Genomic DNA, 123,253 nt, shown 5'->3' with positions numbered 1-123,253 from the left:
CGAGCGTCACCTGAAATCCGCCCGCCCTTGTTGCTCACGCATTGATAATTTTGATGACTTTTCAGCAGGAAATGATCAAAGAATAAGAATGCCTTTCCCAAAAGGTCCCCAAATCTCCCTAGACAGTTTTCCCATACTCCTTTTAACCCTTCCTAGTGCAACAGTGTTTTTACCCATCAAAAAAACGCACCCATATCACAACCAAAAACTCCCAAACTTTTATAAAACGTCTCTACACCTCCAAAAATGTCCCCCAGACCTTCCTGCAAATTCTCCAAACCTCACAAAACTTCCTAAAATATCCTTCCACTTTCTTTCAATCCCCCCGATGTTCCCAAAAGATCCAAAAAAGTCCCCAAATTAGGCATTCTTCTCCAAAGATTCCTTTCTTCTCACCCTATCCCTCTTCCCTGTGAAATGCTAGCGATTTATGTTCTCTTTTCTGGGGGCTGAATCTTGATTGTGTGTTTTATTGTTCTCGTCAACATTTAATAAATGTTCACATTTTATAAATGGAGGACAGGGAGGCCTCAAAGTGTCTCTTCCTTGCGCTAAACTGCTCATTAGGGACGAGCTCTCATCTTCTTCCTTGATTAAAAACATTGATTTTTGCTTTAATTTACCCCCTGAAGAGGGTTTCACTTAGGAAACCTGACATTTGGTAAACGTGTCCATCACAAATTATTCCGGAGAATCTATGCAGCAAAGGACAATGGTAGACTTCCACGTTGGCTTGAAGCTGCTGTTTTATGGCCATATTTCTCATTTTCACGAGTTCTTTTACTGCCATGGATTTCCATTAATTACAATAGGACGTTTCTATCTTGAAAAATTCCAATTCCGAATGTGACCGTCAAATAAACTGACGAGGTGGAAATCCGAAATGTAGAGGCCAAATAAAAAGGACTTTTACACGCATTCAAATGCTTTTGAAGCACCCATTTAAAATCCTCACCTGTTCAGACAGTTTTCCCAAAAAAATCTGCCTGTTTGTCTTTTAGATTTAACGTATTGTATTGTCAAACTAAAAATGTCCACCTAAATTTAGTTAATTTAATCAAACGGGTCCTAGCGGGTGAAAAACTGGGATTGAGGGTTCCAATCTTTAGTCAATGTCAGCTACATAGTTAATAATGGATAATCTGATAAACTGCAATATAGTGGTGGATCACTTTTTCTACCATCTGGGCTGTATTGATATATAAATCTGATTAAGTTTAAAGCTACTTCTAGAAATCTTTCCATCTCAGTCCTTTGTCTGACCGCTCAAAATCAACATTTATGAAACTGAGGCTCATCATTTTTGACTATCCTTGACATGCACGCCACTGCGGTACCATGTTCTCCGCCTCCTCCGCCCGACGGTGATAAATATTTAAAAACGGGACACATTGACAAAAATCTGAACCGCCCTGCATTCAATTCAAGCGGGGGCCTTCATAAGCTATCAAACTTTGATGATAACAAATGTTCTCACAATTCCATTTTACATTCAAAGCCTCCTTCTTCTTGTGAAAACATCGTCGTTATTGTGGCCGAGACTCGCCCCCACCGCTCCCTTGGGCTTTGACGCCGTCCTTCCGCCGTAACAACTGCGAGTCGCCTTATCATTGTCAAAGCCACCGAGGAGACACGCTATCAGATTAAGCGCCGCAACAAAACGGACAGGATTTACCGTTCTATACAGCGATACGACGTGACGACAGCATCTTAAAACATCCTGGCCGACGCCGGAGGATTAAAGTTGGGCCAATAATGGCCAGAGAAAGCTCTACTAAAATCGTGAAAATCCGTTGAAACCGAAAGATCGGATTTGTAGAAAATGTAGAACCTCGGAAAAAAAAAATCTCAAAAGGGGGGTCCAATATAAAATGCATAGTAACGAACGTTCTACTAGTGAAGTCATGATTTAATTTAGCTCTTCCAGTTCCAATGATTGTATAATACATCAATTGGAATCCAAACTTGGAGTACCACTGATAGCATTTTAATGCGGAGGGAGTCTTGTCTCTTTTTTGGAATGTTTTCAGACTGATGTTCACAGAATATAAGAAAGTGTGGCGTATGGAAATATGGCATAATTCGAGCAATCTGATGGTAAATATAATATACAGCTATTTACAAAAGGAGAACAAGGTGGCCATACCTCGTGTATTGTAGAATATGTATGTATATTGTGGGATTCCACTATAGCTTAATGTTGCTTTAAATCTTTCCACGTTAAAGAGTCCTCCTCGGGCAAAAAAAAACATGACTAAATCTCCAAAACTAGTCTAACTTATACCACTTGAATATGTTTGCTACTTTATGATATTTGTGTGTCTTCTCAACCATATAGAATGTTAAATGTTAATAATGTCCCGTTATGTTATTCCGCCTCGGAAGTACATCATAAAAACAAAAATTGTCAGATCGTCCAGACTCAATCCTTCTCACTTCCGTTCATACGTAAAAGCCACTGGTGGGGGTGAGGGATAGGGTTTTGGTGGCTTTTTCAGGCAGTGTTGAAGGATGTGGTGTCTTCAGAAAGCTGCCATCCAGATGGCTCACGCCTGACTTTTAGCCCATCAGTGGAGCAAAGCGCTACAGCAGAATATAATGACCTTGCAGAACTAAATACCTGGCAGACGCTGATAACCAGAGAAGCCCGAAGGGAGTTGAGGCAATGTCAGATCGACTTCACTCCCAGTGATGTTGAGTGTCAAAAGTGCTTCTTATTGCTAACCAGGAGCCCAACGCCAGGGGAATTTTGCCTTTTAACCCTTCCGCAATTCCGCACCTTGCCTCATGTCCATGTGTGATGACCAAAAGGTCTTTTGAAATATTGCTATGAAATGGTTAACATGTTGAAGATATGTAAATGACTAGACAAATTTAATTTCACATGTAGAATTTGGGACTAAACTCCAACTGTTTTTTTACCATTTGTTTCCACAAGTCATTCTGGTTGTGATGTCACAACCAGAATTGACGATCACGTCTAGTTTTTTAGTGTCACGCTAACTAAATAGTGTTGACAGAACTCTTTGCTAGTTGACTGCATAAGTCTGCAGCTCATTCTCGATGTGACATCAACTTGTTTTTGGCGATTAAAAAAATAAAATAAAATTGTATTTTAGTGGGCGGGCGTACAAGGCTACTGAGAAAAATGGCCTTCCATCATTTTAAATCGTATTTCATGTTGTTGTTGTTGTTTATAGCATCTATAGCAGTCAAAACAATAACAGCACAGTTATGAACAGCACACTCAAATGCTTTTACAGTCCTTACATTGAATCGCTTTTGGACCACACGCTGGGGTTCATTTTTGCAGCCAGGTGCTAGCCTAGCAACAGTGTCGTATTTCCACTGGTTGTCATGGTAGTGAAATAAGGCCTCACCATTGGCTTCGTAGTCCTTTGTATAACAAAACGTCATTATTTCCCGCTCAATATTTCTTTGGGTAATTTTCTCCCAAGGAAGAGTGAGAATACTCCTGTTTCTTTAACCCAGGGCAGAAGCAGTTTAAATTCCACCTACATTCGGTTGCGCTTCTCATCAATAACCCTTGATGGAGTTCAGGGCTCAAAAATGTTGAAATCGATCTAAGAAACTATGCAGAATTTACTTAGTTTTGTTTTAAATAACTAAACTGACATTTAAAAAATCCAATTTGATAAACTGAGCTATCTTAGTAGTGATGTAGTCTTGAAAAACATTAATTGTGCATGAAAGGTTCAAGATAGTGAAAGGATGCTATAATTTTTTATTGCAAAAGCATGCAAATAAACATTTTATAAAAATTCGTACTCCTCCTCCGAGCTTGCATAAAAATTCTAGAATAAACGTGAATATTGACACTGTGAAAGCACACGGTATAGAAACACTTTCCATAAACTAAGGGGCAATTGTACGCATCATCAACACCATTGAGTGAATAAATGATGAGGGAGGGGGTGTTTTAGTAGTTCGACGTGCTAGCTTCGCCCATTATTTATTCCACTCACATGTTACACAGAAAAGTCAACGGGAATGCAAATGAAGGAGGAGGAGAGGAGTAATCTTCAGCCGAGATTTATCACATCTCTACGGATTGTGGAGAAAGAAAAATCCGTCTTATTCTCCACTGGAAATTAGCGCTAATGCACGGCATTTGGTTCAAAGCATAGCAAATGTTTAGAAACGTTTGAGAATACAGATTCAAACCCAAATGATGCCTGCAAAAGACCAAAAAAATGCTAGAAAAAATCACTAATTATTCATACCTGTCAACCTCGGTCAATTGCTCTCCTTATTAATGATTGCAATTCCCCTTATTAAGCGATAAAAAATGTACATATTTACTCACATAGGGACCACTTAAAACTCTAAAATTTTCTCCAAAGTGGACAGGGTGCAATCAGTATACACTTAATTCAAGATTCTGTAGATGTCGCTGTATGACGCTGACAGCTTGACTGTCTGGGTACATTGCTTGCTGACGCGCTATATTCATATACTAAAAAGGCGGATGTATGATAGGGGAATGCGCATGTGCATATCATGCTTAAAGCATGACAATATTAGCAATCGACAATGACGTTTTTGTCTGCTGCCAGTGACCGAGACGATCATTATTAGAGCCAAAATGGCTAAAACGAGATCGATTTTACAAAAAAACGTACTTTAAAAAATCCCGTACAAAATTTGTTATACGGCGTACATTTTTAAATGATCAAAAAACGTAATGCGCATGTGCATATAATTTTTAAAGCATGATAATATTAGCAGTCGCCGCTGACGTTTTATTCTGCTACCAGTGACCGAGACGAACCGGATTAGAGCAGAAATTGGTAAAATGAGATCGGTTTTAGAAAAAAGGACTTAAAAAATCCTGTACAAAAGTTGTTATACGGCGTACATTTTGAAATGATCAAAAAACGTATAAAATACGGGAAAAACGTATAAGTTGCCAGGTATGATTATTGTTTAATCGCACTATGATAGAATCGCCACTAATCCTACAGTCGAATTAAATTCAATGCTTTTATTGTCATTATACAATTCTAAAAACTTATTTTTGTGTGTCTGCACATAACAAATTGAAGTACAGAACTCTGTTGATAATCTAACCTGGGTTCGGGGGTGGAATTAAAAAAAGATAATAAAATTGTGAGCATGCGGCCTTTTATGGCACGTCGTTAAAACAAAGTAAAATCAGCTCTGACCTTGTGGCTCTGAGTTATTGGATTTTTGTTTGATAGCAAGCCATCAAATTTCTCTACCACGCTTTGTCCACGCATAATTACCCAAACTTTTTTGCCATTTAGTGTTGTCCATCTGTTATGGTAAGTGCTTGATTAGTGCAATTTGTTATCTATTGTACATGTTTCCAATGGGCCACTAATAAATGCAAAAAAAAAAAAATCAAACTGCATCTAATCGCACTTCGTAAGCTTCCCTAATGTTTATTTGATTGATGCGTGCATGCAAACTCATTACGTCGTATCTTTTTTACCCATCAATGACATTTCAACAAAAGGCGCAGACAAACTAAAACAAAATGTCATCACGCAGCTACCGTTGTACATTCTTTCTGCAAAGATAAAACGCAGGCACAGATTGTGAGATGACTTTAAATTAAAGGCGCACATTTCCTAGCAGTATCTTAAGAAACCTTCGGGATAGGCGAGCGCTTCTCTTGCAGATTGCCGACGTAAAGCCGAGACAGACGAGCGGTACAAAAGTCCCATAGATCAATACGCCGAGAGCCAGCGTGAAGATTGCAATCGCTACATTTGCAGCTTCTATGTTATCGCGGATGAAGTTACACAAAGCCCTCCGCTTTTTTTTTACAGAGATATTGACTATACACCCGGCTTACAATGATGTTTCTCTGCACTGTGTTTTTCTCTGCAGATGACAGCCAATCGCAAACTGAAAAACCAAAGGATTTTGGTCAGAAGCGATGCTGTTAACTGGGCCTTGGGTGCTTGTTTTACCCATTTGCTCGCCTTGGTTTTGAGGGGAGGACGGTTCTAGAGGTGGTTAAACTAATTGGAGGAGAGGGGAGGACGTCCTGAAGCGGTGGACTTTGGTTCAGGCAATAACGGAGGAAATCTAATATGGTGGAACTTTTGGTCCCAGTTGGCTCACAAACCACATTTGTAGGTTTCCCCCCTACGCACACACAGAGTGATAAGTCCTGTCTGCCATTGCGCGGTAACCTGATTTCGATTTTTATTGGGCAGCGCCGCTGTCGAGCTAACCTCGTTTTGCCTGCTGGAAGAGAGAGTCAGCAATTTGTTCAGGGCGACATAGAAAAAGCCTTATTTTGTCTACGTTCCCCAATAATTTGTAAACATAGCCCAAATGGTGACATTGATAATCTACATCACATGTGTCAAAGTGGTGGCCCGGGGGCCAAATCTGGCCCGCCGCATCATTTTGTGTGGCCCGGGAAAGTAAATCGTGAGTGCCGACTTTCTGTTTTAGGATCAAATTCAAATGAAGAGTATAGATGTATATTAAATTTCCTGATTTTCCCCCTTTTAAATCAATAATTGTAATTTTTTAATCATTTTTTTCTGTGTTTTTAGTTCAAAAATCATTTTGTAAAATCTAAAAATATATTTAAAAAAAGTGAAAATAAAAAGCGGCCCGCGAACCAACCCGAGTCTGACACCCTTGATCTACATTGTGCGTCGTTCTAAGTCACGTAAAGGACCATAAAATGAATCTGTTCAATTCAGGTTGCCAAAAGAAACTTGTTTGAAGGCTACATTTTCTGAAAGTCGATCTAATGGCATAGAAAAGGTGAAAAGGAATTTCTCAGTTGGGTCACACGCCTCTTCCGCTCTTGTCACACGCGTTATTGTCACTTAAGCGCGAATTGATGGAGTCGCGAGCGGAAGGCAGCCTTAATGACTTGGTATTGCATAATAGGAAGAGGGTGAACTGATATAATTTAATTCTCCGTGCTACATTTGGAAGCCGCTGGCCTTTGCGCTGATGCCCGTCATGCCTCATCAGCGTGCCTGCCATGTAAGCACGGGACGTTGAAATTTGAAAATGTACCAATTTTTGCACTTGGCAGCAGATTGGAGCTTCTTAAGCGAAAAAATAAGTCTTTTTTTTTCCAAATCTCAAGTGAATGTGATCCAGAATGTTCTCTTGTATTTGTTCCGGAGTCCTGATTTTGCCGATCACCATTGAATGGCAACAAATAATCTCTTATAGACAAATTGAATCGCAGACTCCGAACAAAAACAACAGAAAGAACGAAAAAATAGTGCTGCACTGTAAATCCAACCACTAAAACGCTTCTACTTTACCAATCTATCCCCGAATGTGTAAAATCGGTACAATCTCTGTGTGCTATAACCCGGAAATTAAAGAAGGGGAATAAAAGGACGTTCCCTGCTGTAATTGAGCGAAACAAATGATGCGACTGATGCGCTATAAAGACCCCTGATAAGAGAAAGTGCAGGTCACAACAACAGAAATTGAGACGATGAATATTTATTCTTGTAAGTGCTCCATCTGGCGCTCATTTAACACAACCCACTGGCATCACATTGCGAGGGCCTGTTCCGTAGCTTTGGGTTCGGTATTAATAGTGAGGCTTTCCATTGATGTACAGAGTGCACTAGAATGTCTATTGCAGCACAGATGTACTATTGTTGTCATTACGTGCATCGTCATGGCTAGCGGGCGAGTGCAGATGTCCTAAAACCACGAACTGGCAGTAATAGGGACAAACTGTCCACGACCAGTCTTCTGGGCTGGCGGTGGGTCGGACATGCAAGGAATATTCTCCGGTAGTGCGGAGACATCCTAATCAGATGCTTTGCCGTGACAAAGACTGTGTGAGTTTGACATAAAGCACAAAGGAACAACTGTTGCAGGAAAAGGTCAGATGGGGAAGAAAAAGAAATTTGCGGATTTGTAGTTTGAACTTTATTCGTGGGAAGGGCTGCAGATTTTGACTCAAATATCAGGATTAACACATTGGAAAAAAAACGGAGCCTTTAAGAAACCTGCAGACATTTTGTGGAAAGATCCAGAACAGTTCAGTTAAAGTGTTTTAGGTTTCCGAGTTTGTGTATTCTGTGTATAAATCTGTACAAAAATAAGGAACAGTTTTTGGTCAGTATTGAAGACTTTTTAGTCTTCACAAAACCATATAGTTTCAAGAAATAGTATTTAAGTTGTTGGCAAACTTTAATTTAGCGGTTCTGGGAAACATTGAATTCCGGGTACACGGTCGATTGGTCGCCGGTCTTTTGGTCGCCGATCTTTTGGTCGCCCGGAAGGTTATTGATAATCTTGCAGCCGTGCCGTCCCGCCTGTCAACATGTGAAAAATGAGAAACTTTAATAAAAATCCACCATTGTTCTGGACTTTTCTTCTAGACTTAATCAGAATATAACTTTGATTGTAGCATTGCGACTGAAACTGATTGCAAAGTGCAACATTGTCCTTCTGTTTGTGTTTACAAAGATGACCCAATCATTTGAACCCTCTTGAATTGTCAGCCTGCCTCAATAATTGGCTTTCTAAACTTTATCCGGGTTGGCAAACGTTACGGATGAGAGGAAGGCCCTACAGGGGGGATGGCGGAGGACGAGGTGGGCCGCCCAGCATTTGGCCCGCTTTCCAGCGCTTCCCGCAGGAAAACAATTAGAAAGCATCACAGCTGCGACCGGCTGCCTGCGAGACGCTTCGCGGCTCTCGACGATCCGCGTAATGAACAGACGGGCGCTCGTGCATAAATCACAGCCATTTCAGCACTTTTCTACCATTTGTCAAAATGCCAATAACCATGTGAAAATGTTCTTTTAAAACTACTTTCTCCCCAGCTGCAATGCGTTCTTTAGGGTGCATTAGGGATGATTGGATTTCATAATTGATGGTAGTCCGTTTCCTTATGAGGAAATATTGGGCTTTGTTTTCACACCAGATATTTAAAAGACATTTTTTAAAGATTTTTTTAGATGTAAATGATGGCAGTTTTACACAGAAATATTCACATTTCAGGTTCTGGACTAAATATCACTTGTAAATGTCAACTTTTGGTTGACTGACTGAGAAAATTATGTTTTTTATGCGACTTGTTGATCAATCAGTTTATTAATAGAGGACTTTTAACAATAACGTATTGTATAAGTCCGATAATGCATTATTTAATCATTCATAACTGGGTTGCCTTAAACAAGATCCACTAATACCATATTTTTTTTGCTTAATAGGGCTAGTGTGCACTGTATTTTGGATATAATGATATTATGACTGGATAGAACTTTGCTTTGGATTTAAACCACCATTTGATGAACCAAATCGTTGTCACATGTCATTCAAATTGGCCTATTTTGACGTCAATATCAGAAAATTGTGTTGGACAACATGGCGGCACCCTAACAGATGAAAATTGAAGAATTATATCAGTTCTTCTACAAATGCTATTTAAATTGAAATACTGTGTATGAGCCTTTGGGAACACATAACAGATTCTTAAATTTAAAAAAAAAATGTTTAGTTGCCCATTAAGGAAACTAACTTCGACTTTATGCACCAAAGTGTCTTTTGCTTGGGTATAAAGAACAATTTGCCTTTTTTTAATGAAGATTACGTTTGCTTACAAGCACATAAAAGATGAAATATGATAAGACACTAGCTCGAAAGCCAAGGTAAAGTCACGCTAGGAACTGAAGATAACAGCCCGTTAGAAATAAATGACTACAATTCAGTCGAAGTTGGCTTCAACAGAAAAGGTTCACAAGTCCCCTAGGTGGCGCTACATATAAAAACCGTGAATAAATTAAATCTTTTTTTTAATGCCTGGATACACTTTGCCTTCTAGGAAATTTGCCTGTTCAAAGATAAAATGCAAGAAAATTTCCAGCCTCCATGCCTTCCACAAAGCACAAAAAGCAGGTAAAATGACACTTCAGTCCACATTTATTCTCTTATTAGAAAGTTTTTTTTTAAATGACCTTACTTTTGGGCTATTAGTGCAAATCATTTCTTCATCGTCAAGTTTTTCATGCACCTTTTCCAGTTGAGAAGCCTCCCAGGGGGTCTCAAGCGGCTGTCATATTAAAGTGAAAATGAAAAGGTCTCACGCAGCGCTCATGAAGTGTACGGGTCTTCGGTCAATATGTGATTGGCCAGGGCTCTTCTTCCTGGCTGGTGTGAGCACCATTTTGCTGTAATTTCCACCTCATCCTGTTTGCCTAAAGCTCCATTTCCCCCCGGCTGACATTTGTCAGTCAGGGGCTCCCAGCGGGCACGCCGGGCCGTTATACCCGTCCACATTTGTAAAGCAGCAGATTAGCTTCCTCTGCGTCTCTCAGGGATAATATTAGAGCGGCTCTGGCACCGGGTCCCAGCGGGGCCTTCCGCCTCGCGCTTTCATCAAGGCGCTAATGTACGATGAAGTCTTCTGTACGACAGCATACGGAGGTCACGTGGCGGGCTTGGTGTGGCTCGCTCGTGATGTTTGCCTGTCAGAAAAATATGGGCAAGTCGTTTAAGTCTGGCAGACAGACAGCGTATTATGTGGCCGTAAAGAGAGAGTATTTTTCAACATGCATGCCACAGTACACCTGGGGGCTGTTTTATTTAACAACATAATTGGTAGATGTTACTATCATGAAGAGATACACTCAAAAATAAGGGTCAGGTTTCTGTTTGACCATTTCCACGCGTATAAATGTGTGTACTATCTATGCGTGTTTATATGCGTGTATATATACATGTATGTATATACAAATATATGTGTGTACGTGTACGTATATGTATGTGTATGTATATATAAATATATGTATGTGTACATGTACGTATATGTATGTGTATGTATATATAAATATATGTATGTGTACATGTACGTATATGTATGTGTATGTATATATATGTATGTGTACATGTACGTATATGTATGTGTATGTATATATAAATATATGTATGTGTACGTATATATATGTGTGTATGTATATATAAATATATGTATGTGTACGTATAGGTATTTGTATGTGTATATATAAATATATGTATGTGTACATATATGTATGTGTATGTATATATAAATATATGTATGTGTACGTATATGTATGTATATATATCTATGTAAATATATATATATATATATATATATATATATATATATATATATGTGTATATATACATAGATATAAATACATATATGTATGTATATATACATACATATATATATATATACATACATACGTATATATACATAGATATAAATACATATATATATGTACGTATGTATGTATATATGTGTGTGTATATATATATGTATATATATACATATATATATATATATATATATATATATATATATATATATATATATATATACACACATATATACACACATATATACACATACATACATACATACATACATACATACATACATGTAACACAAAAGGTAAAAGATTAGGGTTTTGCAGTAGTCATAAAGTTTGTGGATTACTTTTGAAAAAGGAATAAGACAAACAAAATATGCATAAGAATTTCCTTAAAGCAAGCAAGCTAACATCTTAATGTAAAGTATCGAACTTATGGAAGAAGCTCCAAGATACCTTTTGGTGGGCTCACCACTGGGCTTTTTGGGCTGCCGGCCGTGGCTGACTGTCCTGGGAAGTTCTGATCTCTTATAGAAGATTGTGGAGGACTTATCCAGAACGGCTCTTCTATTATCACTCCACAGTCCGTTGAAGAAATAAGCACTTGGAATGGCGGATGATAATATCAAGATTTCACGGGTGCAGGACCGAGCAATGGAGTGACATTATGAAGGGGCCATCCAGGCACATGATGGTCTCATCCATCGTCTTTGCTTTCCTTTCACCGTTGATTAAATGAGCGTGATGGATCCCACCGCTATTAGGCGAATTGAGGGCTGCCACAAATCACTTTTATGCGCCACCATCACGGCAAGGCGGCGACACTTTTACGGCTCCCGCAGTATTAATGGAGTGCCGCGTTTTACATGCCGTGCCCACCCCACAATCCCGCCGCCCCGCTGCTCTTTCAGTTTGTCGGGATCTGTCCGTTGGTTCTCTAGACCTGAGTCAGCACATTCCTCTTCACGATGACGTTTGCTTTGTTTTGAAGAAGAACCAAGCCTCAGAAATGGCCCTAACTTTTGTTTTCGGTAACAATGTATCAACAACTGTGGGTAATGAGCTTAATAATGGTGTACCTGTAGTAGAATGTTAGCAGTGGGCTTCAACAAAGGCCTTAACAATAGTTGACACTGTTGAATTGTTTTAGTCTTGCTAACAAAAACCACGGTGGGTCCATTGGAAAAAATCAATTTGAAAGTCTACTTTAATGTTTAAAGTCACAGTCCATTACAGTAGTGGTCGATTGGGTGGCAATCTATAGAAATTAATGCATTTTTTTGCCTTGCCAAAGGCTTCTACTGATTAATAAGTCATGTCAAACAGGAAATCAGCGGCCATCTTGACCAACTCAACAGAAAATTCAGAGTCCGGCACTTAAGCTAAATTAGAATTTAATATTTAGTAGTTTTGTGCTGAAAACCGAGACATAGACCAAGACTGAGTCCTTAAAATGTGTATATTTACCCAATATTTTCTTAGGTATACAACAATATCTGTATCAACATATTTTGACAATGTGAAAATAGGACTTTACAACCTTTTTATTGCATCCAGATGTCAACATACGGGATTTGGAGTAGAATGTGACCTGATGCTGAAAGTCTAGCAAATTGGGTGGCAATCTATAGAAATTAATGCATTTTTTTGCCTTGCCAAATGCTTCTACTGATTAATAAGTAATGTCAAACAGGAAATCAGCGCCCGTCTTGACCAACTCAACAGAAAATTCCCAGTCTGGCACTAAATTAGAATTTAATATTTAGTAGTTTTGTGCTGAAAACCGAGACACAGACTAACACTGAGTCCTTAAAATGTGTATATTTAACCAATATATACCAGGTATACAACAATATCTGTATCAACATGTTTTGACAATGTGAAAACAAGACTTTACAACATTTTTATTGCATCCAGATGTCAACATACGGGATTTGGAGTAGAATGTGACCTGATGCTGAAAGTTTAGCGAATTGGGTGGCAATCTATAGAAATTAATGCATTTTTTTGCCTTGCCAAATGCTTCTGCTGATTAATAATTAATGTCAAACAGGAAATCAGCGCCTGTCTTGACCAACTCAACAGAAAATTCCCAGTCTGGCACTAAATTAGAATTTAATATTTAGTAGTTTTGTGCTGAAAACCGAGACACAGACCAAGACTAAGTCCTTAAAAATGTGTATATTTACCCAATATTTTCTTAGGTATACAACAATATCTGTATCAAAATATTTTGACAATGTGAAAACAAGACTTTACAACATTTTTATTGCATCCAGATGTCAACATACGGGATTTGGAGTAGAATGTGACCTGATGCTGAAAGTTTAGCAAATCACGAAGGACTTGCAAAATACATCGTGTAGTCAATTTAGTTTTAACGAGCCTTGAACCAAAATATGAACTAAATGTTACTTAGCGCCGACGATTGAATGATTTGAGGATGAGTGCCCAAGGTAATTGGATTTTTTTTTGTTTGTTTTCCGAACAATTTAAAACGTCTTCCATTATTCTGAAGGTCATTCCACTTGTTTGCTTGGATTAGACTTGGTACAAATGCATCCCCTTTTCTTTTTTTTTTTAGACTTCAGTTTGGCCCATTCATTCTCTATTTATAGGCTTCATTAACTTACTCTCAGTTTAGGCCACCAAAAAAAAAGCTTGGCGGAGACGGCTGCGACAGATTCATCACGGTGGGGAGTGAGGTCACCTTTCCAGGGGAAAATAGCATTACAGTTGCAATAAATTTTCTGCAAAACTCTATTTGCGCACCACAGAGAGAACTACGTAAAGTAAGATAATAGCGCAATGGGTCGTCTTGACGTTAAGTGACGCCAAGCCAGGATTCCTTTGAGGATTCACCCCACACCACGCCCTCCACCTTTGTTAATTTGTATTGCGCTTGTAACATTTAAGATTTAAAACTCTGCGTGACGCCCGCGGCGATAAATCTGATGTCGACGTCTTTCTTCAACTCACACGGCGGTCGTTTTGCTTGATCTGGCTCAGCGTCTCAAAATAGCAGCAGGTACGTCGTTCATGTGACTAACTCCGCCCATTTAGCCATTTTTATTGATATTATATGTGACAGGAGTGCTTGATCTCCCATAGGGCTGCCATAGGCGATTATATTTATAAGTTATTAATCACCGATCATTTTGGTGATGAGTTGAAATGTGTTTTTCATTTTCGTGTGACACTTTACTGGACTGAAAAGTGCATTGGAACCGAAAACCACGCACTAAGATGTTTTTTAACAAAATCTAGTCAACTTTTTAAAATATTTTTTAAATACGAAAAGATGAGAAGAACATATTTAACAGTTTGACAGTCAGCAATGAATCCAATATCTGATTAGTTGTTGATTAATATAATGATAAATTCCCCTTTTGGATTGAACATGGCTGTCAGAATGACCTGTTTGATTCCAAATTTCTGATTTTTTTATTTATAATATTATTTAGGATCTAATTTGTGATACAATCCATTTTCATTCAAAATGAAAAATTAAAAAATACAAACTTTGCTGAACACACCCACTCAAGAAAAATAATAGTCTGCGACGAATACTACAATAGCTTCATTAATTGCAAGACCAACTCGGTGACTGCAAATGCTACATTAACTGTGAGCAAACATCAGGGCGACTTCATATTTTCACCTTAATTTCAAATATTTTTACATAAAACTGTAATAACTATTAGCCCGTTTTCTTATTGTCCTGTTCTTTGCGCTGTTTTTTATGTACAATTTGCCTTTGGCTTGAATTTTTTGGCCACCATTGATGGTTAGCGATGCATGATGATATTTCACTGTTGTTTACAGCAATACGTGTTTTTATTACCTTTATATAAGGGTCTCAAACTTGCAACTTGTGGGCAAATTAATCGCCTTACGCGGAGCAATTAGTTTGCATTAGCACATTTTGTACACTACGGCATAACATATTGTATTGTCTCTGAAATTATACATAAATTAAATAGTATACAGTGAAAACCGGTGTATTTACCTTATCCGAATTAGACTCCTTAAATACCACCTTGGCAAAAGCCCTATTTTAATCAAATCATTTTTTCCACCTTTTTAATCAATGTGATCGCTCTGGAATTGGTTTTAGGCAATTAAATTTCCTCCAAACAACACCTTTATTTTTACCTCTAATTGATTGTGTGCTGTAATGCTTTTTTTTTGTTGTTGGTGGAAATGTGAGGTGGATTAAAATAGTGTAAATCCCCCCTGAAATCCAAGCGAGCGTATTCACAGCCCGCCACTGCATATTAAAGCGTCAAGGGCAACAAAAACACAGCAGCCTGGTGAAGCAAATGAAAGGCTAATAAGTGCCTTCAGGCCCGGTACACAAAACGGTGACGGCGACGCTGCATCGCTGCAGACGGTGCAAGCCAAACACCCACTGAGCCTATCTTGACTAAACATGACATCCGTCACTTCCCACGCCGCGGATCTCACGTCCCCAAAGACGCCAACCTGGGACGACCTGAGTCCTTTTTAAACGTTGAAAAGAGGGGAGTGGATGTGGGGGCAAAGCCACGCGGATGTTTTTTGAAAAGTATTGCCGATGAAGTCGGAAATGGAGTCAGACATCAAAAACGAACGGTATTTTTACACGACGGGGATGGAATTCAAAAGAATGAGACTGGAGGTAGAGTTACTTTATTGGAGACTGTGGTTTAGGGAAAAATACCCTGCGGGGATACATGATTTTTTTTTAAAATATTTGTTTGGTTTTGTGCATATGCGCATTTATTTCTGGGATGCTCATCCCTTCAAGGCTAAAGCAGTAAATAATTGACAGTAAATGGAAAAAAGTCAAGGCAAAGTCGACTTTCTCTCTTTACATTTAGGTTTTTTAACCTAATAAATAAACAGAAGATGACAACATAATTTGTGTGCATATTTCAAGATAATGAATAGTATTATGTTTTGGGTAAAGGAATTCTTCTGGGTTTACAGGTGACAAAATCATTCAAAATAAAGGCTATAATTACATGTGTGAACCCACGAGTGAACAAAATGACAATCTCATAATTCTAAAATACAATTATACATTTCATCATAATTGGAATTAGACCCAAATATCACTGTCTTTTCCATGTTTGTGATAGTCAGAATTTTTGCTTTTATTATTATTTTATGCTATTATTACTTAATGTAATTATGGAAACAAATCAAAGTTGTCATTCAATGTACAGGAAAAAAACTTAAATTGAGGAATATAGTGTATGTATATGTATATATATATAAAATCCAACATTGTATTTTTCTCTAACATGACTTTAAATTCAGTCAGATTTTCGACTGTTTAAAGCTTACGTGAAACTTTTGACGCCAATGACTTTCTATGACCTTTGACTCAAAAGTGCTCTTTCTTTTTGCGTACTTCACAAAACCATATCCCTTCTTTTCCTTCAACTGGAATATTTACGCCACCGCAGTAATTTGTAACTCCACCCCAACTTCCATGTGCCTTTCCACAGCTTTGAAGCACTTCTTGACACCTTCTTTGTTTACCTGAGCAGCAGGCAACTCAACCCCAGTTTTCTGCAAATGCTAGTATTTTTTCCTCAAGTGCACAGAGACTGTCAACTTGGCGGATATTCGTAGAATAACATTTGGTGTCCCTTTTCTCTTGCTTTTCGCCCCACACTGTGATAGCGTGATGCGAGCGAGGTTTCCGGAATGTCATCTTGCGAGGGACGCCGCACCGTTGGTGTCAGCCTGGCGACGTCAGGAAGGAAATGAGTCTTTACTTTTAGGCACTCTGACATTTAGGATTTGTCTTGCCGTAACAAAACAAAGAACTTCTGACAGTTTGAGGGTTTTATTGCAAAAAATTGGCGGAAATGTGAAAACACGACTTTTAACAAAAACATCTCAAAGATGGCACTGTTGACCAATGTTTGTCTTTATTCTTTGAAATCATCATTACAATTTCGGCCCATAATGTGATGCGTTTGTTAGTACTTTTATAGTACAGTGGTACCTCTACTTACAAAATAAATTTCTTCTAGAACTTCGTAACTTGGATTTTTAGCAAATAGACCCGTATTTTATATGCAAATTCTCGAAATCGTTCCACGGTCCTCAAAAAAATGACTAACAAGTGTCCGATTTTTGTGTGAAAGACACAAAACAGAGAGAAAATGAGGAAAAATAATGTATTACATTGTAGAGTAAGCATGCAAAAACATTTTTTTTTCCGCCAAATCTATGTTTAGTTGCCACAGCAGCACCAGCTAACAAACATTTTCCCGTTAACAGATTCTCGGCGGTTCATTTGTGGGAGCCAGAAGATTCTTTGACACCGCGTTCAGAAATCTAACGCCAGTTGACACGGTTGCCACGCGTGGGAGTGAGTCACATCCGTCCAAGGCAAAGGTAAGTCTCAAGTCTTCACCTTTAAAATTCGAGCAAATCCTGAGTAACTGTGTCAAAACTCAGCCACAAATTGCTCGTGTTAGCTAAAACGCATTTTAAAAATTCCCTTTTTTTGGAGTCACTATATATCGCATGGAAATAAATTACCGATACTCCGTTTGATTTCAACATGTTAGATTAGATTAGTTAACTTTATTTGTCTTGTATTCGGGAAATTTTATTGTCACGGTAGCAAGAGGGTGAGAATACAGACACAGTAAAAGACATTTTAGACAAATAAATAGGTAATAAATAAGTTAATAAATAAATAAATATGTAGATAAATAAATACATAAATATATATAAATAAAAAATAAATAGATAATTATTTAAAAAAAATACATAAATATATAAACAAAAAAGGAATACATGTATGAATAAAAAATAAAATAAATAAATCAATATATAAATAAATGAATAAATACATATATAGGCATGTTAGATTTAGAACATGGATAGCCATTGTCTAAATGACTTGCTCCATCTGAATGCAGGCTCAATTTAACCTTCTTGTGAATGCCACATTCAACTATAATGTAATCATTTGCGTGGAGCGATTAAAAACTTGGCTTTTATTTGGACGCGCTTGTTGAAGAAGGTATTTCAGCGCATGCTTGACAACATGAACTGTTATTTTCTTAGCAAGAGTAATGCAAATTTGTCACAAGATGCACCCCACATGCCAGCGTGACCCTTGATCAGAGTCATTATCGACCAAAACGAATACAATTTATCTTCCCCTAATCCTGCGTAAAGATCCGGCTGGTGGATTACTGAGGAATGGCCCTCGTTTTATTCCTTTTTCTTTTTTCTTTTTCTTTACTCTTTTCTTCCCCTCTGCCCCGCTGGCAGTTCTTTCTCGTCTCTAATCCTCGCTTCGGCATTCCGGCTAGCGCGAAGACTGATGCAAGCGCCTCCTGCGCTGACAGGGCCGAGCATGTTTCCAGACAAGATATCGGGAGCCTCCATCGTTTATTTATCAGGTCTCGCTTCCAAGTCCTTGAGTGTCTTTTGTAGACTTTTTGTTGGGAGAGGACAAGTAGCAAACTGTGTGAAGAAGATATTACTGATTAGCGGTGAGTCTCTTTAGAGTTTGTTTCAGTTTAAATGATTTGGATGTCTACCGTTGTCAATGGCGGATAGTTACTTAATTTTAGGGTACTGACAGGTTACTTACTGCACATTTTGGGGCATTCCGGTGTTACTTCATGTGCATGTTGGATTGGTTCCTGTTGGTTTTAAGGCATTTCTGAGTAGTACCACTTTCATTTGTCACTTTTTGTAGATTTTAAGGCATTTTTGAGTCCTTTGTTGCTTAGATCAGGTCTTTTTTTCTCTCAATTGGAAATGAATGTGGCCAGTTGGGGATGTTTTGGGCTTAAAACTGAACTTTTGTCCACTGTGATCCGATCTATTTTTAAATTTGAATAGAAAATATTTGTCGTATTTCCTTAGCATCATTTCTGCATCATCAACAAGGCAAAAACAAAAGCTGAGTTTTTTTGGAAGCAATAAACACTCACTCATTTTTTTGTCAATTAGAAACGAGAAGGACCTTCAAATTATTATTATTTTTTTCATTTTCTGTTTTTTTGATCCGTCTGAACGCCAGTCATTTGCAAGGAAGAAAGAGTAAAATGGGAAATTGAAATATTTGTTTGTTTATTGAACAGGGTCAATGCTTATTAATAAACATGGCTGTAAATGATCCATAGTGAGCCTAAATGTTGTTTTCCAGCTACAGTCCTTGTTAAAATGTTAATAAGCCAGCCTGATTTATTCAAAAACTGCAAATAAGCTAAACAGGAAATGGAGATTTAAGAAAATATTTTATTAAAAAAGCATTAGGGGAAAAATGTGTTTTGTTGCACAGTCTAGTCACTAAACAATGTCACAAAGTCCATTAACGTCAAGCAAGGAAGCACTTATTTTTCTTGGGTGGTAGTTTGAGGCAGCTGAATACCGATTTTAATGCTGATGTCATGGAGACACGATGCTATTATCAACTGCGGTGGTTATTGCTAGTTAGGCTGCGGTCAGCAAAAAGCAAACATTTTTCATAAGTGACAGCGAGAGAGAGTGAGAAGGCTTCGATTTTTCTCTCAATCTACATTTTTTCCAGATGCTTTGATTATTTTCAGGTTGGAGGAGAAATCGCCTCGCTGCTCCCCGCCGCCGACTTATTTCGACATTATTACCAAGACGCCGAGCTGGCGGCAAAAGTCTTCGTCGTAATACAGTTAGCAATGACACGCCAACTAATGATCTTCTGTGGGGGGGTGTCAAATCAGGGGTTTTCGTAGTGGGCCGCGGGCATAAATCATAATGCTACACTTGGCTAAGGCTCGTCTACTTGATTTGCCTCGTTTTGCGAGCCGACGGTATTTTAGGATTTGGTCAAGAGGCAAAAATGGAGTTAAGCATCTGCCCATGAACTTAAAATCTAAATCCATAATCCTGGCTAAGTAAAGGATTTGGAGAAGTTCAATTTCTCAAAAGAAGGAATCTATTAGTTCATTAATTTCAAAATTGACGATATAGCTGCTAGTGCCTCTCCAAAGAATATTTAAAAACAAAATTAAGTAGCACATTTGTATCAACGACGCGCACTGTATATGTTGGAGTTATAGTTCTTAAGAGACTATTATTACTGTATTTTCCAAACTATAAATCACACTTTTTTCAGTTTGGCTGGGCCTGCAATTTTTTTTTCTTCACTCTGGCTGCTAACAGATTGTTGTTGTTTTTTAGGTTAAAAAGCTGTTAACGTTAAATTAACAGGTTCATATTTTTTCTGTTGTTCCTTATTTTACACCTACTCTAACGTATAATGTCGTATAATTTATACTCCAGTGTGACTTGCATATATTCTTTTCCCCTTTCTTTGCCGATTCTTTGGCTACTGCGGCTTATACTCGGGTGCGACTTATAGTCCAAAAAATGCAGTACTCCTACTCTAACATGTAATGTTGTATAATTTATACTCCAGTGTGACTTGTATATTTTCTTTTCCCCTTTTATTGCGCATTCTTTGGCTACTGCGGCCTATACTCGGGTGCGACTTATACTCCGAAAAAATTCAGTACTTAAAATAACCTTTAAACCATTCTTTTTCAAAGGAAAATGAGTTTGAAAGTAAAATACCATTTTATATTATTGCACCTAAACATGCAGAATCATTGCAGCAATAGAAGTAAAAAAACCAACCACCTCCAAGATGAATTCCCCCACCTTCCTTGTAACATTTCCGCATAACACCCATGTGGCTTCCAGCCAAGTCGTTGCGGCGAATAATCGTCGAGCTGTGACATTTTTACTAGTGAATCTTGTGACTCTTCAGCTCCCTTTGGGGAAAAGGCCGGTGTTTCGTTTTGTGGTCGGTGAATCCCGCTTTCCCCAGGCCATCTGTCGGATTTTTTTCCCCCGCCCTCATCTATATGGACAAGAGGACACAAATTAGCATGGCTAATACAAGAGGCCTCGTATGGGTCACGTGCCCTAACAAAGTGGGGGGCGTGGCACACCCAGGTTTTGTTGAGTTGGGGTAAAAGGATGCACGGAAAGGGCATCATTATGTCCGCCAGCTTAACCTCGGCTTGTTTGATATTAACCCGCACAGCTGTGCGAGTTCTGCCTAGAAACGCAAAGTGGCCAATCCCGGTGGAAATGGTTTGGACGTCCATGGCAACCAATGAGTTCAAATGGAGCGCTGCCATGTACTAGTCTTTGCTGCCTTCCCTCTTGCCGGTAATAGGGATCTAGACTATCAGGATATTTAGGATTGTTGACTTGTATACAAATTAAGCAACTCTTTGACCATGGGACCTGCTACTTTTAGCAAAAAATGAACGATAAATGAGCTTTTATTTGAAGCTCTTTTATCATCAGCATGACAAAATGAGTTCATCGTTGTCCCTTGGCATCAAAGATGATGCCAAGGCACTTAAAAATATGCCAGTTTTTGTAACGAATTGTGGAACTCAGTGCATTTCGCCATTCACTTTTAGCTGAATTCCCACGTTGCCTACTTTCAAATTCTGGAAGGAGTCTTTTCAAAAAAACCATCTCATTCTGAAACTGCAGATGGCGAAAGCGCCTTTGGTATAATCCAAGTCAGCGACATCTTGAGCCTGACAACAACACCAGGTTTAGACACATGGATGGATTTGTGGCGTATGGGAAAGAATAGAACTCCTCCTTCCCAAAGACGAGGAGCCACTCGGGATGGAAGTCCAATGTACGATGTGGCCATCCGGTGGGAATGACTGCCCGCATCCAGATGTTGGCGGTGTGGCTGCTGGCTGACGGATGATTGCGCTGGAAAAAAACGGGGGAAACGCCATGACTGCGAGCGTAGTTGTCAAGAATTCCTGCTAAATTTTTCAAAGGGCCAAGGGAAAGAGACAAAACAAAGTGGATATCAGAATCTAGAACAGCATTCCCCGGAGAGAGCACCCCCCCACCAAACCCAACTCCTGCTCCTTCTGCTGGTTACAACAGAAATAAAACCGTTTGAACTCAGAAACTTTGCTTCCTATTATCTCGACAGAGTGAGCTGTTAAATAAAGAGCGCAAATATCATTAGTGGACGAATCTATCGCTAATTTGAATCATTTTCGTACGCCTTTGCACATTAATAGGAAGAACTGTTTCTTAAAAACTGCAAGATATCAGTTGCTAAGGGCAAAAATAGATGATGTTGACTCCATGTTTCAGAAACAGAGTAAAGCTATTTGGGTGTTGTTTTGTTAATTTTAAAACCGACAAGCCACAAATGCAGATAATGACTAAAAAGCTTAAAAATCCGTAAAACACCGTTGCTAAGGCTGTCGGGAAAAAAAATGGCGGTGAGGCATGTAATGGTTTAAATGTACACCGCGTAATAACAGGTAATGATCAGTTACCCGACGTCAATGAGGGAAAAAACACTATAAAAGCCAAATCCAATTGCTCAGTTCGAGAACTTGTGACAAAGCTGAGAAAAAAGAGAATAGAAAAATCATTATCAAAAGATGAAGCTTGTCAAGGCAACACATTCTCACTTCGCCATTGAGGAGACACTCACAAAATAGTGAAGGATAAAATTGAATAAAAAATTAGCATGCAGAGCGAAGGTCAAAAAAAATGCGACTAAAAAGTAACAATTTCTTTTCCATTTGGAAAGTAAAACACATTTCTGAGGAGCTTGGAAATAAGGTCTACTTATCCCCCCACGAATTACCATATATTACATTTTTCAAAAAGTATAATCAAATACGCGCTTGGCAACCTGGGGGTAAACTGAAAACGAACACGGCATCATAAAGCCGACACCTGTTTCTACATTGTTGTGAAATCTCGGAATAAGCACAAGAAACATCGCAAAACACAACAATGGTGGAACTGAGAAGATAAATGAGGAGAAAAGACAACGTAAAAAGGCCGTAAGCAAAGAACACATCTGTTTGAACCCGCGGATAAACGGCAGGACTCCAGACTATTGCTATATGTTCTCTTTCCACCCATAAAATTCAAGGCAGCCATAATGTTTTTGGTTTTATCTGCTCACAAATGTGCAACGGTTACATTTGTTGATGAAATGTTTTTTTTATTTTTGGAAGGAAAACAAATTAAGTCGAGTTTTGGTTTGTTTTGTACACTCAAAGCACTTGAGTCTTGGTTTTTACACCATATTGATGATGGAGTATTAAACTTAACTGTCAAAAGAATCAGTCCTGGATGGTTTTGAGCTTGGGTTCTAAAAAATCTTGACGTAGACTTGGGATCAATGATGGGCAAGTCGGGTTCTTGTTCTGTTTTGGACACTTTCCTTGTCTTGTCTTGGTCTTGACTCCCAAAAGTCTTGTTGACTTGATATTGACGATTTCTCGTTTGGGCCAAGTTTTGGTCTGGTCATTTTTCTGTCTTCGTTTCAGTCTTGCTCTTGATATAAGGTCACTGAAATCTTCATCCTGAACATAAATTCCCAAAGAACAAAGTATTGTTTTGCAGCTCAGACCAGTCTTGTTTGGCGATCACATTTCGAAGGTCTGGTCCGAGTCTTGACTGTCTGAAGTGATTGATTGATCTTGACTTGATCTTTGTAGTTTCCAGTTTCTGGGAAGTATTGGTCTGGTTTTAATTTATCACAAAATTTACTAATGTCCGTTGCAAAGTCAAGATTGTCACTTGCCACCAGGTAAGTCGTATCTAATTTTTTCAATTAGAGTCCTTGGGCAATAGTTCTTGTTTCATAAAAATCGGTTCATTGAAATAAAACATGTTTCCCGAAGGGTCATTTCCAATCAACACCTGTTTTCTCACTAATCACCGATTTCACTGATTATGCAACATCTGCATTGCTTAGCTACTTACTTCCCCTCAATCAATGACCCAGTAATTATAACCCCACTTCCTTAAACATTAACCTGTGTATCGATTAAGCTCCCAAGAGGTCCAAGATTCACACTTTCTCCGTTTCCTTATCACGGATCAATCGGTTTATCAATATTGATTGCAGTTGCAAAGGCCGTTTTAAAGCAAGAGAGCTACTTTTCGCTTCCCTTTGTTTCGTTTGAGTCCTACCCTTGGCTTGAAAGGGATTTCTTCTGGCGGTTAAGCTCTTGTTAATTGTCAGCAGCCGTTGGAGGTTATCGGCCGTACGGTGAAAAAGAGGCTGAATTATAAGAAGAGCTCAACCGAGGGTGAAAAACAATTAATCCAGGAAAAGAAGAACACGGTTCTTCGTTCTCGGTGAAAAGAACCGAGAGGCAGATGGAAGGGCTCATAGCGTGGAAAGAGATTTCAAAAAATAAAATCAGGAGCAAAGATAGGGGTGTAAAAATTGATCCATTTAATGGTTTTCATATGGTGGAAGAGTGATTAGTTTGTAGGCTCCACGTGGGTTTTCTTTGGGTATTCTGGCTTTCTTTAAAAAGCTGCATGCTATGATTGAACACTCCAAATTGTCTGGAGTTATGAGTGCGTGGTTTTTAGTCTCCATTCTGCCCCGCGATTGGTTGTCGACTAAATCAGGGTTAACCTCCCTACTGCCAATTGTTGGATGGGATAGGCTCCAGCACCCCCTTGGTGAGGATAAGCAGCTCGCATACTGAATGAATGAAGTGCAAAGTTTGCCTTTTTTGTGTAAATATGTAGTATTTAGGATAAAACATACTGTATATGCTAGGCGGAGTATTTCTTTTTTAAATATTGGAATACTGCTGGATTATTTTGTGAGATATTTTAGGGTTTTTGAACGTTTTTTTTTCGTGTGGAGGAGGATTTTGTGGTTTTTTTTGTCTGTATTTGATTTTTGTGGTGTGAGTTGTTTTGGTGTTTGGTGCATTTGAAAGCCATTTGTGAGTGTGTGTGTGTGTGTGTGTGCGGGTATGTTTCTTAAAGGGAAATGTTATTTTTGCCTAAAAGGCACCTCCTAGTTTAGTGTATTTTGCTCACTCTGGCTCCTTTTCTTCCGGCTTCCAACAAGTCTAGGGAAAAAGGGATGAAAAGGCCCGAGTTCATCGTTTTCTCTATTTTTTATTTATTTTTTGTCCTCAAGGATTGCCGAAGGATTTTTTTTTGCCTTCCTGCTCTTTCATTCTTTTGTCAGAGAAGGCAATGCTCCTGTACTCATTCTTATTTATTTATTATTTTTTTCAACTCGCCCCCTCCTAACAAAGAGACAGTCTTAAAACGCTTTACCGAGCTTTTGGATATGAACACTTTGCCTGGGTTGCTAAGCCAACGTAGTAAATACTTTACGCGGGTAATCTTTGCCGTTCTCCCTGGAGTCGGCTGGAAAAATAAACGGCGTGACATTCCCATTTTTTTTCCCCTGATAAATGGCCTTGGTGTGCGCCGTTCTTGTTGTGACTTTGAGGGCAGAGGGGAAGAAAGGAGGTGCAGATCGAAGAGCGGAATGGAGGCAAGATGACAAGATATGGTGTTTGTCTGATCCCTGAGAGGGGAGAGGTTTCATTACTCCGGGGACTTTGGCGCCACTTTCTTTTTGCTCCGCCGTGCCGTTCTCATTTCTTTTTGTCAGGCCCGGAATTCGTGCACCTCGCTGTTTTGAGGCAGTGATGGAGTGAAAAGTCCTCCCAATGCACCTGAGAGTCATTCCAGACTGCAAAAACCCTGCGACGTGCGTGTGTGTGTCTTTGATGTTTGCAAAATAGGGCAGCCGCCAGCCAAAGTCGATTCGCCATCTATTATTATGATGACGACTTGACTAATCAGGGCGCGCAGACCACGTTATTCACTTGTATTTTCAGCCGGGCTTTACGATTTAGCTGAAAAAGTTGAACTACGAATAGTATGGGACGGAATTGTTTTGGAAAACAGAAGCAGGTGATTGCAAATATCTCGAAAATACAGAAATCTGAATTGGTCATGTTTTTTCAGGTTCTGATTGCTTGTGATAAAATATCTTCAAGCATGAAAAATCTTTAAATATCATTGTTTTTTTTTGTTTTTGGGTCACATTCTTTAAGTTTTAGTCATATTCATTAGAAAATATCTCATCTTCTGAACTGCTTTATCCTCACTAGTGTGGCGGGGGGTGCTGGAGCCTATCCCAGCTGACTGGGACACCCTGAATTGGTGGTCAGCCAATCACAGGGCACAAGGAGACAAACAACCAATTCACTCTCACAGTCATACCTAAGGGCAATTTAGAGTGTCTAATTAGCCTACCATGCATGTCTTTGGAATGTGGGAGGAAACAGGAATACCCGTAGAAAACCCATGCAGGCCCAGGGGAGAACATGCAAACTTAAAAATAAAATGATGATTAATCATTGTGCCTTGTGATTGGCTGGCCAGCAATTCAGGGTGCCTATTGCCCGTAGTCGTGTGCGGTCGATTGGTCGCCGGTCTTTTGGTTGCCGTCTTTTGTTCTTTTACATGCGTTGTTGTCCCTTTAAGAAGCTACGTCAGTCAGGGTCTTAACAAGTTCTCCAACAAAAAACAATAAAAGTCCGGGAAATTTGGAGCTTTTCTTTAGCCTAATAATTACTAGGGCATTAAGTATGACTAAATAGTCATTCGCAGTTTGTATTTAGGGAATTTGAGCAACTATTTAAATGGTAATTATCAATAACCTTCCGGGCGACCAAAAGACCGGCGACCAAAATATCGGCGACCAAAAGACCGGCGACCAATCGACCGTGTACCCCCGTAGTTGGCTGGGATAAGATGGGCTCCAGCCCCCCTGGTGAGGATAATGAATGAATTTAATATTCATATTTTGGCATACGTGGGCGTCACATTTTGACTCATTTAGCCCACACGACCATTTAAATTGTTAATCATGTTAATCAAGTAGTCATTTGCCCTGAACAGGTTTAACAATTCTAATTTGTTTTTTATTTTTACAAAACACGTACATTCACAGACTAATTACGTCTCGTTCTTTATGACTCTCAGGTTGTCTTCAAAAAGACGTGGGCTACATTTAGAACGAGGCCAACGAGTCGGTAGCGATAGATTGAAATGTCCGTCCACCGAGACTGACGTAGAGGTTGCCAGATTCCGTAGCGGCGAAGGAACACCGTCGTGTCTTTATTTTTTTCCCGTTAATGAACCTCTTGGGGAGTTCCTTCTCGCCCCTCTTCGGAGTTAAGTGTCTTCCAGGCGGCTTATGCGACCTGAGGGGTTCTCCGATGGTCTTGCGATGGCGGCGGGAAAATGACACGCGGAAACGGGATGACTCCGAAGTGGAGCGAGCCCCTCGGTGCTTCCACTCTCCGTGACCTCGCTTTTGAATGTTCGCATGCATCACTCAAGTCTTAACGGCGACCTCTTTGCACTGCATTATGGGCTGCTGGGATGTTTGGAAATTACATGCCAACGTAGAGCAAGGGATACAGATGGGAGGCGCGCCGGGGTGCTTTTATGGGAAAAAATACTTCACTCAAATAGCTTCGTGGAATCGGCGATATTTGCTACGCTGGGGTCACTCCAGACGGGAAATTGTCTTGGGTGTCGGTGGGTTACTGATTCATTGATGCCGGTACAGTTTGTTACATTTGACGGCAAACGTGTCTTTGAGGTCTTTGATGTTTAGAAACAGGTTAGTTTAGGTTGTTGAAGACATGTTAGATGAAGTGATGGTGTTTTGTTGAGTGTGTTTGGAAGATTTAAAATATTGATTTGATCTTTGCACCGAAAATGACAGGGTGAACTTGAGTGTCTTTGATGTTTTCAAAATCTCTCCGTAATGTCTTAATATGTGAAAATCCTTCATTTACAAAGTGCCATTCCTCAAATCCTGTACTGGCCATTTTTTTTCTTTTAAACACTAGATTAATCGAATATATTTATTTCCTCTTATTGGTTAATTGTTTATTTGCATTTTTGATGGTTGCACAATGTTCGATTCATTGACTCTTAACTGCCGATTATGTTCTCGTCAGGTTATTAGTTGCGAAAAAGAAATCGGATTATCCATCCAATCAAATCAAAGGAAACAAATTGTGCTTTCTGTTCAAAAGAATGAAAGATAATTCAAATATTTCAATAGCAAAATCGGCCACAATATCAACATTGTTTTGTATTTTAAACTTGGACCGATGAAACTGTTTAGTGTCTAAAAAAATGTTTTTTTAACTGCCTGCCCTCCCAGCTGACATGGATTGGACACCTGTTGTCAACAAAAGTCAGTTAAATTGAGTCTGATGATTTAAAAAGCATAATGATTTGAAAAAAATAATTAAATTGAAGCTTCAAGTTGTTGTGGCAAACCAACTTGTCTTTCAGGCTAAGAAAATAATCCATTTCCAGTTGACTGTAATTTCCCGTTGATGTTAACAAACGACGCATATCCCCTTCCTAAAAATGAAGCCTCCTCTGAATTTTCCCTTTCATCAGCGCTATTTTGAAGTCATTTTTCACCACGAATATCCATTGGCTTTTAAACAGCCCAAACGGAGATTAATGACATATTTGCGGATGAGCCTTTCCTGCCCAAGATGTAACCAGCCGGGCAAATGAAAGGAAGCCATCGAAGAAGGAGATAAATTATCTTTCCAAGTCTCCAGGAAGGAGAGGCCACCTGTTGCTCGTAGCCTCGGCATCGGACCGTATCTTCTCGTTATGCAGACCGACACCGCGTAAAAGTCCTCTTGTAATTATGTGCTAATGTGCTGTAGATTCGGGTGTGGGGGAGTGTGCGTTTACGTGTGTGTGTGTGATTTGCAAAGACGAGTCATATGGTGTTGCAGAATTTACATTTTCTTTCTTTTTTTCTTTCCATGTGCTCAGGGATCAGGAACCTTTTCGACATAGAGAGCCATAAACAATTTCTATTTTCAAATTTTATTCCTTGAGAGACATACTCTGAATTTAAGAGTAAAAATGTGAAAATTAGATGTGATTTTTCTTTTTTGGGGTTATTTTACCACTTTTAAAGTACAATTCTTTTGACAACACTGTTACTTAGATGCTAATCAATGAAAATATGCATGCAGAAAAGTTTAATGAAAAGAAAAAGATGATTGAAGTTAGAGGTAGTGTCAACGCCATAGTGCCGACGTGACGCTCCTATTGGTGTATTTGGGACTCGGCTCTGTCACCAGCGGTTTAAATACATATTTTACCTCACAAGTTAGCGAAGAGTTACATGCACCCATCAGAAGAGCCACATATGGCTCCTGAGCCATAGGTTCCCTACCCCTGTGCTAAATGAACAGTCCACTGATAGTTAAAAAAATAACTTGGTATTATTGGTGGATAAATACATGGAGCCATGGCGCCCCCCTATGTTTGGCATGTGAGCTATAATATCAAGTTTGTGGATTATTCTAAAATTGCTCTTGGCTTTAAATTTGGAGTTTTAATTTGTTTGCATTTGATTTTAAAATCGGGAGATCAGATAGTCATTTTTTTAGGTTTAGGAATATTTATGTTGTTTATTTTAGAAGCCACTGGGATTGTTGTCTTTACATGAAGATTGTGGAAATTTAATGCTTTTATTGACATTATACAAGAATAAGGAGATTTAAAGCTTTCACCACATAGTGCACAAATAAATCAATACATAAGTAGTGTAATAAGTAGTATAAATCCATTATGTTGGGCTCTGAAATATCTTTTTTATGAAGATAAACTGTTTTCATGAAATCTATCTTTGAAGTCGATATGGAAAAGACTTATTCTGGTTATTTTTTAAATCTCTAACTTGCCATTAACAATTATTGAGGTGGTGGCGCTCTCTGCTGTTTGTTCTTTTGAAATGCAGCAGTGTTCCCAAATGACTCATTTTGTATGAATGACCTTGTTTAAAAAAAAAACAAAAAATATATTTCAATTTATCCAGTTTTTATTTTTATTTTTAATTCTTGCATGCATTTCCCTTAGGCTTGAAATGTTGTTTATTGAATGCAAAATATGCTTTTGGTATTCATTTGAATTCAGCTTTCACTGACAGCGATGAACATGAAATCCATTCGGAGTTGAAATGCTCGTCAAACGGAGTTGAATCCACTGACCCTCTTGGTTTCCATGGAAACGAGGACTTGTAATTACAAGTACGTTTCCGTCACGCAAAGAACTTGCTTGGCCTGCTTCTGAAGCGGTGACACGCGTGGATTAGCAATCGTGTTCCTGCTTGAGTGCCAAGTAGACGAGGACGGAGAGAAGCCTGATGGGCGGATAGACATCACTTGGCTTTGATGGCTTTTTTGGGGGTGGGAGAACAGGCTTGCCTTCTTTGCGTGTCACTTAACATGTTAAACCAAAAAATACAGTTGTCTATCATCCTAGTTAATACGTGTCGGATGTTTATTTCTGTCAGTGGCATTGAATTAATTAACTAAAAGAGGATTTTTGGTGTGTTTTTGGTTAGTCAAACACAGTTTTTATGTGGGTTTTTTTCAGGAATGAATCGGAGGATTTTGGTCAGATTGTTTTTTCAGTTATATTGTGCTTTTAATGTATTTTTTAATGTTTTAGAGTGATGTGAAGTGATTTGGTCAAAAGTGTGTGAGATTTTAGGACGTATGTGGGACGTTTTTGATGTGTGAGATTGATTTTGTAGTATGTGAGTGGTCTTTTAGTGTGTAGGTTTCTTTGCACGGCCTCATTTAGTGTTTGTGAGAGCTAATGAGATTTGGAGCTTTTTTGCGAGATCTTGTTTACTTCCTCTGAGGCCCCTCCCTCCTTCTTCCTCAGCACCCCCCGCGCTCCCCCGTACTTCACACACAGACTCCACATTTGTGTCAGACTCACTTTGCGTACAACGACAACACACAGTGGAGGTGGCCGGGAGACGCTCACACTTTCCTCATGGCTTGTCATTATCGCCGCTCACTGAGCTGACACACACACACACACACACACACACATACATAACACACACATATACACACACAGACTTGAAGGCAAAGGATGGGGATGCAGCCACAAGACAGTGTCCTGTCTGATTACCTGTCAGGTGAGAGCTCATCGAGATATCTATCTAGCTGTCCATCCATTCTTGCATAGTTTTGAGTTTTGTTGTGTGCAATATTTTGCAGCTTTTGTTTTTCTTCAATGAAGTCATACACTTAAAATGACTGATGGAATGAATGTGTCGTATTGCAACATTGAAGTGGGACTAGGATTTTTGATTTTGAAGTTGTTTTGAATATTGGAAATGCTACTAATAATATCGATACTGGTTTGAAGTAAGAAATAATTGGATAATTATTTGTAAACTTAAGAGAAGGGTCAAAAAGTCATTTCAATCAACTTGAAATCTAAGAGAAAGGCTTTAAAAATACATTGATAATTAAATAATTTGATCACATTTTATGTTTTGTTCCTGCTTAACATAATTACACGTGTAACGTGTTTTTTTTCTATAAACTTTGTAATTTTGCAAGAATTTGATTTGATCATTTGATTTTAAAAATATTGTTATTCTAACAAAATGAAGTAATTTTTAAGTAGTTTTTATGAGACAAAATGCTTTAAAAAGAAAGTACATAAAAATATTTCTTTATATTGCTTTTCTCAATGAATTTGGGGGGGGTTTATATTGTATCATTCAAAAAATTATCTTTCAGAGATAATAATAATTCTTTTAAAAAAACCATCAGAACAAGAGTCTTTACAACAGAAAAAAAGTTAAAGGAAGCAAATGTCCCAACTCAAATGTTCATGAATGTATCTTTTTTTTGCCTATTAAATCACAGCTACAGTTAGCAATGCTAGCTCAGCATTTTCTTTCCGCTCAAGCGTGTCGCATGGCTGCCAGCAGCAACAAAGCAGGTGGCCAGGAAGATTACATAACTAATGTGGGGAACAGAGCGAGTGTAACATTGCAAAGAGAAGGGGAAAAAATGGCATCACTGCTATGATCTTTGAGTTGAAATTGATTATTCTATGAACTCAAATCACTCTCAAAAGGAAGTTTCCGTCTTCTAAAAATATTGGAAATACCATTAAAGATTGTAAAGCAAAAAAAATAAAATAAAAAAAAATCAACCGTGAGACTAACTCGAAATTTGTGGGGCGCTTGTATGCAAATTGTGATTTCGCTGTAAAAATTTCCTAAACGTGCCACCTTGAAACAGAAAAGGCACTTATTGATCTTGACGGCGAGAGTTCCGAGGCCCGGGGCGCCGCGTCACGCTCCGAAGAGCATCGCCACGGCAACCGTAGCTCTGTCAGCTGATTTCAGGTCAGCTCATTAGCTTGGCATCTCATTTTCTGTTGCAATTGAGTCGATCTTGACTGAAGCAGAAAGAATGTGACTTGAAAAATTCCATTGTTTTGATTACATACTTGTTATACTTTTTAATCTATATTTGAGCGGGTATTTTTTTGCATTCTATACACAATGGCTTCTAAATTGTTAAATCCATCTTGAAAAGTGTATGAACAAAAAATGTCAGACAAAACTTAAACATGGTTTTGGTCATGTGATTTTCATGGGCTGCTTTGATGCTTCTGGGCCTGGACGAAATTTTTTTAATGATTGAAAACAGTTCTTTACTAGAAAATGTAAATGTTTCTGACTAGTTCCTGAGCAAAATAGCTTAATTTTGCAAAACCGCCCTATTTAAACCTTTTATCCCCCCCCTAAGGTAAAAGATGAGTCTATTTTTAGTATAATTGTTGAAGAAATTTCTCGCTCGGCAGTCTTTTGACGATTCCGGCACCGAGTTGATCGTTTTTAATATTTAAAACACTTGGAAGCACGTTTTCTTGTTCCAGCCCGGGAAGTATATTTATTTCATTGCCGTGGCTTTGTTTATCAGCAGCCTAACACAACACGTGCACTTTTCTGGGCGCGCTTTCGACAGCAGGGGGCGAATGAACGATTATGGATAGGTCCTTGAAGTGCACGTATTTGATCACTCAACTTACAAACATCTGCTTTTGCCTTGCTTGTTAAAAAAAAAAAAAAAGCATTTTTTACAGTAATAATGAGCTACTGTCTGTGGGCCAAATTGGACCACCCAGCGGACCATTTTCGGCCCGCGAGCCACACATTATAAATAAGAACAGTTCCAAAAATCAGATCAGAAATCCCGACCAGACACTCACACAAAAAAAAAACATCCAGGGCAGGAAAAAAAAAATCCACGTAGCAACCGTCAGACATTTTCTGGAGCGAGGCCTGCGGTCCGCTATCTGATTGGAGTAGCGCTTATCTTTCCCACGCAGCGTAGCAGGGACGTGCTCATGCATGACAGCAACGCTGACATGCGCGAGGCCAATGAATAGCCTGGCGTATCTCTCCTTGCATGCGCACCGTCGTTGAATTGCAGATTGGCCACGACAGAAAGCGCACTTGAAGGCTCCATGTATGACAGAGCAAAGCGCTTGCAGTCAGATTAGACCAATGAAATGATATCTTTGGGAAAACTTTGGCTACAATCACACAGATGGATTTTTTTTGTCAAATCGGAATTCGGATCCTTTTTGTAGTCATTCACGTTGCCCAAACAAAGCGACTCCGTGTTTATGGAAAGTCTATCTGATAACTTTGGGAGGTCTTAGTTATATTGGCCCATTATGTGGAATTTATGATACTGGAAACACATTTCTGGGGTTGAGGGTTCGATCCCAGGTGGGTCCTCACTATGTGGTGTTTGCATGTTCTCCCCGGGCTTGCGTGGGTTTTCTCCAGGTACTCCGGTTTCCTCCTACATCCCAAAAACGTGCATCCTAAGCCTGTTCAACATTCTAAATTGCCCCTAGCTATGACTGGTTGGCCTTTTTCTCCTCCTGCCCTGCGATTGGCTGGCTCACTGATTCAGGGTGTCCCCTGCCTGGTGCCTGTGGTTAGCTAGGATAGGCTCAAGCACCCCCCACTACCCTTGTGAGGGTAAGCTTTTGAGAAAATGAATGTATGCACGTTTTGACAGAGGGAAACTAATATTATCATATGACAAAAGCCTAGGTCGGATTGGAAAATATCGCTAAATGTCGCAAGAGAGCAAAAATATCGGAATTTTTGTCACCTCATCGTGAACGTGGCTTATTCGTTGCCTTTCTCTCCACAGATGTGCGATCGCCATCACGGCCCCGGTTGTCCCGAGGCAGATCGTTCGACGAGAGGAACGTGTCGAAAATTCGCCGTGGCGCCGTTCGGAATGGTCACGACGCACTCATTAATGGAGAACAGGTAAATTGGAAAATAGATAGTTGCAACACAGAGTTGTATTATAGCATTTTTTGAATTGTCATTTATTTTTGCAGTTTAAACCATTTGACAATGGATGGATTTGACAATGGTTCTTCCATTCTAGATGTTCTACCAAGATGGTAGAAGACGTCTTCTGCGGCGCACCATCAGCGTGCCGGCCGAAACGCACTTCAACGAGCTGCGCAGCCAGCCGTCCACTGAGAGCGGTAAGCTTAACTCTTCAATCATTTAATATGCACTCTTAAATATTCAACGCGCTTGGTTATGTCATAGATTAAACCCTCACTGCTGGTGTTCAGCTGTAAGAAATGAGCATTTTCAGAGAGCTTTGCTTTTTTCTTAGTCAAAAGGGTTTTAGCGTTGGTTGCCATTGATGACGATAGGCGACCAATCCATTTTTTTTAAACTGAGACAAACTGGTAACGTAATTTTGGGGTAAAAATTCTTACATACCTAGTTATTCGCCATTTTGGGGAAAATGGTCACTAGAGTGCATGTCTTTTCAAAAGTTATCTTTCTAAAGTTATTATAGATTATGTGCTGTGGTAGTTAGCGTAATTGACAACAATATGTCCAATCCATTTAAACTGATATGTTCACTTCTCTAAGCTAAAAAAAGCTTATTTTTATTAATTTATCGCTTGTTTTAATTCAATTTTAGTCTTAATATATAGTATTTTAACTTTATTTATTGCTCATGGCTTTTCCATTGTTAAAACTCTTTTATTTATTATTTAAACACACACATTGAAATCGTACAAAACTGGCACACATCAATATTCATGCTTTTGTTTGTTTTTGGCAGAAGGAAATATTTTCAAAAAATGTAAAAAGGTTAGCAGCAGAATCTCAGGCCGCTTTGTGCATTGGGTAAATCATATTTACTAGTATTCATGTAATAACCAGTAGAGGGAGACATATAATTCAAAAACAAAAAAGAAAGCCGGTGTGCAGTGGTATTTAGGTTTGTGTGGGTGTTTTTTAACACTACCTAAAAAACCTAATCCATCACGCAACGAAATGCTACTTATGATACAAATTGCATGTGCAAATCTTTTAAATAAAAATAGACACTGGGTGCTAATCAAGGCCAAAAAACTAAGGAAAAGTGTTTGCCCTTCTGCGCACATTGCTCACATACGGGCTCGAATACAAGTCATATTTCCTTGAACAAAAGTACACAATAGAGGAGAAAAATGTAGGAATATGTATGAAGAATTTTTTTTGTCTAAATAATAACTGACTGAGGCTTTTGTGCGTTGGCCTGAATGCAGAAAAAGCAGCATTTTCTCCTTATCTGGCACAAAAAGTAAAGAAAAAAAATTGCTCGACTGAATGATGCATTTGCGCTCATATATCGTCTCTTCCTAACTTAACAATAACATGTTAAAGTTGGCATAAATATGTGAAATATGAATTTGATTATGAAGCATTTATTTTTGGGTGTATTTTTTGAATTTTCTAACCAATCACTCATTGAATAATGACGTCATTCATTTCAAATAATCTGGTAGGCTTTCCCTAACATTGTTTTTCTTTCTGCAAAAAAACTAAGTTTTGTGCAAAAAAAATGAGGGCTATTTGGAACTTTGCAAAAATGAAGATTGTCCGATATAACATCTAATCAATATATAAGGCCGATATATGATTTTTTTTTCTAGAGTGGCTATCAGCAGATATATAGTTATCTATTTTTTATGACGATTAACCAATATGTTGACCTAATAAATGCTCTTTTTCAACCGATAACTAGTAAATACCAGCTTACAAAATTGTGAGGATAACCAGTACATAAAATGAATAAATAAAAATCAGTATCACCTCATCCTGTCAAAATCCCTTATCAATTTACCTCTAATCTTTAGCTATCTTTAGCAATTAGCTATTCATTCTACCCCAAAAGATTCAAAGAATATTTCCCTTAACCGTCCGCCCGGTTCGTGTAATCCAGCAAAAAATGGCCAAAAGTGACACCCCTTTCCTTAAGTTTCCCGGCGGCTAAATTTCCCCGTCGAGGGGAAAAAAATGTGCTGATCGGCATCAGAGTTTCAACCACCGGGCCAAAAACCACAAGCCGCTCGCTCGCTCTCTCTTTCGCTTTCTCTCTCCACCCCCTTACATGGGGAAACCACATCGTTGCCTCCTCCCTCCCTGGTTATTCTCTCACACTGATCCGAGTCGAGTCAGAGCAGTTCAGTCCGCCGACCCCAACCAACCCCCCCAAAAAAACAACGTAAAAGTTACGTTTAGCGGGACATTTGACCCTTTTTGACCATGGATGTGTGAGTTTTGACCATGGAGCCCCAAGTGGATGATCAGCATGGTGAGTGATTGGAATGATACAAAGAATTCAGATCGATCCGTAAGATACTTTTTAGCTCGCGGAAAACTAAGACCGGGATGAAGAAATGATTTATTAGGCTATTTAAGTTGTAATCTCATCATTTCCTCTTGAATAGCTTCAGTAGTTTCAATGCGTTTTCTATCTGGTTGTCATATACGAGAACTAGGGATGTCAACACGATGTGATCGGGAATCGACATTTCCACGGGATGGGAATTTGGGAAAGAAAGATCGGATTTTAAAATGTTTTTGTTGAAGTATGAACTCATTAATTACAATGGATGGCGATTAAAAGTCCAGTTGATTTTAACTGGCAACGACTTTTCAGTTTAAATGACATACATGGCAACCTGTGCCAATTACTTCCCTTATTAACAATTGCAATATTAAACAACAACAACCGTACATATTTACTTTAAAGTTTTTTTCTAACACATATTGGACAAATGTACTTCTACTGTCGCTAATATATTTCAAGTGTGCGTCGCAAGAAGGCTGCGGTGGGCGCAATAATGCCACGCTTCTGCCAACGCTGATTCGTATGCAATGTGTCACTCGTGGGTGTCTGTGTGCGGGTGACGGTGAAAAACTGAGAGCGAGCAAAAGGGGAAGAGGGAAGACGAGGGTGAGAATAGAATTATATGTCCACAAATAAATCCTGTGGCAACAGTGTCATATTTTCTCTTTTTTAGCCCCCCTTTATCTTCTGACACCCCGAATGTTTGGGGCTCAACTGGGTCATTAAGAACGGGAGGGGGAAGCAATTAAAGTTGGCTTAAACTAGACCTGAAAAATTGTTTCAATCTCCTGAGATGACGGATTCAATGAGAAGTTCGACAAAGACAGCTATGTTCTTCTGCACCTGCTAAGTATGCAGTTTTTTTTTTTTAGGGTATAGATATCGGAAAAACTGTTATGTTAACAAATGCCAATTTAGCCTGTTGTTCGAGATTGTGGATTATTGTTACTTTAATGTATTCTTGTTCTTGGGTTACGATAGAAAGAAACAAATGCGACTTATACTCCAGTGCGACTTATATATTGTGTTTATCTCTTTGTTGTGTATTCTTGGACTAGTGCGACTTATACTACGAAAAATACGGTGTGTATTTGCGTTGCCGCAAATGAGAGTTCTGCTGATGTTGGACATTTTCCTGCACCTAGCCTATGTTTTGAAGCCAGTGCGACTTATATATTGTGTTTTTCTCTTTGTTGTGTTTTGCTGGGCTGGTGCTACTTATACTCCGAAAAATACGGTGTGTTTTTGAGTTGCCACGAGTGACATTTCTGCTGATGCTGGATATTTTCCTGCACAAAGCCTATATTTTGAAGCCAGTGCGACTTATATGTTGTGTTTTTCTATTCGTTGTGTTTTCTTGGGCTGGTGCGACTTTTAGTCCGAAAAATACTGCATGTTTTTGAGTTGCCGCGAGTATGATTTCTGCTGATTCTAGCCATTTTCTTGCACTTAGCCGTTGTTTTGAAGCCAGTGCGACTTATATATTGTTTTTCTCTTCCTTTTGTTTTCTTGACCTGGTGTGACTTATATACAGAATTATACGGCAAGTTTTTGAGTTGCCACGAGTGAAGTTTCTGCTGATTTTAGACATCTTCCTGCACTTAGTCTATGTTTGGAAGCCAGTGCCAGTTATATATTGTGTTTTTTTCTTTGCTGTGTTTTTTCTGGGCTGGTGCGACTTATACTCCGAAAAATACAGCATTTTTTTGTTGCTGCGAGTGAGATTTTTGCTGATTCTAGACATTTTCTTGCTCTTAGCCTATGTTTTTAGCAGCGTATTGCTTCAGGCTCTCCCGTCCCCACTTGGACGCCACTCCCATCCATCCATTCATCAATTTTGTTCGGGAACTAACGGGAATCCTGTGAGGTGTGTTACTCCTTACAGGCATGCTTGCGTTGATGCTTCGGGGGGGAAAAGGTCATAGAACAGATTTGGGGGCGACAAAAGAACACCTTTTGTTCACGCGGCCGCACTTTCGTTTGAACTTTTCAGATTTTCCCAGATTTCATCCAGATGTACCCGCTGGTTTCAAAGCGCCGTCGGCACTTTTTCTCTGAGATTGTGCCAAGGAAGAATGCGCGTGGCTTTTTATACGAGCGTGGCCTCGCTTGTTTTGTCATGTGCTAACCATCTACCAGTTTACTGCCGCGTGGAACGGGGCGTGTGTATTTTAAGGAGCCGGCCTGTCGTTTTTGTATGTTTTTTTGTTTTTTTTTTAAAGCTGTAATCTGCTTTTAAAAGAGGGAAGACCATTTTGTGGCAGGCCGCAGAGTTAAATATAGCCTAGCGAACCCGGGAGTCGTGAACTTTGTGAGGTCATAATCATTGCCGTCAATTTTAATTCATCAAAACCTACACTTTACAGCCCTTATTTTTTCTGTCATAAAGTGAAAGATCACTGATGACAATGAATAATCACGTTTCAATCCCATTGAAGCGGATCAATGGAGGAATGCAGGGGTGTGTAGACTTTTAGATCCCATTGACATCCCTGCCATGTGTCATTGTTACATTTTATTTGCATTTTCACAGCTGAGAGTGTTATGTAAATGTGTCAAACCCACACAGAGAATATTGTGTGCCAGGGTTCTGAGAAACTGATGTGAGATTTTATTTTATTTTTAAAAAAGGCTGTGAAAAGCCAAGCAAGCAACAGTTCATTCCAGTTAGAATGCATTCAATCAAATCCATATTCACATGAAAGTAGGACAATTTTTAGGCTCTTCCTATTCCATATTTTTTGTTAGGTCCGGTAAAATAATATCTATATATATTTCTAAAATATTTTCTTCCTGAAGTTAGCCCTAAAATGTGCTATCTTAATTTCGAATCAGGGATTTTTTTTATTTGTTAATAACATTATATAAAAGTTGTAATTATTCAGACAAAATAACAACAATTAGAATCACATTTTGGTTCATGTAAGATACACTCGTGTTAATATTGTTTATGTTAAATAACCCCAAATGTGATATGCATATGAATGCCACATTAAAAAGTTACATTTTTTAATTAATTTATTTATTTTTACTTATCAAATTAGTCACTTGAAAAATTAACAACGATACAAAAAAGCAGGAAGAGACTGATAATAAGACAAATATAATGGAGCACTGTATGAAAATAATATGTAATATGTATAAAACAGCCAAATAAATTAAACCGTCATTTCACACCTGAATTACACTGACAAATCACTTGAGTTATTTTTTTTCTAGAGATATAAAAATAATAAGAGACAAAAAAGTGCCATCACAGTAACCAAGCCATCGTCCAATGAGTTGTGTCCAATTTAGCAATCAATCACATTAGACGGATTCCGAGCTCGTTACTTTTCCCACACCTTCTCAGGCGTGACAAAAGCAACGAGTGTGCGACAAGCGCTGCGGGATTAGGGGCAGGGCGAGGGGGGAGCGAGGACGGGCGAGGATGGGCGAGGAGGGGCGAAAAGGGGCGTGCCCGCCAACTCCGCCGCTACACTTTTGTGGCTTTTTGTAATTCTATAGGCTGCATACCACAACGTATTTGCTCACCACTGCGGCAGCCTTTTGTGGCTCTGCAGCTTTAAACTTTTTGCCCCTTGGGGTTTATTTTTCAAGTTATTTTTATATTGATTCATTTTTAAAAAAATAATAATTTTGGCGTCATATACTGTTTTTCAAATTTAGAGCATGCAACGTTCATCTGAATAATTCTAATTATAACAAATGACCCAAATCTTAGCAATCATACTCTTCATTTAAATTTTAAAAAAAATGATCATTTATTTTTCCTTATGCTTATCTTTTTAATTTAATCATCAATGTTTTAAAATGAAAGTTCCACATGAAGTGTTTTTTTGTCCGTAATAATGAAAATATTAACAACCACAACAATTTATAAGGCATTTCAAGATATTTTCTAACATATTTTCATCATCGTTTGTTAAGTTAAATTTCATTTCCTTCATAATAATAATAAAAATAATATACAACGTATTTACAATGTATTATACGTTACAATAGATTCTATTTTTTTGCTGTCATTGACAGTAATTCCTAATCCTAATTTTGTGCACAATATTTTTCAAATAACACTATTTGGTTGCCTGGCTGAATCACACATGATAAAAATAATAGGTATAAATGATCATTTCCATTTCATGATTATTAGTTAGTTTGCAAAAATGTTTAGGAGGTGCCATTTTGCTTGTAATTGTACACCGTGATGAGCCAATTCTATAGCCTTGAGGCTTTTGAGGAGTGTTACTGAATAGTGTGATGAAGTGTCATGTGAAGTGAAGAGGGCGGGGGTGCATTGAGAAGCTTGTTGTTGCTTCTGTTGTCACTGCCTTCAACAAATGTTCGGCTTGACAAATGTCTGAAGAAAACATCACGATTCTCCAAAAGAGAGGAGTGGGAATATAAAAAAAAGTAGGAAAAAAAAGACAAAACTAAAACTATAAAAGAATCCGCTTAATAAAATTGATTTCAATTACATATACCATTAACATTTTCCCCTTAACAGGCCATATATTTATGACCAACCTTAAATGATGTAAACACAACAATTAAACCTATAGTTGAAAAAACAGAAGGCAGTAAAAACTTGACATATAATACTATATTTTAAAAAAAGTTTAATGATTTTAAAATGTGAAAACAATGTGTTAAATAGCTTAAACAAAAAAAACATTTCATTTGTTAATTAATTTCTTTGAGCCACACAAAATGATGTTGTAGCGTTAGTTGAATAATACAAAATAATTCATATTTTGCCTCCTTGTTAATTGACAGTTGGATGGATTATAATCCGTTGGTCTCGGTAGATAGATTATAAATTATAAATTCACCAAGATAAACTTATCAGTAACTTGTAGCCAACTTTTAAACACAGCTATGACGCCACGTTATCATTTTGATCCACGATATAAGTTTGTTTTAGTTCTGTGATGGGGTGAGTGTTTCTGCTTGGCCCCGCGGTTTTTCACTCCAGCCGCAACAAAGCCTCCCATTGGCTGGACGCCGGTGTTGGAATTTGGCTGGCAACTCCTCCTCCTCCTGCTCCTTTAGCCCCGAGGAACGACACGACGTTCCCTCTACCTTCTTTCAACAATAAGGGAGGGACGAGGGGGGGCTTACTGAATGGTTTTACTTCCTAACCGAAATCAGCAAGGACCCAAAGAAAGGAACAAGACGCTCCCGCTTTGTGAGAAAGTGTGTAGGAGGAGGAGGTGGTAGTGGTGGAATGGTAGAGGGGGGCAGGGAGGGCGAGCCCTGCAGGAGTCCTCAGTCCGGACACACATGCACTCTCTCTCTTTCACACACTCTACCACACGGCAGAGGAGTCGCTCGCTTGGTCAACTCACGGCGAGGAGTCTGCATGAGGGGCAAAAGGGACCAGAAGGAGACAAAAATCCCATCCGGAGCTCCGATTCGTTGCCCGGCTTGGGATTTCGTCCTCGGGATGAGACCGTGAGGTAAGGTGAAAACCTCCCACGGGTCTGGCGCCGTCATCTTTTCCCCCGCCGCTGACGTGTGTTTACATGTCACACGCAGGGCGAGAAAATCCGTACGGGACTTAAGACTGGAAGTTACTTTTCGCGTTCCGTGGCGTGAAGTTTTTTGTGCGGTTGGTGGCCGTAGTAAGTGTCTGTGAATGCGTGTCTGGGGGCATTGTTGTCCTATTATTAGAGCACCGGCAGCTGTGGGGAAGGAAGTAAGGCAGAGAAGAGGGATTACCGTTGGGGAGGGGGTGGAAGAAAGGGGGTGAGCAAGGGGGTGGTCCGCAGTTGGGACTGGGTTTTTGGGATATGCTCCCGAAATTGGGGAGAGTCAGAATGGAAGTCGAGATTTGGTGGTTGGAATCGAAGCTAGGTTTGGCAGATTTAGGATGTTAGAGTGGGTCGTGGTCTTCATCAAACAAACCAAGTTTATCACTTGAAACGTGCAACTGGGGTTGCTTTGTGTCATAAGCAACTGGGGTTGCTTTGTGTCAGAACTGTTAACGTTTGACGAATTGTTCGAGTGAGTTCCATCTGAAAGGTGTAGCAAATAAATGTCAATTGTATGTTACGCCCCTTACTGCAAACATAGTGAAAGGACTGACAAAGTTTGAAAGGACTCTGAATCATTCGTCTAGTTAAGTCGTAGAATACCCGTTTGTGTCGATAGCTAATGTCATTGTGATGGGATTTGGACAGGTCCTTACGTTCAAGGGTCTTAGTCCGAGTCCACCTATTGAAATACTTCACCGGCTCTCAGACTTGATTGCCAAAAGACTCCGTTTTGGTTTCTGTTTTGAAGTCAACTTGGTCTCAGTGGTTTCTGCCTTTAGGCAAGTTTTGCAACAATCCTTTTTGCTTGGGGGCGTGTTCCGAAAATGGATACGATATACCTTCATCTCCAAAGTTTTCAGCTTTGCCTCGTCTTTCTGATCTCAACGCTAGCGGTAAGGGTCAAGATCTCTTTGTCATTTAATGTAGTATGTCGTAAGTCTTTAAATTCCTGAGTTGACTTGTTGAACTACTTGTACCAAAGCTTGATGACGACTTGACAGCTGCGATGTTGGCGTCACTCGTGTATGCAATCAAACCTTTCGTTGACTTGTTTGTGCAATGATTCGAAAAGTCGTGAACGGGGAACACTGTTTGCCCAGTCCTAGATAACTTGTGTCAATAGACGAATTTGAAAAAGTTGGAGTATTTAATAGGCCGTTGGGGAGAAGGTGACATAGCGTCGCTCCCTCTTCGGCCCCCCCGTCCACCTCACAGCCACCTCAGTGTTTCTCGTCGAGGAGGTCTGGCCTCGTTTTCCTCAGATTTCTTTCCAGGTTTTGACGAGCGCTTGTGTAATTAACCACTCGTAAATCCGGAGGCAAGTGAGGGTGTCTGACAACAGTATTTGGCAAAAGCACGTCGTGGAAGGGCGGCGTTTGTAGAGGCGTCAGGCGATCGCGTGCAAAGCATGTCTCGCCGAAGACTTTGCATCTAGAAGTTGCTATAATTCGGTTTTCCCACTTTTTTTCGCCGTATCAAATGACTTTAGCGGTTCTTATTTTCAGGGCCTTGTTTTGGCTAAAACACGATAACATGCCAGACGACAATGAAGACTTTTGTCTGAGTGGGAGCTGTTTTTAGGAGCTCACTGCCTGGTCGTGGTCAGGAAATGGAGATCAGGTCAGAAGCAAATGAATCAACAGTTTTAGGGGGGTTCACCAGACTTACTTGTCACTTTGGCGTTCGTTTTAGACTGATGTTGTGCTATTGGATCAATGAGGTGGGTTGCCAGGATTGTACGGGAAAGGAAAGGACAGACGTTGGGGTGGAAGCCAAACAGAAAACAGGAAAGAAGGGAACATAAACTCCGCTCCCTGAAGTTCCTCATTCTCCCAACAAACTTACCTCACTTCCCGTCAGGTGACCAGACAACAAGGGCGGTATTAAAAAATATGCAAAAAACTGGAAAAACCTTTCAGTGAACTCTTTTATGATTAAATCCTTACCTGGAATTGATGATGACATCCATTTTGAACTCATTAGCTGCTAGTCTTCCCAATTAAAAAAAGCTAGGACAGCTATTGTGATGATTGGCAGTGGATATTTTATTTGTTTTTTTATTGCTAATTGGGTGTGCGATTGCACTTTTACTGGCTAGAGACCACTTAAAATGCACATGGCCATTTAGCAAATTACGTCTATTGATTTTTGTCCACAATGGAGCCTCTGTTGCTGCATGAGAAATGAGGAATTCCTCAAATTCCGACATTAGAATGCAGAGTATTACTCAATACAGTGAGTGGACATCCAAATCCACTATAATGCGACGCCAGTCTTTTTTGCATCAATGTCAACCTTGTTGTGATGAAAATCTTGCTATTATGCAAGACTAGTTGAAAGTACGACATTCAATAAATATGATAAATAATGTGCTCATAGTACTTTGCCAAGATGTCAGAATGTTTGTAGCATTTTTACAAATATCCGCAGAAATTCCCCAACTCAGTTAATTATTTCTTCCATCTGTAATATTGTACACATTATTTATTTATTTTATTGATATACTACATTGATTTAAGTTAACATTAGCCTGGTAATGTTGAGGTATTTTCCGATCTTAGCGTATTTCTATTTGCAAAACGGTCATATTAGTTGCGTGAGATTACGAGTTTATGGTCAAAAAACAGGAAGATTTTGATCAAGTTAAAAAAAAATCGGTTAAGGTGATTATTTGAGGAAAAAGCCAAGTTTCTGTCATTTGGATGGTGACGCAAATGCATGGCAGGGGACTAAACTGGTGACATAATGAAGGCTGTGATCGCATATGTCCTTGAAACAACTTAAAAAAATGACGTCAAATGGCAATGAAAATAATTGTTTCCAGTTTGCATCAATTAATCAACCGGCTTAAAGTGGCAAACTCATTTTTCTGCACCGGCTCAGATTTAAACTCATTTCAATCATTAATTCTAACTCCAAAATATATCGCTCCAAATCTTTCTCCCCATTTTAAAGCAAGACTTTCTCTTTCTTCTTCTTTTTGCTCCCTCCTCTTTAGCCACGATGTCGTCTGCCAGGGGCGGGGGGGATTTACAAGGCACTTGGCTGCTAGATTAAAAAGGAACAGGATTACCAGGAGGAGGCGGAGGATGGCGGCTTTTATTTTTAAAGCGTGTACGAACATGCGTGAGCTCTCCGTGGGGATCAATGAGGTCTCGGCTCATCTGATTGGAGCAGAGATGCGCTATTGTCATCTTGTTGCACGTGTCACGTGTTGGTTTGATTGAAACACATTTGTAAGCATTCTCAATGTAATCCAGACATTGTGATGCGGTTGGTTTGCATGTGACTGACTTTGATTACATCTATTCAATAGTCAGCGAACTGTAGAGAATGCCTCCCATTTTTGCAGTTATTTGTGCATCGTAATGACATTTTGGTGGGCTTTTTAACTCCCCTGCAAAATCTCTCATTGCCATTACCAGCCATCCAAATTACTTTATTTTTGGGGGAATTAAAAAAAGCGTATATTTCTAGAGATTTAAAAATATAGTATCTACTATATATTCACCTGGACTAAACAGAATTAATTAATTATAAAAGTTTCTTACTTGCTAACTTCCTAATTCTCAAATTTCTTAAAATAGCCTAAAGATATTTCTTTAAAAATAAAGAATCTACATTTTTCAATGTTTCAATTGGTGGAATTTTTAAAATTCTAACTTTTAGATGACTAAAAAAAATGAAATTGAAGCTTTTTAGCAACGCAAGATGAAAATCTAATCAAACATTTCGAAATCTATTGCTAACATGACACCAAAAAAGCATAATGTTGCATTTCAGACATTTTTTTTTAAGCCACCGAGTCAAACTGACCCACATTTTGGGTTTTACGCAGTTAATGACATACAAACCATGTTTGACCTTAATTTTCTATATATTGCTGCTTTTGGTTAAACATTCCCATTTATCACTTGCCACAAAACATTTAATCTTAATAATATAATACAATTTAATTGTTATTTTTTCCTCTCTGATGGTTGGTGGGGAATTTAGGCATTGGTTAAAATGACCCAGGAACCTTTATATTATTGTTGCTGCGAAAAAGAAGCAAACAGGAGGCAGCTTAATGGTTAAGATTAGAAAAGCCCACCAAGGAGGGAGCGGAAAAGTAATGCCGGGTTACCATTCAGTGATCTTGAGCTTAACGCTTTAATCCTCCTGCGGCCATTCTGTCATTTTTGCATTCGACCAAAATTTATCATGGACGATTAGGATGGGCTTGCAGTCAATCAAATATCCTTTTAGGATCCATGTTTTCACAATTAGAATCTACTAAGTCCATTGGAGAAGAATCAGTTGTGCAATCCCAGCTTTTCCACAAGGGGGAAGTAGGAGACTGCATTCTTTATGCTAATTCATCGTGGTTGTGTTGTCAGGCATACTTTCGATTAAGGTTGTCAGACTTGTTGTTTTTGGTCCTTCCATTGGGGTGCCCAAACCACATATTTTCAACTTTTCACTCATCGATTCGCAAATAATCGGCATCTATTTTGTTAGTCAATTAAATAATTGTTGACCTCGAAATTGGTAGTTTGTTTTGGCTGTAAATTGCATTTTTTTCCTCACTTTTAATCCTTGAGAATTTGCGGGTCTACTTTAGTAACTCTCCAAAACTTGGGTTTTCCAGGGTTTTAAAAAGTGACGTCTTATTTATTTTTAAATTCCAAGAAATTGCAAACTGCAAACTATTTTTCTCTTGTATTTCGATTTTGCTCACTCACAATATTCAATTGACAAAAGGGAAGGTGGGATCATTAAACGTTCATTCGCCCAGTCAAAATCGACGTCAATAGCAATCACTTAACAGTCTTGATTAATAAAACACTCACCATTTTGGTCAAAATTCTGCAGGCCAACCACACACATTGATAATATACTTTTTTTAAAGTTTTTTTGTCCAGTAAAAGCTGGTAAACAGTGTTTTGGAGCCGAAAGAGTTTGATGAATCCTGTCCCAAATGATTCATCGCTTGCTGGAAATTTTCAGGAACCCTGCACCAAAAGCGCTACTGGTCATTTACTGCAGTTTCCTTATCATGTTTCTACTTCCAGCCGGTCGATGGCTGAATAAACAATAGCAAGCCCATTTTGCGAAAGGCTTACTTATTGATACAGGGACAATAGAGCTGAGTGTTGGCGATCGATACGGCTCGCTTATTTATTTATTTTTAAATAAGATCTCTATCCGTTCGTGGTAAGACCACCATTTACATTATCCTGTGAGTAGGAAAACAAACCTTCCTAATTACAGATTAGTTGGAGTTAAACCCAGTGTGAAAACTCCAGGAAGTAGAACTTCATCAAATTGATGCATAGCGTGTTTGTGTGTAGATGTAGTGGGCCAGTTTAAGGGTGTTGTGGATTATCTTGTAGAAATGAAGTCCAAATTCTGGAAAATAGCAAGCCGCTCTAAAGCAAAGCAGAATTTAGGGGAATTGTGATATTCATTCATCCCAATAATTCCAGTTAGGTTCATCCAAAATAAGAAAAGACTACAATCCCGAAACCTGTGATGCGTGAGGGATTACTGTAAAATGAGAACAGGATTTGCCAGTTGTTTGAAGGGGACCTGTGAACTACTGTCGAGCTCCATTTCAGTTGAACTTTGACCTCATCTATTATTTTGTCTTGTTTTTTGGTTTAGCAGTAATCACAATGTGTTGACCAGGCAAATAGTGGCTTTGGGTGTAATAGTGCTTAACCGATCTCATGGATTTCCAGGCGCTTTCCTCTTCTTTTCAAGGCAAACTTGTTCCTCTTCTTCATTGAAGAAACATGACCTGATGGACATGAAAGCGCCCCTGAGCAAAACCAGTCGCCATTCAACCCGGTAACCAACCCGTTTTACGCCCATGCGGAAAAGCACGCTGTTCTTTGATACCTCGTGTTGTGTCTTTGATGTCTTTATCTGCACTTGTTTGCTTTTTGTTCGCCAGCTGCTACGCTCTACAGCGGCTTTTTTATGTACTTTCACTGTGCCACAATGGGATCTTTCTATGTTGTATCCAACAGGAAACACTGTCTTTTTTTGTCCTTTTTTCGCGATAAAATTCCTTCGGCCTAAAACACTGGGAAGCTTTCCTGCTCGCCAGGATACACGCTCACACACGCGGTATTCCGGACTGCACGGATCATGTTGTGGGAAACTTTTTTTTTTTGGGAGAGTAGAGGGGGTGGGAGTGTTTTTAAAGGTGGAGCTGTGTGGACAGGCAGGACCGACCTAGGCAGTTTGCAATCTCCTCACTCTTCCCTGTGGAATGTTGGGACAATGGAAGAGTTTGAGAACAGGAGCGCTTTTTTATTAGAACTTTGGACTTGAGGATTTGAATTTGTAGCAAGCGCTCGGCAGTAGCGGCAAAAAGATGGCCGGAATTACGAGGAAGGGATCTGGAAGACGGTCGTACTACTACAGATTCCTGGGCAAGTCACGATTGCAGCGACAGCGTAGTCGATCCCGCAGTCGAACCCGGACGGCTGCGAGCAAGGGTAATAAACGCCGCTTAGTAAATAACTGACAATTACAGGTCGTCGGTTGCATTGATTTTTGACGGTTGCATACCTGTCAACCTCTGCCGATAACTGCCCTTATAAATTATTATGATTCCCCTTACAAACCCCCCAAAAACCTTACAAACGAGTGTTTGTAAGGTTTTTTGGGGGTTTGTAAGGAATCATAATCATTTATAAGGGCAGTTATCGGCAGAGGTTGACAGGTATGCGGTTGTCACTCGAGTAAAGTAGTCGTAAAAGTACAGATGCGTGGATTACAAAGACTGGTGAATGTGTGTAACAGCCATTGTGATAATAGTGCATGTCGTATTGGGAAAACATCAGTGGCGTGTTGTTGTTTGAGTGTTGGCTAAAACCAACTTTTGTTGGGGAAAATGTTGTTTCGCCGTCTGTTGTTGTTCTGGTGGATGTTCCTCCGTCAACAACATATTGCAAGGCAGGACATCTGTAGCCCAATGTTGCTCTGCACTGTTTGTTTTATGGAATAGCCACAAGGCATTTTGTGTTGTTTACTTAATTTGCTGCGTGTGAGAGCTCATTATAGTACAGTAAATGTGCCTACGGAAAACAAATAGTACAATTACAGCCCGAGTAATGTTTCTGATGCAATAAGTTGCGGGTATTCACTTTACAAGCAGAATTTGTCTCATAAATAGTGAAATGCTTTGGCTATTCCCACTTGTAAACAGAAATCATTTTTAGCTTTTTCGTAAAACTTTTGGATCCAAACACCAATATAGCAATAGTTCCAAGAAGATTTAGTAAAATAATTTGGATGGACTGATTTCAAAGCACACATGATCATTTTCTTGTCTGTAGTTGAGGTCAGTTTGCCATTGGCATTCGCACGCTGATGCTAGATCCATGTCGTCGTGGCAACAGTTGACAGACCATTGCTCGGGGTCAAACTGCCTATTGGAGGAGAAGGGGGAAGGGTTGGCATGTTTGCCCCTTTTGCCTTGGAAGGTTTCAAGCTTTTATCGAATAATTTTGTTTAAAAGATGGCATTTTTCAACGACGATTGCACATGATGGGAGCTTGTTGACAGAAGGAATTCATTCCTAGCAGAATATTGTCGTCAAGAAACGAGCATTTGTACGTAGATAGGAGATTAATGCCATTAATCATGCCAATGGTTCATCAGAACTATCTTGGATTTTCATGAAAAAGTACAAAATCAAGGGTGTTTTTAAGTGTTGGTGAATGAAAGAAACGTCGCTTTTACGGCTAAAGGCGATCATCCGTTTAGAAAAATATCCTTTTCTTTATCTTAGACTGCCATTAGTGTATTAAATGGTCTTGCAGGCACCTCTTGACATGCTCATTGTCATGTGAGCTCATTGTTTTGTTTTGTGTGTGGATGGAAACTCTGCTATCAGTCGGCTCCATTTCCCCTTTCTGTCTGGCCACTTTGGTAATATTTGCATAGGAAAAGACAGTAAAAAAATGGCTTCAAGAACAAAAGCCCAAATTGTAATACTATATCTGGTTGATTGAATCAGGATTTTTTGCTGCTTGCTTGCTGTGAGTCAGTAAATTCAACCGACCATCCTTCTTTCCTGGTATTTTGGCGCTTAAGCCTTCGCTAAATGACGGAGAAGGTCCAGATGACTCGATGCTTCTTCTGTGCTTGGCAATAAAGGAGACAGGTGGAGGCTGATCCTGCCTGTAATCCATAAATATGGACTCAGAATACACAGACGTGCTTCCGATCATGACGCATTTTCTGTAATCATGAACCTCCTTAGGCTAAAATCCACCACTTCTTCTAGCGTCTGAAAAAATATCGAGTCTTGGACCTAATTCTGGTGTTTAATGTGAATTCCTGTGAATGTGCTCAGTAGCTCAAATCAGTAAATAACTAACTACATGCATGTCAACCTCGGCCAATCTCCTTATTAATGATTGAAATTCCCCTTATTAATCGATTAAAAAAACGTACAAATGCAACGTGTTACATATTTACTCACAATTACAAGTCTAAAATTCTCTCCAAAGTCGACAGGGTGCTCAATCAGTATGAACTAAAGTCAAGATTCTGTAGATGTCGCTGTATGACGCTGTATTGCTTGCTGACGCACTATATTTATATAGTGAAAAGGGGAATGCGCATATCATGCTTAAAGCATGACAATATTAGCCGTTGACGTTTTATTTTGCTACCAGTGACCGAGACAATCCGGATTAGAGCCAAAATTGGTAAAACGAGATCTTTTTTACAATAAACGTACTTTTAAAAAATCCCGTACAAAAGTTGTTATTCGATGTACGCAATTTGAAATGATCAAAAAACTTATAAAATACAGGAAAAATGTACAAGTGGACAAGTATGTAACTACGACCAAACCATAGTTTTTTATTGTTTTTTTCCACCAGCGTGACTTTTAAAATGAATCCTTAACACCATACTATTAAATTATGTCGACGCGTAGTCTTCAGTCAGTGATTCAATACAAATGAGTTATTATCTACCAGCCTCAAACAAAAACTTCAAATATCAGACCCAAAAAGTTCATCCCTTTAACTCAGAAATTCAGCACTCACTCAACCAATGGAGTCTTGTCATCTAGCGTCGACTGTGTTTTAATGGACAAGTCTTTCCCTTCTTTTTCATCCTATTGTCTTACGTAACTCATAAATCTCTACGGTCAAGGGTTCAATTTGTCATCGGGAACACAAAGAAATCTATTTTCCACTCACATGATCGTGTTTTTCTTTTTTAAAATGGCCGCGAGCGTCAAAGCGGGACCAAAGCGTGCCCGAAATAAGCGCTACTTGTCTGACGAGCTCCATTACACGGATCACCGTTCAAGCGACGAGTTGCTAACGAGAGCGGCCAAATCGCATCGCATTGCATTGTTCCGTGCTTGACATTAATTCGAGACATTTCAATTCAAGAGACGACGCGCAAAACCATCGAGGCGGGTCGTCTCGCGCCTGAAGGGTGGGCAGGAATGGGGGGTGTAAGGAATCTAGCTGACAGCGGTTTGATTGTTTTATTTTAGTTTTCCAACCACGCATCCCTTGGGCCGCCCGTAGACGATCTAAACAACACGGCTAAGTTTTGTCACTTTTTCAAGTCATTCTGTCAGGTGGACTGATGTGGAAATATGTTGCTGTTTTGGTCAACTCATACTTCTTTATCACCGCATCAGGTGGTGTAAAACAGGGGTGTTCAAACTTTTTTTTTTCCTGGAGGCCGCTTTTCGAACATTTTCAGGATGCAAGGTCCAACTTTGCTGTCACTCACAGTGAAACGTGATTACGCAATGCCAGTGTTCACAGTTTAAATGGATGTGGTGTCTACAATTATCAATGGCAGGGCTACAGGCAGTACTACGATATTGTAAAATTAATAATGGGAATTCTAGAATTCTATGCGGTTTTGTACATTGATTTAAACAGGTTAAATCTGAAAAAAGGAAAAAATTAAACTGAACAAAACTAATTTGGACACTTATGTTCTATGCAGTAGAACACGTGTCAAAGTGGCGGCCCGGGGCCAAATCTGGCCCGCCGCATCATTTTGTGTGGCCCGGGAAAGTGTGCCGACTTTCTGTTTTAGGATCAAAATAAAATGAAGAGTATAGATGTATATTAAATTTCCTGATTTTCCCTCTTTTAAATCAATAATTGTCATTTTTTAATCATTTTTTTCTGTTTTTAGTTCAAAAATCATTTTGTAAAATCTAAAAATATATTTAAATAAAAGCTCAAATAAACATTGTTTCAGATCTATAAAAAAACTGAATATTCAGGGATTTTAATCCAGTTCTTTTAATCCGTTTATTTAAAAAAAATCTAAATATTATATCTAAAATGGTCCGGCCCACGTGAAATCAAGTTGACTTTAAAGCGGCCCGCGAACCAATCCGAATCTGACACCCCTGCAGTCGAAGATATAAATTTCATACCTGCCAACTTATACATTTTCCTGTATTTTATATGTTTTTTATCATTTCAAATTGTGTAGGCCGTATAACAACTTTTGTACGGGAAGAATTTTTAGTACAAATTTTTATCGCTGAATAACGGGAATTGCAATCATTAATTAGGGGAGCAATTGGCCGAAGTTGACAGGTGTGAAATTTGGAACTAATAATTAAGAGAATATGAAAATGGAATGAATTATTACGAATGAACGAAAACTCAAATGAAGCCAAATTGGTACTTAGTTGATACAAAACTTAAATTTTGAGGAATATCGCTCCAAAGGATTTTTTTCTGCACCCCAGATCATTGTCCTGAAAAAAAACATAACCCAACGGGGATGCTTTGAACGTGTTTTATCAGTTCAGGCATAAAAAAAAACTGAAGTAATACGGAGAAAAGCTTAGTCACTGCAGAGTGTCTATTTAAAGATGTATCTTAAGATCCAAGTCTAACAACTTCAAAGCGTGCATGTCTGTATTCCTGTCATAACACAAGACTCCTCATTCTGCTTGCATTTTTTTTTGGTCCTAAGGGTGTCGGTTTCCGTCATTGCAAAGAATCCCAGTTCAGACCTTGTTGTTCATTATCTTCTGGTATGTTTTTTTCTTCATATAGCGTGCAACCATCTTTTTTTTCCCAGCATTTCAGCCTTGAAATTTTGCCTTCTTTTGCTCTAAATTTAGTCTTTTTCCCGTTTTTTTGTTTTCCCCCGTGAGACGGGACAGCTGTCGTTGGTTAGAAGCAGAAAATGGCTATGTAAATACAAAAAAAAAGTCAAAAACAGGACATAAAAACCTGTTTATGCAAATGATGTTAGCATTTTCAAATTTGGTTAAATTTAAATAAGTACTCCATTCAAGTGCAAAACATTTTAATTTTGGGGGGATGATGAAACATGTCAAATATTTTTAAGAATAAAAAGAATCAAATACATTTTGAAACAGTTAAATATAAGAAATACATGTTTTTGTTGCAGAGGAAGCAAGAAAATAAAACCTAATAGAAATAAGGGATTTTATGAAATGACAAAAAAGTTATCTACATGTCATATTCACACATTTCTTATACATAAATTGTAAACTTAATTTAAAAAAAGTTGCATTCTAATTTTTAATGTTAAGGAAATTCTGTTTATATACTGTAATTTTTCAGTTTTTTGGTATACAGCTAAGATCATATTAGTAGTCGCAGAATACTTGGTAAAAAAACCCATTTATATTAAACATGGACGTTAATGGCTGTCGAAGGCAGCCGTGAAAAGCAACAGGCATCTTCAACAACGTTATACACAAAAACAGTAAACCTTTATTGTAAAGTAAAGAAGTCAATGTTCTCGAAAAGAAGCGTCAACATGAAGATGGCCACGGGCTACTTGCGTTTCCAGCCCACGCCTCTCGTCTTTCCCCTCTGCTTCCTTCCCTCCATTAACATTCATTCACTAATATAGGTCACGCCGCACATTTCCTGTGTGTACAACGCCGGTTAATCCCCCTGGAGGCGGGGCCGACACGGGACATTCCCCTTTGCGAGGACCGTAGACGGAAAAGGTCGAGGGCCGTGAACGAGTCTCTTCGGCAATCGGACCAAAAAAAAAAAAACGCAAACCAGCTCGTCTGGACTTGTTGCAAACTTTGTTAGAAGTCAGGAAATTGTCGCAGTGACGATCCAGGCGTGCTTTTGGAATGACGAGTCGGACGGAATTGAGCCGGAATCTATTTGACGTTCATAGAAATGTCCGTTCCATTTGAACTGGGAGGACTGGCAGCCAATTAGTTCAACGTTGGATCAGTGTTAGGTGGCCACATCTGGAACAACAATTACAAAAAGATCCATGCTGTACATATTATATGATATATTATTTTCGCTGGTCTGGTGGATGAGTGTTTAGCGAGTCAGCCTCGCAGTTCTGTGGTCGAGGGTTCGATCCTAGGTCACATGTTCTCAAAGGGATTGCGTGAGTTAGAAAAACATGCAAGGTAGGCTGCTTGAACACTTTAAATTGCCCCGTGATTGGTTGTTTGTCTCCTTGCCTCAGATTATGGGTGTTCCGTAGTTGCCTGGGATAGGCTCCAGCACCCCCGCGACCCGTGTGAGAATAAGCGTTCAGGAAACGAATGAAAAATCAAATTGAAAATGTTTGGGTTTTTTCCTGTGTGTGTGTAATTAGCATGGCAACATATTAGCATGACTGGTTATTAAACTAAATTTGAATTGGAAAAAATTGATATTTTCATACTGCCACTTAAAATTTGGAACGCCACAAAAAAACTGCCCCAAGCTGCTGTCTGGGTTTGGATGAACCATTTTGAGTCTTGTTATGATGCCCATGAAATCTCCGTGCATGGTGATTCAATTGAAGTAAGAAGAAAACCGTATTCCACGGTACTAAATACTGCCCAATCCAGATGGTCCAAAAAGGGAAAAAAACGAGTTCTAACTGGCGTGGTAGGAGAGTAAATCTGTTCCGTCTCGCGTTTGCTGTCGTGTTTATGTTGACGCCAAGCGAGGTGGGCGTTTTGCGACGGAAGGCGGCAAGCTGCGCAATCGCTAGCAGCCATTCATTTGCTTGCTTCGCCAAATTACGCCCATTAAAATGCAGACGAGAAATGATACATTTTTTTCGTTTTCTTTTTTTTTTGCAGAGTCGCCTCCTGAGAAGTCAGGGCACCGACGGAGCATGCCGGGCAGCCCGCCGGACAAAACTCCACCCACTATGGACGTCACGTCCGCCAGCAACGCTGCAGCGACGCCTTTTCGAGTGACCGTGAGTACTGTGAGTCCGTATATCGATATTTGTCGGCATGCTTTTGTTTTAAATCCGATTCACCTTGTTTTTGTGGGGAAAAAACGGATGGGCTCCAGCACCCCCCGCAACCCTTGTGCGAATAAACGCAACAGAAATGAATGAAGGTATATTAAAGTTGGATATCTTATGGAGCCACCAAAATTTGACAAAAGCATCCCCATTTTTTTTACAATTTACCCAAAACTAACAGATTGTGACCCCCAAAAGGCCCAAAATATAGAGAAAGTTACCCAAAATGTGCATAAGGAAATTCAAATTCAACTGGACGTGATCCCAAATCACGAAAGAATGACTTGTTGCTACCCGGAAATTAAGAAAAATCTTCTTAATTTAACAATTTCTCTAATAATTGAACAATCATTGGGTTTTCATCAGGATCTCACAGTGGTTCCGACACCCCCCCGGCTAAAATCCACGACCGGTCACAGCGGCTTAAGTCATTCCTTTTTTAATTGCATTTTTTGTATTTAGTTTTTTTACTAGGTCTACAATGTCTTGTGTGTCTTCTGTGTCTGTCTTGCTACTGCAACCAAGAATTTTCCCGAATATGGGATGAAATAAAGTTCTAACTTAACCTAACTTAACCTTACCTAAAAAGACTTTACTCCATCTACGCTTCATTTTGACGGACACATATTTGCTGCCATCTTGTGGTATCGCCGACCAATTTAAAACTTTTTGCGGAGTTCAATGTCATTTTTTAAAGTGCAGACCACCTCTGCTTCCGTCATCCTCTGGGTCTGGCATCCAGATGGACGCGATACGGCCTCGACTGCCTTTGATGATGTCCAAACGCGTCTTTTTGATGTTCAGCGCCCAGGGTTTGCGTTCGAGCGTGTCGGGGCAAGCCGGACGCCGATTCCGCTTTCATTCCTCGCCGCGTTACATCAAAGCCGGCCGGTTCAAGCCAGCGCATCCCATCCCGGCCTGCACGTATTAATGCACACGTGGTGTTTATCATTCCAATTTCACAACAATATGCAAAGTGCCACGTTTAATTCTGTCGACAAACAGGCGGTTAATTGTGCGTAAAATTCCGTGATGAGTCATCAATTTAAAGCTAATTAGTAATTAGTGGCGGATATTTGCATAAGTAAGAAATGAGCAGGGAGGCAAAGCAGAGGTGAAGTCTAAACACTGGAGAGTATACCTGGGGTATGCGGACATTTATTTATAAACCCACTGCAAATTAGAAGAATGCCCTTGAAAATGGCCCGCACAAGAAGCTTGAGTTTACCGTGAATGGTTGTCTGTTTCGTTATGCCCTGTGATTGGCTGGCCACTGCCTGTTGCCCGTAATGAACTGGGGTAGGCCTTATTATGAAAACAATACAAATGAATAATTAGGTTTTTAAAAAAAAACCTTTTTTTCCACCAAATTTGTATTTAAATGACATGATTTCCAATCACGTGATCAGATCATGGACATCCTGAACATGTAATTTGAACACTTTGCCTGCCATTGACAGTGATAGATGTCCATGAAAATAATACAAATGAATAATTAGGTTAAAAAAATAAAAATCCACCAAATTTTGAGTCAAATGACATGATTTCCAATCATGTGGTCCGATCATGGACACCCCAAACATAGTTTTTAACTCTTTGCCTGCCATTGACAGGTCGTCCACCAAATTTCGATCAGCAGATTTGATAGTCAACTTTAAAAAAGCAGTATTTATTGCCTTTAACTATTCGTAATTTATACACATCTGCATTGTAATGAACCTGTGAAACCTTATACAGGTGTCCTATAAAGCAATGGTGTATTTCTACTTTTAGCCAACAGCGATGGGGGCGGGGCCAGTCATTTCTTCTCATTCTCTCCTCGCGGAAAAGTCGGCGGTAACATCTGAAGTGCTCCTGAGCTAAATCTGTCAAAATGTTTTTCCGTCATCTCGTTGGTAGAGATGCTCGGCTCGGCAAAGAAGCGGCGCTGCATCTCCTTCACTTTCTTCAAAAGTTCTCATTCCTAAATACGAACAAAAATTAAATCACTCACGGTGAAAAACCATAGCATTGAATGTCAGTAAATGTCCGACAACATTCACAGGCTCAAAATCTAGCATAAACACCCCCGCTAAAAAACGAACAATATCCTAACGTAAAACATAAACATCTTAATCATCACGTTTTATTGATCAGTATTACAGTATTCAATGTGGTAGCATCAATTATTTCTCTCTACTTTTAATGTGATTTTTTTATTCCATCAACTGCATCATTCAACTGGCAGTCATTTTTGCAATCCATTTTTCATTTATCTTTCTATTTCTGTCCTCTATTCCTTGTCCATTTTCTCAGCATGATTCTTCCCCTCATTTCCATCCCCTCTTTTTTCTCCACTTGTTTCAGCCCCTTGACGAAAGCTAATTAAATGCACTTTGCAGCGCTACCCATCTAGCGTGGCGATGGCCTCCCCCGCCGGCGCCCCAGGGGTGCTCGTGGGGGTTAATGTAGGTGTCAGTCATCGGTTTAAAGCCATTGAAAGTTAGAGGATAGGATAATGACAGGTCATCATTGTCCATAGTCTGAAGGTAGATTTTGTTCGGGCGCTTTTTGACATCGAAAAACAGGAAGATGATAAGAAAATATCATGTCGGTAAAGCGATATCAGTGTCATAAAATGGCGCAATTGCGGTTTTCAGTGTCCTAAAGCATCGCAAAGTGTTGCCAGGTATTCGAATAATTTAGATTAATCTATTTTCAATGTCTGTCATGGTCAATGACAGCAAATGAAGACTTGTATTGGCCAATCAGATTGAGATGAATCTCATTAAACATCTTTTCATTTTAGATGTCTTTCCATGTCGGTTGGCAGCAAATGAATTAAGACTATTCATCAAGCAAATTGAGATTAATCTCATTGTGTGAGTTGAACATATTTGTGACCAAAATAGCTTTATTTTATCCACCTGGATTTCACGTTCAATTGTAGCCAATAAAATAAAACTTTTTGTGATGAGAAGAACGCTGATTAATCTCATCACCTATTAAAGATTAATCACTAACTACAAATGAGTTAAGATTGTCAGCGATCACATTAATTGAGATTAATCTCATTGTGCATCTATGAGTTAAACATATTTGTGACCAAAATAGCGTTATCTCATTCACCTGGATTTCACGTTCAATTGTAGCCAATAAGATAAAACTTTTTGTGATGAGAAGAAGGCTGATTAATCTCATCACCTATTAAAGATCAATCACTGAATTAAGACTGTCAGCCATCACATTAATTGAGATTAATCTCATCAACGACTGGAAGTCCACCTGGATTTCACGTTGAATTGTAGCCAATAAGATAAAACTTTTGGTGATGAGAAGAAAGCTGATTAATCTCATCACCTATTAAAGATCAATCACTAGCTACAAATGAGTTAAGACTGTCAGCCATCACGTTAATTGAGATTAATCTCATCAACGACTGGGAGTCCACCTGGATTTCACGTTCAATTGTAGCCAATAAGATAAAACTTTTTGTGATGAGAAGAACGCTGATTAATCTCATCACCTATTAAAGATCAATCACTAACTACAAATGATTTAAAACTGTCAGCGATCACATCAACCGAGATTAATCTCATCAACCAATGGGAGTCATGCTGACGTCGTCAACCGCAAAAATACTACAACGTCGACAAGGCGTCTCCAAAAGTTCGAGCCACCTGTCATAACGTTGCGCTCTAATTACCTCCCGAGGCGACCTATCTCCAAGGCGACCGTGACAAATCAAGATCGTTTGACTGCCATGTAACAACACCAAAAAAAAAGAGAAAATATGCAAGCAGAGACAAAACAAGGCAGCGGTGAGACCAAACACGACCTGACGGCGAGGCGAAGACCTCTCAAAATGCAGGAAAAACATGTCGCTTTGCATTTTGAAAGCCACATTTTTTTTAGCATTTGACATTTGTAGGACTAACGACTGCTAACCGCATTCGTTAACAAACGGCGGGCGACAAATTGCAAAATTTGAGAGGTGTTTTGATCTACTCCAGGACCAAAAATAGTCATCCGTTGCACACGCTTACATAAACGTGCTACATTTAATTAGCGCTGGCATCACTTGGCGCTCCGCAATCATCCTTTTTTTTTTTAACCCACCCCGCTTCACTCGCCAAATAAAAGCGGGCGCCTCGTGTCTCGGGTAACGTTGGCGGCGTCCCGGCAGTTTGTTTTATTTTTTATATATTTTTTTAATATTCTTCCCGTTCCAAATGCCGGCTGACAGTTGCCATGACGACGGGCGGGCGCTTGGGGAGCGCGATTGCAGATGTTGGCCGTGGTGAAAGCCAACGTGTTCGAAGAAAGGCAGGGGGGATAAAAGAAGGGAAGGGAAATTAGCCCCCCAATTACTGTGTTTGAATAGTAACCAGTTTGGGCGAGATGGTGATGACATTAGCCGGGAAGTACAACATGCAATCAGCCAATAATGGAGATGGCGGCCACTTGATCAGCATCCATTTTGTGTCCTATTTACATTCTTAACTCGCTGCCAGAGACGATAATAAACGTCTCATCCAGTATTTCGCAACCTTTTTTGAGCTGCGAAACACTTTTTGCATTGAAAAAATCTCAAGGAACACCACCGACTGAAAATCTAATTTAAAATTCTATTGCTTATATTAAAAATATAGTCGTTCTCATAAAGTTTTATCAACAGGAATCATATAAAGCCCAAAAAGTATTCCAATATCTTCTTTTACACTGACCTAATAGCATCAAAAGTTGTTGTCTACGGACCCCAAACAATTTCTGGTTTACGTAATGTAAAAATAAGTAATGTTACTGCAGTTTTATTCTCATAATTGAATGACTTTTCCTTCCAATATTTCTCAAACCTCTTAATATGATGGCCTTGAAACCAAACAACTTCCGTTTTATGTAACGTAAAAACAACAGAGCAACTTAAATTTCGTAACATGACAACTTTTTTATTACGTCAATCAATAACATTACGCAAAAAGAAGTTTTGTGGTTACGCGTGAAACCACTTCTGCTTCACGTTACCTAAAAATAAGCAACAAAATACACTTAAACTTCAACATCTTACAATTTGAATCTTGTAATAGTACAATCTATGATGTCAATTTCAATTTTAATCTCCTAGTATTCCGATTTTAATCATAACATTAGGAATATTACAATTTATGAACAACTTGTATGTTAAAAACTCAGATTTGAATACAATAGCCATAACTGACCTTGAATCAGACATTTTATAACTGTTTTTTTAATCTATCAGGGCTTCCTGAGTCGGCGGCTGAAGGGTTCCATCAAACGTACCAAAAGTCAACCCAAGCTGGACCGCAACTCCAGCTTCAGACACATCCTGCCGGGTTTCAGGAACCTGGACAATGACAGGTACGCACTCGGGGTTAAAATCTGAGAATTGCTGTTGTCAATTGTGCCTAAAATACTGGGGACCATTTGTGCTATTTGAGGGGATCAGCAGCTAAAAATCCAGACATTTTGACGTGTGGCGTTTGTTCATTTGCCTCCCTTACGTGATGAGAAAAATCACCGAGATGGGTTCACCCACCCACGCTGGGAAATGGGACACTTGCAAAATGGGAGGCAGCGTTACCCCGCTGGGTGACAATTGCACTCGTCGGGGTGATGAAATGTGAGAGGACAGATGGAGGGAATTTCATAACTAGGCAAAAAAAAATGTCGCTGTTTTGTGGATACGTCGGGCATTTGATGCCTCATAATGTGCTTATTCATGCAAACGACCTGGCCTTTCGGGGTGTTTTTTTTAATTCCCTGAACTCCCACTAGGCGGACTCGAGAGAGAGATTCAAAAATGATGAAAATCCAAGGTCAAAAATTGTATGTAATATTTGCTTCACTGAAACACATTTTTTGATATCGAAAAAATCATAAATTTCATCCCCAAATATATTTAAAAATTCTATACCCCATATTTGTAATGGTATACAACATGCAAAACAAAAATCTGTCCTTATTTAAAACCACATCAAATGTTTCTTCATTTTCTATTTATAGAATACAGAATTTATCATATCAATAAATAACACCTTTTTTAGCATTAGTTTTCTGGATGCACAGAACACATAAATAAACATATTTTTAAAAAAAATTCTTCCAGAAACCGCATTCCACTCCATTAAGGATTTATATTTCTCAAAAAACATAAAAAATGCACAAAGTATTCCTCAAAAAAGGCGTCTTTTTTATGGAAACCTTGTTTTACCTCCGTTATACATGTTCGCCACCGTGTAGTTAGTTTTATTCCATTTTTTTGGGCCTGGAACAAATTCCTACTGCGTCAGATTGCAATTTGCTGTCTCTCTCTTTGCCAAGCTATCGGAGCGTTGCCATGTTGTTTCTGACGTGGAGCGAGCGGCACACCAATCAAGCATTTCTCCAGGCGCCGCGTTATTATGCAAAGGGGATAATATTTGTTTGTCGGCTCTGCAGCAGTTGATTGGAACTCATTTCGGCTTTGATGTGATTGGGCGCCTGCGTCGACTCAAGCTCCCTGGGGATTTCTTTCCTTTTCCCCGTCACTTTGAAAACTAAAACTCGCCCACCCGCAAATGATCAATAAAAATGTGCGCATATAATAGGACTTTGTGATAGGTTAGGAAAAGGGAGCAATGGTCAGGTGTCCCGTGAACAATGTCATACGCTGTCATATTCCGAGAGAAAAATTGTAATATTATGAGATTGAAATTGAAATATGACGAACAATGAGTCTATATTGTAATATTGCAAGATTCAAATGGTGATATTGCAAAATTTAAAGTCGTTTTGTTGCTTATTTTTAATGTAACGTGAACCGAAAAGCACATCCATCCGGAAATATCCAATAAAGTGATGACATTTGGAGTTATTAAAATTGCGGTAAACACACTCCAGGTGCTGTGACCGCAATATGCAGGACTGAAGCGCCCCCAAATCCTGATTAATCTGTCAATGCCCCCCGAGTCTTATTGTCATATTTTATACCATGACTTGGGAATATTGAGAAAGCAAAAATGCAGATTTCATACACATCACCGTGTATCGTTTTGCAAACGTTTAAAGCATACCATTATTTAATTATCAATGAAGATAGCATAGATTGTATTCATCCATTCATTTATCCTCCGGGTTGTTAAAAACATTTCGATGAAGCTAGATTTTTAGCAGTCTTTGAAGAGTGGTACTCAGTTCCCTTTGAAAATCTAAAAAAAAAATATTGGATAATGATAATTAATCTGGGAACTGGAAAGGTCAGCAGTGATTATTCACTCTTTTATTAGAAATGCAAAAAATTAGCTTTCTTCAACAAACCCATGTTACAGTTTTTATGAACATCAAAGAGCTAAAGTGTTTGTATTTGTTATTTTCCGGGAACATCAAAGACCATTTAGTCATAAAACGCATTTTCAGACATAACATCATAACATTTTTTTTTCAATCTATCCACAATATCTGCTGGTGAAGCAATTTTGTAAAGATCAAAAATAACCTTCAAATACCCTACCTAACATGCAGTATTTTTTGCGCAGTTATTTTACTCATTTCTCTTCCACCCCCTACCACAAGATGGGGGCAGTGTAATTACACAAATAATGTAAATTTAACAAGAAATGAAGAATGAAAACAGGATATATTTTCACCCAATCCAGATTTTGCAAGATTAATAACCCCCAGGATTTTTTTTTATAATATTGTGCCTTTGGCCTACTGAAAATAGGACTTGTTTTGATGTAGATTGTGATATGTTAAATATCCAAATATGGTTATTGATCATCACATACTGTAATTTCACATTTATTGTACACATACCCATAATTCCCTTTCCAAATCTTATTTTCTTTTATTATTCTTGCCTGCTCAAAAACTGAATTATGAAATCAGTCATCTAGCTTAGACGTTTGTGTTACAGATATGAGATGCATTGACGACACTTTACATCACAGGTGTCAAAGTGGCGGCCCGGGGGCCAAATCTGGCCCGCCGCATCATTTTGTGTGGCCCGGTAAATTAAATCATGAGTGCCGACTTTCTGTTTTAGGATCAAATTGAAATGAAGATTATAGATGTATATTAAATTTCCTGATTTTCCCCCTTTTAAATCAATAATTATAATTTTTTAATCCATTTTTCTGTGTTTTTAGTTCAAAAATCATTTTGTAAAATCTAAAAATATATTTTAAAAAAGCTAAAATAAACATTGTTTTAGATCTATAAAAAACTGAATATTCAGGGCTTTTAATCCAGTTCTTTTAATCCATTTATACAAAAAAAATCTAAATATTATATCTAAAATGGTCCGACCCACATGAAATTGAGTTTGACACCCTTGACGTAGATTGTGATATGTTAAAAATCTAAATGTGGTTATTGATCATTACATACTGTAATTCCCTTTCCAAATCTTATTTTCTTTTATTATTCTTGCCCGCTCAAAAACGGAATTATTAACCACGTTGTGAAATAGTCATCTAGTTTAGACGTTGGTGTTACAGATGTGCGATGCATTGAAGTTATCAACTTCACATGGTTGATAACTTTTATCATCGCCAGTGATTCCGACAGCGCTTCCAAAATTGTGGATTCACGATATAAGGATGTAGTAGAGATGGAGTCATAGCGGAATCGGAACGCACTCTTTCATCACCATCATTAAAATGTGAAAAGACACCATATCGGCATCGCAGCCTTCAGAAGCGCGATGGGGGCTGTTGTCGTGATGGAGCATTTATTAAGCTTCAAACGGCGTTTTTATCTCTCATCCTTCCCCTTCCGGAGCCCCATGTCTTTTTAACCGTCCTTTTAAATTTGTACTTTCCGACAAGTGACTTTAAAGGAAAAAAAAATAAAAAACACAGAAAGTTATGGCTTGAGTGCTACTACGAGAGAACGGATCCATTTTGAAGTAATTGGTCTATAAAATAAGATTTGTTATTTATTCATTATCCAATGCCAAAAACGGGCGCTATTTATTTATTATTTACGACAAATACGGTGGTGTATTTGTTCATTTAATTATACTAGTGAGAGGGTAGCCTCTGATTTTTGAATGAAATTAAAGCCTTTACAGCTTATTGCAGAGCCGGCGATTTGCAGCTTTCATTTTCTTAAGTTATGCATTTATTTTATGCTATTACAATAAATAGTCTTGAATACACTTTAGCCCTGTTTTAACACTAAGAGGCCGTTTGTTAGCAGAAACCCTTTCAAGTTTTATTTATTCTTTTAAATTATTTCTTGTGCCCCCACATTCCCTCATAGCCCGGTTTATAAAGTCAGTATTTTCCTTAAAAAAATAATACTGTTGTCATTGTTGGGATACCATGTGTCTCCACTTGGACTGCTATCTTGTCATAATCTTTACCTGTCAACGTATACGTTTTCCCGTATTTTATACTTTTTTTGATCATTTCAAATTGTGTACGCCGTATAACAACTACGGGAATGTTTTAAGTACGTTTTTTTTGTAAAACCAATCTCGTTTGACCCATTTCGGCTCTAAACCAGATCGTCTCGGTCACTGGTAGCACATGAAAACATTATTGTCAACTCCTAATATTGTCTCGCTTTAAGCATGATATCCACATTCCTCTTTTACATGTCCGTATATTAATATATAGCGTGTCAGCAAGCAATGTACCCAGACAGTCAAGGTGTCAGCGTCATACAGTACAGTATACATGTTCCGTATTAACCAATGGCAGTCTATCTTTGCATTTTTGGCAATATTAACTTATGCAAGAAGACTTTAAATCGATGTCCTGGATAACCATGAAGCAACCTTAGTCGTCTTCCTCTTGCTAAATTGCCCAAAGCTGCACTATCATGGCACAAAGTGGTACTACACTAACAGACACAACTTCAAATTGGGTCTAGCCTTTAAACTACGTATGAAACGCCATATGAATCACTCAAAAATATAGCGTGTGTCCCAATGATTTAACAAGATGCGTATTGTATTTTATTTGAGCTCCTCCCATTGCTGCTTGCATTGTGTTGGTGTGCATGCCCGTACTGTTTGTCCAGAAAAGAATGGGTGGGTGATGTCATGTTTGATGACATCATTCAGCACGGACGTGCAGGGAGTGGAGATTAGCAGGGCCAGAGATTTTGCCCGTAACTGCCTTTCGTCCGCCGGTGGTGCTTCTACAAATAGCCACTGTTCACTTAGTTGGGGTTTTTTCACTCAACTTTTCAAATTGGATCTCGATACTTAGATTCTATTGAATTTAAATAACAACAGCTGACTGCAGAGGGGGGGAATTGACAGTTGACAGGACAAAGAACACCAGTAGAGGGGGGTGCTTGGGGGCAGTTCTAGTATGCTAGCCCATAGACGTGGATTTATAGATTTTAATACCATTTTGCAATGGCGGAACATTTGGCATTGATTAACAGAAAAGTACATTATAGAAGGAACGTTAGTTGTGGAGTCTAGCTATTTCATGGTAAAGAGCAAGTTTGTTCTAGTTCTAGTTTGTGCTTTTCTGTGGCATGTTTAGACCGTTTTGGGTCTTTAAATCAGGTGGTCCGTGCGATTGGCTGGGTGTTTCCCACCTGGTGCCCAGAGTTGGCTAGGTTAGGCTCCAGGAATTGTGTCATTTTGTCATACTGTTGGTGGGCTGGTGGGCTTTTAAGGGGGAGATAAATAAAGCATTCTGCATTTAAAAGCATACACTTATGAGCTCACCTTGCGTCGCCACATCCAATATGGTGCAAACGTTCAATCCGGTGCACAAAAAGGCATCTCTGCGTATTCGTCTATGAGCTGGCCTGCGCCACACGTATAGCCATGTGATAGAAACACACCACGCCTCCCCCTTTTTGCCTCCCAGCCTGCCCGTACACCACATCCAGGCTCCTCCCTGCACGAGGAGACAGCGATGGGGAGGCGCAGTCAATCACTGACAAGAGAAGGGAGAGGTTGAGTCCAACGAGAGGACAAAAGAGAAACCAACGCCGCCGGAATCTAAGCCGGGGGAAGCGGGGCATGTTGAACGCGGGACTGGGGGGGGAGTCGTGGTAGCTCTTCGGCCGGGTAAGGAAGCGCCAGGGAGGAGGAAGTCGAGCAACAAGAGGGGGGAGGACGGACAAACAAAAAAAAGCATCCATTCCTCCCTCACGGGGGTTCTTCTTCTTCTTCTTCTTCTCCACCTCCCCCTGTCTCTCTCGCTCTCCCTTTTTCTGCAACCTTCCTTCCTCTTGTCCAGCCTCGCAGTGGCTCGCTCTTGGAATTCTAACGATGCCTGGTGAGTTTCATCCCGTCGCTTTGCCTGCTTTTGAGTCTTTTTTTTTAAAGGGAGGTACTGCATTCTGTCTGTGTCAATATTATATAATTCCCAAGAGGCCTTCTTTCCAAGGGAAGGATTGTTTTTAATTGAAGTCGAGTCTGAAAGGCATTTGACTGCAGCTGATAAGGGCTCGCTATCCGTTCCTGCGGTGGTGCTAGCGGGCCGAGAGGCACGGCACGTCACCTTGTGTCCGTAGGGAAGATTTTACAAGTGTTTGTCTTTGTGGTTTGTCAAGGTTTTCTCTGGGTACCGACGATGAGTCACTCTAACATTTATAGATTGCCATCTTCCGATTTTTATTTAGAGACAACTTTTGACTCTTCTAGTCATCATACCGGACCAAAACCACCAATATTCTGTCCTTAGTTATTAGGTCAGGCATGGCCAACGAGACCATAAGATCGAAAGACTTGAGTATTCTGGTTGAGAGTCAGTAAAATTACTCTTTCGTTCAGAATTTCCATGAAATCGTCTAAAGGTTTGACCCAGAACTCAACGAAATGAGACATTTTCCCCCTTAGCCGGACAGAGTACACTTAAGGCGTCAATGTCTCGTCCTTAGAAATGTGGTCCTCTAAAGAAGACCATAATCCTGAGAGACGTTCTAATGTGTAGTTGCCTTTTGTGATGACGCTACCGTCTTCCATACAGCAAAAATAATCACCCTACGAAACTAGACAAAGTGACGCAATTACATCATACTCATGCAAACCACATGAAGTTGTGCCTACAAACAGATGCTACTTGAGAGAACTGCCACAAACAAACCAAAGTCTAAAAAGGCTTTTTTATTACCTCCTGTTTTGGTTTGGACATTTTTTTTATAACTAGTACCCAATGCTTTTCTGTTCCTAGAACAATTGCACATTTCTTTAATCCAGTCTGTTCAAGTCACAGGTGTCTACAATTCCCTTTTTTCTAACACAAAACACCTTCTAGTAGACATTCCAAAGCTGTCAGAATCACAAATTAGCAACCCGCCTCTTCAAAAATGCTCCTTCTGGGCACCTTGTCAACGAAACACCCTATATAAATATACATGAATCTGCAGGAGTAAACCTTGAGTCTAAAGGTCGAGCTCCTTTCGTTCCGGCCAAGCTGAGTGGCTGACTCCTTATCTCCGATTACCGTGTACGCCTTGTTGTGTCTCAGTCCATTCCAACTTGGAATCGGGGTGAAGGAAGACGACGGTGCAGTCGTCCGTGTAAAGGCGGGAGTAATTGCTTGTAAGGTTCTTTTATGCTGTAATGGAATAGTTGCTATAACAGGCAGCGTGCCGCAAATGTGCCGCCGATTTACTTGCAGAACTGTTTGCACTCTAGTCTTTATGGGAGTGAAGTATATTCAGGCTAAAACAACGATATTTCGTGGATAGATCAGGCTGTTTTTGTTTTTAAATTGACTTCTGATATTTAATCTCAGTTGGTTGATGGTCTTGGCTGGTTTTGCATGTGGGTCCAATCCAATCTCAATTCATTCCTAAGTTGTTTTTAGGGGTTTTGAAGTCGATATTTAATCATGAAGGATCTTCCCAAACCGAACACGAACGGAATTAAGGACCCGGTGAATGTGATTGAGTCCAAGGACTTTTTAACAAGTCATCTCTTTGCATTGATTCCCGTGGAAGCTAGCATTTGTGTCAGGCTATTTGTATGCAGCACGCCCCTCTGCACCCCCCTCCCCCTTTTCTCTCTTCACTGCCAGCCTCGGGGTGAGGGGGTGGCGGGGCGCGTGAGAAAATGCTTGTATGCACATGAATGGATGTGTACAAGCTAAACGCTTACATGGCGTCCTTAGTCGGACACGGGGATGTGATGCGATCGCGTCTCACGTTGGGGGAGGGATGGGGACCACGGAAAAGCGGGACGGTAAATGAGGATGGCGATGAGATGCGAGTGACAAAGCAAAAAAAAAAAACGAAGGCGAGGCACACAAAGCAGCGATTCCATCGCGACAGTTTTCGGTCTGCCTGACCGGTGTGGTTATGCAACCCCGTCCTCTAGGTTTATGCTATGTACTGTTTATAATTGGGTTGAGGATGGATACAACATTTTTTTTTATAAACTAGAGCCTGGCCCAATCGTCTCTGTGCGAGAAAGACTAGGGATGTTCTGGATTGGTGTTTAGCCAATCACAGTCTGAAGACCATGTAGAAAAAAAATTGCATTCACATACTGTATACAACAATGGATTGTTTAGACTAAGATGGTTTGGGGTTGGACTGGTTTCCTGGTTTCAAACCTTTGGCAATTAGGTATCGTATGACCATGGATTGGTCGCCAGTGAACCTCTATTCGAGCCGTAAAACATTTGAAAATATCACAAACGAATAGCTGAAAGTGAAGGAAACGTGTTCCTACAGTGCCGATTGATCCCATTGATCAGGTTCTTTCTGGATAAGCAACTGGACACCAGAATTGCAGTGACTATACTGATTGAACGTATTGATAAGTGCTACGCAGGGGTGTTAAGTGATTTTATTTTTCGTCCTGCATAGAATCCTCCGAGTATTAAATGTCATTTTAGGGCTCATTTGACCTTCAATGCTTGCAGATTAGGAGATGGCTAGATATTTGTTTTTATCTGGGTTAAAGACTATGTAGAACAGTTGATACTTTCTCGTTGGTTTGCGATTTTCTTCCATGCCGTTCAGGTGAAGCAGTCGAGCCGTATGTTAGATTTGGCAAATTGGATGAAGCAGTATGTGAACCACTACAGTTCCATGACTTAGCTTTTAATATTGTGACGTTTTACAATTTAACCCCAATGTCATTTTCCCACTTCCTATCCCCCCGCCACAATATCCTCGCCCCCATTTAATCCTCCCAGCAGCTGCACGCCAAACAAGCACTGTGTAATCTATGACATCATCACAGAACGGGATGGAATGAGGAAATCCCCCTCACAACACAACACAACACCCTTCTTAAATTGCGGGCCTGTGTAGTTAACCATTAACCAGCCACTCTTCCACGCCAACGTTTGTTTACCGACAACTCCAGAAAGCTGTAATTCGTTTTTGCTTGGTTCTCCGGACATGTTTTCCCTGTCTGTTTCCTGCTGTGGCGGAACTATGGAGGGAGGGGCCCCACTTCCTGCCAGGCTGCCTCGCGCTCCATATATGTCCTTGAGATCCACTGGCGCGCAGCGAACAGCTTTTCTAGGACCAGTTAAAAAAAAAGAAAACTTTCGGACTCAGTTTCAGTTTGATTTATTTAATATGGGACAGCACATATTAATGAAAATATTTATATTCATGTTAATGGAGGTATATATGTAAGATTGTAGAACATAAATGATGACACCTACTAGACACACACACGTAGCGCAGTTTTACACAACATTGTGATTGCAATTTTGTTTGTCTAACAGCCAGGCTTTAAGATGATTGGCCAAGAGGTTCAGAGACGGGAATTCACGTATGTCAATTGGTATTGAGTTCCAGGTATGAAGAGACAAGGTGCTTGGGCTAATTTAGCACTCTTTTTGAACGGAACTACACAGTCACCTCTAGAGCCAGCCCTTGTTAATGTATTGGAATTTTTTTGTACAAAATCTTTCAGTGAAGGAGGAGCTTTGTGTTGGAAGATTTTGTAAACTAAGGTGGCATCTGCATATTTAACAGTATTCTACATTTTTCTGTACTTTCCCCTGTGAGCAATTTTGTGTGAAAAGCATAAACATGGAAAAACAGGCAAACATCGACCTACAAATTTGCCATCTTTAAAGTTAAAGAAGGTGGATGATAAAGGGTTAGTAGACACTTGGACAAGGGTGCAAATGTTAAATTTAGGGCCCTCCTTTTCTAGACATAGAAATCTGATGATGTTGCCAATTATAATGCCAATATTTTGGTTGGTACGGACCATAATAGCAGCTCACTGTAAACACTGCCACCCGAAATGCTCTTCTTTATTTTTTAGATATTAGCATGCCCCGTCATGTGTTACGTTAATATCAGTCACAGTTCCCTCTTTCACCTGTGAAAACATTGGCCTTTTTCCAGCTTTTTTTTTTCTTCTTCCCGCAGTCAAACCATTTGGAGTGCTGTCTTTTTAAATGTTGAGAGGAGTGTTGTGTTGCTAGCAACGCGCAACCTTTTGGGAACTGGCGCTTAGAAGGATAGAGGCTCTCTCTCCCATTGCTTTTCCCAGGACTCTTTGGAACGTAGGTCGGCAAAAAAAGCGGAAGAGAAAATACCAAACAACAGACATCTGGGTTTTTTTTGAGGAATGAAAGCCACCAGAGCGACGCGGGAGTCGCGCTTCCATCCTGGAAACACTCCGTCGTACCATGTTTCATTTGTTCAGCAGCAGGGTGTAAGTGTGCCTTCGTGTCGAGAGTTGTGAAAATGTCTGTTCCGGGTCTACGGATGACTCCGGCTAGAGGGTCGTATCCTTGTGTGGGTTTTTTTTTTGCGTTGTTTCGTGTCAAGAGTTTTGTGCAGAAAAGCTAACAGGCTCTACAGCAGAAGGGAAAAACACGGCAGCATGTTTGGACTTGATGGCAGAAATATTCAGCGCTTCAGGCCTTACTGAATAGAAAAGTAGCTTGCTTGCCGAATCGCACTTGTTGTCGATTCGTAACGTCATACTGAATCAGGAAACTGGGGTTCGAGTTCGCCGTTAACCCAGATCCTGGGAATCCTCTGGACAGCTGCCGCTACAGATGCGAGACCAGTTAATGCATTCAGGATATCTCTGCACAATCACATCATTCCACTCGCCTTGGCAACGGCAGTAGGCTCAGACCATGAGTTTCACTCACTCCAGTTATCAGATTCGGATGAAAACTCTTGACCCGTGCACAGTTTGACTCGTGATTTAACTCGCAAGAAAGAACAGCACTGGAATGATGATTTCTTTCTCTGACTCAAGTAGGTGGAGTCCAGGTTTTTGCAGATTTACATGGAAATACTGTTGTCTTAACTTGAAAGACTTTCGAAGTATTTCACTCATAATTTGACTCAATACAGAAGTGAACTAGTGACTGACTCTGATTTGACGTTTGCAGATTTTCATTAGAAACGGCATGCTCCTTTGATTTTTACCCCCACGGTTTGTTTTCCATAAAATACCAGAAAAAACTACAACCATTTCTTGACTTTAGGGCGTAAAGCAAAGTCAAATAATACTGCACGTGGGTGTCCATACCAGAATGGTGAATGCATTAAGAGGTCAAAGATCACGCTAATGACTGCACGCTTAAGTAGTGCGCTGAGGCCAGGGGTCAAAGGTTGGGTTACTGATGCAACGTACCAATGATTGGCGCCATGGTAACAAGGTCGAGTTATATTCTGCATTAAAGCAGCTTGGTAGATTGTTTTTGGTTAGCATCTCTTATCGCAATAGGTTTATGACTATTTCTTCCAACATTAGGGAGGAAAAAAGTCAAACAAATGTTTTATTGTTGCATAAACTTCTCTTGCAACTTACCAGAAAGTGCTGGTGTAATGGCAGCATTATCGCTTGAGGCTAGCACAGTCAAAGCGATTGGAACGAGGAGCGGAAACGCTGCTTCTCACTTCTTGACCTGAATATTCAATCAGCCCTGTGGCACTGGACAAAGACAAAGAGACGAAAATACAAGAAGGACAGGCGAAAAGGAGGACACTGCATTTCTTCCCACGCAACAGCGAAGGCACAAGACAAGTGCCCCATTTATTTGCGACTTTTACCATTTTATTCATGCTCTGCTTGTTGGGTTTTCTGACAATTGAGCATGTCAAGCATATTAAGTTGGCCTCAGTGCTGGTATACTCAGTATCCAGGCATAATAGTCAATTTTGTATTCTCTGACCCTCGTCCAAAGGGTTGCTTTTCTTTCTGAATTCAGAAACCAAAGTCTCCAGACTTCACTTAATGGGAACTTTTCAGAATCTGTGCTGTTCACAGGCCTGTCCGTTAATTGTTAGCAGGCTCACAACAATTGCCGCTGAATCAGATGATTCTGTTCCCTAAATTGAGTTTGCAATGTCTCACCACAAAGACAGAATCATATGATTTGCTTTGCAGAATCCCGTTAGTGGACTTGCCGGAAACACTTTGCGAGCCTTTACCGACTCCAGCGGCTTCACAGAAATAGCTATTAGTCCCACGCAATGCAATAGTCAAGTCTGACTCAACCAATTAATGTTTCCTCTTAGTTCTAACAATTTCTAGTCAATCAACTAAATCCACAGTGTTCTCAGTAAAGGAAATAATCAAAAATCTTAGAAGCCATAGTCTTTCCCCGTATTTCCACAAATTTAAGGCCTAGAAACGCTGAACAAGACCTGGTTGGTTTACTGGAGTACAACTGGCAATTCAGAAATGTTAACTAGAGTTAAGGTAGTAAACATCCGTTACCAGTGTGTATTATCGTAAGTTTGCTTCAATTATACTGCAATAATTTGAATAGGCCCAATTAGAGGACACGGCACCCTGATTTGACTCCAAATGACCCAAGTGGTGCTTTTCTTTGGGAGGCCACTAAATCAGAATTTTTAGTTTAATTCTAGTTACCGTATTTTGCCGTTAAATATACCCGGGTATATTAAATGATTTTTGCTTTTTTGAGCCTCCCGTTTGTGCGCCATTAATATATCCCTGCTGTTTAATATACCCGGGTATATTAAACGGCAAATCATCTTTTTTGGCAAGATTTGTATGGTGTTCATGGGGGCATAATTACAGATACTTAAGTTCATTAAAATTCCAAGTCAGACTTTATTCAGCAGTAAGAAGTTTTAACCTGAGCAGTAAGTAGTTTTCGTCAGCAAAACGTTGATGCACCCCGTCACGACATAAAGAGTGCGTAGTGGATGGTACCTTCCCGTTTGTGCGCCATTTAATATACCCCTGCCGTTTAATATACCCAGGTATGTTAAATAGGAGGGTATATTAAACAGCAACATTTGGTAGTTCTAATCGTTAGCTCTTGCTCTCGAATTAGTTAAATTAGTATTCTTTTTGTTCTCGAGTGTTTTGATGTCGCGCTAGTGGCATCTTTAGTGTGGTATCATTATTGGTTGCATACAAAAGGGTTGCATTAAGAAGTCTCTGAAAGGCTGTCAAGAGGAAACGCTTTGTTGGCTATGTATGTATTCACATCGTCACCACGCATGTTGCTTTCCACACGACATCTCAAAGCACTGCGGTATAGATCGGATTCACGTGGACCAAAACCCTTTTCTTCTTCTTGTCAGGGCTTGGTTATCCGCAACGTGAGATGCATTCGGCAAGCCCTCGCTAACGCGTCTGAGTGCTCCGACGGTCCGACAATTACGTGAACACTACTTTGTTTTATTTATTTTAGAATGCATAAGTGGGCAGGTTGCCACCCAGACGCACTTAGGATCTATTACACTCCTTGACTTACACTCCTAAAGTGTGTTTCCATTGAATAGCGAACACAGAAAGGGGAAGTAGGCTAATATTAATTCATCACTGGAAAAAATACGGAAGTCTACATCTTTTGAAAACACCGCATTTTAGGCCTGACTGAAATTTGACATTATATTTGAGCTTCACCCTCGATCGTAGTATAACATATAATTTGCATCATTTATTTTGAAATACTTGAAATCCTGTTCAAGATTCTAAACTTGATTGGATTGGATAACTTTATTCATCCCGTGTTCAGGGAAATTTCATTGTGACAGTAGCAAAAAAGGCATAGTTATAAGTTGGACAGTACAGTCGCAAAGGCCGCAGAACAACAAAGCAAAAGCACAAAGTACAAAGCAAAGCAAAGTAAATGGGATCATTAAGAATTACCAAATCAAATCATTAAGACAGAAAAGCAGCAAAAACACAAAACGAGCAAGAGTGGACAGAGCTACCGCCACCGGCTGCCACTTGAACGATGCCATTTTGGTTGCGGTAGCAAAAACGGATACAGACTCAAAAAAATGGAACCGCACACAGGAAGTCTTCCACATAATTAGAATAGCGCCTTCGGAATGTTAAGAGATTAAAGTTTTCCTTAACTGCATCCCACAATCAATGGTGGCGGTCTCAGAAAAAGCAATACAGTACGACCTTGTTTATCGCGGTTAATACGTTCCAACACCTGCCGCAATAGGTCAATTGACAAGGGCGATGTAGGGACAGTGTTTTTATGGTGTTTATTTATTATTTTAAAGCCCTCTCTTCTAATATTTAACTCCCGAAGATACAATTTGCCCTCCAGTGGCCAGTGAAATAATCTCCAACTGTTACTTCCATGTGATGAATCCGTGATAGTTGATCGGCAAAGTGACGATGTGTTACTGTATATCCCATAATGCATTGTGCCGATACAGAAAAAAAATACTTTTTGTGTGTTTTAGTACAAGGAAAAAAAACCTACATATTGAAAGGGGTTGAGAATGAGGGAATCTGTGGGTGATCTATTGTCCACTATATATAAAAAGTCGTTATGTAATGATGAGGCAGTCGGGGATGGATGTTTCCCAACATTGAGTTAGGCCAACTAATTTTGTTGATGTTTCATTTGTCTGGCATTAATGCTAATCAATGTGGGTTGCTTCTGAGGCATCCTGCTTACTCATGCAATGGCCGTGCTACAGCAAGCGCTACGGCAAGCGTCCATTAGTAGATGATAATGACAAAGATGTCGCGGAAGGACTCGCTCGGAGGCGTCCTCACACTTTGCTCCCACGCACTGGCGAGCGCCGCATATGCTCGCCCTCCCGTTGATTGTTTTCCTTCTTCTGAGTCATTTCTCATCCTCTTTTGCTTCTTCTTAGATCTCATCTGATGCCCAGGCTCAAGGAGTCTCGCTCCCATGAGTCACTGCTCAGCCCCAGCAGCGCTGTGGAAGCCCTGGACATAAGCATGGAGGACGAGGTCATCATCAAGCCCGTGCATAGCAGCATCCTTGGTCAAGACTACTGTTTCGAGGTGAGGTTCGAATCCAGGGGTGCCAATGAGATCTGACGTGGGCCCGACCTGGTTATTTTATGGTCTGAAAAGCTAATTTACTTGGGGCTAGATCACTTCCAAATCCCAATTTGATGATTCCATTCCTCCAAGCTCACGTTGACTTTGGTCTCGGCAGGTGACGACGTCCTCGGGGAGCAAGTGCTTTTCTTGCCGCTCGTCAGCCGAGAGAGACAAATGGATGGAGAACTTGAGGAGAGCCGTTCAGCCAAACAAGGTGACCTAGAAATCGAGCACGGGATCGGACCCACGTTCTCAGGGAACTGATGATTGACAAATAGCTTAGTACTGTCTCTTTAATAGCTGGAAATGCACTTTATAAAGTGTAAACACTATAGCGTAACGAATAGGAACAAGGATATATATATACATACATATATATATATATATATATATATATATATATATATATATATATATATATATATATATATATATATATATATATATATATATATATATATATATATATATATATATACATGTTGTGTATGCCATCATATTAAAATTATGTATAGTAATTATTTTAATGTCAATGTCAACAAATGATTATAATTATATTAGTAATTTGTGTGTGATTAATCATCAGTATTTTTTAAATGTTATTTTTAAAAATATTTCATGACTAAATAATCTTAATCTTAATAAAAACAAGGCCATTTTATTAACTGAGAAGGACTCAGTTATTGTCCTTAGTAATACTCTAAAGTTAATTTTTAAAATGTTTTATATTATTTAACTCAATGCCCACCATTGACAATAATAGAAAGACAATTTATTTCAGCCAGGCTTGTGTATCATATTTTTAAAATATATTTTATGGAAAAAATAATAAAAATAAGTCCTTTTTTTTCTAAATGTATGTAATAAAAGTGTAAAAATAGATCAATCACCATTTTTTCCTCTTTTCTGTTTTTTTTTGCGATCAATTGCTGCCAGCCTCTTCCACTCAAAAAAGATTGAACGTCTAGCAAGTTTTTGGGAATTTAAGTTTACGTTACAGATCGCTTCCTTTCATTTCGATCCGAGAATTAGACGTTGTTGAAAATGATAGAACGTTGCGCTACTGTAGCGAGGCACCCAAATTTCATGAACATAGATATTTTCCTGGCACTTACTGTGTAATTCCCACAAGATGTGCCAGTATGTTTGACATGAAAAAGACCCTTAAAATCTTTTTTTCCATTCTGCCCGGTATTATTATCAACCCCTATTTGACAGCCTGGCTAAGGACAGAGTAGAGGGCGTAATGGTCGCCACTCTCTCCCGTTGCCGTTCACTCACTCAACCACTTTTCCCGTCACCGTCGTGTCCGCAGGACAACAGCAGGCGGGTGGAGAACGTGCTGCGACTGTGGCTCATCGAGGCCAAGGACCTCCCCGCCAAGAAGAAGTACTTCTGCGAGCTGTGCCTGGACGAGGCGCTTTACGCCCGCACCACCTGCAAACTCAAGACAGACAATGTCTTCTGGGGCGAGCATTTTGAGTTCAACAACCTGCCGGCGGTGCGCAGCATCACGGCGCACCTCTACAAGGACACGGACAAGAAGAAGAAGAAGGACAAGAACAACTACGTGGGCTTAGTCAGCATCCCCGTAGCGGCGGTGAGCGGGCGGCAATTTGTGGAGAAGTGGTACCCGGTCAGCACGCCCAACCCGACCAAGGGGAAAACGTCGGGACCCATGATTCGCATTAAGGCGCGCTACCAGAGCATGAACATCCTTCCCATGGAGCTGTACAAGGAGTTTGCCGAGTACACCACCAACAACTACATGCTGCTTTGCTCCGTGCTCGAACCCGGAATCAGCGTCAAGAATAAAGAAGAGATGGCATGTGCGCTGGTGCATATTCTGCAGAGCACCGGCAAGGCCAAAGTAAGTTGCGCCGTATCCAGAAAAAAAGGCGATCAAAAAATCCACCCAAAAAGTCCCATTTGTTTCCAATGGCAAAAACATTTAGAAATTCAACTTTCAACATGTATCTCATCCCACATTTTTTTTCTCTTTTGCACACCCTAAAACACTTTTTTTGGCCCAAAAAACATGCGCTCCCACCTTAATTTGACAAAAAAATGCAAATATATTTCTAATGGCAACAAATATGTCCGGATAAAGTGACCTTAAAAAACTAGATGACAAAAAGCAACCTAAAAATGTCCAAAAATCAAAAGGAAGTGAACTAAAATCAATAGGAAGGAGCCCAGAACCCCCTAAAACTAATAAAGTTCTATTGACCTTAAAAGTAAGTTGCACCGTATCCAGAAAGAAGTCAATCAAAAAAATCGACCCAAAAAGTCCCATTCATTTCCAATGGCAAAACATTTGAAATTCAACTTTCAAAATGTATCTCATCCCACATTTTTTTTCTCTTTTGCTCTCCCCAAAACACCTTTTTTGGCCCAAAAACATGCGGTCCCACCTTAATTTGACAAAAAAAAAATCCTAATATATTTCTAATGGCAACGAATATGTCCGGATAAAGTGACCCTAAAAAAGATGACAAGAAGCAACCCAAAAAATGTCCAAAAATCAAAAGGAAGTGACCTAAAATCAATAGGAAGTACCCCAGAACCCCCTAAAACTAATAAAGTTCTATTGACCTTAAAAGTAAGTCTTTGCCAGCCTAAGAAAACAATAAATAATTAATAAATCCTGATCTTTCAGTCCTAATAATGGCGCTCAATGACCAATCCATTTCTACATGGGGTACTTACAGATCGCTTTGGGTCATTTTCTATTGATTTTGAGGCACTTTCTATGATTCTTCTTATTTGTTTTTGTCCTGTCCACCCGACTCACAAACTTCTGTTTTGGCTGGCTGGCTCGGACCCACTAGCGAGCCACTTGTGGCCCACAGATTCCGCGTCAAACCCCCAAAAATGCACCCCTGCACGATGATTTGGCTCTTCATTAAATGCTCTCCACAAGTACCCTCCACGGATAAGCATTGTCTAGCAAACCCTGGCTATCCGCGAGGTACGCTTCCACGGGGTGCCGTGTAGACGCTGCTACAGCACTTTAAGGTTAAATATTCTTGCACCGTCTGCTGCTCGTGTGGTGAACTTTTCACCCGTGCAAATGCAATGCGGCTGACAAGACACCAGAGAGGCAGGTGAGTTCCACCTGCTTCCCACAGCTTGTATTCCATTTTTAGCAAGCAGACAAAGCCCTTACGTGCATCACCTTGCGGCATGCCCATAAAATTGGGCGGGCACAGTGCGCCAAAGGTGAATTAATAAGCATACCTGATTTGATACAGTTTGTCAAGTGTTTCCCTGTCATTGTAACAATTGTTAAAATACCTCACTTGTATCACTAGAGTTAAATACTGTGTTGCTTTTTGCGAAATTTGCGATACGAGGAAAATTCCGAGCAAATTTTTGCCTTGAGATACGAGACAAAATTTGAGATACGAGTAAATGAAATGGTGCCTGTTGCAAGAGGCTGCTTATGAAAAACAGCATCGCTCTGTTTTTCTCGCCGCATCTTCGTTGCGTAAAGATATCTAATTTGTATTTCGCTATTTTATATGAGAAAAATTTATTTGAGTTACGAGTGAATTGACATACAAGCCTGGGCCCGGAACGCATTATGCTCGTATGTCAAGGTATTATTGTATAGAAAACAATCATGTTATACATAGGCTGCACTTCCACAAATCTAATTTCTGAGTTAATATTTCACATACATCTCTATTTTTTATTATGCTATGTGAGCTATTTGATTCCAATATTTATAAGCTCATTCTTTTAAGTCTTTCGGGAACTATCTGTTGAAAAATGTAGCCGTCTAGGTACCGCACACGAAGCTACGGGTTTAAATCCGATAACAGAAAATCCGCAAAATTGCTACGTGACAGCTGAGTTCTTTTGGCAGTGTTCCATCAATACTACGGCACGCTATGACATGTTGCAGCGCACTTGCGTTGTCACATCATGAATGCATTCTATTTAGAAATCAGTTGCATTTGTTTGTGCCAAGTGAACGGCTACACAAAAAGATTGGAAAGTAAAATCATTTCAAAAAAGAAGTTGGTAGGCCTGAAGTTATAAGTCCCAAGTTCAGAGCCGTTAAGTCGCGGACCAAATGTTTTACGGCCTAAAGTCGTACACATAAAAATTTAAAAGCCACAGGAGGTTCAAGAGAAAGGATTTGTAACCTGAAAATCAGAAGTCATAACCTTCGAATATTTGCGCAAATATCGTATCCCAAAGTTATACTCTGAGACTCGAAATTTATAACCCAAGTCGACATTCCAAAATGTGTAGAACTGAAGGACCAAACCTGGATTTGATGATGAAATGAGGACAGGAAATCAAAAGATTATTTTTTTCTTGTTGTTAAAAATAACTCTCGTGGAATTCAATTGCCTTTCATTAATGTTTTTTTTTAAAATCTTTTTTCTATCTCATCAGTCGTCTCTCGACTCCGAAGAGAAGCTTTCTGAAACTTTCTTTGACTTGCGGTTCGCCGGCGCCGTGATATATTAGCGCGTAAGAACTAGTGTCTGTCGTTGGCTGATTGATGAGGGAGAAGTCGGCGCTCCATCTCCCCCGCCCCGAGAGACGTTCGCATTCTTAATTACTCTGCATTAATTCCCTCCTTCCGTGCAGGGAATTTGCAGTTTCGTTGCACATCCCAGAGGGTGCCGTGGCGGTGCCGCCAAAGTCAAGGCCTTGTAGGGGTTGCTTATCGCGTCTTTTTGATTTTGAGACGAGTTATCTCGGTTTTGTTTGTGCAGCCAAATTATGGAGAAGATTTATTCAGCATGGAAAAAAACTAAGTTAACATTGGCATCATTGTTTATTTTTGCCTTTCATGAAGAATCTGAATTTGGAATCAGATGCAACTTTAGCCAATTGCTCTTAAGCGATAACGAACCATACAAATGCAACGCAGCACATATTTACTCACATAGGGCACACTTAAAAGTAAAACAAATTCCCCAAAGTGAACAAGGTGCCCAATCAGTCGGTGCGCCTTTTGTATGCACTACATCAGGGGTGTCAGACTCGGGTTGGTTCGCGGGCCGCGTTAACGTCAACTCGATTTCATGTGGGTCGGACCATTTTAGATATAATATTTAGATTTTTTTAAATAAATGGATTAAAAGAACTGGATTAAAAGCCCTGACTATTCAGTTTTTTACAGAGCTAAAACAATGTTTATTTTAGCTTTTTTTCAATATTTATAGATTTTACAAAATGATTTTTGAACTAAAAACACAGAAAAAATGCATTAAAAAATTACAATTATTGATTTAAAAGGGGGAAAATCAGGAAATTTAATATACATCTATACTCTTCATTTTAATTTGATCCTAAAACAGAAAGTCGGCACTCATGATTTACTTTCCCGGGCCACATAAAATGATGCAACGGTCCAGATTTGGCCCCCGGGCCGCCACTTTGACACATGTGCACTAAATTCAAGATTCAGTAGATGCCGCTGTATGACGCCGACAACTTGACTGTCTGGGTACATTGCTTGCTGACGCACTATATTTATATAGTGAAAAGGGGAATGCGTGTGCGTATATCATGCTTACAGCATGAAAATATTAGCAATCGACGATTTGTCTGCTACCAGTCATCAAGACGATCCGGGTTAGAGCTGAAATGGGTATAACAAGATCAGTTTTACAAAAAAATGCACTTAAAAAATTCCTGTACAAAAGTTATTATACGGCATACACAATTTGAAATGATCCAAAAACATATAAAATACGGTAAAAACATACAACTTGACATGTATGCTTTTAGGACAATAGAGCCATCCATCGGCATGCCGTTTGAGTATTTTTGCCTTGTATAAGATTGTCCCTAGAATGCATCTCTATTCATTAGATGCCATCAGCCGTGTCTTTACGCCACCCTCCCTTTTTTCTTCTTTCCAGCTTGATGCCTGATGAGATGTGGCAGCTATACAAAGCGCGTTCCACTTATGCTTATTAGTGTCGAAGTGAGTGGATGGGTAGATGTATGGATAGATGGATAGATGGAGGAGAAACTTTAAAAAGATGATTTGTGGCTTTCACAAAGAACAAAGTTAAAGTACCATGCCATTACTTTCAAATGTGATAGCACACATTCGATTCCTCTCGGGTAAAGAACGATTTTGATCAGGCAACCAACAATATCAAGAGAAGAGTGCAGCCATGACATTAAGAAGCAACAACAAATATTACCAATAGGGAGAAAGTGACATTTCTCTGAGCTTCAAGTATTTTATTTGCGTGTCTGATCTGTGTGTTGTCCGTCTGTCAACTGTTTCAAGATGCGCTGCGGAATGGCGATTCTCCAAAATCCACATAAACAACTCCCGGGAATTTCCCAGAGAAGATAAGAGAGTTGAAAACAAGTCTTTTAAAACACCCACTGTTTATCCAAAAAAGGCCAGCTCATCAACAGTATTTTAGGATTTATTTATTTAATGAGAGATGGCACATATTAATGAACATAGATATGTAAGATTGTAGCCCAGGGCTAATTTCCATTTTTAGTCCCTTGTGTTTGTTGAAGATAAATGGTGACGCATACACACTCAAGTAGCACAGTTTTAGAGACGTAGTGATTGCAATTTGGTTCGTCTAACAGCCAAGGCTTTAAGATGATTGGCCAAGAGGTTCAGAGACGTATGTTAATTGGTATTGAGTTCCAGGTATGAAGAGAGAAGGTGCTTTGGCTAATTTAGGACTCTTTTTGAAGGGAACTACACAGTCACCTCTAGAGCCAGCCCATGTTAATGTGTTGGAATTTTTTTGTATGATTTCAAGTGGGCCATAATCTGATCAAGCAGCAAATGCCCTCATCAGGGCGGGGAGGGATGGACAGGAATTTGACGTGGAAACTGCTTGATGGATTGTTCAAAGATTAAGACTGGTGGAATTGTGGCGTTAAACGGAGTTAAACAAAAACAGCTTGTGGGTTGGATAATAGGAATTTGCTGGCTGCCTCCAAAACAACCGTGTTCAATCTTCTGCTAAAACACATTCGCGTGGCATTCGGGAGGACGACATACCAGAACGGATAGCGTGGTGCACATGTGTCAAAGTGGCGGCCTGGGGGCCAAATCTGGCCCGCCGCATCATTTTGTGTGGCCCGGGAAAGTAAATCATGAGTGCTGACATTCTGTTTTAGGATCAAATTAAAATGAAGAGTATAGATGTATATTAAATTTCCTGATTTTCCCCCTTTTAAATCAATAATTGTAATTTTTTAATCAAATTTTTCTGTGTTTTTAGTTCAAAAATCATTTTGTAAAATCAAAAGATATTTTTTTTAAAAAGCTAAAATAAACATTGTTTTAGATCTATTAAAAAACGGAATATTCAGGGCTTTTAATCCAGTTCTTTTAATCCATTTATTTTAAAAAAATCTAAATATTATATCTAAAATGGTCCGGCCCACGTGAAATCAAGTTGACGTTAAAGCGGCCCGCGAACCAACCCGAGTCTGACACCCCTGACGTGGTGGTTAAAAAAATAAGACTGATTATGTCCCAGATTGCCGAAATCCAGATTAGCGTACTGTACTGCTTCACAAATGTATCTAGAGTTTGACCCTCCTCCTGTTTGTCCTTCAGGATTTCCTGACAGACCTCATGATGTCAGAAGTGGACCGCTGTGGAGAAAACGAGCACCTGATCTTCCGCGAGAACACGTTGGCGACCAAAGCTATCGAGGAGTACCTCAAACTGGTGGGCCAGAAGTACCTGCAGGATGCTCTTGGTAAGCGGCCAACTGTTTTCTGGCACGAATACTCAACGCGGGTTTACACCAATCTCGTAGATTGTACACAGGCTTGTTTGTTTTACGCTCCCCGTCTCAACGGGATGATTGGCCGAGAATATCGGAGAAGCCTCATAAATGATGCATGGCCACGCTGGCGGGGTTTTCTGGGGTTTGTTCGGCATCAGGCTCAAGTTTTGATATCTTTGGAATGCTTCAAATTTAGTGTTTGTGGAAGCAGACTTATTGCGGTTTGAGACATTTTTCATTCGACAACGTTATCTTTTACGTTATTTTCCAAAGAAAACAGTGACGTTAATCGGAACTGCCACAAGAAGCTAACGTTATTATTTTTTAAACTGGTTTCCCAATTGTGTTGTTTGTTGTTTTAAAGGCGAGTTCATTAAGGCGCTTTACGAGTCTGACGAAAACTGCGAGGTGGACCCGTCCAAGTGCTCTTCGGGGGACCTCCCAGAGCATCAGAGCAACCTGAAAATGTGCTGCGAGCTCGCTTTCTGCAAGATCATCAACTCCTACTGGTCAGCAGGGGGGACGCATCTCGTAATATTCCGACAACCAGAGCCTAAAAAGCGTTGTTGCCCTTTTCTCCTTCCAACCAGTGTCTTTCCGCGAGAGCTCAAAGAGGTTTTTGCCTCGTGGCGACAGGAGTGCAGCAACCGCGGTCGGCCGGACATCAGCGAACGGCTCATCAGCGCCTCGCTCTTCCTACGCTTTCTCTGCCCGGCCATCATGTCGCCATCGCTTTTCAACCTGATGCAGGAGTACCCCGACGACCGCACGGCGCGCACTCTTACGCTGATTGCTAAGGTCACGCAAAACCTGGCCAATTTTACAAAGTAAGTGCTCACTATAGTAGACAGCTATTCTAAAGTTGTTATTTAAGACCTTTAACACAAGTGACTATTGTGGATCATTTAAAACAACTCAAATATCAGCTATTATTACCGTATTTTCCTATCTTATTTTTTTTTATTCCTAAATAAGATGCACCATATTATAAGATGCAGTAGTAGGGGCTGGTGGTAGTTATAATAATAATAATAATCGGACATAGGCCATGTCGTCATTACCACAACACAAAAAAGCCTACTTGTCATCACACGCAGAACTGCGTGTGACGAAATTGATGGTGCTTCTCCATAAGCTACGTTTAATCGGCAAAAGACCTAAATAAGTGTAAGTTACGGACTTGTAATTTGTCATTCCGCTGTTGTGGATACAGGTCGCTTACCTCTCGATTACCGCACACTGTCTGCCACTTACCTTCCTTCAAGTCAGCTAGGAGGCGGCAGATCACCAACCAACATCTATTCATATGCCGCAGAAGGGAATGTGTGTATGTTAGCGCGAGTTTAGATGTCTGATGGATGTGGGGAAAAAACTGTCCTTAAGCCTATTTGTCCGAGCTTTGTGGGACCTATAGCGTCTGCCAGAGGGCAGCAGCTGGAACAGATTGTGACCAGGGTGGTAAGGGTCCCCTATGATGTGCTTGGCTCTGCTGAGGTAACGCGGGCTGGCAATGTCTTCAAGTGAGGGCAGAGAGCAGCCGACAATCCTCTGGGCAGTGTTAATCACTTTCTGCATGGCCTTTTTGGAGCTGTAGTAGTGGTAGTAGCAGTCGTAGTAGTAGTAGTAATAGTAATAGTAGTTGTAATAGTATCAATAGCAGTAGGATTAATAGTAGTAGTAGTAGTAGTAATAGTAGTAGCAGTAGTAGTATTAAAAGTAGTCGTAGTAGTAGTAATAGTAGTAGCAGTAATAGTAGTTGTAATAGTATCAGTAGTAGGATTAATAGTAGTAGTAGTAGTATTAATAGTAGTAGCAGTAGTAGTAGTTGTAATAGTATCAGTAGCAGTAGTAGGATTAATCGTAGTAGTAGTAGTAGTAATGGTAGTAGCAGTAGTAGTATTAAAAGTAGTAGTAGTGGTATTAATAGTAGTAGCAGTAATAGTGGTAGTAATGTTAATAGTAGTTGTAATATTATCAATCGTAGTAGGATTAATATTAGTAGCCGTAGTAGTAGCAGTTGTAGTAGTAGTATTAATATTAGTAGCAGTAATAGTAGTAGTAGTAGTAGTAGGATTAATAGTAGTAGCCATAGTAGGATTAATAGGAGTAGCCGTAGTAGTAGCAGTTGTAGTAGTAGTATTAATATTAGTAGCAGTAATAGTAGTAGTAGTATTAATAGTAGTAGCTGTCATAGTATTATCACTAATACTAGTAATAATAGTAGTAGTAGTAGTAGTAGTAAAATCAGTTGTAGTAGTCATAGCAGTAGAAGTAAAAGCAGTAGTAGTAAAAACTATCCTGCTTACTTTCAGGTTTGGGAACAAGGAGGAGTACATGTCGTTTATGAACCAGTTCCTGGAGCATGAGTGGACCAACATGCAGCGCTTCCTACTGGAGATCTCCAACCCGGAGACCATCTCCAACACGGCGGGCTTCGAGGGCTACATCGACCTAGGTCGGGAACTTTCTACGCTACATTCCCTTCTCTCCGAAGTCGTTTCCCAGATGGACCAGGTACAAATCACATCTCGTGGATCGTGGAAAGACTTGCAGAATGATTGATAACCTTTATTAAATATGATGTGACCTTCCAAAACGGTTTTAGGAACTGCGGTCATTACTCTATTTAAAAGTTATCATTAACTTTACTCATTCACTGCTAACCCAGGGCAAAAATATTGTTTTTGTTTATTTATTTATTTTTAAAACATTTGAGACATTGCAGCAGCAATAATAACCCAGCAAAAATAGAAATCAATTTACTCTCTAACAGACTTTTCATTATTATTATTTTTCCTGCTGTGGGCTTCTCCATTTTGGTTAAAAAAAACAGGTGTTGTATTTCTGAGTTGCTGTCAGATAATTTACTGCAGCTCCCTTGATTCATGCTCAGAATATATCAGAATGTTTATCGGGGCGTCGATCAATAATTTATGATGCTGTTACATAAACAGAGTGAAAGTACGAATCACTATGGAAAGCCTAGGGAGGTCGTAATAATGTTTTTTTGTTGGGGGGGGGCATTCACTCCGGTAACAGAAGGGGAAGCTGGTGATCGTTAGATAAAGTGTTCCATCTGTCAAGGGAAGAAAATACATATTTCAATAATTCAGACATCCGTCGGTCAGAGTGACTATAATTTTGTGCTACATTCTTATCGCAATTTGGCACCAAAATGTAATTCATTTTTTTCTGTTACACCCACCATGAAATCTTTAAATCATTGACAATCATTTTTTTTTAATATAAATATATTTAAATCTGTATACTTTCCACAATAAATGTCTTTATTATTAGTAATAATATCCGCATGAACATGATTATGCCTTGACGAATGTCGTTTCCTTTTGTTGAAGAGCGGCAACTCCAAGTTAGGACCGTTGCCACGCATTCTGCGAGAAGTCAGCGTGGCGCTGAGCAACCCAGCTGGCCTTCACGTACAGTCCGCGGGGTCGCCGGAGCAGAGTGGCTTGTCCCCTTTGGAGGCCGGCTGCAGCATCTCTTCGGGCCTGCAGAAGATGGTCATCGATAATGACCTCACGGGGTAAAACCTTACTCTCTCTCTGATATCCTAAGAATTTTTGGAGAAATACTAAATTCACATGGCTATGCTTATCGCCCCCCTCAGGTTGGTTGACTTCACCCGGCTCCCCTCCCCGACCCCTGAAAACAAGGACCTATTTTTTGTGACGAGAAGCTCGGCCATCCAGCCTTCCCCCGCGCGCAGCTCCAGTTACTCCGAGACCAACGAGCCCGATTCGGGCATGGCTAACGGAAGCAAGAGTCTGTCCATGGTGGACCTGCAAGACCCCCGCAGTTTGGAAGGCGGCTTTGGCTGTGGTGGTGGTGGCCCCAGTCCCGGAACCTCGGACAACCTGGCCGAAGCCCCGGTCTCCGTGGGGGGCTGGTCGGCCAGGACGCCGCAGTCCAACATCCCTGGAGGTTCCTCCATGTGGAAACCTCCTCAGACACCAACCACCCCGAACACGGAAGGTGCCCCGGGCCGGCCCGCCCAGTTACTCGCCCCACTATCCTTCCAGAACCCGGTCTACCAGGTAAGTCAATATGTAAATCCTCACTTAGCTCTCTGACCAATGGTCGATTGGTCGCCCGTCGTTTGGTCGCCTGGAAGGTTATTGATAATTACCATTTAAATTGTTGCTCAAATTCCCTAAATACAAACTGTGAATTACTATTTAGTCATACTTAATGCCCTATTAATTATCAGGCTAAAGAAAAGCTCCAAATTTCCCAGACTTTTATTGTTTTTTTGTTGGAGAACTTGTTAAGACCCTGACTGACGTAGCTTCTTAAAGGGTAAATATGTGCTACGTTGCATTTGTATGGTTCGTTATTGCTTAAGAGCAATTGGCTAAAGTTGAATCTAATTCCAAATTCAGATTCTTCATGAAAGGCAAAAATAAACACAGGTGCCCACGCACCTACATACAAACTCTTCTACACTCACACGTCGGCTCAGTGAAACTGCTCATGGCCATTGTTGGCTTTTATTGATGCGTAGACTGTGTTGTTTTACCTTGTTTTGTCGCCGGTCTTTTGGTCGCCCGTTGTCGCGGTCAGGGCGACCAAAAGACCGGCGACCAATCGACCGCACACGCTGACCAATCCCGTTTTCCTGCATCAGATGGCCACCTGCCTCCCGGTGTCCCCGCGGGGTCTGACCGACTCGGGGTCCGAGTGCCACAGCTCGGTCAGCTCCCACAGCAACAACGAGGACGTCCCGCCCGGCGGGAAGCACCCCTTCCTGAATCACGGCGGCGGGAGCAGCGGCGACGAGTACGCCCGCCGCTCGGGCGAGTTCACCCGTCGACAGCTGTCGCTCTCCGAGGCGCAGCACCAGCCGTCCGTGCCCCGACAGAACAGCGCCGGCCCCCAGCGCCGGATCGACCAGCCGCCCCCGCCGCAGAGCGTGACGCGAGGCCGCACGCCCCCCAACCTGCTCAACAGCGCCGCCTACCCCCGTCCCGGCTCGGGCGGCGGCATGATGACGGCGTCCCCGGACTGGCCCATGAGCGGCGCCCGCTTGCGGCAGCAGTCGTCCTCGTCCAAGGGGGACAGCCCCGAGACGAAGCAGAGGGCGCAGCACAAACAGGTGACGTATAATAAGCGCCCGGAAAAGACGCGGCGACCGGAGACCCAGCGATCGTGAGCGGGCGGGGCCACTCGTATATTTGTCACGCTCGGCGCTCTGGCTATTAACGTGTCATTCACGCTGACGCGCGCACACGAGGTGACGGGAAACGACGCAGCAGCTGGCTTGATATGCGAATGAGTGTGCGTTTGTCTGGGTGGCGGGTTCTTGATTTCATTCTTGACGCATCTCAATTTGACATTGAAAGCGACATTACAGGCATTATTATGCCTTTTATTGTTTATTTGTGTATACACTTGCACACCCGCACATTCACCAATGCCATTTTTTTGGGTGAATTCAAGGAGGATGGCAAAACAACATTGAACTGCTCTATTTTATAGATAAACAATACACACAGTGAAACGACTGCGGTTATCTGGCAACCCATTCGCCTACTGCCCAGTTACCTGGGATAGGCTCCGGCACCCCTTGCCTGGATAAGCTAAATAGTAAAATAAAAGACGGTATATACTACCCTCTTCCATAAAAAAAATTGCTATAACGCCGTATTGCCATAATACACTTAACAGACATAAAGAAGCATTTAACCAAAAAAAAGAAGCATTTTTGAGTGCGTCCATTCCACCGGCTTTTTGTGTTCCACTAAGTATGAGCTTCTTTCTGTTGTACCTGTGCTTTTGTTTGCAACTCCACTCCTTCCTCCTCCACGTGCACTCCGCTCATGTATGTGTGTGTGTGTGTGTGTATGTTGGTTCCCACTAGGCCCCCTCCCCCGTGAACCCCAGTGCGCTGGACCGCACGGCAGCTTGGCTTATGAATATGAATGTGCAGTATTTAGACCATGAGGCCATGGAGCACGACTCACTGAGGCACAGAGAGGATCTGACGCAGGTGCAGAAGGTAACCTGCCTTACCTCCTTTCACCCCCCTATCACCCTCAATGAACCCCCCCTAGCACCCCCCCCATCCCGCTCCCATGCCCCCACAAGCCTGCCCTCGTGGACTGGATTTGACATATTTCCTCAATTGTGCCTCAATGAATGACTTCACTTGAAAAATGAATGGCTCGCCTCAAAGGGAATTTAAATGTAATTATTATTCCACCCGAGAGTTGTTGTTTAGTGGCACAGAAAGTTATTTAGTTTACCTTACAAGCTGAATACCAATCCGTTATTGATTGTAATGTTGTTGGTCTCGTTTGGTTGGTTCAGCACAAATTAGGACATTAGTGCGGTCTCAATAATCACAAGAATAATAAGTGAATTATCTTATTTATTAGAAAGAAATGATGGCTGATGAGATGTTTTTTTTTAATATTTCAGTGATATTGTGATAAAAACACAGAAAAAAAACACAATAACCTCATTGTACATTTCATAGACATCTTATTTAATATTTTAAACACCAAGTTGAAAAAACAAACGGGTATTTCCACTATTCGAGGCAAATGAACATCTGTGTGTTTGTGTGCGTGTGTTTTTGTGCACATTTGCTATGCAGCTTGTGTGTGTCTGCATTTTTGTCAGCAATAGCAAAAAAGGGAAAAAAAACTGTGCTTCCTTTACTACGTCTATCCAGCCAGTGGCGCTATTGCAAACAAAGGTTATTTTCATAGAGTCGAAGCATAACACTAAAAAAAACATTGGTTCTGAACCTGGGGTCTGCATTAGTAATATTATAATACTGAGTGTGCTTAACATAGTCATTTAAAAAAAAAAAAAGAAGAAAAAGATGTGTTCTTAGACAGACTCTTTCCTACGATCCAGTACCGCATAACACTAAAAAAACATTTGGTTCTGACACTGGGGTCTGCATTAGTAATATTATAATACTGAGTGTGCATAACATAAAGTCATAAAAAAAGATGCGTTCTTAGACGGACTCTTTCCTCCGATCCAGTACCAGCAGGAGATTGCACTGCTGCAGGAGAAGCTACGGGCCTCGGTGCAGAAACTTGAGGAGTACGAGGCTCGTCTCAAGGGCCAGGATGAGCAGGCTCAGAAGGTCCTGATGGAGTACCAGGCTCGTCTGGAGGAGTCGGAGGAGCGCCTGCGCCGGCAGCAGGACGACAAGGATCTCCAGATGAAGGGCATCATCAGCAGGTGAGGATAAACGCTGTAAATTGCCGACTCGGGTAGCGTCTTGACGGCAAGTGCTTTGGCTAGATTGATGTCGGTGGAGGAGGAGTTGAAGAAAGATCACTCGGACATGCAGGCGGTGGTGGACTCCAAGCAGAAGATCATTGACGCACAGGTAGGACTCGGGATAAGATTATGTTGAGGCCATTTTTTAAAGAATGGTGGTTCTGCTAAATACGAGTGACCAGATAGCCCATCGCAATCGTTTGATTGTGGAATCTAATTTTTTTTTCCCCCACTACACAGGAGAAGCGCATTGCGTCCTTGGACGCCGCCAACGCTCGCCTCATGAGCGCCCTAACGCAGCTAAAGGAACGCTATAGCACGCAGTCGCGCAACGGTATCTCACCTACCAATCCATCCAAGCTGCAGATCACTGAGAATGGAGAGTTCCGAAACAGCAGCAACTGCTAAAAGACGAAAATAGAGGATTGAAGGATTTATGACAGAAACTCAGAGGTCCCCCCCCACCCTCCTCATCTGGATCCCCGGTGAGTCGAAACCGAAGACTTGAAAAGGTAAACGTTGGTGAAATGGGGCACTGGCCACGAGGGCGGAATCGGACCGTGTACATATGGACGCATACGTACAAAAAAAGACAGCTAGTTGTCCCGGGGATGAACCACTACGTCTTTTTCGATGAGCACTGACCAAGCAGTTGAGGACGCTTTACTAGCGCTTTAGCTTCCAGTCGACGTTTTTTTAAAGAACCAAATACAAGCTAAAAAAAAGTCCTGACCTTTTTCAGGTCGAAAATGCCATCGGGCGGGTTCCCCGTTGTTCTCCCGACAGCCCCGCTGGGGCCCCCTGGTAGTGCACTTTGCAAAAGCTATTGGTACATGCAAGGCCTTAAAAAAAGGATTGCGACTTTATCCCGCAGCTCCCCTATTTCAGCAAAAAAGTTTGAGAACGAAAAACAGGCACAATTATATACTGTGGATTTGTATAGGATAGAGCTTGTACAAACGTATATGTATTATGTAAGTAAATGAGATTCGTGATATTATATTGATGCAATTTAATTATAGATGTATGCATTTCCTTTTTTTTTGGCTTCTACAGTATACACACGGCTATATTTGATAATCTCAAAGGTAAAAGCAGACTATTTAGGAGTTTTATTTTTGTGCTTCTAAAATGAAAACTGAAGAGAGTGCGTAGGTTTTCTTGCACCGGTTGGGTGTTGTGCTGATGGACATGCTATACACTGGAATCGCTAGACCGCCAAGGAACAGAGACCGTTCCTTACCTATCTGGTCATTCGCTTAGCTCAAAAAATGTGATCTGTTAAAGCGGTATCATTTTTCCAAGTTGTTGAAAAAGGCCTACACTTACCAAGTCAATCTAAAGCCCCTACCAATATACCTCTAACCCCAAATAGTATCCCATCATTTGCCTCCTGTATACACTACTGCATACCCTCCAGTTCAACCTTTAATGAAACTATAAAATCTAAAATAGATTTTCTTCTCAATGTTAACCACAAACCTTAACTCCAAAGAATGCTTCACTTTAATTCCACGTATCCAACACAACCCGTCCAAATCAAACATGGCCTTAACGTTAAAAATATAAACAACAGTTACAACATAATTTCTTTTCAGATTCAACCAAACCTTAACCCGACACCCCAATCCCTTTAGCTGCAAAGCATCCCAAATGGTTCACCTTCTGTAACAGCAATCCTATCATAAATCCCGACCCGAACACTATCCTTCCTACTCAGTACTACTCTTACCCAAGCCCTCAAACTAAATAGAACTGTTTCCAGACCTTGAAACTTTTCTCAGCAGCACTTTTGGCATTAAGCATTCAAAAACTGAATGTGAAACACATAAAACAAAACATAAAAATCCAACACTACATCAACGCTACGATAAATTTAGCGTGAGACTGATCCCACAAACCCTTCACCCCTGATCCAGCAGCCCATTTCTACCCTTATCTGTTCTTCAAAACCAGTTTTTCAGTCCCTTCCCTCTTTCAAAATATACTGCTCTCTGAAAAACAGATACTTTTGTAACACAAACTTCCAACTTAAAGATTCTTTCAACCACACACCTTTAGCCCTACCCAAAGTATCCACATAAACCCAATGTCCATTCCTAAAATAAGACCCCAAACACTCTCTTAAACTCTACCACAACCCACCCTCCCACCACGAAACCAATTTTAAAAATTAAACCAAATGACAGTCTTCAAAACCAAACTGTACTTTAAATGGTATTCAGTAAAACCACAGCATACCATCACCCTACCCAAAGAGGTTTCCTAGAACCAAACCTGTAAACCATCACAACAGTCCCCCTAAATTCCATTACATTTTTCTAAAACCACAATAATACTAAACTCAAACCCAATCCCGACCACGCTAAACTTTCTGTTCGAACCTACTAACAAACTCTACCGTACTAAGTCCTCACAGATTTTATGAAACCCTAAAAACGGCCTCAGAACCCGGAGTTCTCATGAATGTTTTAACTCATATAACTTATCATCCTCTCGTAGGTTAGTAGTCGCAAAAGTACAGTAAATTATTCATTTGTAAATCTTACTTCACGCTGAAACTGCTGTATCGTCATTGTGGGCACCACGAACGGGGTTGTTCGGTTTGGGGTTTTGCATTTTAGAGATTGGCGAGCACAATCGTGGCTTTCTCATGGCTCAAACGTCTATGCACTTTTACGTTAAGTGATTGGTGCGAGCTTTGTTTTTTTTTGTTATGTACTAAAGAAAAGGGAGCGCTGGGACTGCGATTGTTTGTAAAATGTCAAAATATATTACATAAAACTTAAGCCGAGAGACTATGCAGCTTTTTTCCCCGCTGCCTTCTGTATTTACCTTGGTTCGGAATGTTTGAATATTTAATTTATATTTGTCGATTTTGACAACACAGAGCAAAAGTCAGTTTTTGCCGGCTTTTAGCTGCTTATGACATTTGCACGCTTTTTTGTAGGACTTTTTGTTACCTGAGAAAATTGGCATTAAACAGCTTTTTCTGTCCTATTAACCAATTTAGTTGGTATTTAATTGACATGCAGTGTTTTTTTGTTTTGTTTTTAATGCTTTGTGGCCAAAAAAAAGTTGCACAGTCTCTTATTTCTCCTAAAAAAGAAAAAAAATAACCAAAAAAAGTACATTTGGATGCTTCTTCATATACGAAAAGGCACATTTGGTTTAATTTCATTTGGATGAGCTGGTTAAACCCTCGCTATGCTACGCTAAGATAACAGTGGCAAGTTTACAGTCAGGAAAAGCTCAAAGATGAATCAGCTATAAATACAGCAAAATATGTTGTATGTTTTCTATGAACCTGTAGAAAATACTTTTTGTAAGTATGTTGAAATGATCTGTTGAATTCCGTTTTGTTAAATAGTCGTGGGCTTTTTTCCCCCCTTTTTGTTGTTGTTTGTTTTCTCTTTTGGCGACATGTGACAAAACAATAATGTACAGAGGAACTTGTGTTGTCCAAAAGTGGCCGTGCAATGTATGTACATTTGCAACAAGACCTATTATTAAAGTTTTATTTAGCTATTTTAAGATCCCACAGTCCCTCCCTTCTCTCCGAACAACAACATTAACTGTTTCCCTTTTCTATTCCTATTATTTAAAATCACCGAATTCTAAATGCTAAACTAAGGTAGGTGGAAATGTAACAAAATTAGTCTCGACATCGACACTCAATTTTAACATTTTTATTTTCTCACAGCTACTAGTACATATATATTTAGTTTTTCTAGTAGCTGCCTCAGTGGATTTAATAGTTTTTGCCATTCCAAAAAAAAAAATGACCTTGCACAGTTTTATTAATCAATTTCATGCATTTCTGTGCATATAAGTCTTTGTGCAAAATCATGACGTTATTGAAAAAGTCCCTGAACGCATCACAGGGGTGGGCAAACTTTTGACCTCCAAGTTAAGGTAACCAAAATTAACTTGATAAATAACCTTGTGCAATTAACCATACTGCACATGTTCTAATTAAGTTGAATTAATAAATAAATATAACTACTTAAAATATTTTTTGTGTTAAAAAAACCTATGTACACCACCTACTCTACATAAAATATGTAAACAATTAAAATTGTGTACTTTCATTGAATTATCCAATTAAAAACAGCAAATATTAGCAATGCTTACAATTTCGTGAAATATTAGACAATCGTCGCAAAAAGTCAATCCTGGGTGGGCCGGACGGGTTAAGACCCTCGTGTTGGCTTACCCCCTTTAGTCACGTGTGCATGCTGTTGCCAGGCAGAAGTCAAGGCGGCATTGATCAATTGTCGGCGTCTCGCGAGCGAGGTTCGAACCCTCGGCCTTCTCGGCTCGAGGCACGTCGCTGTGGGGGGAAGCCGGCGTGCCGGAAGCGAGTACCTATCTTGAGCGCCCCTCCGCGGGAGACGACTCGACCGCAGCTTAGCGAGCGGCGCTCTTCGGGGGCTTGCGGTGGCGTCTCCAGCTGCGCCTCGCACGCATCCAGGAGGGACACGGCTTGCTCGCGGGCCGTCTGGGACTTGAACCTGCGCGCCGCCATGTAAAAGAAGGCCTCCACAAAGGCCTGTAAGCCCATGCCTGAAAAAAAAAAAGACACAAACATAAATATTGAATTAAAGTTACTCCTCCATGTGCATAACATAGTGCTGATGAAAAAATATACGGTTAAAAGGGGTCCTATATTTTTTTCTTATTGATTTCAAACCACTTTCTTTTGAATATGGGCACTTCCCTAATAATAACAGTTATTTTTTTGTTTTTAAATATTTCTACTTCATTCTCTTTAGCTGGCGGCTTTTTTTCCTGAAACCAAAAGAGGTTTTCTTCTATTCTCTTCTTGCATTTTCCATGAGTTTTTCTTTCGACAGCTTTCTTTTTTTTTTTCTTTCTTCTTTAGCAAAACTGCCTTCGACTTTGTGCTCATTAAAGCCAAGAAGAAGCGTGCTCCTTCTTTGAATAGACCATGAAAGGTGATCCTTTCATCATTTTGGGGATTGAGCAGCCTGCGAGGAAGCACGACTTGGAAGGGCACCCAACGTGCCTCATCACAAACCCAAATTTGAAATCCGCCCCCGCCTAACACAAAAGGTCTTTTGGATTACAGTAAAAATCCTTGGAATAAGGATATGCCTAATATATTTATTTACACACTACTGAAAGAAACTTTGAAAAACAATGCCTCGTACAGCAAGAAAATTTATTAATATAATAAGAACAAATAACCAACTATTTTGGAACATAAGTGGTTTGCAAACTTATTGTGTTGCACAACTGACTTGCAAAAATAACGGAGTATTTTTTAGGGGATTCGTTAAAACCAGCATATTACTAATAACTCATTACAGTAATCCCTTGAATATCACAGTTAATGTAGACCAGACATGGCCACGATAATCGAAAAATAGCAAAGTAGGGTCACCCCGGTACTTGGACGTTTGATCGCCGGACGTTTGGTCGCCCGGACGTTTGGTCGCCCGGACGTTTGGTCGCCCGGACGTTTGGTCGCCGGACGTTTGACAACATGACAGAGTTTACTGTTGAAACCAGCTCTCAAAATTATATTCACCCGGGCGACCAAACATCCGGCGACCAACGTCCGGCGACCAAACGTCCGGCGACCAAACGTCCGGCGATCAAAAAAAAAGTCCTAGTAGCAAGAGTGGCTTCCGCTTACGAGTTCACATTTTTATGAATTTAAAAATAAAAAAATGTTTTTTTAAATCATTAATAGCAGAAAAAACGCGAAATCGTGAAGTCGCCATAATCGAGGGATTACTGTAATGTTGGGAGGGATTTGTTCAAATTGGGGGAATCAGACCACGCGACTAGCTCGCCCCGCCCACTTACCGGCTTCCCGCGAGTCAGGCAAGGCTCCAGACCAGCGCCGCGTGATGTCAATGTAGAGGATGTCCACGGATGCCATGGTAAAGTTGCTGCTACTCAGCTTGCAGTTTCTGCACGCAATGAGTCCCCAATGTTGACTTACCCTTTTTTCCCCCTCTGATATGGCGACCAATCTTTTCCCATACCTGATGAAGGTTCGAAAGGCGGTGGGCCCCAGGCGCATGTTCCCCTTGACGCCGAGAAAGCGGACGAAGAGGGCGGCGATGCGCTCCACCACGCGAAGGTAGTTGAACTGCCGGCTGTACTTGGGGTACACCTGCTTGAGGCATGGCGAGGGCATGGCGTCGGGGTGAATCCTCAACGGCGTGTCGCCCGCAGCCTCCTCTGTGCCCAACGACTTTCGCTGGGAACTTTTCAACGCACGGACATATGAATCTCAGATAACGTCCTATTTAGAGATGGATTTCAAAAAGGAACTAGTGAGAGGAAAAAAACTAAGATTTGTATACTGGGACTCCCATTTTTTTCAGAAAACAAACCATTTGCTGAATTTTTTATATTTACTAAAACATTTAAAAAATTTAGTAAAAAAGTAACCGGGAATTAATTATTTTAAGGTAAGTAGTATTTTTTTCAACACAGTATTTTAAGTCATATACTAGTTTTTGCATTTAATTTTGGTGTCTATAATAATTCTAAATTGCAGCAACAACAGCAGCAGAACTTATTAAAGCATAATTTAAAATTTTATGTTAGCATCACCTATACTAAGTAAGGATTTTAAGTAAATTTGACCTAAGTTTAACATTTAAATTTAGGTCAACTGAATGTTGCTCCAAACATTGAATAATTCCCAAACTGGATAACTCAAGTTAGCACAAATTTGGCATAAATTTTTACAGTGTATTTTTACGAGAGAAAAAAAACTCTTTGAAAGTCTACATCAAGGGTGTCAGACTCGGGTTGGTTTGCGGGCTGTTTAACGTCAACTTCATTTCACGTGGGCCGGACCATTTTAGATATAATACTTAGATTTTTTTTTTTTATAAATGGATTAAAAGACCTGAATATCCAGTTTTTTATAGATCTAAAACTGTTTATTTAATCTTTTTTTAAACATTTTTAGATTTTACTAAATGATTTTTGAACTAAAAACACAAAAAAATGATTTAAAAATTACAATTATTGATGTAAAAGGGGGAAAACCAGGAAATGTAATATACATATATACTCTTCATTTTAATTTGATCCTAAAACAGAAAGTCGGCACTCATGATTTACTTTCCCGGGCCACACAAAATGATGCGGCGGGCCAGATTTGGCCCCCAAGCCACCACTTTGACACGTGCTCTACATCAACACCCCCCAAAAAAGTTAAGAGGTGGCCAGTACTTACATGGGCACTCTCTTTACTCTGGGATCCATCAAGCGTAGAGTGTCCCTGATCACGCCTACTTTCACTTCCTCATCCACCGGACTGGGAACGCATTCAAACACGCCCGGCGAAACCTGGAGCAAAAACAAGGGCATTGAAAAATTCCCAAAAAAGTCACGCGACACCATCACTCGTCATACTTCCTGCTCGTGTTCGATGCGCATGCTGGGGTTGGCGTTGACCTCCAGGAGAATGGGCTTTAGATTCTTCATCAGGAGGATATCAAAACCTAAGATCTGATAAGAGACATGAAAACGCCATTGGTTGGATTTGTCACAGCTAGCAAACACATCGTTTAAATTGAAGGATTTTTGTTTTTTGTGGAACAAGGCTGCCGCCCAGTGGTGCTTTTGACATGCTAGGATTTATCGTTTTTTTCTAGGGTATACTTTTTTTGTGAAAAACAAAGACTGGGAGGGAGGGATGTTCAAGTCACAATTTTTAACCTGATAAAACCCATTTTTAAAATATTTTCATGCCCCTCCTCAATAAGTATTTAAAGGAAAAAGTATCCTAAAATAACCTTACTCATTGTAACAATTCTAAGAAAAAAACTTGTAAAATTACAGTAATCCCTCAATTATCGCGACTTCACTTATCGCGAATTCACTACTTTGCGATTTTTTTCTGCTATTTTTTTAATGTAAAAACCAACGTTAAAACTTGTAAGCGGAAGCTACTCTTGCTACTAGGACTTAGCACTAAAGTAAAAATGTGTAATTATTTTTTTTAATAAGTGTGACCCTACTTCACGATTTTTTTGATTATCGCGGCCAAGTCTTGTCTACATTGACTGCGCTATTTGAGGGATTACTGTATACTTTTTTATTTTATTATTATTTTTCTGCTATTTTTAAATGAAATAAATAATAGTTCACTTGTGTGTGTATGTGTATTATTTCTCAATATGAATAAAACACCTGGAAACAGGAGGGTCCGGGCTTCCCGGGCGGGATGTCAGCCTGGTAGTAAACTTTAAGTTGAGGCACCACTGCGACGACGGTTTTGATGACCAGGGCGATGATATCCGACCAAACCCTCTTGACGTCCACGCCTTTGTCGGCCAGCCGCTGCAAAACGCTGGAGAGGGTGCGCTTGCTCCCCGTGCTCTGGCTTTCCGAGTGCACAAAGTTGACACTGTGCACGTTGAGCGAGTAGTTGGTCAGGTGCATGAACACGTGGCCCAGGTTCTTCTGGCTGGGCTCCTGAGGCGCAAAAGCCATGCACCATCAATCACTTGCCTCCATCTTATGGCATCTAATATCTTTATTTCAAGGCTGGAAAATGGCACCCACCTGGTAGGGCTCAGTGCAGAAGCGCGTCAAGCCCTCCTTCGCGATGTAAATCTCCAGCGGATCCAGAGACTTGAGCAGCACGTAGAGACGGATGTCGAACTTGAGCTTGTCGACCAGGAGCGGCTTGTGGATGTACTCTTGGACCACCGCCTGTCGGATCTGCGAGCCTGCCAGCGGCACCCTCAGCTCGGCGGGGTCGCGGATGAGGTAGATGCCTTCACCCTGAGAGCCGCCGTCGGGCTTGACGATAAACGTTGGGTGGAGCGTGGCGTCGCTCTCTTTCACCGTACGAATCTGTCAGGGCGATAATGGAAATAAATAGGCGTCCTACATGTGTTTCTGCAAAAAAACTACACACTTATGTACCAATGTCAGCTTTAAATTAAAATAATGTTCCCATCATTCTAAACGTGTGTTTTATTTAATTAAAATATTTAAAAATCATGAGTTTGGAAGGGTAATCTGTTTTGTTTAAAAGTCAAATTCAATTTTAAAAAATGAGAATGAAGTTGTTTGCAATATTTTTTTACAAACCTAGTAAACTATTAAAATAAAAATCATTTGTTTCAAATGAGAAAGACTTTTGCCGAAATACTTTAACTTAAAACAATAAGGTTTGAGTTGTGAAGAATAATTTTAAAAAATAATTTAAAAAAAATCTTTATTCCCTGACACCTAAATTGAACAAGGGAAAAAATCAAATTGTATCTGTTTCAAAATCAGTAATTTTTCAAAATATCTGGTTTTCCAGACTAGCTCTCCCTAAAATTTATACATTTTAGCCATTTAGAGTTTTGTTCACGGCGAAATAAGACTAACTCCCTAAGAAAAAAAACCCAACTGAGACTGAAATATTATTTTCAAACAAACCAAATGACAATCTAGCATCAGTTTGTCCTTTGAAAATACCTGAGAAATGCCAGACTCCCCATGTTTTTTTTCAGACATAATTTCTTTAACACGACAGCAAAATGAAAGAAATACCTCCATTCGTGTACGTCCTGTACACCCACCTGCGCGGAGAACTGTTGGTACTCATCAGGCAGGATCCAAGAGCGCGGGTAGAAGTCGTACTCGAGGGGGAACAGCTCTTGCATGATGCGCACCGCCCGGCTCAGGTTTGTCTTCCGCGACATTTCCAGCATTCCTGTCAAGTGAGCAAGCGTTAAAACGGACGCCCACTCTTTTGCAGGGGACCGCCATTCAGAGCACCTGGGAACTTGTTGACCTGGCCGGACGTGATGTTCTCATTGTCGTGGAAGGAAACGCCGTGCCAGTAGATGTCACACGGGGCTCGTCTTGCTGTGGGAATCTGCAGGTAAGAATGGAGCATCAATGTGTTAGCTTGTTGCATTGGAAGGATAATCTTGATTAACTGTGGCTAAGAGATGTTACGTTGCAGTAAAAGCTGTCAAACTGACACTAAGTGGAGGTTTTAAAAGGTTATTCCATCACTAGGAAACATTATACTTTGTTCGCACGTAATTAAAGTTGAAAAAAAATGACCAAAAAAGGAGGAAAATGTTTTAAATTTACAATAACATGGAAAGAGTTTTTTTTTTTCATTCATCTTGATTGAAGTTAGTTTTTTTAATAGGATTTTGGATTTTAATTTATTTTGGGGTAGGTAATGTTTTCAATGAAAGTCAAAATTACAATGAAACTTTTTTCTTTTATTTAAATGTAACTTAAATGTTTTTCTCTCTTTTCTCATTAATATTTAATTTGTTTATTTTTTTTATTTTAAAAACAGAACGTTGCATATAGTTTTTAAATGGGGAAAATTGTTAGTTTTTTTAGTCCGTGTTAAGGACACATGAATATTTGATTAATTAAACATTTGCTTTGGAAACATTACATTTAGGGTCAGGCAATACAAAGTTCCCTTTTTTTTCCTCATAGCTATTTTTGGCCATTGACGATCTTACTATTAAACATCTTGAAGTTGGCAGTGTCAACATTCCTGGCACTTATGCCACTCGGATTTTCAGACCAGGATGATCCTTGAAAGAATTATAGGAGTGCATCCCATTAGTGAGTTAGCACGCGAAAGTGTAAAACAGGGAGGGCTGAGAAAGTAAAACCGAGAGAAAAATCCAAATCCTTGGATCCGAGTGCATTCCAAATGAACATCTACGTCTAAAAATAAATATTTACCTGTATTTGTTTGCTCACCACAAACGTAAATGGCGAATGTTATAACTCATCTTTGCTGTTGTCATGCCAGCAAGTTAACACAACTGCCTGAAAGAGGATTTACAGGTGATTGGATTAGACAGGTTTAATCTTATCATTATCTTTAGAAGGGTGCCATTTGCCCCCCACGAAAAATGTTCAGGACCATGGCCAGCTCCACATCTGTTTGAATGAGATGACGGACAGCGACGCGGATAAAGGGGAATATCTTTTGTTCCACCAATGAGAGCACATCCACACTGACAATTTTGGATTATGCAGGAAGAAGAGCTCAATTAGCAACCTTGTAAATATTTAATAACACGTAGCTGTTGGGTTACACCTACTCCACGTTAATAATAAAGGGCTGACACTGAAGTTTATTTCAACAGCCGATTAAAAGACAATTATTTTTGTGCTGAGTCAACTAATTGGCTCAGGAGTAAATTGTTATCATATTTTAACATAACTACAAACGTACAATGGAGCCAAAATGGATGCAGTGGAGCAATGTTGGACATTGAATGCTATTCTCAGTACTATATAGTGATATTGTGTAGCTATCATTGAATGCTATTCTCAGTACTATATAGTAATATTGTGGTAACTGATCATTGATTTAAATTTAAAATCTGATGTTTGCAGTTTAATTATATTCATTCAAGTTTAAAGTTTTTTGCCACGCCTATCCCTTTAAAAAAACAATTGAACTAAGGTCTCCCAACTTATTTGGGGTGTCTCTATCGGAAAACTGTACTTTTAATCGTCCAACCTCTTTCCACTTGAGCTGTTTAATGCTGATCTTGAGCCCCTCCAGAGACGTTTTGGCTTTGGATATGTCCACCGTCACCGGCCTCCTCTTTTTGGCGAGTTTTTCTCCATCCTCCTGGCCCTGAACGCCGCTTGAGTAGTTGCCATTTGCTTCCCACTTGACCCCTATCACTTGCCCGATGCTTTTAACGACGATCTGCTGTTGGACACCCCCCAGTTGAGTTATATTTGCGCCCGTCCCCATAGCGCGGCATTCGAAGGCGGGAACCCCGGAAGCGTCCAGCAAAACCGGGGAAAGGGGTACTAAACACTTGTCGTCGTCTTCCGTGCCTTCGACATCAGGCGGACGCACCGTTCCGCTTCCGCCGCAACAGTCGCTCATGATGCTTGACGCCGCCGGACTGGGAGCTGTCTTACCACCAACACGTCCGGTAACCCGACACCGCCGGATCGCGAAGTCTCCCGCATTGCTGTCTGTTTTGGGGCGGTTGTAAATCAATTTTTGGGTTGGTGGGGGGGTCAGCTAAGTGCCCAACAGTCCCGAAGCATCTTCCGGCTAGTTAGCATGCTAGCTACCGCAAACAATTAAGTAGATGAAGTTCCATATGCGATACTTGTCGGGCAATCTGGAGGCCGAGGCAAATCTGGATGGCTACCGAGAGGTCCTGTCTGTCAATGGATGCTCACATTACCGGCATCGGCCCACGTTCCGTCGCTATAAGAAGGAGCAATCATCGTGCACTGGTCGGGCAGCTGCTAGATGTTAGCCTGCCAGCCACCCAGCTTCCATGGAGCCGGGGGAGGGGGGCTGTGTTGCGTTCAGGGTTCCTCGTAAATGTCGGAGCATCTATGCTAGCCTAGAAAAGGCAAATTTATCTGTAAGAAACTTAAAATTTTAACTATGTGGGCAGTTATGGATATTCCCCTAGTTTGGGTACACTTTTTTAATCTCCCTCCATAGATTCCTTGATTGTGTTTATATTATTATTATTGACACCGTTATTCACTCTATGGATTGTGCATCCAAATTTAACATTATACTATATTCATTGAAATCCTTCTAATTGTTGCATTGCAACACTAAGCATCCTAATAGTATTTTAATGCAATCATGGAGTGCAAAATATTTGGGTCAGTGTCCACAACACCGCAAAATTAAATTGATTAAAACATTATCAGCAAATAACGAACAATAAACTTCAATGAAATTACTTTGGAGAGGCTAGCAATCTTCCCGATCCAAATGAAATTCGACGTTTAGCACTGTCAATGGCACTGACAGATGTGCATGGACAGTCAGCCCTCCCAGTTTAAACGAATTGGACGTCTATCGTTGGGAATGGCAGGGAATGCGTGAAGTTTGAATAGTTTTTAACTTGTTTTCTTTATTCACCCAATTGTTATGCTCAGTGGATGCATTATGTAATTATCTATATTTAATATATTTATAATTGGTCAAAAGATGCCTTGAGTCACGTGTACTCATACCCTACTATAAAATGTAATGACCTGAAGATACAACTTTTCATTGAAACTGTGTCCAAAAGTATAAACATAAGGCATTATTTAGTTTAAAATAAGTTCTCAAAACATTTAATTGGAGAAAACTGATCTTTAGTGTGTTTCTGATTGGAAAGAAAAGTAAAATAAATGACAAGGACATATTTGAAATGGGTCCTTTCGGCTGTGGTAAATAGCCAGGCAGGCAGCAATCGCCTTTAAGGGAGCTGGTCCGCCCGCCCGGCAGTCGACAGCGAAAGCCAGCGATCGAGCTCAAAAGACGGCCACTTGAAACCCCACCACCGCGGTGTTCTTTACCGGAGCTCACTAATGCGCACTCTTCGCATTTCTTTTATTCGCCTCCGGTAAGTTTTAACCTCGCCATCGCGGTTGTTTTTGCAATGCACCAAGCCTGGCCCGGTAAGCCCAGGCTCTGGGCGTCAGTACAAAGGCTTTCTTAGCCGGAGAAAATGCCGGGGCTGCGGCATCGGGGAGGCCGCGCTCCCGCCTTTCTGCTTGCCGTCTTCCTCCCCCCACCTTCCAGCTATGCCGTTCTTCCACGCCGCTGGACATAAGCATCCCTCCCTTTAGCCGTATAGTTTAGTCAATAACGTGGTTTGACGACGCATTTCGTCATTGTCGGACAACTATGCTGCAAGCCGAGAAACATGGTTGCGGTGCGGCGTCTCGTAGCTCCCCCACGCCGAGCAACCGAGCCCTCAACACCGCTAGAGTGTGACGAGGAGAGCGAGGGTTGCTCTGTATCAAAACGTCCGGGGTGCTGAGCATGAAACACCGTAAAAGACGTATAAATGTGCTCTGGGGGGAACTTTCTACCAAGTGTGAAGCAAAGTTGGGAAGATTCTTGCATGGATTTTATTCGATTTGTCATGTTTTTTCGCCGGGCTCCTTGAGCGAGCTATACCCGCTTCGTGTACGTGGTTTCCGGCCGCCTTTGCAGGGTTGTAGCTGGTCGTGTATACGCATCAAAAGCAGGCCCACTTTCACCTAATTTTCCCTGGTTGTAGTTGAGTAGTCATGGAATAGGGAGATTTGATGTTAATTGTGGGGTGTTTATGTGTGTTTTTACGGGCTCGATGTTCTTCGGAAAGCCCACTCACGGTGCATATATGCCGGCTTCCTAAAGGTGGGTTCTGGCCTGGGTGAGTGGACATCCATATTGGAAATGATTCCTCTGCAAATCGGGAGGTCCACATGAAAAAATAATAATAACGTAATCAGATCTTTTCCCATGGAAGGTGCCTCGGTATTTATTTATTTCAGAATATGTTCCAGAATTAAATAAAAATATATCATATCCCCACCCCCCAAAATCAAGTTCAATCTGGATTTAAATAGGTTTTTTTTTAGAAAAGTGATTTGCTTCATTTTTAATTGACAGTTTTGTTAAATATGTTACAATTAATGAAAAATGAATCAGTCAGCAAGTTACTTCACAATGATGTTGATAAAGTTTTTTATGCTTAATGTTTTCAATTATGTCTGTTATTTTTATTTCTTCAAAGGAGGAACAATGTGATCCCGAAGGAGGCAGGTGTACTCCCTAAGGTCCTCTCCCTCACCTCATTGAAGTAGAATGTACTTGATGAACGCACCCACTGTCGCAGCGCCTCACACAGAGTGGAGAGCATGCGGACCACCTGGGGGCTGTAGCATTCCCATTTGCTTCAATGACTCGGATGCAGAGCTGTCTGGCCGCAGTTCTTCTATCTCAAACAAGGTCCAGATGATCATTGAGAGCCTAAGGACCAGTCAGTCCTCATTAGAGATGGACGACAATGTGAAGGCCAATGTGGCTCAGAGGCAAGATGGTCCTCCCCAGACCTGTAAGGGAGTGGGGGGACCCCTAGTGACCACCAAGTCTAAGACAAAAAAATGTCCCACTTGTGTTCCTTTTAAAGACGGGGACCAGACCAGTGATACTGATGACTCTGTGGACCAAGGAATTGAGGAGGCCATCCTTGAATACCTGAAGGAGAAGGACGGCCACAAAGGCAAGGCAGAAGCTTTTGTTCAGACATCCAAGCAAAACGTTAGTGGAATGAAGTCGGAAAGCCAGGCTTTCTCCATCATGAGAAGCCACTGTCCTCAGAGCGTCATTCAAGCAACCCCAGCAACCGTACCTGTGAAAAAGTACATCAAACACAAGGCCTCGCTTCACGAGGCAGCTGTCCGGAATTCCGAGTTGGCGCGCCTCATGCTGATGAACCAGGCGACGAAAACTATGAACGCAAACCCTCGAGCATGCAAGATGGAGGACAGTTCCAACGACTCCAGCAGTGACGACGGCATCGAAGAGGCCATCCAGAGATACCAGCTGGAGAGGTTTGACCAGCAGACCAGGGGGGACACTTTCAAGCCCCTTGCCTCGGTGGAGGAGTCAGACTCCTCCAGCGACGACGGTATCGAGGAGGCCATTCGCCACTATCAGCTTGAGCAACTCCGTGAGAAGACTGTGCCCAAACCACAATATAAGTCTGCGTCAAATTCATCCGCAACCACAGGGTTTCAATACACCAAAAGAAACACACTCAAAAAAGACAAGAAACAACCGGAGAAGGCAGTGCTACCAACGCAACCGCCACCTCCCACTCTTTTCCACGCATCCCTGAATGTTAACCAAAGAAGCCAAGGAAACGAGTCGCTCTTGTTTCGAGTCGAAGGGTTTACTGACCAGCCTGCCAAAGTCCTTCCGAAAGCCAACACCACCGCTGAGCTCATGTGCGCTGAAGCCATTCTGGACATCTCCAAGACGGTCATGCCTGAAGCCTTCACATCCCATCTGGACTTCAGTTGCAGCCCAGTCGGACCCACACGACAATCTGCAATTATGGAGGAGAACGGCGATGTCAGTTCAGTTGACAGTGAAGATGGGATTGAACAAGAGATTATGAAATTTCTTGAGCAAAAGGCACAAATGCTCAAAAGTTCCCCCGAAGAATCCAGCACACCAATGACGACAGAAGGATTCAGTCAAAAGAAACCTCCGAGGTTGTCCTTCACACAGCGACGTAAACAAAAAGGCAACACGAGTTCCAGCCTACACGAGGCGGACATGTCTACCGAGTATCTTAAGATACAAACCCCACCGGTGGTCTCGCAAAAATCACATCACAAGACGGAACAAAGCGGAGACAAGAGCAGCTCACTGGACAGCGATGAAGACCTCGACACGGCCATTAAAGCCCTCCTCAAGACCAAGAATAAGTCCAAGAGAATGACAAAGTCTGTTCGCGATTCCAGGAAGCGCCTGATGGAGGAAGCGGAACCATCACGAGGCCCCCTCAAAAAGGCAAAACACCATCCTTTATCCAAGCCAAATGCTTTAAGAAAGTCCCACAAGAAAAATAGCGACTCGAAAGACACACCGCGACCTTTCAAAAAGACTCTGCCACTAAATTCAGTTACCAGTAAAACTCAGGTGAAAATCCCAGGCACTCTGCCCAGAACTGTTTGCCAGATAAAGGAAGAGAGCAGTTCGGTGGACAGCGACGACAGCATCGAGCTGGAGATCCAGAAGTTCCTTGCCGAGAAGGCTGAAAAGGGTCCAGACACTACAACCAACGATACAGAAGCGTCCGTCAACATCGCCACTTCTGTCGAATGTACCCCATCGCCAGGCGACATTAAAGCGGAAAATCAGCTGGCTGAAATTCCAAGACAAACTGTCAGTCCTTTAAGTCAACCTCAGGACCAAGCCACGACGACTACACCCAAGACCTCGGCCATCCCCGCGGGTGGTCTGCTATGGTCCTCCACCTCCAGAACGTCTGCCTGGCTTCCTCGAGCTGAGCAAAAGTTGTCAACCCCCGCCACGCCCATCGCCGAACAAACCAAGAATCTTCCGGCAATGGATCAGTCCATTAAGTGGCGCCAGAGTTTCGGACTTCCCATCATCGACCCCCAAACCCTGTTTCGCATCAGCTCCTCCAAAATGAGCGCCAGTCCGTCACAAGCCTCTCCGTCACATAGAAATGGCGTTGAGCTCAAACCATCCCCATCGGTCAATCTTTGGTCCTCCGCCAGACACGTTTTGTCTACGGACAAAACTACCACAAAGACCCCCGCGGCAAGCCCGGCTCCAAACCCCTTCTCGGTCGCGGTTCCCGCTAATCAGCATCAGGGCGCAGCTAGCACGGTGCACATGCCGCGAGACAAGAGTGTCTTTGTCGAGCTGGAGTCGGGTCGGACCAACCACGTCCAGGTCCAGAGCAGGCAAAGCGATGAGGGAAAGGCCAGGACAGACCAGGGCAGAGACGATAGAGACGTACCACTAGAGGGCGCTGTGGAGGAGTTTGTAGACGAGTCTGAGGGTGAGAGTCCAGAAAAGAAGAGCACTTTGTAAGTACCCCCCCTTTAGCCCACGGTGTCCCACATGGTATCATGATCTCTGTTCCTTATTAGTTTATCGTTTAAATTTGATCACAGGGATTTTTTTTTCTCGAAATGTGCTGACTATAGTAATTATGTCTGTGTTTTGTGCCATGAGATTATATAAAAGAGCAATAGAGCATCTTACGCAAGGAAGGCGTCATCGTGTCTAGATGAATATGAGGAATATTATTTCAGATATTTCTACTTTATGGTGTCATCTACACAACTAACCTATTTAACATTACTAAAATCAATCCGCTTTTTAACAAACTATGCCAACCTTCTTTTTAAGGGCTTGGGTGATAATAACCTTAAAAAAGTAAGCTTGGGACTTTTTATTTTCTTTATTCTCGGGGTATGGTACACCATTTTTTGGGGTCACTACTGGCTTTGTTGTTAAGTCATATCTATAACACTAAAAGTGTACCATTTAAAATGAATTGAAGATCTAAATTAATTAAGAGCCATTTGGTTTAAACTGCAGGGTATCTATCGTAAACCTACACCAACATAAAGGCAAATATTTGCTTGAAAAACACTGGTGTAAATACAAAAAAATAGTCTGACTTAAGTCCATACAATTGACCAGTTTCTTGACATTTCTGTCTTATTTCTGTACATTTTTTAACATACTTTTCGCCAATTGCTAAGACGTAACTGAGGCTCTTGTCTTCATCCGATTGATTCCATTGAGTCATTTTCTTTATGACAAATTCAATGATTTTTGCACATTTTGGCCCCTGCAAAGAAATGGGACGTGCCATTATTATTTTTTTCATTTTTGCTAGCCCTGAAGAAATTCACATACTTAAGTGCCAGCCTTTCTTGCATTTTCTTGACCGCACCAGAAACCAATTCATGAACAAATTCCAGGATGCCTAGCAATTTTCTGACACGAGACGCTTTACGATGATGACTATTTGCTTCAAGACGTGAGTCAATAATGTTCAAGGCCACGCAATCAACTTCATAACACTCACTTATTTCTTGACTCTTGCTTCTTATCATGCAACTGCAAACATTCACATTCAGGCGAACCCGCGTTTGGGTCTGCGGCCATTTTGTGTCTTATTCCTTGACATGATTAATCAACTATATCTAGCACACAAAAGACATCCTTAGCATCTGATGCATTTATTCCAAACTCCTTCTTTGTGGCCACCAACAAAGATATTCTTATGCTATGACATATCTGGAGTTTGTTTCTTTTAACCACTTTGTGGCATAAATATGTAAAATTCTCTTCTTTTCAACACTGTCCTTCCAATCCTCTTTAACGGCATTTTCTTTGCTTACTGTCTTTTCCTCCTGTGTAAAAAAAACAAACAAAAAAAACCAACAAGGCTATTTATTTTGTTTATTAACAATGACAACAAAACTGAACATGCTGTGCATTACCAGTGATGTAAATATTTTGTAAGAATATTTAGTTCTTTTGTTTCCAAAGTCCATTTTGTTGAGTTTTTGCTGTGTCTCTCTATGTAATAAAGCGCAATCTAAGCAACACGTTGTTTTCCGTTTCTGAGATTTCTATTTCTGACGAGTTTTGGAGGGGTTACGGTGGGATCGAACAGGTGACTTTGACGTGCTGTGCCTCGTTCGTGCAGGTCCATGTTGAGCTCCATCGACCCTGGCTTTGTATTACAGCCCTACATCGCTCTTTCCACGGCGGAACGCAGCCAAATGTTCCACAGCAGATTCCTGAAAGAGGTATCCACCCTTTTAAAGACGTCCACATACTTGACACCAAGCAGTCATAACATGTTCCAGGTTACACCGAAATATTCATTTTCTGCTCTAATATTATCATCATTATACAAAATCACCCTTCTTTTGTCCTTCTGTGGTGTTGTTATTCTAAAACTGCCAAAATACTCAAAAAAAAGCGCAACTTGTCGACTTTGATGGCAACTAAAGCTCATTTTAATTGACCATGAAACAAAGTGGAAAAATTGGACATGTAAAAAAGCCTCTATACATGATCACATCATCATCATTCAGTTTTAAATAAATCCAACAACATGAAAAAAAATTCAAATAACTGTTTTAATAAGAAGGGATACGTCAAGATAATTTTCTAAACTAAATTAAACATTTTCAGGAATTTCCCAACTGCACATCCTTGGATTTTCATCCATGCATTAGTACTATAATATTGTAAAGTACCATAGTGATATTTGGACTGTACAGGTTTACCCAATAGTGTATTTGTATTTAAATACTGATTTATTTGCAGACCAACATGATGAGGCCAGGCGCCAAAAGAAAGCTTCAGTTTGTTACTCCACGCAGGTACGCTATTCATGTGGGAATCATTAATGGCTTCTTGCTGCTAATCATCTTATCTTTTCGCAGGACCCATGATTAAAGTGGAACCCGCACCTTTATCCGTTAAATACGTTCTACTGAATATTGGATGAACAAGGTTGGTGTCCTTTCCAGTTGAGTGTCAATGTTTACATATTATTTGTACCATTATCTCGTGTGAGATGAGAGTTTTCCTTTTCAATTTATTGCCAAGTTCCTGGTGAAAATGTGACCTTTGTATTCAAGTTGCTGCTGTTTTGATGCACTTTGTGTTTGCCGTGTTGTTTTTGAACTGTTACATTTTTGTCCTGCTTTCTATATAACTGGTTGTAAAATAAGCAAATGCTTCTGACCAAAATGTTGAAAAGATTGTATTGAAATACAGCTTGACAAAATTACAAGTTGTTTATTTAACGAATGAAAGTAGTACATTATACATACATTATTATATAGTCAGATAATAGTTATCTATACTAATAGACACTGTTTAATACTTTTTTTAAATTACCGCGTATGGTATTCTAAATTCGAGAATGGGAGCCAAAATGTACCAAAGAAAATTATTTATTCACTCACCTTCGTAACATTAACCCTCATAAAATTCGCGGATTTAATCCAAATATAAAAATAACAGTCAAAAGAGGATTTCAAGGAAAATGGGTGACGTGTGCCCCCAAATCCTGCTGTGGCCAGTAGTGAGCAAACAATAGGGAGTTCGCTCTACAAGAAGAAGACAAAAAAGGACGCATGCGCGTTGCGCTGACCTTCTGATTTCCCAGCAAGCATGACGACCCGTGCTTTACCAAGAGGTACAGTAGTATTTCCTTAATGTATATTTACCGTTTTCATTTTACTGATTGCAAGTCAAATATTCGTAAGTGATAGCAAATAAGATTATTAGTTCGTTTAAGTAACTGGCGTCACGAATACAGTCTTGTAATAGTTTGGAAATGCTAACAATCTTCAATTTCAGGGCTATGGGCGCTTTTACGGCATCAAAATTGTCATTATTCCACGGCAGTGTCAATCAAATCACCCCCATTGCTAAGCGATCAAGCCACTGGTACGTAAATGCAACACAATATTATTTCTTTACCAAGTTGATGTCATGATTTACCAGCGTTGTTTTGTTTTAAAGTGATCCACAAAAAGTTAAATTATGCACATTATTATTTTTGCAGCTGGAATTATGAAGGCTCCTCTGCAGAAACCCGACTTTTTCAATGTGTCCGAGCTTTTTACAATCAAAAATTTGTTTGATGCCAGAGTGCACCTAGGTCACAAAAAAGGATGCAGGCACAGGTGAGTTCAGTTAACGAAAACATTTTTAAGATCTATATGTATGTAAATAAATACTGAAATGCCAGATTTATTGAATTATATTGTGCATTTCAGGTTGATGGTCCCCTACTTGTATGGATGTCGCTTAGACCAGGACATCCTGGACTTGGACCAGACAGCAGAGCATCTGCGCCTGGCCCTCAACTTCACGGCTCACGTGGCCTACCGCAACGGCGTGATCCTCTTTGTCAGCCGACGCCGTCAATTCTGTCACTTGGTGGAGACCACGGCGCGGGAATGCGGCGAATACGCCCACACGCGTTACTGGCAGGGTGGGCTGCTCACCAATGCCCACGTGCAGTACGGCACCGGCGTGCGCCTGCCCGACCTCCTGATTTTCTTGAGCACGCTCAACAATGTGTTCCGCACACACGTGGCGCTGCGCGACGCCGCCAAGATGAACATCCCCACAGTGGCGGTGGTGGACTCCAATTGCAACCCCAGCCTGGTCACCTACCCAGTGCCTGGCAACGACGACACGCCCGTCGCTATGGAGCTCTACTGCCGCCTTTTCAAGATGGCGATCCGGCGCGGGAAAGACAAAAGGAAGCAAATGGAGCTGCTACACGGTCTCACGGGGCCCAACTTGGCCAGCTCTGAATTATATTGAATTTGGCCTTGTTATCCTTTTTATTTTCTGTATATAATAAATATTAAATGCTTTTTCCAAACGCACTGTTTTGGATTCATCAATCATGTGCAGTGTGGTCTGCATTTCTTTTTCGATGGTTAATTTGTATTGAAATATTACCTTAAAAGTAGTCAATTTAAAAAAAAAGCAACAATATGACACCATACTATAATGCACATTTGAATTTTGATGATATATTTTCTTGCATTTAGATTCTTTCGTAATGGCAGCAAATATTTCTACACAACTATTAAAATTAAATATTTTTATTCAGTTTACAGTAAGCTTTTTAAAATTTAAATTCATTTGTTCAAGAATCAAATCTTTATCTGTCATTAGTGTAGTTTGTACAATGAAATTCCATTACGGCTCTTGAGGAGACATAAGACATTAAAATTAAAAATAATAATCTATATACTATATATATAACGACAATAAGAATATATATATAACACATTGCCGTACTGAGTAGAGAAAACCAGAAGGCTGCATGTGGATTTTATGGTAATATTGCAAGATATATATTGCTGTGTGAATGAGATATTATTGCAGGAATGCAAGTAGTTTGTAGGGAGGGGTCAAGGGAGGTCAAATTTATCTGATTGCCATCAGGTGTGATGAATTAAGTCCAGTTGTGGGAGGAGACTCCCCACAATCCCCCGTGCTGAATTGACCAACCATGCTAAGTCTTCTGTCTTTTTGCTGTTGTCCTCAAACAGAACCTGAGAGCAGAGTCCATTTTTTTCTGGAGTCACCTCAGTAGCAAGAGCCTTCGGCAGGTGGGATGTATAATCTGGATGGCCAGGAATTTCAGGAGGTCAACAATAAGATCCTTGGTCTTGCTGGTGTTCAAGTGGTTATCATCACACTATATTGTGAGGTGCTAAACGTCTCTGGTGAGTCTCATTTTCAGATATGGTGCTGTCATCTACAAATTTAATAATGTGTATATGTGCAGGGGGGAAAAGGGTGGATGATGATCTGATAGGAGGCCATTGAGATGTCATAAATTGACTATATTTTGCAACTGGGTGCTTTTAAAGAACAGCTTTTATTGATTTTTTTTCTTTTGAGTTTAGTGTAATTTTCAACTTTTATAATGGTGGATTGTTGTTTTTTTAATTTCGGCATCAAAACACATGATTTTGATCCACTAAAAGGCAGAGAGAGCCGCACTTAATCTTTACAATTGAGTCATTCAGATTTAGCTGCAACTGTTCAGGATTGTTGGAGGAAATGTTTATTATTACACGTATTGCATTGAAAAAAATGATTCTCCAGTCTTATTATTGTACGTCATTTCCGAAAGTTTGGGTTCTACATTTTGCTGTAGTGGCAACTGGTTTTGACAGGTTGCTGGAATTTTTGGCCGTCAGTCACAAACCTCAACGAAACAACAGGTGAGCTGACATTGTTTTCTACTCCTTCAAATGTCTTGAACTCAATATCTAAAAACTAAATATTTTTTTGACTGTAGTATTGTTTGTATTACAAGGACTAGATGGACGTAGTACTTAATTTCATTGAAATCCACAGCCAGAGAGGCATGCTCAAAAATAGCATATTTAATGTTAAAATTTAAACATTTTGTGATTAATTGTTGTCTTAAGGGTCTGCTGTAATTGTTAGTTTTTTTCTTTTGTTCATTTATTTCGTAAAAAATGCAATGCCTTTGTTTTTGGGACTAAAATTCCAATCAAGTTTGTCAGGCCAGTTGAGTTCTTCGATTAGTAGTGATTTATAGTTAGATTTTTGGATCTAACTACTATCACTTTTACTACTATATTTTTTTTTTTCATTTTTATAGACTGTAGTGTAAATGTGGCCTATTATTTTGTGACTACTTTTAAGCACACTAATACAACAAACAAATGAGCAGTGATAAATTGACATTTTGTTATTTTCTCAGTGTTCTGGAGCAAGTAAAGAAAACAAGATGGTATGTGAACTGTTTTCTGTATTAAGCAATAATAAAGAAAAAATACAAGTTGCCCAATGAGATGCAACCTGGGATCTTGTGCCTTTGTTGTGCAGTGAAAGGGCAAATAATAAAATGAAAAGTGGTTCACGGCAGCTCGATGTTGTCCTTCAGTGCACTTCGGGTTTGGAAACAAGCCACACAATTTAAAAATCTTTTTTCATTCTTTTTTGGTCTCTTCTGACAAAATTGTGATTTCTTTTCAGATGCTGCAATACCAACACAATGTCATTTGAAGAATTTAATAAGGCAAAAAATAGTGATAAGTTGATATTGTATTAGTTTTGCCGATATTGGAATTGATAATAAATACTGATTTGAGCCCAAGATAATGGTCTAATATTTAAATCATTGCGACTGGTGAACAGCACAGGTAAGTGGAATCCATTTTGATAAAAAGATCACTCTAACTCAATACTTGATCAGCAAAAAAAGTGTAGTTTGATAAATATCGATACATTGAAAAAAAAATCTGATGCTTGAATCGACACCTGGGACAAAAATGAGCATTAAACTATAAACTCTAAGAAATATTCAAAGTGAGATATCATGCTTCCAAGATCATTTAATTGGCAAATATTAGCGATCTAAAATCGAAACCCTTGTTTTCAAGGTTTCTCAGTTTTTCCCGCTTGGTGTCGATCGCAGCCAATAGATTTGTTTCCATTTTTCCTTCAGACAATACCGTTTAAACATTTCACAGTGTCAAGTTTTGAATCACATCTGATTGTCTATAACACTGTCCACAAGATTATTGTAACATTTTCCCCTCTGAAAATTTTGACAATAGTGCATGATCAAGTATAGTACATATCATTAGTTTGAAAACAGTCAGCAGCAGTGGTTCATTTGCATCTCAAAGAGGGACATTCCTTCAAAGATAATCAAATCCATTTCTAGATCAAGACCCTCCAGTTAGAAAGAGGCTAAAAGATACTAGTGTAAAATTTCCAAAACATTCTTAGCTTTAGCTATCATCCGACTACAACAATATCCTGACATCTCACCCCACCCAAAGAAGACTAACTGGTATGCGGGGCGGTTGTTCCTCAAGCCACACCTAAAAAATGACAATTCAAGAAGCCTTAGATTAAAGCTTAATCATATTCAAAGTCCACTTGGCCCGAAATCCTCTTCCTAGACCTTAGATGTTAATTATTGATATAAATTGAGCCCTCAATCTCAGGACTGTGAGGAGGACGCGCTAACCACTCGTTCACCCTACTTCATTTACATACAGAATATTTTTTGCAACAAGCACAAAGGTTAAAACAGCTATTTTGATGGCAGATGCAATTATGGGCAATTCGGGTAGAACATCCGTTTGCCTGTTTTTAAAGCAAAATGCCTTAGTAAATCAGGCCTTTAGTCAAGAACGAGGACCGTGTTCCTCAAGAGTACTGCGTGTTAGAGATCGTCTTCCATAGAAGTGTCTTAAGGTTGTTGAGGACCAGGGAATGGTGCACCTCCATCTGGCTAGCGAGCCCACTGAGGGTGACGCAGGTACGCAGTTGTCGCTCCAGATCCCCCCGCAACTCAGGCGGTGCCCCAAAGAGCAGGAAGTCCTGGAGAAGTGCGCATACCTTGGCTAAGTTGGGCTGAACCACCTCGGCATTGCAGCGCTTTGCCAATCGGTCGCAGGTGGCCGTGCAGTCGCGCCCGTAGGTGCAGTCGGCATTGCTCTCGCAGCGCCGCCCCTTCAGGTGTGCCCGCACCGTGGCTTCCGATGCCACGGCGCGAAGGTCGGCTATCTTGCAGTCGTACTTGGCATTGTAGCCCACGTGGCGTGGGCTGGAGTCGCAGATTAGGAAACTGCCGTAAGGCCCGTGGAAGACCTCCTCCACGAATTCCAGCAAGCCGATGGTGATGCGTGCCCGGCGAGGCCATGCCGGGGCTAGCCAGCGGTTCAGTCCGGAGATCAGGGCCCCAGGTACCAGGGTCTGCAAGTAGGGCGGCACCTCCAGCCTGTATAGGGAGGTGTGCCCCAGTGGTTCGGTCACGTACAGGTCTCCGCAGAAGCCCAGCAGTTTGGGAGTGTGCTCCTTCTCCTGGAGCGCCACCATCAGTAGGAACTCGTTGACGTGAAGGAGAGCCCAGATGGACTTGGCCTCCGCCAGGGACAGTTTACTGTCCTGGTTGACGTCCGCTAGTGAAATTAGCCTGTCCGCCAGAGCACTCAAGGACGGTTGCTCCCCGAAATTGGCCTGTAAAGAAGTGGAGAAGGAATTGTGACCTTGTTAGGGTTGAAGTCAGGGGGTTAGCAACTTAGCAATGTGGTCTTGGGGCTTTATTTGGGGTTGGAGTCTATTCGAAAGACAGAATTTTATTTGGAAAGATAGCAGAATAACATTCCCAACATCTAGCAATGTGGTCTTGGGGCTTTATTTTGGACAGAATTTCATTTGGAAAGATAGCAGAATAAGATTTACAACATCCACCTTCAGAAAGTTTTGCAGCATCTCCTTAAACTCATCCATAGATGTTCCGCGCGTGGGTTTGTCGAATAAGCTTCCCTGGTGTCGGAGCAACGAATCGGGACCGCTGTCGGTTTTGGCGCCCTCCTCGATGCCGCACTTGATGACCACCGGCCTCTTCTTCCAATGGCCGCCATACACCTGCAGGAAAGTGAGGATTAAGTTCTCCAAGGTGCTTTTAGGTTGTCTACGTATTTATAGGATCTTTGTCTATACTTCAAGAGTGGCATACCTGATGTTGTGAGGAAGTGGACATGCAGTGACCCAGCGTCAGTGTTTTTTGCTCGCAAAGAGCCTTGCAATATGACCCGGAGATGACGCCCCTGCTGTAGTGGTCGCACTGATAGAGGAAACGGGAAGTTAGGAGGAGGAAATGAACCGGGGCGTCTCAAGTGTTTGACATCCTTGTAAGAAGTTCTGACTTATTTTTACACGGTTCAGTTGGAACTTTGGTAGATTTCCTGGTTGTGCCATCTAATCCTTATAACCCAATGCTAATTGGCTACACGTAAGCAGACGTCATAACAATGGTAGAAAAGTGGTATACTTACGATGACTGCTCGGCAGACGTTTCCGCGGCACAGTTCTGAGTAGGAAGCGTACTGCATGTAGAGCACCCAACTGGCCACCAGAACGCCCAGCCATGCCAGAAGGAGGTACTTCACCTTGACGGAAGGCAGGCGACTCTTTAAATGTATTTTTTTCATTAGTGAAAAGTGTATATTCTACTCTACTACTACTGCATTTAATAATTCCCCATTTCATTTCAATATAATGTCAAATTTGCAAATGACACATTTTCAATCATTAAATTATGTTCAGATTAAATGTTTTCCTTTAGGAAATACTCCAGTGATATTGAACATTTTAATGACTACCATATGAATGAAATATTTTATCTGGCCACATTTTAAAATGCAAAATCATACATTTACAAAACTATGCTAGTTGTAAATATATTTCCAATAGAATATATCATGATGGTGGTAATTATGAATATTCTACCAAAACCCTATATTCCCAATTAAAACCCCATGTTTTTTAATCTAAAATTAATATTTTCACTTAAATTTGACCTATACATATTGAATTCACACGTTGAGACCCACCTTATCGCTGCACGCCTATTTTAATGACTTTATTGACATAGATAGACAAATTAATGAATAGACATAAATAAATAAATGCAAAGTATATGCCCCTGGTGTACCTGCAGGCCTTTGGATAAAGGGCAGAAGAGCACCAAATGAATGAACCTCCGCAGAGCTCTGGCCATGGTGGCGTAGAACCGCAGAGGCCGGTAACCGGTAGCCGGTAACCGGGTCACCCCCGTTGCGTCCCCTGCACCACCTCCAGCCGCCTGCCCCTCTCCTCCTTCCCCTCTAGCCGACGATCGCGTCCTCTGTCCGGACGTTACGCACGATTACCGAGCCCTGCTGCATTTTATCCACGCAGCAACATAATAACCTTGAGCCCGACGTGTTTAAAAATAAAAAATAAAATAAAAGCGTGACGTCATTCTACCGGCACGTCTTGCGTCACATGACATCCCGAACGCTGGCGTTAAATCGGGTCATACTAGATTTGAGAAGCAAAACGTTATAATATTATTTTAGAAATAAAGGTGCCGGTGGTTTCTTCTCACTGATACCCCGCCCCTTTTTCCCCTGAGACCCGGCTTCTTAAAGGGGAAGTAAGTCTTAGCCAATAAACACAGTTAGGATTTTCACCTGTTATTACTATATAAACACTACTATGTTTTTATGCAGGTGATGTTTTTACTATACATTGCAAATGTTGACTGCTATTTATTCATTATTTTGACTACTATTTATTCATTATTTTGACTATTTATTCATTATTTTGACTATTTATTCATTATTTTGACTATTCATTATTTTGACTACTACTTATTCATTATTTTGACTACTACTTATTCATTATTTTGACTACTACTTATTCATTATTTTGACTACTTATCAATGTTGACTACTACATACTCATTATGTTGACTACTACTTATGTATATTGACTACTATTATGTATATTGACTACATACTCATTATTTTGACTACTACTTGTGTATATTGACTGCTTATTCATTATGTTGACTACTATTTACTTATTATATTGACTAATACTTATTCATTCAGATGACTACTTATGTTGACTAATACTTATTCATTCAGATGACTACTTATGTTGACTACTACTTATTCGTTATGTTGACTACTTATTTAGTACTATTTATTGATTATTTATCTGTTCATTTGTTTGTTTGCTGTTGCTATTTGTGCATTTTGTGGTGAAGCTTCAGATCTCATTATACTTGTATAATGACTATACGTAAAAGCATTCAATTCAATGGACGTGACATTATACGATTAAATATACTTAGGCCAAGTCACAGTATTGGCAACATGGATGTTGGAAAATCCTTTAATTCAGTTTCTGAACCGCTTATCCTCAAGTGTCACGGGGGTGCTGGAGCCTATCCCAGCTAGCTATGGACACCAGGCAGAGGACACCCTGAAATGGTGGCCAGCCAATCGCAGGGCACAATGAATCAAAGAACCATTCACAGCCTAGTGCAGTATATAGAGTTATGGCTATGCACATCATCTTACATTTGTTTTAAACTCTCCCGTCACCCAACTACGCCCCAAACTAGGCCTCCTTGAGGCCCAGGGGCGGCAAAACTGACCTTGAGTCTGATTCTGGAATGGTAGTAATACTAGGTTAATGAAGCCAGCGCAAAACCCCCAAGGGTAGGAAAGCTTGATCTCCGAGTTGCTCACAAGACACTTTGAGGAGTCTTAGTGATAGAGGCCATGATGTCAGACAAGAGAAATGAAATCATCACCCATGTCATAAAGCACCCAGGGATCAGCACCCATGTCGACGCTCTGGGTGGAACCCCGGCCTGCTCCGGCCCCCCGACCCCCCTCACAGCCCATGACCGTAACCCTCCCAAGCAACATGCCGTTTCTTTTCCTGGGTTTTGCTCTGGGAGCTATGGCCACAAAAACACTGAGGAACGTCGTGGGAGGCCTACCCTGCCTGCCCGCCGGTACTAAAAGCACCACCAAATCCATCACACGCGCTAAGGTTAAAGCCTCGGCTGTTTTAAAACGTGCCGCTGTTTTGCCCAACCCAACAGTTCGGGCAGGCAGCCACGACCTGTGGACCGATGAGCTACTCCTGCGAGGGGCGGCGGGCCAGAAGAGCCCCCTCAAGAAGATCTGCCGCTTCGCCAACTACTACAACAACTGCTGGATGAACGCCACGCTGCAAGCCACGCTTAACCTGAACGCGGTACGGCAAAAGCTACCCAAGTGTATCCAGGAGTTTGTGACTTTACTGTCGGATATGCCGGCGTTCGCCTGCCTCTACCTCTACGCCCTGGAGAACCCAGGCGTGTGCTTCACGGCGGCGGAACTCTGCGTGGCGTTGGCCGAGCTCTGCGACGGCATCCCCGCTCTCGTTCAGTACGAGAGGAACGACTCGGTACATTTGCTGGTGCCGATGTTGTCGTGGTTTGACCAGTGCGGGATCAAAACCAGGATCAAAGTGCGCGACGTCAATCGCTGCCTGCACTGTCTCCTCACCACCTCGTCCGTCTCGGACTTGGGCAACGTGGTTACGTTGCCCAAACCGCTCAACGGCGAGACGTTGGGCTCCTTGATCAAACGCGCCACGGGTGGGCGGCGACGCCGATGTAAGGGTTGCGGCCATAAAACTGTCCGCAAACAGTTCTGGACCCACCCGGACATACTGACCTTCTTCGTCAATCGGATCTCCGGTGACGGCTATGTGAGTCACGACCGCATCTACTCGCCGGAGCATCTGGAGATGGACGTTGACGAGAACACCAAGCAGACGTACCGTCTGGCCTCGGTCATTTGCCTGACTGGCTTGAAACGGAACAGCGGACATTTTTGTTCCTACCTGTTTTGCAATGGCGTTACAATCGAAGCCAACGATACTTACTTGTCCTTCACAAACCATGGACCCCCTGATAAGGTCTACAATAACGGTACTATGTATCTTTATGAAATCTAGTCGGCAACACCGATGATTCTGACACCTCATGTTGGGTTTAATCACCACCGCAAGAAATTGTAGTACAAAGCACAATTAAACGTAAACAGGACTTTCTACTATAAGGTAGTGACCACCATTCTCAAATAGCTTTTTGTTCCCGAGTAGCCATTCCGCGATCTGCTGACATTGTTGGCTTTTTTGGGGGAATAAAAGCTTTTTGTGCATGTTTCTTCAAATGTTCTTTTAAAATACAATAGTGAAGCATAGATCACAATTTGTGGAAGAAACACACGCATACCTTTCAACGTATACTTTTTTTGATCATTTCAAATTGCGTACGCTGTATAACAACTTTTGTATGGGAAAATGTTTTTGAAAAAAGTATGTTTTTTTTGTAAAAGTGATCTTGTATTCGCCATTTCGGCTCTAATCCGGATCATCTCGGTAACTGGTACTGCACAAAAACATCATAGTCGATTGGTAATGTTGTCATACTTTTAGGCCGCCCTTTTCACTTTATAAATATAGTGTGTCAGCAAGCAATGTACCCAGACTGATTGGGCTCCCGTTCACTTTGGGAAAAATGTTAGACTTAACTGCGCCCTATGAGAGTAAATTGAATAGAATGCTTTTATTGTCATTATACAAGTATAAATATGTGCCGTGTTGCATTTCTACGGTTTATTATCACTTAAGGGGAATTGCAATCATTAATAAGGGGAGCGATTGGCCGAGGTTGACGAGCTATGCACACTTGACCTCATGCTCTGCTGCATTTGGATTAGTTCGACACAAATCAACTGAAATGTTCATGACAAATACATACAAAATAAATGTGGACCTCCAGATGGCAGCAGATATCTGCCATCTTGCTATCTACTCCACTAAGTTCAGATGGTTCCTAAATATACAATACATATGAACAGTTTAGGAATTAGTCAGGCACACAGCAGAATTATAATGCAGCAAAATATTGATAATTACTTATTAATGGGTCATGAAAGCTACCACATCCACTATCTTCAGGACAATGTGATGTGATGGAATATGCCTTTGGGAATAGCTAATTGCACAAGAAATCTGACTAATCATATGGACAAGGCTTCATAAAACAGTCATGTTGACCTTTAAACATGGGAGAGAGAAAAAGGAAATCTCAGAATGCATTATTTAAATGAAGAAATATTTCCTGATCAATAAATACTAGGAAAAAAAACAGGTTAGGTTCAAAAGAATGAATGATGCGACCTCAAATATGTCAGGAAGCTTAACAACATAAACATTTGTTTTCTCGTTCCCGCATCCACATGAGGCTTGGATGTCATCATGGCCTCCCCGCGGACTCGCCACGCGTCAGTGTCGCTGGGGGAAAAGTGGGGGCGTCTGTGTACTCGCGGCCTTATTCTGAGGTCGAGTTGTTGTTGATGTTGTGAGTAATTGTGACTTTTTGACCAGGATCCCCCCTTTGCAGACTGTAGAGTGAAAAATGAAGTAAAAGGTTGTCCATAAAATATGCATGCAACAGCAGGCCATGCTGGCTCTATCTGTTTTTATGTGGGTGTGCATGTGTGTTGCACCAAGGGGAAGCTGAGAAGCCTAAAGTCAAGTTAAAAAAAATATTTTTTGCATAATGAAGCAGCTGGAATGATTCAAATGAATATGCAAAAGACATCAAGGGGATTTTGCATATTCAGATGATATCATTGATTCACTTTTACTGGAATGGGAATTAATCATGTTGTTGGATTGATTTGTTGTTGGCTTCAATTTGTATATCAATATTGTAACCAGAGTATGTTGTGAGTGTTTTATATCATAAGTGGGAAATTAGGATGGAGTCAAAATCATAATTTAAGGAAAGGTTATCATAGTTTTTCAATGAAAGTCTTGAAAATGACAATGAAACAACAAAAAGAGAAGTCGCTATTTTTGGAGTTGGAAAAAAAAAAGTGAAAATAAGGTTATGAAAAATTGACCAGAAGCCCCAAAGCAAAATATAATAAAATAAGATGCCACAACAGTGAGAAATATTGATACACGAGTTCCAATCCCGGTTAATTCTAACTCCCGCCCTACTGGTGAATGCTATTCTTTTAAAATAAAATGTGATAAGTCGTCTTTTTACCCTAATAACAATACACCTTAGATTAGGTAATAGTTTTGCAGAATGCTCTCTTTTTTTCTCCACTGGCAACCCTTCTTTTTAATGCTGGTTGCTAGGAGACAACACTGTACTGCCTAAAGGTTCTCCGTCCTTTTTTTTTTCATTATTTTTTACAGCAAGAATGTGGATGAAAAAATGTTTTTGCCGTGAACAGTTTTTTTTAGACAGGTTGGTCAAACTAAATAAAATAGATTAGATTGTTTCCTGTAAATTGGAAGTTTTGGGCAAACGTCCGACAAGACTTTGATTTCCAAACCCATTGGCTGCCTTTGACGGCGACAGGCGTCCAATCGCTGTCAGGGTCTTTAAATGGATCGGATGTGGATCAGTCAGTGAACAACTCCACAAATCGGAATCTTTGGGGAGCCGAACCT

At 40.5% G+C, this 123,253-nt stretch overlaps 6 protein-coding genes across 19 annotated transcripts; 4 read left to right on the top strand and 2 right to left on the bottom strand.

The window, feature by feature from the left end:
* The first annotated feature begins 34,079 nt into the window (after positions 1–34,079).
* dab2ipb (DAB2 interacting protein b) lies at positions 34,080–94,071 on the top strand. Of its 11 annotated transcripts, none has more exons than XM_077623366.1 (18): positions 34,080–34,143; positions 34,268–34,370; positions 55,151–55,272; positions 60,563–60,681; positions 75,328–75,481; positions 75,639–75,737; positions 76,839–77,393; positions 83,103–83,247; positions 83,642–83,786; positions 83,868–84,104; positions 85,590–85,791; positions 86,634–86,821; positions 86,906–87,332; positions 87,923–88,390; positions 89,156–89,293; positions 90,293–90,495; positions 90,559–90,646; positions 90,778–94,071. In XM_077623366.1, the coding sequence occupies exons 2-18, from the start codon at positions 34,268–34,270 to the stop codon at positions 90,943–90,945; spliced, it is 3,561 nt and encodes a 1,186-aa protein (XP_077479492.1). In that variant the 5' UTR covers positions 34,080–34,143; the 3' UTR covers positions 90,946–94,071. The 11 variants fall into 11 exon arrangements, with proteins under 11 accessions (XP_077479492.1, XP_077479491.1, XP_077479494.1 ...); XM_077623365.1 differs by having other exon boundaries at positions 55,151–55,281; XM_077623368.1 differs by lacking the exons at positions 34,080–34,143; positions 34,268–34,370 and adding an exon at positions 36,350–36,487.
* A 140-nt stretch (positions 94,072–94,211) lies between these two features.
* Positions 94,212–102,862, bottom strand: ttll11 (tubulin tyrosine ligase-like family, member 11). The gene is made up of 10 exons (XM_077623377.1): positions 102,047–102,862; positions 100,312–100,411; positions 100,113–100,246; positions 99,100–99,393; positions 98,725–99,009; positions 97,945–98,040; positions 97,766–97,878; positions 96,555–96,779; positions 96,373–96,479; positions 94,212–95,103 (listed from the first exon to the last, which is right to left on the bottom strand). Exons 1-10 carry the CDS (start codon positions 102,425–102,427, stop codon positions 94,808–94,810), a joined length of 2,031 nt encoding a protein of 676 aa, XP_077479503.1. The 5' UTR covers positions 102,428–102,862; the 3' UTR covers positions 94,212–94,807.
* On the top strand, positions 102,149–113,634 carry ppp1r26 (protein phosphatase 1, regulatory subunit 26). 3 transcript variants are annotated; one of them, XR_013305649.1, is made up of 7 exons: positions 103,747–103,910; positions 105,072–107,907; positions 109,548–109,650; positions 110,177–110,232; positions 110,296–110,365; positions 112,939–113,115; positions 113,572–113,634. XR_013305649.1 is itself a non-coding variant. In XM_077623376.1 (5 exons), the coding sequence occupies exons 2-5, from the start codon at positions 105,143–105,145 to the stop codon at positions 110,306–110,308; spliced, it is 2,937 nt and encodes a 978-aa protein (XP_077479502.1). In that variant the 5' UTR covers positions 102,149–102,476; positions 105,072–105,142; the 3' UTR covers positions 110,309–110,644. The 3 variants fall into 3 exon arrangements, 2 of the variants coding, with proteins under 2 accessions (XP_077479502.1, XP_077479501.1); XM_077623376.1 differs by lacking the exons at positions 103,747–103,910; positions 112,939–113,115; positions 113,572–113,634 and adding an exon at positions 102,149–102,476 and having other exon boundaries at positions 110,296–110,644; XM_077623375.1 differs by lacking the exons at positions 112,939–113,115; positions 113,572–113,634 and having other exon boundaries at positions 110,296–110,644.
* mrps2 (mitochondrial ribosomal protein S2) lies at positions 110,792–112,263 on the top strand. The gene is made up of 4 exons (XM_077623380.1): positions 110,792–111,056; positions 111,221–111,310; positions 111,429–111,549; positions 111,643–112,263. The coding sequence occupies exons 1-4, from the start codon at positions 111,032–111,034 to the stop codon at positions 112,196–112,198; spliced, it is 792 nt and encodes a 263-aa protein (XP_077479506.1). The 5' UTR covers positions 110,792–111,031; the 3' UTR covers positions 112,199–112,263.
* Positions 113,635–114,158: 524 nt separating the features above from the next.
* dipk1b (divergent protein kinase domain 1B) lies at positions 114,159–118,472 on the bottom strand. 2 transcript variants are annotated; one of them, XM_077623379.1, is made up of 5 exons: positions 117,882–118,472; positions 117,223–117,336; positions 116,904–117,011; positions 116,636–116,812; positions 114,159–116,401 (listed from the first exon to the last, which is right to left on the bottom strand). In XM_077623379.1, the coding sequence occupies exons 1-5, from the start codon at positions 117,945–117,947 to the stop codon at positions 115,589–115,591; spliced, it is 1,278 nt and encodes a 425-aa protein (XP_077479505.1). In that variant the 5' UTR covers positions 117,948–118,472; the 3' UTR covers positions 114,159–115,588. The 2 variants fall into 2 exon arrangements, with proteins under 2 accessions (XP_077479505.1, XP_077479504.1); XM_077623378.1 differs by having other exon boundaries at positions 117,223–117,357; positions 117,882–118,468.
* Positions 118,473–119,587: 1,115 nt separating this feature from the next.
* On the top strand, positions 119,588–121,049 carry LOC144091325 (uncharacterized). Its single transcript, XM_077623557.1, has 2 exons — positions 119,588–119,741; positions 119,832–121,049. The coding sequence occupies exons 1-2, from the start codon at positions 119,627–119,629 to the stop codon at positions 120,731–120,733; spliced, it is 1,017 nt and encodes a 338-aa protein (XP_077479683.1). The 5' UTR covers positions 119,588–119,626; the 3' UTR covers positions 120,734–121,049.
* Positions 121,050–123,253: the final 2,204 nt, after the last annotated feature.

The sequence above is a fragment of the Stigmatopora argus genome, chromosome 16, assembly GCF_051989625.1.
Source record: "Stigmatopora argus isolate UIUO_Sarg chromosome 16, RoL_Sarg_1.0, whole genome shotgun sequence".
NCBI classification, from domain to species: domain Eukaryota; kingdom Metazoa; phylum Chordata; class Actinopteri; order Syngnathiformes; family Syngnathidae; genus Stigmatopora; species Stigmatopora argus.
This window is presented reverse-complemented; position numbering and strand designations above follow the sequence as displayed.

Excerpts from the sequence above, each read along its gene's own strand:
- dab2ipb (XM_077623363.1), top strand. The coding sequence starts at position 48,428 with ATGGCCGGAATTACGAGGAAGGGATCTGGAAGACGGTCGTACTACTAC. Across the intron at positions 60,682-75,327 it reads AGGAACCTGGACAATGACAG|ATCTCATCTGATGCCCAGGC; the intron begins GTACGCACTCGG and ends GCTTCTTCTTAG. Across the intron at positions 84,105-85,589 it reads AACCTGGCCAATTTTACAAA|GTTTGGGAACAAGGAGGAGT; the intron begins GTAAGTGCTCAC and ends GCTTACTTTCAG.
- ttll11 (XM_077623377.1), bottom strand. The coding sequence starts at position 102,427 with ATGAGCGACTGTTGCGGCGGAAGCGGAACGGTGCGTCCGCCTGATGTC. Across the intron at positions 97,879-97,944 it reads GCATCGAACACGAGCAGGAA|GTTTCGCCGGGCGTGTTTGA; the intron begins GTATGACGAGTG and ends TTTTTGCTCCAG. Across the intron at positions 96,480-96,554 it reads GCCTTTCGAACCTTCATCAG|AAACTGCAAGCTGAGTAGCA; the intron begins GTATGGGAAAAG and ends CATTGCGTGCAG.
- ppp1r26 (XM_077623376.1), top strand. The coding sequence starts at position 105,143 with ATGTACTTGATGAACGCACCCACTGTCGCAGCGCCTCACACAGAGTGG. Across the intron at positions 107,908-109,547 it reads CCAGAAAAGAAGAGCACTTT|GTCCATGTTGAGCTCCATCG; the intron begins GTAAGTACCCCC and ends TCGTTCGTGCAG. Across the intron at positions 109,651-110,176 it reads ACAGCAGATTCCTGAAAGAG|ACCAACATGATGAGGCCAGG; the intron begins GTATCCACCCTT and ends ATTTATTTGCAG.
- mrps2 (XM_077623380.1), top strand. The coding sequence starts at position 111,032 with ATGACGACCCGTGCTTTACCAAGAG. Across the intron at positions 111,057-111,220 it reads GACCCGTGCTTTACCAAGAG|GGCTATGGGCGCTTTTACGG; the intron begins GTACAGTAGTAT and ends CTTCAATTTCAG. Across the intron at positions 111,311-111,428 it reads GCTAAGCGATCAAGCCACTG|CTGGAATTATGAAGGCTCCT; the intron begins GTACGTAAATGC and ends TTATTTTTGCAG.
- dipk1b (XM_077623378.1), bottom strand. The coding sequence starts at position 117,947 with ATGGCCAGAGCTCTGCGGAGGTTCATTCATTTGGTGCTCTTCTGCCCT. Across the intron at positions 117,358-117,881 it reads CTTTATCCAAAGGCCTGCAG|AGTCGCCTGCCTTCCGTCAA; the intron begins GTACACCAGGGG and ends ATACATTTAAAG. Across the intron at positions 116,813-116,903 it reads CCACTTCCTCACAACATCAG|GTGTATGGCGGCCATTGGAA; the intron begins GTATGCCACTCT and ends ACTTTCCTGCAG.
- LOC144091325 (XM_077623557.1), top strand. The coding sequence starts at position 119,627 with ATGACCGTAACCCTCCCAAGCAACATGCCGTTTCTTTTCCTGGGTTTT. Across the intron at positions 119,742-119,831 it reads CCTACCCTGCCTGCCCGCCG|TTCGGGCAGGCAGCCACGAC; the intron begins GTACTAAAAGCA and ends CCAACCCAACAG.